The following is a 124,014-nucleotide window of genomic DNA, read 5'->3' on the forward strand; positions in this document are numbered from 1 at the left end:
CATGTGCCACAGGTCACATTTTCATTTTTTATTTGAAATTTATCTTTCAATGTATACAATTAAGATATCATTCATCCGTTTGTTCCTCGTTCTATTTTGCAAATCTATAAGTTTCTCAATAAGTTTAATTGAGAAATATACTTTTTACGACAACAAAGAATACTTTTTATGACAAAAGTTGTTACAATTGAGAAAATCAAAGCGTCAGTTCAATTCAATTCGGAATTGAAATGTACTACTACTATTTAAATTAGTTGTAGTTGAAATTGAATTATTCCTTAATTTTTTGAGAGTATCCCTTAATTTTTAAGAAAATATTGATACATAAAAGTTAGCAATAACTATAATTTGTTATTAGGAATGTAAGAAAATAATTTTACAAATTAATGTCATTAGTATATTTTTTAACTAGCTTTTTTACAACATTAATTTGTCATACTATCAAATCGGTCAAAATACCAATTAATTTCATTATTTTATTTTGTTTATAATGTTATAAAACAACCCTAGTCAACAAAAGGCCCAGTAACAAAGTAAAAGCCTAAATAGTCGTCTTCTCCATTTTCTCAATTTCCAGTTACAGAGATCTGGATTGCAGGCTCCTCAAGCAATCTGGGGCGGAGACCTGGCGGAGGACGACCGTAGCAGGGGGATTCTGGGTCCGGTGCCGGCGCGGGGGCTTGGCTCTGTGTGGTTCCGCCGTTGCATATACATTGGTCTATTTGAATGATTGCTGGAATTGAACAAAAAAAATATTATACTATATCACGAATTCAGTAGAATTGTTACTATCCCATAAAAACCCAAAATTAAGTAGTTTAGTTTGTGCACGACCTATGTTACATTTGTTAGATGTCACTAAATTTTCGAATTGTTATTTTATTTAATAGAAAAGAAAAATATAGTTGAACATATTAATAGGGCAGTAAAAAATAACTTGAATATTAATAAATAAATTAAAATATATTAATTATAAATTACTTTTTCTAGAAATGAAAAGAAGACATTTTTATAGGAATAGACGAAAAAAGAAAGTAAACATGAATTGAATGGAGACTAAAATATAAAAATATTAAAAGCCAACTATGATAATAATACATTAACATTAATTTGCATCACATGGTTCACATCACAAATGCAACATTACCATTACTAAAGCTTTTTGTGTCCCAAATTATTAACTACAGTGTTGTTATCCAAAATCAACCGTTGGAGGCACCATAGGGTCAATAATATATCAAGGGGTATATGAGATTCCTTCGAAAAGACATATTCTGTTTAATTAGTAATTAAATAATACCAACTTGTTCTTTATTTGCCAAATTAAAGTTAATCTCCTCTAACAACCATTATGATTTTTGGCGTGACCTTATACTTGATTATTAGGAACATAAATATATAAAATTACAATCACCAACCTCAACTTTGTGGTTTCTTTTCCACATAACTATAAATAATTCTAATATATTTAGCACTATGGTTAATTTTTATGGTTAATTTTTTGTTTACTTTTTTTTTTTTAATTTCCGCTTCTTATTATTGTGTGTATTGGAATTATGGCATTTTTCTTTTTTGATTATTTCTTTCTTACTATCGACGTAATAGTTTATCTCAAATATCACGTTGTTTCGATTCGATCTTAGAAAACATTGTGATAAATTGACTCTAATAATTATTGACTAGCACACTCATTTAAATTCTCGAAAACTGTCTACTGATATAGTTTAGACTTTAGCGCAATCATTAGTTAATGTTCACATACGTGAGTATTCTCTCCTTTTCTGTTATAGATTTCTCAAATCAACGTAATAGTTTGTCTCAAATATCACGTTGTCTCGATCTTAGAACACTGTGATAAATTAATTGAATCTTCGTTGTTTATGAATGATCTAATAGTTATTGACTAGCACACCATATGACTCAGTTAAATTCTCGAAAACTATCAATTAATATACAATAGTTTAGAGTGATCATTAGTTAGTGTTCACATGCGTGTGAGTTTTTTTTTTTGATCAGATTCATTCGTTGAATAAAATCAAGACACGTGTCATCCTTTTAGTTTTGTTTTCTTGTGTTCGTCAACTACTTCCAATTTAGTTGTCTTTGTTTTTTTGTTGGAAACAAAGTTTAGAGCATCCACTATAGGGGAGCCGCGGCCGGGCCACGGGAGAGCCCCTATAGTGACGGGGGTGGGCAGCCGCGGGGGGGGGGGGGGGGGGGTGGACACGGGAGCGCCATGGCCGCGGCCCTCCTATTGCATCGGCCACGGGCCGCGGCTCACCATTTTTGATTTTTTTTTATTAATTCTATAAATATACCCAATTTTTTCCCAATTTTTTACACCATTCCAATCTCCACTCTTTTCATTTTATCACCAATTCTGCTTTTGAAAAATGAGTTCCGACGATGAGTTCCAACAATTGGTGGATAGGGAGTTCGATGAACTCGTTCAAGAGGTGCAACGGGAAGCAGAAGAGGAGGCAGCGGCGGCGGCGTTCGTTCGCCCGTTCTATGATCGGCGGACCATCTGCCGTGACCACGTCGGGGCACACCAGCGGTTGATGGAAGACTACTTTGGCGATAACCCCCGTTATCCAGCAGAGATTTTCCGTCGCCGCTTCAGAATGTCGCAACGGTTATTCATCCGTATAACGACTACATTGGCGCAGCGGTACAGGTGCTTCACATTGCGCAGTGATGCTAGCGGCCGACCCGGGTTGTCGACATATCAGAAGTGTACCGGTGCAATTAGGCAGCTTGCCTATGCCGGACCCGCTGATATGTTCGACGAATACCTATAGTTGGGTGAAACAACTGCCCTAACGACGCTGAGGCAGTTTTGTAATTATATCCAGGCCATCTTCGGTCCGGAGTATCTACGGAAGCCAACTGCCGATGAGTGCCAGAGATTGATAGATATGCACGGGAGAGTGCATACTTTTCCGGGGATGTTGGGCAGCATCGATTGCATGCACTGGGAGTGGAGGAACTGCCCAGTTGCTTGGAAGGGACAGTTCACATCTGGATTCAAAGGGAGACACCCAACAATGATACTGGAAGCTGTTGCTGACTACCGATTGCGAATCTGGCATGCATATTTTGGAGTCGCAGGGTCGAACAACGACATCAACGTACTGGATTCGTCTCATCTCTTCAATGATGAGTGTCAGGGTGAGGGTCCGATTGTCAGATTCATGGCCAACGGGACGCAGTACAACATGGCATACTACTTAGCCGATGGGATATACCCTCGTTGGCCCGTGTTTGTCAAGACGATCCGGCAGCCGGTTGGGCTGAAACAATCCTATTTCGCGGCCAAACAAGAGAGTGCTAGGAAGGACGTTGAGCGTGCTTTTGGTGTCCTCCAGTCGCGATGGGCCATTCTACGGTGCCCGGTTCGACAATGGCACGAAAATGATGTCGCCTCCATCATGTATGCATGTATCATATTGCACAATATGATAATAGAGGACGAAGGATATTCTGCAGAGAACTGGACACCGGAAGAGGGTGCAAGTACGAGTCACGGTGTTGCAACCGCCCTTCTGCAGATGGGTGTACCGCGTAGTGATGCATACTTGATCCAACGGTTCGCCGATATGCGGAGGGAAACATCACATACGACACTGCAGGCTGATATGATCGAAGAGGTTTGAAATCATAGGGGAGGAGGGGGTAGAACGTGATATGCGTTGAGAATGTAGTTTATGAGAAGTCGAAAATTTTCGTTGTATAATTTTACCCCTTTGTATAATACAACGAAGATTTTGTTTTAATTTTAGTTCTTATGCATTTTTTCAATTATTATAGTCCAATAACTTTTATTGTAGTAGAATTAAAATATAAACAAAATGAAAAAGAATTAAACTTTTTGGTGGCTTGGCCATGTCCACTATAGTGGGAAACATGGACATTGGTGGCCTGGCCACGATTTTGTGGCCTGGCCACACTTTGTGGCTTGGTCCGGCCAACTATAGTGGACACTCTTGGGTGGAATTTACAACAATGTCACATTAATTCTCTTTTCTTTATTGTGAAAACAAAACACTCCCAAATATGTGAATAACAACCGTTAACGACCAACTGTTCATTAATCTTCGGACACGGGACATCCGTTGCAATGATAGTATGCTAATTTTTTCTATTTTTTCCCCCTTAAACATAGCATCTATAAATTCAACTCAAGCTCCATCACCAACGACTAAAACAAGAAGAAAATGGTCGGAAATGGCGTTAGATACATGCCAAAATAAACAATTGTTCAATTCAACTTCTTTCCATTGAATATGTTTCTCTCACATCAACATAAACAATTAACAATGGCCGCATCTTCCAATCACATGAATTGATCGATTCCATTCCCACACTGTTTTTGTTCACACTCTCTAAAACAAAAAAATAAAAATGGGACCTTCAGCCGCCTTGCTATCCTTGCAGCCCTGTTTCATGAAGGGCCCCACCGCTTGCATGGCCGCCGCGGCTCCGGCGGCGCCGACGCCGGCGTGTCTGGGGTTCAAGAATCTGATGGAGACGTACGCGGTGAGCGTGCAGAGGGCGGAGGGCAGGGCGCTGAACGTGCCTCTGATCGCGCCGTTCACGATCGCGTCGTCGCGGCTCGACGGCGTGGCGAATGTGGCCGTGCGCGTCGAGCTCAGCAACGGCTGCGTCGGCTGGGGGGAGTCCCCGATTCTCCCCCACGTCACGGCGGAGGATCAGCCTGTGGCTCTCTCCGCCGTGGCCGAGGCTTGCCGGGCTCTCAAGCAGAGCCCGGGCAAGACCTTGGGAATCGTTCTTGCTGAGATCAATGGGATGCTTCCTGGCCATTCCTTTGCTTCTGTGAGTTTTTCTTTTCTGAATCTTGTAATGTTGGACTAATTGAGATGCAGAGAGATGATTCGGAAATGAAATTTGACCAAACTTTGTGATTTATTATCCTTTTAAGTGATCATATTTGGGGATTTCTTCAATTAGGGTTTCAAATCCTAATTTAGGATACATACTCCTTACTTCTCTTATTTTACTCTGTGTGTCTTAATCCTTGAACATTACACTGCCAGAAATGGTTTGTAAGTGTTTTTGGTCTATGCTTACTAGTTTTTGAATCACCCTACAAGTTTCAAGTATAAAGCAAAAGATCTACGAGTCTTAAGGTTCGAAGTTGTAGTTTGTGGCTTGGAACAAGATTGGATATTTTATGTTCTATAGTTTGTTTGTAATGTGATTGAACTCGTCACTGCTAGTGTGACGAGTTGAGACTCTTGAGTGAATCGTAAATTGCAGGTGCTAATTGAATTTGTATGATTGATGAAGGTTAGAGCAGGAATCGAGATGGCGTTGATTGATGCAGTTGCAAACAGCATTGGAGTACCTCTGTGGAGACTGTTTGGTGGATTCACAAACATGATAACAACAGATATAACAGTGAGATACTTCTCTCTTTATGAGTTAGTTTATTTTTTCATGTGATTGTATTACCTAGAAAAGAGGACTGAGAAAGTAAGAGAGTGAGTTAGTTCATTCATGTGATTGTACTAACTAGAAAAAGAAGATAAAGAAAACAAGAAAGAATGTGAAAGAGTGAGTTAGTTTATTCATGTGACTCGGTGACTGTATTAAAAATGAAGAAGGATAGGTAGAAAAATCATTAGCAGGTGAATTTACTTACTAAATGCTATAATCATACATACAGATCCCAATAGTTTCCCCAGCCGAAGCGGCTGAGCTGGCTTCAAAGTATCGCGTTCAAGGTTTCAAGACTTTGAAGCTCAAAGTTGGGAAGAACTTGACTGCTGATATCGAAGTTCTTAAAGCTATACGCACAGTCCATCCCGATTGTTTGTTCATTTTAGATGCTAATGAAGGTTATAGCTCCGAGGAAGCCATTCAGGTTCTCCAAACATTACATGGTAACCAAGTCATTCTCAATAGTAAAATGTTTCATCTACCTACGTAAATTCTGTGGAAAGATCTCAGTTTCCTTCTCTTTTCTGACAGAAATGGAGGTGACACCTATCCTTTTTGAACAACCTGTTCACAGAGACGACTGGAAAGGCCTTGGTCATGTTAGCCACGTTGCCAAAACCAAGTATGGGGTATCTGTTGCTGCTGATGAAAGTTGCCGTAGTTTAGATGATGTGAAGAAAATAGTGAAGGAAGACCTTGCACACGTAGTCAACATAAAGCTCGCAAAAGTGGGGGTGCTTGGGGCTCTCGAGATTATTGATTTAGCAAGGGAGTCGGGATTGGATTTGATGATTGGTGGTATGGTCGAAACAAGGCTTGCTATGGGCTTTGCCGGTCATTTGGCAGCTGGTCTGGGGTGTTTCAAGTAAGCAATAATAGTGTTTAATTCAAGCAATGTTATGTGTAGAAAGCATATATTCTCTGATTTGAGAGATAATTCGTTTGCAGATTCATTGACCTCGACACTCCCATCTTACTAGCAGAGGATCCAGTTCTCGGGGGTTATGAAGGTGCTTTCTCCTGTCTTTCTCCTTTTCCACGTCGGTCTTTGCTCGTGGTTAGCATCATGGTTCCATTTCCTTAACAACTTACTAACTCAATGTATTCTCTGGCTCAGTTTCTGGCCCGATTTACAAGTTCACTAATGCTAGAGGTCACGGCAGTTTTCTACACTGGGACAATATTGTCGGGTAAGTTGCTATATTGAACTCAGCTACTTTTACTTATCAAACAGACTGTGGAGGCTTCATTGTGTGATATCTTTGGTCGTAATATAGATGCACAAGCGAGACATGCAGCTCGTTTGAAGGACAATGAAATTCCGGGCTGTCTTAAAAACATGACAGAAAATAAACTAATGTGTTTGTATTGCAGATAAGTTGATAGAGCCCACTCTCTTCACTTGGAAAGCAAGCAGCTACTATATTCCTGTTCAGCCTTGTGATGGGATTTGGGACGGTGATGAAATAGTGTTGTTAAGTTTCACACAGTATAAACATGTAATGTGACATTATTATTGTATGCATTTTTCATTTTAATGAGATATGTAATCGTTGTGTTCGACCCATCTTCTTCTTCTTTTTTGAACGGATTAGATTGGGATGAACATGTGTAGTACCAAGAATTGATTACATTATATACTATGACTTGATGAATTTTGGTTTGAGTTTTTCGTTTGGCGTATTTAAAGTTCAAACTCTTATTTTTTTTATAACGTTTCATAGATTTTAGCAACCGATCATGTGATGATTCCGATATTTTATTGACTTGAACTTGATTGATTCGTATTCAACAACAGTTGTTTGGTTTTTAGACAAATAATACAAAAATGAATATGTTAAATTTGAATAAATTGCCAAAGGGATCAAGCAGCAGCTGACTTCTTACAATTTGCATCACATTGTGAGTGAAGCAAATAAATAAATTAATCAAATTATCAAGTTTACTTACAGAATATTCCTAACAAAAGATGGTGGTTTGAGTATCTGGTTCCAGTCCATCTGCCATTGCCTTCTATCAGATGGAAGTGCAAAGTTCAGCTCAAACATCTCCTTTGTCAAGTTTCCTCCTCCACCGAAGCCTACAAGCTTCTCTACTATCGCTGCACTCTCTTGTATATGTATCTCGTCATGGGGATCGGTCCACAACTTGTTCACAAACTGCAACCTCCGTAGCTTCCCCTCCAATGGCACTTCCCATTTTATGAATAATGCTTCTCTTTCTTCAGCTGTCATGCGCGAGTTCATCCTCTTTGCAAGAAACTCTCGCTCACGCTTCAAGGCTCTGATACTGAACCACGACAGATTGCAATGAGAGTTAGGCATCTGGAAATGATGACTCAATGAAGTAAAAAAGAAGTTTTTTTTTGGAGAGAGATCAGACCTCGAGGACAACGAAACTATGGCCTCGTTTCCTGCCTGAGGGGCAGGACTTGCGTTTCCCATCTCAGTTAGGTGCTGTTGCAGCCATGTCAAGCGTCTGAGCTCCACTTCCATGTATATTTGATCGGCGGGGTCCCCCTTGAACAACAGATAGAATTGGGTCCGGTGGATGATGGAGACATGGCATATGTCCCATAACTCGATGATCTGCTCCTGCTGCTCTTTGAAAACCAAATGCCATGGAACTGGTGACTCCTCCTCGGTCTCAGGAATATTCTCACAGTCATCCAAATTATATCCTGCAGCCTCGTTAGCTTCCAGTTCAAGCACCTGAAGAAATAAAGATTCAACTGTGAGGCTGAGGTAAACGGGAAAAGGTTTCTTTAGAAAACTATATACCAAAGAAAGTTACTTTACCTGGCATACAAGAAGCTGTTTTTGATATTGCAGCTTGGCTACGCGTTCTTTAAGTTCAGTGACATATGCTTTTATGCTCCTAACATTCTCTTCTGCTGCATTTTGAAACATTTTCTGCATTTTCCTCATATTAACAGAACTTGAACGTCGATAAGGGGTGTTTTCCTTTGATGAGGCATCTCCACATTCACTTTTGGTGGGAGTGTCTTTGTCAGAAACTGAGTGAGTTTCAACAGACATAGCATCGGAAACTGGAGGTCTGTTTTCAATATCCTGGTCCAATACTTGGTCCGAAACTGTTAAGGGAGAACATGGAGACTTTATGAGGTTTTGCATGTTCAAACCACTATTTGAAGTTAACGGCATCAGTTTCTTCTTCTTATCAGGATTCTTCATCTTTGGACCGTTATCAGTAGATGGTTGATCTCTCTTGGTTGGAAGAGACATTACTAATTTGTCTATTGACTTCTGGACATTCTCTAGTTTCTCCTCAAGATCAGCTATGGTGCTTCCTTGCGAATGAAGTCTGGTTATCTCTTCTTTCAAGTTAGCACTGATACTCTTGTTGACGGGCAAGACATTTTCAACGTCAGTTACATCCTTAGCAGAAGGCTGGATACAGCGCATGTCCCTTATCTCCGCTTGAAGCTTAGCTATAGTCTCTGCTACATCTTGGTTGCCTAGTCTATGACAAGAAACCTCCTTTTGTAGTACATCAAGGGCTCGAGTAGCCTCTTCACCCAACTGCTCCTGTAGATGTTCAAGTTTCCGGATTTCATGCATCAAAGTAAAAGGAGCAGTAGATGATTGCCTCAGTGACTGCCTTCCCAGAGTTCGTACTCTTTCGCAATGGCCTAACTCCTTTGCATTACTTTCGGGTAATAAAGTTCCAGAAAATGATAGACACTTCTTGACAGATGGGCTATGTGAATTGGATGGTTTTAATCTCTGAAATACACAAACAAAAAGGGTGATGTGAGCCCCCAGGTACATAAAATTGTTTTGAGGCAATTTAGCATGGGGTAAGAAGAAATGCAGACCTTTTCCTCAAGTTTTCGGCGCAACTCCTCTACTTCAGACCGAGCTAGATCTCTTTGGCGTCTCAGTTCTTCCATCTCCTGCTCCATCTAAGCAAATAGCATCAACTAAGTATGAGAACTACCATAGTAGACACACAATTGTACTATACAGAAATAAGTGTTGTTAGCTAACCTGCAGAAGTTTTATGTCTCTCTCATTAGATGGGTCTGGTGTGCGTAACTCTGCTTCGAGTCTTGCTACTTCCTTTTGCAAATGCTTAACAAGCTGTTTGTCTGAGATTACCTGATGGAAATCAATCGAAGAAGTCAAAGATTGAATCATTTCATGCTATTGGAAAAGAAATTAGTATAGTGCATCTGCACAACTATGTTCACTTGTATAACATGCATATTTGATAATAGAAATTACCATGTTCACTTGAGCGTTGTTTGTCACTTCCTTTGCCCTGGTAGCAAATAAAAGCGTGTTACGAGATTGTTCCACATGACTTGTTGCTGGACTCAATGTACATATAATGGCAGTGCGAGCATTTCCTCCCAGTGAATGCTGCAATATTCGTGTGAGCTTTGAACCTCGGTAGGGAATGTGACCGCTTCTTTTTCCCACACTGGATGCCAAAAAAATCCACAAAATAAGCAGCTTTTCAAAGTATTCCTCGTCAGTCTAGGAAATTTTAACTTCGGCGAAAAAAACATAGTTCCAAAGGAAGTAAAGGCATCTATCCTCGAAACTTATAGAGAGCCAAAAGAGTAAGACAAAGGAACTAAGGACCACTATTTGGAAGGCACCTAGAGGAGCATAAAAATGGATTACTCGCAGTTATCACTATCCAATTAGAGTTACAAGGAGAATGATGGAAAGCGGATGGTAACACCAACCTTAGCTTCCTGATTACTGTTGTAAGTGTCATTAAGCTTAAATTAATATGACACCCTTCCCTGAGCCTGATACCCTCTGCATTTGTTTGTGAGGCTCTTTCACTGCCAGCTAGATCTACTAAGTTCTGCAAAATGAGAGAAAGAACTCAAACGGTTTGCAGTTTGGTTATAAAACTGATTATATGATAAGGAAAATCAGATGTCTGGTTTTACCAGGGTGGCAACATATGATCTCACACAATTTGAGTTTTCACGAAGAGTACTTTCGATAGTCTGCATTTAAGATGAAAAGACTCCCAGTTACTAAAAAAAATAGTGCATTCTAAACATTTGTTCTAATCTAATAGATATGTCAAAAGAAAACAGACCAGTCTTATAATTTGGTGTGATCTGGAGCTAGTATCATTCAATGCAGTTTCACCCACTTGTCTTTGAGCTGCAAGAAGTAGAGTATTCATAAATAAGGTACTTTATCTAATCCACATAAAATATTATACATGTTGAAGACTTTTTTCCTACCATCACAGACATGGATTAGATGTCTCAAGTGTTGATCATCTTTAGCTGTCTCTTCCACCAATTTCTCAACCACTGTTCCTTTCTGCAAATGGATTGACATCAGAAACCATTTGAGGAAGAATCATTATACTTAATATAGTTCACTGAGAACAGCTGAGAGTTTTACCTCTGGATCATCTAGTAGTTTAAGACTGCGACCGGATTCAGAGTTCAGCAGGTCCCTGACATTCTCGTTATAGATTTCAAGACCAGATACCTTTATTCGGAAATCTCTTTCTGGTGTCTGCACGGTAGTCAAAAGGTTAAAATCAGTGATTCTCATTAGTAAAATTAGCCAAAGCACAAAAATGGATTACAACTGGAAGGATAACTTTTTCAGTGAATTATCTTTCAAAACTAGTTCTTCAGAGAAATTTTCAACTTGTTTAGTGTCTAATCAGTTTCTGCCGAGCTCCAATTTTGGCAAGTATGATATAGTAGTATATTATTCTACCCAATTATCAAATATCAGTAAAAGAAAATATTATGTAAACTTACATTGATTATATGCATGTAAATATCATTAACAGCCTTCTCTGTGATTCCTCTCATAGTATAAGTTTTCCCGCTGCTAGTTTGTCCGTATGCAAATATTGTTGCTGCAGGAATTTTTCAGGAGAAAATTATGTACAGATATACCAAATTTATGGCAAAACACTTTTTACTATCTAATCAGGAAAGAGAATTACCATTAATCCCCATGAGGGCAGATAATGCCACCGTTTTCACCCCATCCTCATAGACATTTTCAGTTGAACAATCAGGACCAAACACTTTATCTGCAAATAAAATGTTGCGTTATCTGTTAACTCTGTTATAAACAACAGCACAGGGGCATCCAAAATCTTGTTCAAGAATGATACTACATTTTTGGTTAGTAGTTACCGAATGAGAAAGATGCAGGTATAGCTGCACGTTCTTGGGGAGTAGGATTGTACACAACAGTATGATCGTCACTGCATTCCCAGGCTATCTGATCTTTAGATGATTGCTCTCTTTTACTCAGAGGCCTTAGTCTTACAGTTACAACAATTTTCTCTTCCCTTGCTCTATTTGTATTTCCACCTGGAGTGACAGCCATTTGTGTCCTGTCCACTTTTGAGGCTGGTGTGCCTGGTGTTCTAACAGTCATCTTCTCCAAATACAATCTGTAACGCTCTGATAGAACACCAGCTGAAGCACAGCCAGCCTAAGGCCTCCCACCAAATGCTATAATTAACTACTTATAAGTTTAAGGACTGTTGTATTCAAACGGCTCTGTAGTCCTTTAACAACCTTGGTTGAAAAGATCCACATACAACAATCTGCAAATTAGGACGTTGTATTAATGAAAATATTATGTGGTTGAAACACCAAATGAGCCATTTAGTATGTGAACAGTTAAATTATCACTAGGTCACCAAGAAATTTCATGGAGAGGAAGCTGAGAACCCCAAGCTTGCTGACCACAAATATTTGAATAGTGAGACAGGCCAACAGCATTTTACAGTATTGACAAAGTCCGGCGTTCACTTATTTCCAGTTAATTACAAGATCGGCCCCCAGTTTGAAGTAAAATAGTAACATCATTTAACTAAAATCCGCATCGCCTAGTGTAATCCATCATTTAACTAAAATCTGCATCAGAATTTCGAATGTTGATTCATAATAAAACAAGTATTTTTCCAAGGCAATTAGCATATGTTGAAATTTGATATGCTGAAATGAAACTCAGATGAATACTGAGATATCTGATTCGGATGGATTTACATCAATGAACAAGACAAGTTAAGACGAAAGTTGCAAAAGTAACCTACTCTTACAAATATCGGATAACTCAAGCAAATCACTGCAAATCGAATTCCACACGAATCGAAAAATATCCAGAGGTGGAAAGATGCATCTTACCGAAAATAAAGGACTTCACAAAATCAAGTCTACGCAAACTAACTCAGCTCAATTGAAGCAAAATCAGATAGATCCATGGATGCGGAAATGAATTCTTACCAAAACACAGATAATTTAACAAAAATAGAGGAACTAAAGAGGAACAAAGTCCATACCTGAGTTTATCCAGAAATAAACAAATCAAAATGGAAACCGATGTGAGTGAAAGTGGGGAGAAATGAATGTGATTGGATTTTGAGTTCGAAATGTACAACGGATACTTATATTGTGTAACGGCTAGTTATATTTCATGTCTTGGAAACATGAATTTGTTGGGGCTCAAAATTCTCCCAAGTCAAACTTCCAGCTGGAAATTTAACATTCCAAAACTAGAATATTTACTTTCTTGGCCATGTAATTGTAAATTTACATTAATAATAATAATAGTAGTAATTGCTATTAATAATACAAATTTTAGTCAAATTCTAATTTGTCACATATTCATCAAGTGATAATTTGAACAATTTAAATTGCTCTATCTATTCTAATTTTGAATGTTGGGGCGACAAAGGCAACAGATACGTGGAATAATCGTCTTATGATCACACAACATTGTGTAGTGATAGTGTGATACCATTGTTTAAATATTTTGTTCTGGTTTGTTTTCTTTTTAAAATATAAAAAGGGTCAAAACCCTACCACCCCAAATTATTCGGGTATTTTTTTCAGTATTTTACTGAAAAATTATTCGTCAAGTAGTCTTCTCGATCTTTAAACACGTGAAACATAAAATAATTTACAGAAAATGTCAATGCAATGCATAGTAAGTGTCACCCATCTTCTGGACAAAATTGAATCTTCTTTTTATTATGGTTTGGTAGTTTTGAAAAATTGAGGTTATTGATTTTTTTAATGTATAAAAGGCTGAGAAAGAAGAAATCGGAGAGAGTGTTGAAGACAAAGGACGACAGTTTGAATAGATAACCAATTGCACGAGTTTGGCGAGAGATCCCTATTAACCAGGAGCCACTAAAAAACAAATGTTGCATGTATCAAAGATTTTGCCGAAATTACCTTGCATTGCCATTTCATGTGATTTCTATTGATACCCTAGTTGGTATGACAATGTTATAGATGCTATAGTAATCTGACAAGGCTAGTGGTCGAACTGGTTAAAGTGACTCCATGCATCATGAGCCGATAGTAACATATTTGATATTAAAACATTAATAAGAATAATCGTAGTAGTTGAAAATAAACAACATAATTAATTTAATTTCCTAAAACCATGCGAAGAATTATAAGTCACAGTCTAACTGGGATAAGTTTACAATGGACTAAAGTATAAACTCATTTACAACTATTTACATTAAACTACTTTAAAATCATTTTTCAGTAAACATCATATGAAAAAGTAATTATAGCCAATTATTTATCCCAAACTCAAATTTAATATAGTACTCCATTACTTATCTTTTCACGTAATTTTTATACTTTTACGTCATATTTGTATATTTTTATCTAAATTACACATTAACCCCGTAATACTAATTTCATATAAAATTAAATATTGTAACAATGTCTTATTACGCAACTAAATAAAGTTGAAATACATTAGACAAGATTTTTAATCATTAATATTAGTCTAATTATTAATAATCTATAAACATTAGTATAACGATAAATAAAAATCAATAGTTAAAAATAAATGTCCAAGTGAATTTAATCAATCATAACAAAATAGGTTTGTGTTAAAATGACAACACCTCTTAAAATGACACCGCTTATACAACAATATTATAAACGCTACACAGCAATATTACAAACACTACACAACAATCTATAGATTGTTGTATAGTGTGTCGGATATTGCTGGACAATAAATATTGCTGGTTAAAGACCAGCATATTGCTGACCGTCTTTTTCCAGATTTTTTTTTTTTGCCACGTGACAGCTTATTATTCGTCCACGTGTACAAATGATTTGCTAGTAATGCTGATATGGTATTATTTTAAGGGATGGTGGCAACCTAACATGCCCTGACAAAATAAATTCACATGTAACAATAATCTAAACCCATTAATCGAATTTATTACGCCTACTAGCCGAATAAATAAAACTAAGTAAATTAATTAAGCTCGGCCCATTAAGAGCCCATACAACTAATTAAACTCGGCCCATTAATCCCAGTCCAATCCCAATTATTAATGGGAGAGAAGCTTTTTTGAACAGCATATCGCCGCTGGTAAGATTTTAGCTCATTATATAGCTGCTGCCGCCATATCTTTAATTCCGATTTTGGCAATGGGAGAAACTGCTAAGCTTCCTATTATGGAGGAGGAAGAAGAATCTGTGGAGAAAACCTTCAAGGATTTGGGAGTAAACGATCAATTGATAGAGGCCTGCGAAGCTCTTGGTTGGAAAAACCCTAGTAAAATACAGTGTGAGGCTATTCCTCTTGCTTTAGAAGGTAAAGATGTAATCGGGCTCGCCCAAACCGGGTCGGGCAAAACCGGCGCCTTCGCGATTCCAATCATACAATCGCTCCTCGAAGCTCCGCAGGCGTTTTTTGCTTGCGTGCTGTCACCAACTCGCGAGCTAGCCATTCAAATAGCCGAGCAATTTGAAGCATTGGGTGCTGGAATTGGCCTCAAATGTGCTGTGGTGAGATATTTTGGGAGGAGAAGTATTTTTTTTATTAGTTTCATGTGTTTATTTATGATGATTAAGTTGTTTTGGGATGTTTTGATGCAGCTTGTGGGAGGTGTGGACCAAGTACAGCAGAGTATTGCCCTTGGAAAGCGGCCGCACATTGTTGTGAGTTGCTGCTGCGGATTGAATTTTGTTATGCTTTTTGAACTTGATTGGATTATGATTACTAGTTCTAGATTAGTAGATTGTGTTATATGGTTTGGTAGAGCTTCCTTTAATCACTGTATATGTTTGGGGCTCTTCATATGTTATCACTCATAGCAATAGTTTCTCAAGGCATGGAGTATGGGAAATTTTGGAGGCTGCACTGGTGATTAAATTGTAATACTAGTATAATGTGTGAAGACCTTTTTTTTTTATGTTGGACAATACAGCTCTGAACTGATATGAGATAACGACTTATTGTATGATTAACCATGTTTCTTTCTTTGCCACTTGATTTGCTTTACGTTGTATGTGGAGATAATGTGGGATTTGGTGGTAAATTTGTTATATAACACTTCTAAACTCGTGTTTTTGTCTAATATCTTATAGGCGGCTACGCCTGGACGTTTAATCGATCATCTTACTAACACCAAAGGATTCTCTCTACGTACGCTGAAATACTTGGTAAGAATTTCTTTGATGTAATTTGACCTTGAAAATGCTTTTGTTTCTGTATGTTTGTAGTATGATGTTAATAATGTTGAAGTTTTATGTTATCAACAACTATGCATAATGCAAAGAGATTCTACTCTAAAAAATATCTCAGGTACTAGATGAAGCAGATAGATTGCTCAATGAGGATTTTGAGAAATCGCTCGATCAAATATTGTGTGAAATTCCTCGTGACAGGAGGACGTTTTTGTTTTCTGCTACAATGACCAATAAGGTACTTGAATGGGGCTCTGATTCACTGTGAATGTAGTTTATTAGTAATTCATTATGCTATCAATTGATTGTCATACAAGAGTTTTTTTTGAAGTAACTTGTAAGTGAAAGTTACATGATGTATTGTTCCCTTACTTTTCAGGTGAAAAAGCTACAAAGAGCTTGTCTGAAAAATCCTGTAAAGGTATTGCTGTGCAGTTCTTTCTTACATCAATTTTATAGAATTTTCTTTTATACTTTATGTAATCATTTTCTGTTTGATACAGATTGAAGCTGCATCCAAATATTCAACTGTTGATACATTGAAGCAACAGTATACCTTTGTTCCTGCAAAGTACAAGGTTTGTGATGCAGTGGATCATGCTCTAATATCTAATGATGCACACAATGCTATTGAGTTTTATCATGTGCTTGCTCCTCTGTGAGTATGGCTGAGTCGTAGTGTTCGTGAATTAAGTAACCATAAGTTTTTCAGTACCTCATCCATATGAAATTAGTTCAGTCACATGACCAGTTGCTCTATATTTCATGTTCTTTCTTTTATTCTTATTTTCCCTTATCTTCTTTTAGGAATGCTATCTTGTATATATATTGACTGAGTTGACGGGAAGCACGTCCATGGTTTTTACTCGAACATGTGATGCAACTACACTCTTGGCATATATTCTTCGTAATCTTGGCTTCAAAGCTATTCCGATTAATGGCCACATGACACAGGTAGTATTTCGATTGTTCAAAATCAGTTATGATACTTGTTTCTCATCCAATCATATTTAATCAACCAATTTCTGTGATGTTACTTTTCTGTAGTCGAAAAGGCTTGGAGCCTTAAATAAGTTCAAGGCTGGAGAATGCAACATTCTTATCTGCACTGATGTTGCTAGCAGAGGACTGGATATTCCATCGGTGGATGTGGTTATTAACTATGATATTCCAACAAACTCAAAGGTCAGCTTACCAATTAGTAGTTCTGTCGATTGCACCACTTCCCTATTTCAATAGTACACATTTATTTCAATTTTCATGGCATTTCTACTTAGTAGTTTGCTAGCAGTGATCTCTATGAGTATGAATGAATGTGCATGTGTAACGATTTGTTACCATGCATATTCATTGTAGGGACTGGAGTCCGATGATTGGCCTTTTTTTATATGAAAAGATATTGAAGTCTTGTTCTTCTCCTCATTTCTCCATCTATTGACTTTGATTTTGAGCAAAGCCTTGGTGGTGAAATAGGGGAATTTTTGTTGATGATAAGGTCATCTTTGGCTCTTTCATACATTTCAATAATAATAATAATACTAATAGATATCATTTGCTTGCTATGTTATGGTTGCAGGATTACATACATCGGGTTGGAAGAACTGCTCGTGCAGGACGGTCAGGGGTTGCCGTATCCATTGTGAATCAATATGAGGTGGAATGGTACTTTCAGATAGAGAAGCTTATAGGTAAGGATCAATTGCTATAGCTGTGGTAAAAGCAGTGTGGGCCAATAATATCTTGTATTCTAACATATTTCTGCATCAGGTAAAAAACTGCCAGAGTACCCTGCCGAGCAGGAAGAGGTTTTGTTACTATTGGAGCGTGTTGCAGAGGCGAAAAGAATATCTCAAATGGTACTATATGCTTTCCTAAAACATGTCACATTTAGTCTTTGGTTTTTTGTCAAATTCAGTATATAGATACAGAATTTCTACTTGTCTGCATGTTCTTTTCTTGATATAATGTTCCATTGCACCTCACCATTATATGGGATAATCCAGTATATTCTATCACCATAGAATTTATATTTTATCAAAGTAGAATATTTTGGAGGAAACCAATCAAAAGATGTTACATAACTCACAAGCACTATTTTCTATGTTTTCGCAAATACTCCATAAGAATTGCTTGTTTTTGTTGAAGTTTGTCAATAGCCATACTGCCATAGATGTTATTAGTTGGTGAACTGGTACTACGCAGGCATCTTTTATAGCATATGTTATTTGTCATCGGCTTTTCAAATTTCATCTTAAACATGTGAACTTTGTTATTAATTAGGATTCTTGTGTCATTGTGAGTTTTGGCCTTGTGCTACTATGTCATGTTAACTTTCTAGTAGACAGAATATCATTTTTTGCTGTTTGACGTGTAATAATCGAAAATTGGGATCTGCTGAGTAATTGTGCAGAAAATGAAGGAAGCTGGGGGCAATAAGCGGAGAAGAGGAGGCGACGATGACGGTGAAGAAGACATGAGTAAATACTTGAACCAAAATAAAGGAAAATCAGGTGGTAAAGGAAAACCAGGAAAGAAAGGCAGAAGATGATAGAGGAATTTGTATTAAATTTTGTATTTTGCGTGGAAATTCATGCGATATGGCTCGTGAGTGTTTCCTTTTTAAAATTAATTTTGTTTTAGGACTTTAGTGTTGAGGATTATAACTATGTATGTTAAGTTTTTTCCAAAATGGTAGACATATTTATTGAAGAAAAATTTTCATACCACTTGACCATTTTTACTCGGTAGTCTTATTTTGTACTTCCTTCATCCCATTACAAGTGAGCAGTGTTAACTTTTAGGTCGTTTTACATGAGTGAGACATTTCTTTTTATGACAACAACAACACTCTATCTCTCTTATTTTTTATCTCTACCTTCATGTGCGGATCTAGTCTAGTTAAGGGTGGGGCAAATGCCCCTCCTCACTCCTTCTCCTTTATACATTTATTGCAAATTTTTGAATATATACATAAAATTAGACTAATTGCCCCTTCTCAAATATATAAAAATTTTCCTATATATAATTTTGCCCCTCCTACAATAAAATCCTGGATCCGCCCCTACCTTTTTTCTCACTCCTAAAAACACGTGTTCAATAGAAATGTCTCACATGTAATGGGACGGAGGGAGTACACAACTTCTACAAAGATTATTACTGCATGTGGTGAAACATAAAACCCAAAGAATTGGTTTAATTAATTCTTTTCTATGTTAGTTAATCGTGCTGAAAATGCATATATAGATTGATGAAGAAACCAACACCTCAAACTTATTCCTCTATTCTAATACCAACTTATAGTGAGGTCTGTTGGCCAAATTGGATTTGCATCAATAATATATTTGTTTGAGAATGGATGAATTTGTATAGTAAAATCGTGCAAGATCAATGGCTACGAACGAGCACAATTCTGCCTATATATTTGAACAATCTTACCAAAAGTGGTCCTTTTTGGCTATTCCTTCAAGGAATGTTGTCATTGTAGTTCTAACATATGTGAGTCTCATACCAAATTTTCTGCTTATCTTTTGTGTTTGGTTACCAATAAGTTTGAACAATTTTCATTTTGTAGATATAGATAATCATTTTTCTCATTAGATATACATAGTCATTTTTCTTATTTGAACATTTTTTGCTACATACATCAATCTTTATTTCTACGTGAAGATCCTACTTATGCACGATGTAACGCTTTCAATCTCAAACAACAACCAAATATAGTTGTTTTGAGTACCTAATTTTCAGTTTTTATCCCACGTCAAACAATTTAATTTTTTTTAATGCAATATATATAGAGAAGCATACTGTATGACTATCCCTTCAGTGCATCTGATAAAATTAGAATAATACAAAGAACGATGCAAATATATAATAATCCACCATTATAAACAACCAGCATATAATAAAAGTAACATAACTAATCCACTCATAAACAGATATTAAAAGCAACCAACTGATCCACTCATATTTTTCGTGTCTTCAAGTGTTAGACCAATGATTGTTGAAGATAAGTATAATTGTAATAGACCCAACAACATATTTGAAAGTTTTTCTTCTGAACTGCTAATCGATGGTTCATGTTCATAACCGATGTTTTAGCTGTTTCTACTATTTTCACCAGTTTTTCCAGAGACATTCAATGATTTTCCCGATTTTCCATATTTTTTATTATTATTTTTAGTTTTTTAAGTTTTTAGGTCAAACCCATGTCTTTTTGTTTAAATGTTGAAATAGCTATCGGACCGGTAGAACCGATAAACCTCTTTGGCATATTTTACTTCATTCTCGCCAAAACGATATGAAAAAATGGAATTGCATGAAAATTCAAATTATGAGTTTGAAAATTAATGAGTTGAAATACATTATGGAAACTCAAGTTGGAATCAACGAGAGTGTTGGTAACTAATAAACTTTGTTTTCACATATAGTTGGTAAGTAATATATTATGTTAATGTCTTTTCATACCGATCTTCGGTTATTGGAACGGTAATTGGATTGGTGAGTGTAACCCTTCATCTTCTTCCTTCCGCCATCCATTTGAAATTGATTTTGGTTGGTGATTTAAAATAGGTAAAAAATCATGGCACAATTGAAGGTAACATTTGTTAAGTTGCTAGGATTAAGGAGAAATACGGGACCATGGATGGATATATCAAAACGACTGAGTCGTTTTCTTCGGTTCTTCCTCATCAAAGACGTTGGCCTTCCTTCACATGATTTTACACATACTATTTCACACTTTTTGCACACACATCTATCCTCACTTTGACACATAGTACAACCTAATTCTCACACTCGACTGAAAACAAGAGTTCCAAATCTGCTCTTCGCTATCGACCACCGTCGGTGATGACAAGTTCTCACTCTGCAACCTAAGTCTTCGTCCTGGAGATTCCACTCACATCACGGGTTGGTCAGCTCTTTTTCTCATTGTAGGGTAAACACCGTTGAACGACATACATTTATAATATGTTAAACATAATCTCTTTTGAATTGACGACATGCGAATCTCCACATCTAATGGTAAGGAGGATTGTGATGGACAACTACATGGAAATAACATAACGAGACCAAAGGCTTAGTTGATATGGGAAAGTATATAATATGTTAAACATAATCTCTTTTGAATTTGACGACATGCGAATCTCCACATCTAATGGTAAGGAGGATTGTGATGGACAACTACATGGAAATAACATAACGAGACGAATCCAATAATAAGCTGATACTCCCTCCGTCCCGCTTTAGGAGTCCCGTTTGAGTCGGGCACATGTTTTAAGAAAAAAGTGTTTAGTGTGTAATAAATAAATATTGTAGTGGATGTTGGGACCCACTTTTAGTTGAGTGTCCAATAAATAAATGTTTTAGTGGATGTTGGGACCCACTTTTAACACTTTTTTATTAGTTGTAGTGGATGTTGGGACCCACTTTTAACACTTTGTAGACATTTTTTTATTAATTTATCTCAACCGGGACTCCTAAAGCGGGACGCCCAAAATTGATCAACCGGGACTCCTAAAGCGGGACAGAGGGAGTATTAAATGTAAATCAACAAATCGACTAAAATTTTATGTGGTTTTAGGAGTTACGTTTTGTAACTAGAGATAAGTATAAGAGTAGCTGACCCGACAATATATTTGAAAGTTTTATTTTAACCGGTCATAAACGCCTTTTTTAGCCGGTTTTTACAGAGCCATTAAACAATTTTCCACATTTTTGATCAATTTTTCAATTTTCCAAGACTTAGGGTGAAACCCTCCGATTTTGGTTAATGTTGTTGAAATCGTAAGTAAAGTCGATAAACCTTATGGACATATTTCAATAGATTTCTCATTAAAACGATAAGGCAAAATCATATTGCAAATTTTTTTAATCCTCTGTAACAGTCCAATCGCTTGAGGAAGGATTGCAAAAATCACAAAATAACATGTCAGATCTAGTTGAATTCACTTTATCTCTAAATTAGAATCTTGCATGGTGGAGTTAGATGGCAACCAAAGTAGCATAACAGATATAGAAATCTAAATTAGGCTAAAGTATGAAGGGTAACATGCATCAAAGTTGATCTTGCCTACACCTTGGGTATCTTGAATTCCGTACTATATGCATGTACCCATCTATTCCATAGTGCGTCCACCAAGAGTTTTTTCACGATCCAATAATCATAACCATCTTCAGATGTATCATACCCAATCGCATGGTCGAAATTGGACGGCGTGGCGCTTTGCCATGGGCTGAAATCGCTGTCGATTCGGAACGTCGATTTCAGCCCTTGGCAAAGAGTCACGCCGTGTAGTTTCGACTCTACAGGCATCGAGATCCCATGGAAAAATCCTAACTTGAGTGATCTCAATTTAGGACATCTTGAATTAAGAACATCAAATGTTGCACCACCGTCTCAGACATTATTGCAGATATCTAGCATCAATTCCTCCAGCAATGGTAGACCGGAGAAGGCCTCGATCAAGATGGCTACGTTGATACTCGCATCCTCCGCCGTGAATCCATCGCCGCGAGCGTTCAATAGGGCGGATGTATCGGCTAAATGAAAACCCCCCAATTTGGGGCAATTCACCGATATAGAAACTAGGGCTTAATAATATCCCAAACCTTAGAAGTTTAGAGTTAGGGAGTAGATTATTAATTAGTAGTGTTATACATACTTTTATTAATGGATTAGAAGTTAAATAAAATATAAAAATAGAAGATAGGAAAGAAAATGGGAAAAGGAAGAAATATTTAAAAGTTGATGAATAAGTTAGAGGAAAGAAACGTGGCTGTAGAGGAAAAAAGGGAAAAAGAAAAAGGGATTAAAAAAATGGTAAAGGCTTTGTTAGAATTGTATTATAGTGCATCTCTCTCTTCTCTCTCTCCGCACCAACCTTCCTACACTCTGTAAATCCGCGACAGTCTTCTACTCTCTCCGATCAGCCATCGTGATAGCTCTGATCAATCCACCGTGAAGCATGTAGTACCCTCCACCAATCCAAGCTCTCAATTTCCCCCTAGTTTCTCTCAAGTTTGGAGCTTAGGTTGCAAACCCACCTATACAGCTTTGCAAAATAGTTGAAATTAGAGGTGAACTGAGTACAAGCATAAGTGATAGGGGAAAGGGGCGGATGCAGGGTTGAGTAAGCAAGTAGAAGAGTTTTTATTGACGTGTACAGACAGGGACGGAGACAGCACTGGCCAAGCCACCGTTCCAGCGGGGGCTTGGCCGGTGCCGGACCGAGTATCCTCGCCCTGACCGCCATTGCCGTTCTGCAATTGTGCGTCTGAGAAAATCTGATTTGGGGAATAAGATAGTCTTATTGGGCTATTAGCTATACATTATGTTGGGCTTGGGTAATTAGATTTAGTATTAGAATGGAAGCCAAAAGCCCAAATTTTGAAGTATTTTATTAATTACATATTAAATCTAATTTATAGAGCTTTAAATTAATGAGAGGGGTGCAATTATAAATATTTTATCATATTCCAAGTTTTCACGCACCTTTTTTTTGTTTTAGTATTTTTTGTGATCTTAATATTATCGGGTACACTTTTAGGATATTTCTTTAGTTTCATTTTTACGTTTTTTATATTCAATCTAATTTTTCATTAATAGTATTTCTTTATATATTTATATAATTATATGTCGTATATGTAATTTTTGAGACAATTACTTCCTTTTCACTATGAAAAATATTGGTGGTGAAGTTAAAGACGTCATCTCCCATGTAAACTAGCAGAACATATAGAAAATTGTCGACGTTCAAGTGCTCCAAATATGAGTGAAATAGTAAATTTTTTAAAAAAATTGATAACGAAACTTTTCCTTTGATAGTTTAAAGTCAGGCCGATCCGTTTAATACAATTATCATTTAGTGTCTCCTAAAAACTATAGAATATTATACTATAAAAATAAAATTGAATATTTTAATAATATATTTTTTAAAAAATTCAGCACCGACTTTTTTATGATTCTAGTTCTGTCCACACAGGTAGTGTGCGGCTGTTCTAGAATTTAATTCCTTTAACTTCGATAAATAATACTACTTGTTTGTGTGATTTGTATGCTTATGCAATATAACTTAAAAATAATTGTGTGGATTGTCTACTTCAAGGGAAGTGACAGAAACGGTGATATTGAAAGATGATATACTGATATTGTTGTTTGGTATTTCTTATGAGATGCAAAGTGATTTAAATAGTTATATGTGTTGAATAATGTGGAAGTTGATATGAAATAGTTGTGTTATGCCACATTGCTTGAGTGAATCACAAGGTAGAGTTGGCATGCCATTGGACAGAAGTACTGCACACATGTTTGATCATTCGTCTTCTTGATAACCGAAGCGATGGTCTATATGATATGTTGATAGTTGACATGTACCCTATATAGGTAATATATGACAGTTGCCTTACGATAGACCATAGGGGAGATTGCAGTGTCCGCTACGGACGTACATGATAGACTCCTTCATCGGGCTACATGATAGACTCCTTCATCGGGCTACTTATAGTGTCCGTGTACCCGTGTCCATCACTAAGCATAACTTGGGGGCTAAATGTGATATTGGTTTTAGAAATAATATTTTGGTGCTTTGAATTATTTAAATAGTATGTTTCTTACAGTATAATTTTGTTGATGAAAGAAAGTGACCGCTGCCATGGTCATTTATTTCTATCATGTTATTGGTTTGATTGATAGATGGTAGATAGTTATTATTGAAAATATTACGTGATAAATATGATAGTGTTGTTGTACAAAGGTGTTGATTATTTGCAAGCGATACATATGATCTTAAATGATTCAAACTGTTGTGAATGCTTATATTGGGTGATATTGTTTTGAACTTGTATATTGACGTCAGACATAAATTGAATATGTGTTGTACGACATTCCAGGTAATAAAGTGTTTACTTTGTGATAGTAATATAGATTCAAGTTTTAGAGATTTTATTCTAGAGTGCGATTACACTATGGGCTTTTCGAAGCTCACCCCCCTTTCTTCTCCCTCATGCAGAGTATATAAGCGAGTGATCTCGCTTGTGGGCAGCTGCACGTGTCAAGTCATGTGGCATGCTTAGGCTAACTTTTGAATTGTATATAGTTGGTTTGGAGATATAAGGTTATGTAATCTTCTTTTGCTAATGTGGTTGTAAATAATTATCGAAACAAGTTATCTTTATTTTGTTATGTATAGTTGTAAAAGGTTGTTTAGTAGTTTTAGCTTATCTTTTAATAGTTTTGTGCCTTAGGTGTTTGCAAAAAGAAAAAAAAAAGTTATGCAGGTTAAATAGACAGATTTTGTTTATCGATCGTACCAAAAGGTGACACCATTTATTTGGTTAAAACTAACTGAGTAAGGGGTGTTACAGACTTCGTCGGAGACGAAGCCATTATACCCCGGATCAAATCTGCAGGCAACTTTCAATTCAATTAGATTGGGGCAGGATTTGGTGATAACCTTGATCTCATTCGATTTGAATCCATCGGAAAATGGAGAATTCATGATATCCAATCGAGTGAGATTCGAAGCTAGAGAAGGGTAAGCCTTGAGCGCCGGCCAAACATCGTCGGTCCAGCAGTAGAAGGAGGAGAGATCTAACGATTTGAGGCGGCCGCACTCGGAGAAGAGCATCTTGACCTTGTCGCCGGCGACGACGACATGGGGGCGCTGGTGCCAGCGCACGAGCTTGACGTGCTCAGCGCTCTGCCACTGCGAGGCGACGACCTGGATGGTGGAGATGTTCTTTTTAGGAGTTATATTTTTTTAACTAAAGATAACTATAAGACTGTTCAACTAGATAATATATTTGAAAGTTTTTTTTTAATTCTGGTAATTGATCGTTCATGTTCATAATCGTCATTTTTAGTCGGTTTCAATTTTTGTAGAGGCATTCAGTGATTTTCTACATTTTTGTATCAATTTTTTAGTTTTCCAATATTTTTGGTCAAAACCACCGGTTTTGGTTAAAATTGTTAAAATCGTAAGTAGAGTCGATAAACCTTACGGACATATTTCAATATATTTCACATTAAAACAATATGACAAAATCATATTGCAATTTTATATACTCAACAATAAAATTAGAAATCTGAGAAAAATATTGATGTATAGAAAATAGTGGTTATGTGTGCATGAATTGCAAATATTATCTCGATGAAGGTAAAAAATTATTGGAGATGCTTTTCAATCAAACCACTCATTCTTTTATCATGATGTGAAAGGAATATCATATAAGTGAATATCCACTTGTTTATCTCCATATGTTATGGCAATCATGTTAACAGATACTTATGCGGATGACAATGTCTATATCTTAGAGTTCGTTATTCCCATCGATACGAAGGGAAGTACAAAACAACAACACTTGTTTAATATATTTGTTTATTTATTTTGGATAAATTTATAACATAAATTTGAAATATCATTTCAAGTATGAATATTGACTCCTAATATTATGAAATTTTTCAAAAACTTACTATTTCTTTTCACGAACTTTAAACTTGACATATAATATCATGAACTTAAATAGTTGTTTAATTTTCCCACCAACGACAAAACCCAGCTAAATTTCTCTTTCTTATTACATCACATAAAATATGGTTACCACTGAAAACTGGTAATGATGTGATTACAAAGTCCTTAGAAGCAAGATTTGGTTAACCATCTCATTTTAATGTAGTTAGATTTTTTCGGTGTTGGAAAAAATTAAACAACTATTTAAGTTTGTGATATTATATGCCGAGTTCAAAGTTTGTGAGAATAAAACAATTTCGTGATATTAGATATTAATATCTCTTTCAAGTATCCAAATGTGAGGGAAATATCATATTTAGTACTTGGATGGAAAGTTCAGGAAAATATCATACTACTCACTCCGTCTCTGAAAAGTATAATGAACTTTATAATTTTGAAATAGATAAACAATACATTACCCTTACACATAATTTTATTTACAACTTATACAAGGGAGGGGATCCCCTGCTGTGATAGAAATATTGCAGGGGCAGTTGTGCCAATAATACGACGTCGTTTTGTGGCAACTTTCACAAATTTTATTATTCAAAGCAGATTCACACAAGCAGTAATCCATAAATAAGTGATTTAGAATTGATTAGTATTCAAATATTCCACCGCCCGCCGCTCCTCATTAAATAAAACAATTTTTTAATAATTTGCTTTTTTCTATATGAAATGTTTAGTTTACTAATTACAATTTCAATTTTTTTTTAAAATTCAGTTGCATCATGTTCATTTCAATTTTACTAGTTAACTATTAATATTATGACAAATTAATATAACATCAAAAAATTCTTATTTAAAACTATATTTATAGCTAATCGGTTGCAGAGTTACCAATTTCTAGTTATAATTCATTTTAACTAAAACACCATCAAGTTTGGGTAAAGTCATTTTTAAATTTAATTTTATTAACTTTCAATTATAATATAATCATATTAAACTAAAAATAATTTTAAATAATAATTGAAACTCCCTTTGTAAAATTTTAAATTAAATGAATAACCATATTATCATTTAAAAGGTTTACAAGTTTGATTGATTTTTAAGCAAAACAAATTAGAATTGGAATTATTAACTCCCTATCGCAACAATAAGCCCTAATTATTATTTTAAATAATAATTTATTGATATTTATTCTACATTTGTTTATAATAATACTAGTACAAGCTACATAATTTTTAAATAGGAAAAATTTAATTAGCAAAATTAATATTTAACAAATTATTATTGCTAATATATAAGTAAAACTACAACAAAATATTAAATACTATAAGAATTTATTTCACCTATGATGGACGGTGGAGTAGTGAACTTTTTTAACTTAAACCATTGTTTACATTATTAATCCATGAGCCTAGCAAAGCATTACTAAATTAATTGAAAGTGAAGGTTGTAAAAGTTGGAATGCCACAAAATGCCGTCGTATTACTGGCACAGGCGCACAGCTACTCCTGTGTTTCTATCACAGCCGGGGATCCACTCCCCTTATATAATTACACTACACTATTGATGAAATGGAGCTCACTTTTTACTAACACTACTTACACTACCATTTATCTCTATCTTTCTTTTGCTACTTTACTAGTTATACATTAAGCTATGTGCCAAACCAAATGTTCATACTTTTCAGGGATAGATAGAGTGCTAGTTTAATGTTCATATGTGCCAAACCAAATGTCCTCCATAGTCTTGGTAATCATTTAGAGTTATTTTCAATCGGAAGTACTAAAAATGTTACTCCTTCTGTTCTACATTAGTGAACACGTTTCTATTCGGCACATTATTTATTAAAAATTATATTAAGTGAGTCAAGTAAATGAAGAAAATGTAGGAAATGGAAAAGATAGAAAAAAGAATAAAGTAAGAAATAGTAAAATAAGTGGAAAAATTGTATTAACGTTTACTAAAATTGGAAATGACTCTACTACCCTAGAATGTATTAAAATGATAAAATGACTTTAACTATTATAAAACGAAGGATGTATAAAATTCCCCAAATACTTACTACTACTATTTTTGTTTAATCCTGAAAGATAGAGACTATTTATGTTTTAACAATTCAAACAATTTAATGACTATTTATGTTTTAACAATTCAAACAATGATTAATGATTTTTGTTATAACAATTTATCCTTAAAATTACATTCCCAGCAAAATTAGCACGTGTGCTGCACAGTCAGCCGGCCTCCCTCCCATCGCCCCAATTCCAGTTGGTTTCCCCCAAATCCACCATTTCCACGCTTCGACAAATCCAATCGCACTATCGGAGAATCGATCCAATGACGGGTCCTTCACTGATGGACTCCCTCTTCCAGCGCTCAATCGACGACCTAATCAAAGCCCTCCGCCTCACTCCGCCCGGAACGGAGACCGCCTTCGTCGCCAAAGCGATCGACGAGATCCGCCGCGAGATCAAATCCACCGACCCCCACACCAAGGCCGCCGCCCTCCAGAAACTCACCTACCTCCACTCCCTCCACGGCCTCGACATGTCGTGGGCCGCCTTCCACTCCGTTGAGCTCTCCTCCTCCTCCGCCCACTCCCACAAGCGCACCGCCTACCTCTCCGCCGCCCTCGCCTTCAACCCCGCCACCACCGACGTCATCCTCCTCCTCACTCACCAGCTGCGCAAGGATCTCTCCTCGCCGAATGTCCACGATGTGAGTCTCGCCCTCTCTACTCTCTCCTCGATCTGTAACACCGATTTGGCGCGCGATTTGACGCCCGAGCTGTTTACTCTGCTTAGTAGTAGTAAGGTTACTGTGAGAAAGAAAGCGATCGCTACTGTTTTGAGGGTTTTTGAATGTTATCCTGATGCGGTGCGTGTTTGTTTTAAGAGAGTTGTGGAAAACCTAGAGAATTCGGATTTGGGGATATTGTCTGCGGTTGTAGGGTTGTTTTGTGAGCTCACTGAAAATGAACCTAGATCATATTTGCCGTTGGCGCCTGAATTTTACAAGATTTTGGTAGACTGCAAGAATAATTGGGTTCTGATCAAAGTGCTAAAGATTTTCGCAAAATTGGCTCCTCTAGAGCCGAGGTTGGGTAAGCGAGTGGTGGAGCCTATCTGTGAGATCATGAAGACGATGGGAGCTAAGTCGTTAGTGTTTGAGTGTGTGAGGACGATCTTGACTAGTTTGAGTGAACATGATTCGGCAGTGAAGCTAGCAGTGAGTAAGGTACGGGAGTTTCTTTCAGAAGATGATCCGAATCTCAAGTATCTAGGCCTGCAAGCGCTTGCTCTCGTTGCACAGAACGATATTTTAGCAGTTGTGGAGAACAAGGATTTGGTGGTTAAAGCACTGAGTGATTCCGATTTGAATATTAGGCTTGAGGCCTTGAGGCTTGTAATGTGTATGGTCTCTGAGGATAATGTGATGGAAATTTGTAGGATCTTGATCAGTCATGCACTAAAGTCTGACCCGGAGTTCTGTAATGAGATCTTGGGATTCATTTTATTGACTTGTGGTAGGAATTATTATGAGGTGGTTTTTGATTTTGATTGGTATGTGTTGTTTCTTGGGGAAATGGCAAGGGTTCCACATTGTCAGAAGGGGGATGAAATTGCAACCCAACTTATTGATATTGGCATGAGGGTTAAGGATGCTAGATATCAGCTTGTTAACGTTGCTCGTGAGCTGGTTATTGATCCTGCATTACTTGGTAATCCGTTTATGCATGCGGTTCTGTCTGCTGCTGCCTGGGTTTCAGGAGAGTATATCAAGCTTTCAAGAAATCCGTTTGAGATCATGGAAGCACTGTTACAGCCACGGACTAGTCTCCTTAGTCCATCTGTGAGAGCCATATATATACACTCCGCATTCAAGGTGTTGATGTTCTGTGTTTACTCGTATCTCAAGCTAAATGGAGAGGAATCTTCAATTCCCTCTACATTGACAGATTCAGAACTAGTATCTGATGTTGAAGTGGATGATCATAATATGATTGTTACCAATGGGCAGGCACCATCAGCTTCTTCGGTAACACAACATCTTACTCAAGAATCTCTCTTGGCTCTAGTCAATCTTGTTGAAATTAATTTGGGACCTTTAGCTGGGAGTAATGAAGTAGAAGTGCTGGAAAGATCTACCAATGTCCTTGGATTAATTAAATTGATAAAACCAATGCTCCTTGGTTCTCTCAACGATGGTGAAGGAGATCAAACTAAGGGAGAACTAAAAACTCCTGAAACAGTAAAGTTGATTTTCGATTCATGCTCAGAAGATCTTGGTCCAGTCTCAGTTAATGCACAAGAGAAGGTACCCATACCTAATGGGTTGGTGCTCAAGGAAAATCTTGATGATTTGGAAGAAATCTGTGGTGATATGAAATTGCCATTATTAACTTCATTTTCGCTTGTCAAACCTCAATTTGCAGAAGCCTCTAATAGCGTAGAATGCCAGGGTAAGGAAGAGTCTGAACTATCAACTGAATCGACATCGTTACTTGCAGAGCACAGGAAGAGGCACGGTTTATATTACCTTTCTCCAGGAAATAGAGTGACGACGTCCAATGACTACCCACCTGCTCATGACCCCAATGATAAGGCTATCGATGAGGATGAAGATCTTGCCAAGTTGACAGAGAAATCACTCGTCACTGGGAAAAAGCCTAGTCAATCCAAGCCTAGGCCCATGGTTGTGAAGTTTGATGATGGGGAAGTAACTACTGTCGCAACAAATAGAACTGAGGCCAAGGCTGGTCTAATATCCGGTGCTGTCAATGAAGTGCTTCTAGGCGATGAAGCCACAACATCATCATCATCGAGAAGAAAACCACCAAAATCAAGAAGGGGGGCCGAGGATTCAAACGTTAGCATAACTGAGTCCAAAAGTGATGCAAGTAAAATTGATCAATCTGAGCACAGTAAAGCTGGTTTGGGAGGCAAACACAATGGGCATGGTAAAGAGAGGAGACGTCGAACCTCGGGCAAGGATAAAGAACATGATTGCAAAGACAAGCATAAAAGTGATAGTGTGGCGCATGGTAAGCACAGGTCGCGGCACAGAGCAGATAAAGCAGTGGAGGCTCAAGCACCAGTCATTCCTGATTTTCTTTTATAGCAAGGCCTTCCAGAGCAAAATCTTAAGTTCAGTTGTTGTGATTAACATCCTTGTTTTTTTCACACTGGATTTGGTTGTGGTAATTTAATTCTTTTGATTCACCTCACAATTTGTAGCAAAATTTTGATCTTGCAATGTATAGCGGTTTGTGATTGTTTGGAACTGTTTGGTTTGTGATTGTTTGGATGAAAAGGCGTGATAATCAGTTGAAATTAAAGTCTTTTTTCTTAATTTTTAAGGAACATTTCGACATTATATTTCTGAGATTTTGATTCAATGTCTTATGGTAATACTGCAAACATTTTCTAAATTAAAAGTACATTTATACACCCAAAAATAGCGGTTTTCTTGCAGATCTATATATACAACCGACATCGATAGAAGAAGTTCAACGTGAAATAAAAAAGGAAGGATACATTGAGGCGAAATAATTGCCAAGCCAATTATTTTAATTTTTCTTTTCTTTTCTTTTCTTCTCACTCCCAGTAATCTCAGTATTTTTCTCAACATGAAATTGTAGGATTTTGGGTCAGGTTTTTCATACCCTCGAAATTTAATGATAATTGAATTAGAGTCTACTTAATTATTACTGTATGCAATTAATTTAGTTAGGCAAGACGACTTTGTCCACACTTAATGCTTAGACACAACTAATTGTATAATTAAATTGTCGTAGTAGTATGCATGCAATCTAATTTTTTTAAAATGATTTATTATAACAATAATAACAAATAAAGATTGCAAAGAATTCCATTTCTTTAAATATTTCAGATATAAATTTAAATTATCAATATTAGTATTTTCTTACTTAATCAATCAAACTCTATTAGGTGTAAAATCACAAAAAATTGTATCTCTACATATAAGTAATTGTAAAATAATTAATTTTGTAATAAGTAGTTTAGGTGTTGAATGATGCCAAAGTTTTGGAAATAAGTCTTTTGGAAAACTAATTGTAGTAATGATTTTACATTTTTACTTTTATATGTAGAGTGATTTGAAATAAGTTATAATACTAGTGATAAATTGGTGAGACAAATAGAAATAGTGTTAATTATCAATCGAATACTCCTTCACTCCCCTCCTAACTCCTAAATTACACTCTAAAATCTTTCGTTTATAATCAATAATCTCATTTTTTGTTCATTTTGATCCCACACTCTAACTAAAATAATGAAATGCTGTTAATACTAGAGACAAATTTACCACAAAAATATTAAAGAGAAAAAATGATTGACAGTCCGCAATTCTACTAATCACAAGTGTAATAGTACCTCACAAATAAGACAAATAAAAACTTTATACGTGATAATTACAATATAATAGTATCAAAATATTACTCCCTCCGTCCCGGCTAAGATGATACATTGCTTAGCCGGCACGGGATTTTAGGAGTTATTGGTTAAAGTGTTTAATTAGAGAGAGAGAAGGTGGGTGTAAGTATTAAAGTAGAGAGATAAAGGAAGATGAATATTTTAATAGGAGTGAGAAAAAGTGGTTGAGTGTATTAATTGGAGAGAGAAAGTTACCAAAAAAGGAAATGTGTCATCTTAGTTGGGACAAACTAAAAAGGAAAACGTGTCATCTTAAGCGGGACGGAGGAAGTACAATTTGCGATTTTGAGTTCCTTGAACATTAATTTATTGATTTATTTCCGTAGATAGTTGAAAAGGGCACGTTACAGAAAATAGAAGGCGCGTGAGCGTGAGCGAGCGTGACTCTCAATCTCTTTAACTAGGAGCAGTAGCACTCTCCACGCAGATCGATCTGAGAATTGGGGATTCGAGTTCACGTGAGTGAGTGTCAACCCTCTGCATTTCACATCAGATTCTCTCAGATTGTAAAGCAGAGGGAGGGAGATCAGAGATGGGGTGCTCGTTCTCCGGTCTGAATGCTCTGTACGACGCCGTCAATGGCGCCGGCGACGTTTGGATCAACGAGAACCGTTTCAGGATTGTACGCCAGCTCGGAGAGGGCGGCTTTGCCTACGTCTACCTCGTCAAGGAGCTCATCTCCGATCCTTCCAATCCCGCCGCTGGCATTTCCGCCAAAATCAAGGATTCTTCGCATATCTCCGGTAAATTTTCGCATTTGATCGCCTAATCCGCGGCGATCTGATTTCATTCTAGTTGTTGATTGCTTTTACTGTGTATGCTACCGCCACGAGTGCTAGAATAGAATAATGAGACGTTTGAGCTCGCTTGTTAGAAATTGATGTTGTTTTAGAATATAATATGTGTACGATAGTGTATGGAGTATATATTGCTAAATTTTAGTAGGATCCGGAAGTATGAAGTTCGCAATTATCCAGTAAATATGTGATGAACTAAAGATGGATCTGCTGCTTGGACAAGGAGAGGCGATTAGATGTCCAATGACTTTAGCAAGTTACTTGCATATCTCTCATGAGGATGCAAACAGATGACTGAGAACTTGTTAGATAGGTAACAGATCGAGTACGAACTTTTTGCCTGTAAAGTTAAATTAATCAGTTCGCATAGGGGAGAAGTGGAGCAGCAGCCCAAAGTGCTACTCAAACTGTAGAAGTTAAATGACAACAATAAAATTATTTAAAAGGTTTTCGCAAGTAAATCTGGTAAACTGTACCGTTAAAGCCATGGCCCATGGTTAAGTTCAAATTGCTTAGTTTGTACTTATTTGTATCAGAGAAGGGTTGGTTTAGTTTATCTGCATAGGCATAGCGATGACCTGATTTGACACTACATGGTGTGTTACATTATGCAGGAGATGGAACATATGCAGTGAAGAAAGTGCTGATACAAAACAGCGAGCAACTAGAGATGGTGAGGGACGAAATCCGTGTTTCGTCTCAGTTTAACCATCCTAATTTGCTTCCTCTTCTGGACCATGCAATCATTGCAGTCAAGGTGATTGCTGGTCTCTCTGGTTTCATCGGTCTTTGTCATTTTGTAGCAGTTATCATGTTTGATTCTTGATAGAAAGGTTGCGACATCGAGCTAAAGTGGCTATATTCTTATGAAGGAGGGTATTACCTTGAAAACTTTCAGTTGTAGTATCAGTATACATGCATGCCATATGGGAGAAGTGATGTGAATAGATCCTGCCAGGTCATCCATTCTTAGTGATTCTGAGTTGCACTTATTTACCGAGATAAATTTGCTTTTATATTGTCGTTGAAATGTTAATATGTTCACTGTTACCAAGCGGGACACTTAATGAAGCAGGTTCTCAGCAATTGAATTTGTTTTTGTTAATTGTAATACTGATTTTGAAGGGTGCTTCAGCAATGTCTATTAACTTGTGGGTCACTTTTTCTACTTAATGAAACCCAATTGTATGGGATACTTGTGCTATCTCTCATCTTAGGTTTTTTTTTTTTTTTCAAGTATGTTTGGCAATTCTCAGGACTTCTTTTAGATTCAAAAGCCTTACATGTCTGAAACAAATATTTATAACTAAGACCTGTATATGAAACATGAGAGTGATTGGGCCATGACTCGTTACCATAGACTTACTGGGATCTTTTAAAGATCTTTTTGTGGCATGAAGTGATAAATTCTTATATGTGCATTCCACTGGTCAAGGCAAGATCTTGCTATGACTTTTATTTAGTTTAGAAAGTGATAGTAGGTGAATGATGCATTATTTGTTTCAAGGAAACGATCCTTGGTGCTCCTTAATTGCATCCTTATATTCTCACAAGATTAGTTGTCTGAAATTTTTTTTTGTTTCCGTTGATTAGGCTTCACAAGATCAGTCCTGGAAGCATGAAGCTTACTTGTTGTTTCCTGTTCATTTGGATGGAACATTATTGGACAACACCACTGCTATGAAAGCTAAGAAAGAGTTCTTTTCCACCTTGGATGTGCTTCAAATACTTCATCAGGTAAATATGAAAGAAAAATAATACCTCCTCTAGTTTGTTGCTTTACGTGTATATTGGTTATATGCAGAGATACCTATTATAGCTCTTTTTTATTTTCAGAAAATGTTTAAGAGGAACATTTTGTTGATTGTCTGTTTCTCTTTGCAACAAAACTCATGGATTTCATTCTTTTCACATAGAAACATTCATTCATGCTAACTATGTTGCAGTTATTGTTGACACACATGCAGTGTGTAAAATTCCAATCTTTTACTGTGTATTAATCTGGGTTTGGAAGTAATTTTTTTTAATAGTTAATACACAGTGACATTTCTATTTATAGCTACACTTGTATCAAAGTATGATGAAACAATTTACCAGCAACTTGTTCATCTGCAGCTTTGTGCAGGACTCAAGCATATGCACAGTTTTGACCCTCCCCATGCACATAATGATGTTAAACCTGGCAATGTCCTTGTGACATACAGGAAAGGCAAGCCTCCTGTAGCTATATTGATGGATTTTGGGAGTGCCCGTCCTGCAAGAAAGCAAATCCGTAGTCGTTCAGAAGCATTACAGCTTCAGGTTCCATTTTTATTTTAAAGCTATTATTCCATTCTTTACTCTGCCATCTCAGTTGCAGCATAAAATCAATCAAATCGTTCATTGAATCATTGCATTTCACCCATCATGCAATGCTAGTTGGGTTAATGTTATGGAGTATATGGCTAATCCTGTTTTGCGTCCCCAACTTTCCCTGTTTCCCAATTTGGGATGTGATTAGTGGTTCCACTAGTTGAATTCTTAATGTGATATGCTTGTCTTATACAGACCAATTTGGTGCATTTTCTTATTTTTTACTGCCACATCTCATCTATTGCTTACTTACAAAAGCTGCCATCAGTCATTAAGCTATAAATTGAACTGTCATATGGGTTTTGGTTTGCATTTCAGCCTTGTTATATATTCTTACTTATCTCTTAATGTTGATCATACAGGAGTGGGCTTCCGAACACTGTTCTGCCCCATTCCGAGCCCCTGAATTATGGGATTGCCCTAGTCACGCAGACATAGATGAGAGGACAGATATATGGTCATTAGGTTGCACCTTGTTTGCCATAATGTAAGAAGTGCTCTTTTCTTATCTGGACATCCAGTCTTCAGTGTCGTTTGTCAATGTATAATCTCAATAATGCTCGTTCTAGGTACGGCGAGTCTCCTTTTGAATATGCACTCGGAGAATCTGGCGGGAGCTTACAGCTTGCTATAGTAAATGCCCAAGTAAAGTGGCCAGCCGGTCCCAACCCGCCTTACCCAGATGCACTTCACCAGTTTGTAAAATGGATGCTGCAGCCCCAAGCCACGGTTCGACCTTGCATCGATGATATCATAATTCACGTCGAAAAGTTGGTCGCAAAGTTTTCTAACTGAAGAAATTGCAAGGGGGCATTATTGTTGGACTTTTGTTTCAGCATGTCAGGTTATACAGGTATTGTGTAATGTTTTAAGGTGTAGGGAAAGTGATTTTTATCTGTTTTCCTATCTATGATACATTAATTTTGTCCGAGTTATATACTACAGCATAAATTATGTAAGTTTTGTCATCGGCATTGTACATTTTACATACTCCCTCTTATTGTCATTAATTGTCTCAATTTGTCATTTTCGTTCATCCGTTAATAATCGTCTCATTTACTTTTTACTACTTTTGGTAACTATCTCACATTCTACTTAAGGCTACTTTTAGTAATGGAACTCATCTTCCATTCATTTTTTTCATATACTTTTCATTATATTTCTTATTTGCCAAATCAAAGTGAGTCTTTTATTGGCCATGCAAATTAAATGTGTGCCACAAAAGTAATAAAGGATAAAATGGGGAGTTTCGCCTTTTCCTTATCCACATACATCAATCAACACCCAACACTAGTATAGAAGTAGCAGATAATCCCACCTCAACAAAAGCCATGCATTCTTCCACCGGCCTCTTTTACCACAATCTCATACCACCAAAACCCCTCCTGCCCCCTTCCGCCGCCGCATCTCCTCCCAATCCCAACCCTAGTCCCCTTCTCCGCCGTGATCTTCTCTCCTCCACCTTGCTCCTACTTGCCGCCAAGCCACTCCGAGCCGAAACCGTCACCAATGCACCTCCAATCTCCACCTGCGCTCCGCCCGCGCCAACCAAGCAGGCATTCCTCGACATCTCCATTGACGGAGAGCCAATTGGCAGGATCGTCATCGGCCTCTACGCGGACGACGTCCCTGCCGGCTCCACCAGGTTCGCGCAGCTCGTCAGCGGCGCAGCCGGCGTCAGCTACCGCAGGAAGGAGTTCGTGAAGATCATGCCCGGCTACGTGCAGCATGGCGGCCTCAGGTCGTACGGCGTGGATGCAGAGATGGCGAGCAAAACCGGCGGGAAGGCGGCGGGGGCGGATGATCTGGTGCGGGAGTGGGAGGAGCAGAGCGGGAGGTGTACAGGGACGAGGAACGTGGGGAGGAGCGTGGGGATAATCGTGAGGGACCCATCGAAGCCGGCGCCGAAGATGAAGCTGGTGGCAAGGAAGGGGAAGCTGGAGATTGATGAGGAGGAGATGGGGAAGGATCCCAACGGGACGGAGTTTGTGATCGCGAGTAAGGACTCACCTGAGCTGGACGAGGCGGCGCTGGTGGTGGGGAGGGTGGTGGAGGGGATGGATGTGGTGGAGAGGATTCAGGGTGTGAAGACTGTGCAGGAGAATACTAGTTCGCCATACTTCAGGTAACATCACCCCTCCTTCTGCTCTGCCTATGCGCATTTACATTCTCTTAAAATGATAATTTTATGCTGCCAATTACTTAATTTAAGGAAACAAAGAATTTAAAATTGAATTATAAATTAACTATAGCAAACACATGCTTACAAAGTTGAAGTGGTGAATTGATATGTGTAGGGTGGCAAAGCTAATAGGGGACAAGAGGGCTGTAGTCGCAGAAAGGGGCTTCAACAGACCTTACTCAAAGGTTGTCGTCACAAATTGTGGACTCATTGGATGACTGCAAAATCCACACCAACTGCTCTATTCATTTTCTCAATGTGGGAGTTATATTTTTGGGATAATCATAAATGATAATCCAATGCTATCATGCCAACCATTTCCTTCAACTTCTCCAGTTGACAAACAGTCTATGAGCAAACCAAATTAATGACAATACAAGCTAGCTACGAACGAGGTGATGGTGAAAATCTCACCTAAACTAGCACTCTCATTGATCCTACTTCTTGCTAAATACAATGCAGGAAACCACCACAAGTTGGAGGAGTTGAAGGGCTCCGATGCGTGTTGACCACTTTGAGACATAATGATGTTGAAAGTGTTAGCTAATCTTGGCTCTCTTATTGTCAGGAGATGTGAATAGTGTCTTCACAGACTCAAGTCAGATAATATCACAACCAGATGAGGATGCACCAATAGAAAGCAAAGCAAAAGTACACTACACTACACACACACACACACGTGTTGTTACGAGTCATTGCGGGTCAAGTATCTTACATACTACTACTTTCTATGGTTTTTTAGCGGGAAATTAGAAACTAAAACTGGGTTAGCCTTACTCTTTTGAAACAAGTAATCTATTGGCATGCGCATACACATGAACTCTAAGCAGATTTGGCAGTAGGTGTAGCTTCTATTTAGAAAGGCCGAAAAAGTCTAATAATGAGTGAGGGTTTAGTTCATTTTACCTCTATCAAACTAGATGAGCGCACACCACTGAGCTCCTTGTTTTCTTTCAAAGCTGATAGTGTCTGTAGCCATCCAGGAGCAGATTTGCCAGTAGACACGGTCCAGGGGCAAAAATGCCTGTGCTGTTTGATTGGGTCAAACTCCATTGTTTTATTAAAATCTGCCAGGGTAGGATGAGCAATGAATACGGGACTAGGGTTGCACAAGATTTGGTATCATAAGTAATATCATGACTGATTAATTTGTTCTGGTATTCATAAGAATGCATCATTTCTCCTATAAACTCTTGATATAATGGAGTATTACATAAAAACAAGCATGTCAATCTTTACAGTGCATCAACATGCTCCTAAAATAAATAAGGGAATATCCTAAACATAATGTCTAAAATAAACTACCCAAAGAGCATGAGATCCGAAGAAAAAGAACCGAATTCAAAAATTTTGAGAGATGAATTAACTTACTTGTACTACAGAGCATAGGTTTCTGGCACTGTGACGCCCCGTTTCCAAGACTATCGAAATAGCTTCTTTGGTAGCTGCCAACTTTGTCGTGGTTTCCACACATTTGTTCTCCGTGAGGCTCAAGCCCTCCTGCGTTTCTAGTTGAAGTAATATTCTCAGGGGTTGAGCTAGATAACTCACCAGCAACTGCAATGACTCCCTTTACAGTTCCAGTCAAATTCAAATCAGAGCCTTCTGGAACAGGTTCGGGAACCTCTAACGGTTCGTCTGCAATGGCATTTGTCTCTATGGTTACAAAGGTTTCTTCAGTCCTGGCGGTTTCACTTTGTTGTACCAATGCTTGATCCTCCACTTGCGATGGCCTCTGTGGGAACCACCAGCAATTGTGAATCCTGAGGATGTTGAAGCACTGCTACCAGTATTCAAAATACTTCTCCTACGTCCAATGCATATTTGATTGTCTGAAGAACCTTCTTGTGCACAAGCCTCATCATGGCCATGGGCAGCCAAACTTTTATCAGTAACTTCTGTAAGCCCCACAAATCTATATACTCCAGAGGCCGAGGGATAATAGAGAAAGCCCATAATCCAACGCTAGCCCCGCATAACTGGCAATCGAGAGCAACAGAACTAGGATCAACCTGCAGCTCACAGTAAGGGTTGGTACCCTCACTTGAAGAATGGATATTACCTTTCAGTTTTTGTCCTGTTGTAATTGTTACATTCGCATCTTAATAGAATCATTTTGTCCATCCTTGAAGTCAACTCTGTAAGGTAGTATACGAGGTTCCCAGCCAAACAAACTAATCAGCTTCTGTGCCTGTACACTTCCAAAAGTCACTATTCTTCACTTTAACTGGTCCAGTTATAAACAGCTAACTAAGGAGTAAGGATGCATCTTACGAATTAATATCAACATGAGAATATTATTGAAACCCCCATACACAACTAATTACATTGTCTGAGATAGACAAGAGGCAGACAACTTATGATTTGACCAAAATATAAACTGTGTGTTTCGTGCAGGCACAATGATCGTTATTTGATCCAGAAGGAAAAAAGTGATGTGCAACAGTGCAGCTACGTTAATCGCTACAGTATGCATGTGCAGTGTCTAAAAAGGCCGTTCAGAGGCACCCAAACCACCACCTTGAGGAGGAGAGCCCCATAAAGTGGCTTGCAACAATGACAAACTCACCTTTTTCTTACGAAATGTATGCTTAGAACTCTGTTACTCAAGCTGAGCCTGAGTTACCTTCCATGGCAACAAGGAAATAGCCCGATAGAATGTAAATGACAATATTTCTCTCCTACCTTCGACTGCTTGGTCATCTAAATGACAATAAACAAGGGGTGGAAAAGGTTTCTCAAACATTTCCTAAATTCTGCTCTTCAAATTTGTACTTTTTTCATTTATTCCGAGAATCTAATTGATTATTTTATGCTAGTTTCATTTTAAACTAGCTCATGGTTTTATATTATGAAGCAAAAATTTTATCTTTATTTAGTATCACAAGAACTTCAATATATGCCATGCCTTTGACTTTTGAGGTCCTCATCGCATTATAGATCATTTACAAGTCTCAGATAGATATTCAAAGTGGCACATTTCCCATGACACGGCCCATTCAGAACATTTGCATGCTTGCTAGTTTATGGTGACAATCTAGGACTAGCGGACCTGTGTTTCTTGAAGGTGAGATAACTTTTTTAATGGATTTTGACTTGTTATAACCCAAACCTGATAGTACAAGATGGAAGAACTTGTTTCAGGTACATGCCCTGAAGATTTTGTCCCGGAGCTTTCAAGTGGTTCATGACACGCAAAACTTGAAGAGCCACTAAGAAATAGCGCCAGTTGAGAATTTCTAGAGTCATCGATGGCCATAGGGGCAGTAACAGGAAGAGCTATTAACTGTGATAGTGATAAAAACCGCCTCTTGTAGTCCTCGTTAAACTTGCCCTGGATAGAATCGGAAACTGAGCAAGTTCTTCTGCACATGAGTTATTAGTCCAAGGGCACAGCAAATTATGTCCTCCTTCCAGCTTCAAGCTGAATACCATAGCTGCTTTCTCAACTGATTACACATGAACCAAAAAGAGTCTGGATTCAGGAACAGTCTACAAGTGAAAGAAAACTAGCCAGGAATAATAGTGCAACAGAAGAGCCGATCAAGAAAGTATGACTGGCCTTGTTGCTGATGGTGTAGAAAAGAGGAGGCGTGCATTGCATGAGACACAAGCAATTGCGTCCGTATAAACATTAACCCAACCCCTTATCGCACATTCCAAAGGGCTCGCCCCTAGAAGGATCGATTATGTTAGTTCAGATTCAAAAAAAGACTAGATTTAAAAAGTGCTTGCTTGTCTAGTCACTAGTGTCCTTATCTTTTCACTGAACTAGGACAGAATCATGCAGAGATCTCATGACTATTAATGATAAAGAGGAGCATTAAAATGAGAGAGGAAAATCTTCAAGAGTTTTGACATAAAATAAATCATTATCATTATACAGTATATTATAATGATTCACATCAAATCTTCCAAAATCAATAGGATTCCGAGACATTGGCATTATAAGTGAAACATTTATCATTATATCACAATCCAACATCCACAATATAGCTGCTGCATTCAATCTAGATAGATAATAAAGGTGGTGAAATTCGGCAAACCAGGTCATCGACTTGAAAGTGGATAGCCTCCTAACCAAATCGCCACGGTCCCAAGGCCTGCAGACCGGTGCTTGGCAAAACTGACAACGAAACCACCCCCGATTCATCGTCACCTGATTTCCTCTCCGGTGAGGACGAATTCGGCCACTTAATTGTTGAGCTCCGAACACACTGCATTCGATAAACAAGCGAAGCACCATTACCACTAGCAATATAAGAATTGCTAATGCAACAATCATAAGCTGCGCCATCAAAAGTTAAGTAAAGATTTTGCAAGTCCTACACTCCTCACCACCGTTTCATGAGTAAAATTTAACTAAAGATCTGTGTGCTTAGCGGAGACGTAAACACACACCCACGTGCGTGTTGTTAAGCATGACACAACAAACTGAGTATCTCTCAATTCAAAGTGTTTCTTTACTTTCAAATTTAGCAACTCATCGTGGATCAATACGTGATATAGTTGGCGTCAATAAATTATACGGTACTTCTTAGTTTTAAAAATAAGAGCACGCTTAACTCACGTTGATCAAGCTTCAAATTTTAATTGAATTGTGCAATTATTGCATATTTTTATAAATTAATGATATTAATATGCATTTCAATAGTTAGTTGTGAATTACTATTTGGATATGATATTTTTTGTATGAAAGCCAAATTGTGATGGGACATTTAACGTTTTGGATGAAACATCAGGCTCCACGATCTCATACTTCTCATACATTAAATTATTGGAACCAAAATTAGTAAATTACAAAGGACCACTAAAATTTGGTTATATGACCAGTTTCAAAGCTTTCGGCTGAAATGATAGTAGTACTACCTGATAACAGCTTAATCAATGAGATTCATATTGTCTCAAATGTTCAAATAACTCAATTACAATTATAAACTTAGAATAAAAAATTAATTATCATTTAAATTATAATACTCCTATTTGATTGATTTTTAGTCAATCTTATAACCTTTTAAGATTGAAATGAAGCAATTTTTTAACTTTCTTCAATTATCTCATACTTAATTAAATTGAAACTAATAAGGTAAAATCAAATGCTCCTAATATTACAGCAAAATTATGTTATTTTTTTCAAAACAACGTTATTATAAATGGAGTGTTGGTAAGTGATGTCGATATATCCCTAATGGTGCGATTTTGTTTCTATATTCTATTTAATTTTTCCATATTATTTTTAATTGCGATCAATTATGTGATAATTGAGAAAAATAAAAAAATTGTAATTTTATATTCCCATTTCAAAAGTTTATAAAGTTGATCAGAAGCACCAAAAGAATTGATGAATTCATATCCCAATAAATTTGTCATTTTTCAGTTTTTACTATTTTCGGTAATGGACACACATTTCACTAACTTTATTTCACTTACATTTTATTACTATAAAATTAATATATGTGATCATATCATAACCCATATTTATGGTGATAACCTAATAATCCTCATTTTATGGACGAAAAATATCATTTTATGGAATAAAAGTATCATTTTATGCATGCTGAAAAAATATCATTTTATCGTGTATAAATATCATTTTTAGTAAAAATGATACTTTTGACCCATAAAATGATACGGATCTAAAAAATGATCATAGAAGGGGCAAAAATACATTGGGGATATTTGAAGTGCTTGAGGAGGGACATTTAAAGAAGAAACTAATATTAATTTTTTTCTACAATAGAATTTATACATTGATATGAAATTTTGAGGGAGGACATTTACCCCTCCTCCTTGCACATTAGATCCGTCCCTGGGTTATTAGGTTATCACATAAATATGAGTTATGATACGATCGCACCCATATATATATATATATATATATATATATATATATATATATATATATATATATATATATAGGGATGTATTCAGGTCAGAACGCTAAGTATAAGTAAAACTCAAAACACTTGCAGTCCATTGGATCATATGATCTAATGATTAGATTAATGCCACGTGTCATCTAATAATGTAGAATTTTAGACTAATAATGTAGCTCGGATAATAATGTAGCATTTTAGTTTAATAATGTAGCATTTTAGTTTAGAAATGTACAGTTTTAGTCTTACAATGTACATTTCTAGTCTAATAATGTACCTCGCCTAATAATGTAGATTTTTAGTATCATAATGTAACAAATCACAACCATCCAATCTAATGATCCAAGGGTTGTGATTTGTGCTGTGTTTTAAGCTAAGATGCTGTAAGGACCCTAACACACCCCTATATATATATAGGGGTGTGTTAGGGTGCCACCACCCCTTAAAATAACACCATAACACCATTTCTAGCCAATCATTTGTACACGTGGACAAATAATAAGCTGACACGTGGCAAAAAAAAAAAAAAACCCAAAAAAGACGGGCAGCAATATGCTGGCCTTTAAACAGCAATTTTTCTTGAACAGCAATATCCAACACGTTAGACAGCAATCTATATAGATTGCTGTCTAACGTGTTGGATATTGCTGTGTAACGTCTATAATATTGCTGTATAAGCGTTGTCACGTTGTCATTTTAAGAGGGGTTGTCATTTTAACACAAACCTATATATATATATATATATATATAATGTATGCATTTTATTGAGTGAAATAAAATAGAAAAAAAGTTAAAAAATTTTAATAAGAAAAGAAAGTATATTTCAAAAATAGAAAGTAATTAGAAAAAGAAAATACTAACATCTTGAATCTTGAATGAGACTGATAAAAATCTTCATAGTACATTCAATTACCCTCTATCTATTAAATTTACACTAAGTATGCATTTTTGTATTAAATTGATGACAAGAAAGAGATATTTAGCAATCCACACGAAAAGGACAAAACGATATAAAGATAAAAATACATTTGAAAAATAAAGTGGTAATGGTTTATGAGAAAATAGAAATTAAGCCAATGAAAATAGAGCGCGTGGGATGGCGGATTAAACCACGTTCCAGCAACTCCTGTGGTTTTTAATTCAGCTCACTTTTCCCTTTGAAATTTGAATCATTATCGAAAATTTCCAATTTGTTGACGTTTCGACTTTCGATTATACAATTGCAACCATCAATGGCGCCCACCCATTCCACTTTAGGTTTTCCCCTCTCCCCGATTTCCCTCCCTTTCCGTTTTCATACCACAAATTAGCCGCCCCTTTTGCTATTTTGTCCGAATTCATTTTCTCAGAAACTCTGTTTTCTCTGAAATATCTGCTGCTTTTGACTGTTTCTGTTGGCGTCGAGATTTTAATGGATAGATAGATAGATAGATACAAATATCGATGCAGTGGTTTTTGTATTTATATACACACGTATACATATAGTGATACAGACACACTTTGTGCTTGATAAATATCTGAATTCGGCACACTCTGGGCTAGAGAGTGGGAGAGATGACCTGGAGAAGAGTGGGGAAGTCGCTGCAGGGAGTGACAGCGCACACTCTGCTTTTCTTCTTCACGGTGCTGCTTGTTCTTAAGATCGATCACACCGTTTCCTACTCTTGGTGGTATGATTTATTTTCTTTCCCCAATTGTCGATAACCTATTTTAATTTAGCTGTCGCACACGTTTTATTTTGGGATAATTTTATTTTTATGCGCATGTGCTCATTGAGATCTACGTTGTTAATGTTTTAGTTTTAGTTTTTGGGCTTTGTCAAGGAATTGTTGATTATCCGTTTTCCATATGTGGATAGAGTCTTGGGATGATGGATTTGGCCGACCAAAACTGAGTCAAAGCCTAATGTCTAATATCTTCTACTTTAGTTATGTCTAAAACTGATGATTGGCATTGTAAGTACCAGGGCCCTCTAGCTTTAGACTCAATTCATTTGTTTTAGCATAGAGTAGCATATCGTACGCAAATAGCTGGTGAATCCCCTAACCACAAAATGGCTGCCATGAGTTTAAGCATAAAGTTTGATAATTTGCTTTGATCTTGTCATATAAGATTAAATCTTGTCCATGATTGAGTGTGTTAGTAAACAAATTAGAGGTTGATGGTGATGCCCATAGATGGAAAATGTCTTCTGTGTTTGTTTTAGGGGATGGACAAGTTTTGCAAATCATTGATTTCTGAAAATTTTAATGGTCTGTGGAATTAGTTTTTAACTCTTTAACATGTAAATAAAAACCAAATAGGGACTACATGTTATTTGTTTTGTTTGCACTTTCTTAAGGGCTGACTTTGTGTGGCTACATACATGTCTATGTATATGCTTATTAGAATGTAACTGGAACTCTTCTTTGTCTTTGCTCATTGACCACTGTACAAGCAAGGCTAAAAACTAATAAGTAGGTGTAGTTTCCAAAGCAGCTTGTTAGATAATCTCTGTTGGTTGTCCTAGTAATGTAGCCTCATTTATGTATTTCTTATGCAGGGTTATTTTCTTTCCATTGTGGCTATTTCATGCAGTTGTTGCACGAGGAAGATTTTCTCTTCCTGCGCCATCAGTTCCTCATGATCGCCATGTATGCCACCTTATGACCATTCAGTTATATTTCAATAATTTATTTTCTCAGTGCATCCGTAGGAAAAATGTAAAATATGCGGCACTGTGCTAGTTTTTTTTACATCTCTTTGTTTTGTATTTGAATATATATTTGTTTTGAATAGTGGGCCCCATGCCATGCTGTGGTTGCTGTGCCATTGCTCGTTGCTTTCGAACTGCTGCTTTGTATATATCTCGAGAGTGTATATGGTATGAAAGCAAAACTCTTTCATGATTTTTAGCCCTAGGCAGTATTTCATGTAGATTCTATGAGTTTCCCTGCTAGAAAACTTTCCTTCTAATCTGCCTCCTGCTTCTTCTTCTCACATGGCAGTGGTAAGATGAGCTAACGGAAGAATAGAATGCATAATTTTTGCAGTTGGTGGTTGATAATTTGCTGAAAAATGTTTCTTCACATTGCAGTTAATCATTCTTCTGCTTTGCACCTTAAAATTGTCTTCCTTCCTTTGCTGGCATTTGAGGTTATCATCCTTATTGACAATTTCAGGTACAATGTTTGCTCAAATACCCTTTCTCTCAATCTTCTATTCTCTTCAGTATATGTAACAACAATCTCTTACAACAGATTACTGTTTTCAGAGTTTAAGTACATTGGCATGGAAAGATATCACTCCACAGAAAAATTTGTTGGCTTGATAGTGATATCCCTTTTCCATACTTCAAACTTTGAACTCTAGAAATGAACCAGAAACTACAGAATAAGTGTTCACTAACAGATGATTTACTAAAGTAATTTAGTCCATGCATAACAATCCTTGTCCAACAAGGTGTGCCTTAGAGAGACTTTTTCTTTCCCGAGCTTTACTCAACTTCACAACCCTTTCAATGCATCATGGTTTATGTTCATGTTTCTTCCCAGAATGTGCAAGGCTTTATTACCAGGAGATGATGAAAGCATGAGTGATGATGCAATATGGGAAACACTTCCTGTAAGTTTCTTCTTAAAACATAATAGGTGAAGAGTGTCAGATGCTTTTATTCTCAAGAAGTCAAATTTTGGCTCTCATTACTATCTTTCTCTTAAGTCTCAAATTCTTATTTCAGTCTATAATTTAGTTGTGCATTCTTTCACAACTGAACAAATCTTATTCTGTTCTTTGAAGAGCATCCTAAAACTGATCTGAATTATTGACCATAATTTATAGAACTGTAAAGTTGAGGTTCCTAGTAGTATAGTTTTCACTTCTTTCATGACATGTATCTTTTTGTTTGTTTTTTATCTTGTTTTCTAGACATTATAAGGCTACTTATAGTGACTGCTTTCATGACCTCAGCATTTCTGGGTAGCAATATCAATGGTTTTCTTTGTTGCTGCCACATTATTCACCCTCCTGAAGCTATGTCGTAAGTTCATTTCTCTTGACTTCTAGTGACTTTGAGTGTGCATATTTTGATGTTTGTGATCGTGGTTGGGACAAGCACCTTTGTTCTTCAGAAAACAAAAACATTCTATCTCATTCTTGCTAGAATTCGCTTTATGGATGTAAATGCTCTGTCCAGTTCTTGCATAGGATTTTCTTTTTATTTTGCAAACATGTACAACACTCTCCTTGGATGGTCATGTTTATGATGTGGGACCAATGGCAATATCAGGGCACTAGTTATTGACTTATTGTTCACGTTGGGTGTTGTTTGACTAGATAAATTGTCAATTATCAGAGAGACCAAAAGAGAGGGAAATTTGTTAGCACTTGTAATTTCTGCAAACAAGCAAATAGTGGACGGACATTGTGAAGTTGAGAGCAGAAATAAGAATATATAGCTATGCATCTTAATAAGTGGCAAAACCTAATTTTTCCTTGCTTTCTTTGTTTGCACGATATGATTTAAATGTTTAAATGGTTGCATGTTTGCTATACTCATTTTGATTCATCTTAAATTCTGACATTGCAGGTGATGTCGGTGCTCTTGGCTGGTGGGACCTGTTCATAAATTACGGGTATAATCCCACTTGAAGAGTTGTTTTACCTCCACAGTTCTGTGCTTATGTAGAGTTGTGCATTTTTAAGATTTGGCTCATCTTATATTTCTATAGGATTGCCGAATGTTTTGCATTTCTTGTTTGCACAAAATGGTCAAATCCAGTAATTCATAGAAACTCGCAAACAAGAGAAGAAAGCTCGTCTTCTAGTGCTATACGATATCTGGACTGGAATAGTGGTTTGGTGGTATCATCTGATGATCATTTGCAGGATAGAATTTGTGGCCTGCAAGACATTGGTGGTCACTTAATGAAAATTCCAATTATTGTTTTTCAAGTCCTCCTCTGCATGAAGCTGGAGGTACTCATCTTGGCTCTTTTAGGTTCTTTAACTGAATTATTGAATAATTCTCAATTTATTTACTAATTGACTTCATTTCCAATTAGGGAACTCCACCAGATGCTAAGAACATTCCTCTTCCAGTTGTCTTCTCTCCCATCTTTCTGTTGCAAGGAGTTGCTGTCTTGTTTGCCATATTCAGATTAGTAGAGAAAGTTGTTTTCTTGTTACAAAGTGAGGCTGCTGGAGGAAGATATCTTGTATACTCTTCAAGAATTCGTGACCTGTTTGGTTTCCTGCATCATGGCTCCAGGTGATGTTTAAAACCATGGTTTTGCACAGTAGGTTCTGTTGTGATAACTAGCATTGAACAAGTTTGTGGAGATGTTTCTTAAACTGACAATTTTTTATATATTTGTTCTCTCAGGCTGCTTGGGTGGTGGTCCATTGATGAAACAAGCAGAGAAGAGCAGGCCCGCCTATTCCACGATGGGGCCTCAGGGTAACACTTGTCTTATGTTTTAAATTAAATGGATTATATGCTCATCTGTAAAGTGCCGAGCACTCAGCTTTCATACTTGAGTATCCTTTTATGTTTTACTCTTACAAGGAAGTCTTAAAAAATGATAATTGGCTGGTGACCTATAAAGACAAAAATAGAAACGGAGATGGCGTCAAAAATTCTCAGATCATGCAGAATATTGTAACTGCAAAATTGCAATAAATTCATAGAAAAACTCTGAAGCCTGAGTAAAGCTTTTGGAGTATACTGGAACTATGTCTGACAAAGTATATATCTGCAGCCAACAAAAGACTTAATTCAGTTTTACAGAAAATAAAATAGTATTGGAAACTTGTTTTGTCGTGCATTGCTAGATATAATGGCCATGATATTATGATATCACATAACCATGCAAGAAATGAACCTTTTGACCTAGTTATAGTAATTAGGATGGCTACTGTCCTGGTTTTGTCTCTCCTGCTATGATTTTCTTATGATGATAATTCCATGGCTATTCGTCTTTGCTTCTTTTCTTCCTATCTTGTACACTCAACTTTATCTGTGATCTGATCGGCCTTTTAAGATTCTATCTGCAAGTTAATGGAATAAGGCGTTGGTCTAGAATCAAATCTTAAACTATGCAAGTTTAGGAATGATAACATGCTGATATTTTAAGTAATGAATGACAGATACAACACTTTCTCTGGTTATCCACCTGAAATAGTGAAGAAAATGCCAAAGAGGGACCTTGCCGAGGAGGTGAATTCATCTACATAATTGCATTCTCGTTATTTCCTTAGCACCTTCACTACAGCTTTAAATATAGGTCTACCTTTCTCCCTTTTTTACTTGGTGGTCTTGTTATAGGTTTGGAGACTTCAAGCAGCACTTGGTGAGCAAACAGAAATTACGAAATTCAGCCAGCAGGAGTATGAGAGACTTCAACATGTAACTGTCTCAATTTTGTGTTTCGCTGTGATGCTTAATTCATATGCCTTAACGTTTATCTGATGTACGGTTATTTAGTAACCTATAAATTAATTTCCGAAGCTGATGAATGTGCAACATCCTTATAAAGTAGCACCACGGACAAGGATTTTGCACATATGTCTGTACACTCATGAATGTGTTTGTGGTTACCATAAAATACCCCTTTTAGCAAACTAAATGCCTTGTTGCATTATCATCCAGGAAAAAATTCTGTGTAGAGTTTGCTTCGAGGGAGAGATTTGCATTGTGCTCCTTCCTTGCAGGCATCGCATTTTGTGCAGGTACCACACATGATTTTCTTAGTTATGTGATTTGGGTAGCTCGTCTTTGAATGTGATACTAACATTTGTTGATGTGTTGCAGCTCTTGCTCCGACAAATGTAGGAAATGCCCAATTTGCCGAGTGTCTATAGAGGAGCGCTTGCCTGTATATGATGTATAGCCTAGGTTGATTTCCCACCTCGCCTCATCTTCCGGGACTCTTCATTTTTAACAGTAGACACCTAGATGGATGAAGTAAAGGTAGGTTTCTTCCAAAATACTACTACAACAATATGAGGTCGGTTAATTGTTATTGCTAGACTTCAACAACTAACTGGAGTTAGAGATTAACTGTTTCTGTGCTTTGCTTTTTGCCTGTATATACTTACAAGCTGTTCAAAGTTGGGGTAAATGTGTAATATAATGTTTTGCTCCTTTTGTTATAGTGTTTGTGCTCATTTTATTCCTGCCAAAAAAGTTGGTTTTATTATTCACGAGTAGTTCAAAGTTCTGTTATTGGATGTTTTTTTTTTGTATGTATTTTCACTTATCTTGAGGTGCACAAATTGTGGCTTAGTTATCATATTCAGCAGTAAAATTGTTCTTAATAGTTATTATTCTCAATTTAATTCTAAATAGTTTAATTTGCAGCCCACAATTGACTGTTCTTTTTGCAGTTAAAGACAAAACTGTCAAAACAATTACATTTGGGTTGCCTAAATTTTATAGTTTGAATTTGAGTTGCGATTAGTTGCAAAAATAATTTGATATTTAAAATTCGCAACAAAGAGTGACAATCTTTAAATATTTTGCAAATTTGGTACGAGATAAAATTTATGCAAAAATTTAATTACTAATAACGAAATGATGTATCTTTAAGCTTAAAATATCAAAAATCATCAGCTTCTTTTTAGTGGATTTTTCAGTCTACCATTAATTTTTAAAGGATTTATCTACCTTCCAATTGATTATTGATTAAACTGATAATCATATCGTCTGATTTGCCTCATCTAAAATGGAAAAATTATATTCTCTCCGTACCATAATAATAATAATCACATTTTATATCCTTCCTATAATAAAAGTCACATTTCATTTTTATCTTAAAAACTCACTTCACTTACATTTTATTATACAATTTATAAAAAAAAATAGATTATATACTTGTATGTCCACGCCAAATTTGACTTTAACTATAGGGGAGTATGTGAGTATAAAAATATAACTACTTTAGGCACCAATACCTCACCTAAAATGGAAAAGTTATACTATAAAAATATGTACCTACTTTAGGCACCACTCTTTTTTTTGTTTTGTGAGTTTGCCAACATATAGGATAAACATAAAAAAACGTATAGTAGTGCTACTATTTCTTTAATAGTTCTGATTTATGCATAAATATTTATTGACTCGCACTAAAAAGGAATGTCTGAAGATTGCACAGCCCAAAATCCAAAACAACGCAGCGGTAAATAAGCTCGAATTGGTGTCCATTTCATTCAAGTGCTGCGCTTTCACAAACGCACACAAGCAGCGACACTCTCTTTTCTCAATCAGCGCCAATCCCAATACAAGAAGTCAGTTTTTCTCTTCGAATTTTTCTCCTTTTGTCAGATCCGAGCTGCACAGTTCAGGTAATAGTTATGGAAATGAAGGAGCCCCTTTTATTGAAAAGTAAACATTTTTCCTGATTTTATGGGTTTATGCTATTCTATTTTACAATGATGTTGTGGGAAAAGTCTAAATTTTACTTGGGAGCAAATAATGAATTCCAACTATAGTAACCTACAGATAGCTTTGGACAATAATCAATGGGTATGTTTCAAAACAATAATTTTTTGTTTGAATACTATACTAATAAAACTTGGATGGATTTTAAGTCAATGAGATGCGCTAATGTCAGCAAACATTGAATGTTTTTGCAGCTATTTTTTATCCAAAAGTGAGTATTTTGTAACTTAGATTGTATAGTTTGTAGATAGTAGTGATACTTGTTAGTGTTATGCATTTATATAGTAGGAGACACTGGCTTATGTTCCTTAACTGTATCCATGAATTTCAATTGTGCTCATAACCATGCCCGGTTAACTAACTTTGGCAGCAGATTTGGTGCTGTTTCGCTTATGGCTGACCTCTGTTGCATTCTTTTTACTGTGTGGATACGGTATGTGCAGATTATATGATTGGTGTCTATTGATTTTTGAGTGATCTTGAGATGAGCCGGTCGCCATCATTTTCTCTCAAGTCGGAGCCTGCACCGGAAGTTGATGAAAGATCTTTGCAGCAATGGGTGGCTGCATTTTGCATCATCAGGTTTGATCTTGAGCAGGGTCAGCTGATTGAAGAGTGTTATCCTCCTGGCTGTCTTACCCAAAGTGAGGAGCTTGAAGTCTCTTTTAATTCATTTCCCGATTCAGTTTCACAGCATCATAATCGCTCAAGCATCCATGATTGTATATTCTTTTTCCGCACAAAAAGAGAGAGAAACCTTCAAGCTTCGAGTGTGGCATCAACAGAGATCGTTGAAGTAGTGGATAATAAATTATCTCCCCAGAAGCCAATAGGTAAAAGTCAGATCAGCTATGACTCCCGATTCTTGTATGGCTTTGTGTTTAATAGGCAGAGGCATGATGAGAGACTAAAGCGTGGAGGCGAGCAAAAATCTGTGGTTATTCTTTCATACAGTCCATACACGAGTGTGTTTAGACCTTTATTACAAATTTTGGGGCCATTGTACTTTGACATTGGAAGCAAGGCACTTAATTACATTGCTGCTTATGTATCAAAGTGGCCTACACCCGTGCCGGGTCAACAGATGGAGCTTCCTATTGGGAATGCATCGCTAAAAGTGAATCTGCCACCTTCTCATTGTTTGCCATCAAATAGTGGACTTTTCGAAGACTCTGCTTCCTCACTTGCTCCTCTTCTCCCCTCAAATCTATCAGTTCCTCAGGGCCTATTTCATGACTCAGATCTTTTTGGTACATTTCGTGGACTCTTATTGCAACTTTGGAAGCTGTGGGAACTCCTGCTTTTGGGGGAACCCATCTTGATAATAGCACCAACACCTCCGCAATGTTCTGAAGCTGTTTCTGGTCTAGTTAGTTTGGTTGCCCCACTTCTTTTGAGTGTTGATTTCAGACCTTACTTTACTATTCACGACCCGGAGTTTGCCAGTTTGAACTCTCTTCCTCAGGGTTCCTCTTTTCCTCCAATGATTCTAGGCGTGACAAACCTTTTCTTCTTAAAGGCACTTCGTAATATGCCTCACATTATTTCAGTTGGAAATCCCGCTTCAAATTCTATCCGCCATCCTTTTGGTTCTAAAACTGCTGCAGGAACTCCGCCTGGTCAAAATGTTGCTTTAAAGAGATTCACTCCTGCAAACTTCTTGAATGCTGTGAAGTTGAAGAGAGATGGTCCTCTGTGTCTAATGACTGAGCATAAAGAAGCTGTATGGACGAATTATGCTGGACTGACAAAGCCGGATACATCTATCCTGAATAGACTTATTGATGCAGGACTGTCTCCCAGGGTTGAGGAGTCGATGTCGGTTGTCAACAATGATATACTACGTCGCCATTTTTTGGAGTTGACGACTAACTTCTTGGCTCCTTTTGGTCCATATTTTAGACCAACTACACCTTCTGAAACATCGTCTCCATTTTCCGATCCCCCTCCTCTACCCACATTCAATGCTGAGGAGTTCCTAGAGAGTTTGTCTGCAAGAGGTCCAGGAAAGTTTTTGTTGAAGCGGATGAAGTCAAATTGGCTGGATCTCTACAGGTATTGCTTAGTTCTTCACTCAATCCACTTGTTTAATTAATTCCTTTTCTCTTGCCAACGTGCACATCAGTGATCAGTCCATTGACTGTTTTGAAATCATCTATAAGAAAGTGTAAGCGATCAAAATCTGAACTTCACCTATCTAGTAGGGTTTGCTTTAAGTTGCATTGATTTTAATATGCTATAATGCTAATTGAATATTATAGGTTATTGTGTGGCAAACTTAGGTTTCTATGACTATTTTATTGATATCTCCTGAAGATAATAATATGTTCTGAATATCAATGCAGGCAGTTTCTGAAAGGATATAACTTTCTCCCATGGTTCCGAAGAAAGCGTGCTGTTGCTGAACAAGAACAATATAAATTGTGGAGGCAAGCTAGAGTAAAGACCAATATATACCAGTTGATAAGTAGAATGTCAGAATTGGAAATTGTTGATTCCTTCAATGCAATTGAGAGGCACCTTCTCGGAGAAATGCAGGCAAGTTCTCTAAAATTAGCAAGAGTGATTTTTATTATAAAAAATATTAATGCAGTAATTCATGACAATTTTGGCTTTGGTGAAATGCATGTCGCATGAGTAAGAATTTTCAACATTTACTCAAACTCATTAAACAATATATCGTACTTTTCTATTTGCTATTCTACACAGCTCTATTTAATGAAGATTATGCATAAGAAAATTGTGGACCAAGGGGTAAAATTCACTATGAATTGCTCCTTGCTTCTCCTCGTTGTTCTGTTGAATCAACTTTGTTTATGCGGAGAAGATCCAGTGTTATGGTTTGACATCTTATCCAATATCCATTCATTTATGTTTACATAATGGACTCGATTGCTTCTGCTCAAATAATCGCAAGAAAGTGCTGATAATCAGAGAGGGCTTTAACTGCCTCAAAATGCTTCTATTTATGTATTTGTATGAGATAATACAAGATAATGAGGATCTTAGCACTAACATGCTTTTTCCTCTTCCTGCATTGGATAATGTTAGTATATGTTTATGTGGATTCAATGGACTTTCCTAGCAACTCGGGCATAATGGATGCCAAGTGGTTTCTAGTGTAAACTTCCCTAAACATTATATCCTGTAATAACCTGTGAAAATTAGGTGTAGTGTAACATGACCTTAAGTCGTAACAAAAATGCAGGTACTTAACATACTTAGATTGTTAATCCCTTCTTGATTTGCAAGTCAGATGTTCCAAGATTAATCAGTTCAACAACTTCTCTCTCACTTTGAAGAGTATCTATATTTGTAAGTGATAACAACCTAAGGGTTAATACTTACTAGCCTTATGGTTTCTCAATGAGGAAGCCCAGATTGCATCTTGTATCATACTTCGCTGCTGCTTTTATCTTAACAACGCAAGGTTTTCTGTTATCAGTGACAGTTGTTTGTATATTATCAGTCCATGTGTTTCCATTAACTAAATATTTCTCCATGGCAGTATGGAAGAGTAAATGAAGATTCTGAAGCAGTCTGTAACAAGTTAAAGAAAGATCTGAAAATAGTGTTCAATATGCTGCCAAAAGACATACAACAGCTTCTGATTATGAACCCAGATAGAGCATCTCTTCTACAAGAATTCCATGAGTAGTATGGGCTATCCGAATATACTCATCCATCAGACAGTGTTTTGTTCTCCGCATCTTCCAGATGACACAAAAATCCTTACTCCGAAGTTTCTCAACGCCACTTCATCTGTGCTTGAGGCAGTCTTCTTGCAGAAGGTTGGAAATGGCATTCACAAATCTACCACACTCTGTTACCGTTATTTGCCAAATTATTGATTCTCCTTAGGTAAGTATCTTCTAAAACTAGTCCCTTTTCTCAAAGCACCAGTTTTGGATACCTCTCATTGTTTGATTCCTTTATGGAATTTTCTAGATGAGACTGAGGCAAAAACCTCAAGAAAGACAGTTCAAGTCTTCAAGACAACAAAATTCTGAAATCTGGTTTTAACAGGTTAGATGGCAATAGAAAGAACGTTGTGAATTCAGATGTCTGATTATTCTCACTAGTCTTTATTAGGTCAGACATGTAAATACGAGGTCTCTGATATAAGTGAAGTAAGCTGCAAATTCAAAGAGAGTAGCACTCGGGGGAAATATCTATTTTTACCTGCATGTTAATCCCATCAATTGTGATATGAAAACGTATTGCCTTTAACATCATCACTCATTTTTATCCTATGCAAAGGGAAAATATAAAGCGTTTGATGTTGTTCTTTATAGCTACGAGTATGCGCTAGACAAGTGCATTTATGATTGATACATTCCCTTTTCTTCACTATTCTAACTCGAATGCTTGAGGCTATTGGCAGCAATTTTATCATAGTATAAGAAGAGACAACAGAAAATAACTGATCAAGTGTTTTGTATGTTATGGTTAAGAGACTTGTAAGATAGGAATAAAACTGCAAAACAGATCTGTAGTTTGTTCGATGTTAGAAATAGATTATAAATTGCTCTTACTTTCCAAGCTTGCATGATTTCATCATCGTATCTGGAGCCCTATCAAGAAATCCTCTATTTCTTGTTTATTTTCTTGTCTTGTATGTGTATGCTGTTTGGTTATGGTATTAGTCTTCCAACAAATTGCTGCTAGTGATAGTTTTTACTCTTTCGTCTATGCCCTCCTCGAATCACTTACACACGAATCAATACTATGCGATGTGTAGAATTAGCATGATGTAGCTCTTGGGAATCGATGGTTCTCAGCCGTTGATTGAACATGATGATATCTGAAATGGCTGTGGAAATCTGAAGTTGAATGGAGAAAGTAAGGTCTAATATTGTTAAGAGTTGGTTCGTGTTTAATTTTCTCATTTCCATGAATGAAATATGACTTGTATTTTCTTCCAACTTTTGATATGAAGTGAGTTTATTGAGCTTTGACAGCTTAGATAGAGTTGAAGTCGACTTGGATTCCATATTTAAGCAGGCTAACGAAATTTTTTTTTCTCTATTTTAATTGCCTGATTTTATTATTATGGAGAAATATTTTATTGGTGTCTTGTGTTTCTTTTCATACTGCCCAATAATATAGATAAGGAAGAAAACTGTCTTGAGATATTATTGTAAATTTGTAACCAAAGGTTTAATTGGGCTTATGATATATTCTTGAATTTTAAATTTTGGTAGGGCTTGCCCACTGTTGAAAAATGTTGAAATTTCTTTCTTTAAAAGAAACGTTGAAATTTAAAGAGATCAGATTACAGGGTTAAAAAGCTAACTTTTGATATTTATGTAGATTAAAATATAGAATTAGTAGTACTTTATTTTATTCCGAATCATTAAAATATTTCAAACATCGCTTGATTGAAAGCGACACACAAATTCAGTAAATAAAGATTTATTTATTCCTGGTAGCGTTAGTGAGAGAATATTTCTTGTGTATATATAACTCCAAATTCCATCCCAGTCATACAACGTGTTGCTATCAAAATTTCAAAATCTAATAGAAATATGCAATTCACCATACATTTAGTAACATATAATAGTGGCTGAGATAGAATGTTAAGCAATTTAACCAAGCAAGATTAATAAACCAGTTGTTAATTGGAGTAGTCGATATGACTTTAATGTACACTATTTAGGCAGCGCGCATTAATTACAATTAGAGCGACGCTTTTGTTGTTTAGGCAAATTGCAAAATACAAAAACCCAAAATGTGTTAATCTCACTAAGCAGCCCATTAATAATACACACCACAATTATCTTACCTCTTTCTCTTTGCTATAGTGGAAATGACCTCAACCCCTATACATGTCTTACGATTTTGCAGAGACCTATGTATTTGGTAAATAGTCACCTAGGCTTGGCCATCTGACCCATTAGTGTAAATAAGAATCAAGTATTTAACAAAGATACTTCAATTCTATCTCTTCTATACCAAAAGAGGTTATCTATTATATTTGGTGCTACTATCTCCTGCTACACGCTATAAACTCATTTTATAATGTGTATAGCAGGAGATGTAATATCAAACGTAGTAGCTATCATTTTAAAAGAAATCGGAGAGTAAAATCAGGATATAGATGAAAGTAGAAATGCAATGATTTTGTAATATATATGACAAATGCACCCATCCCTTGGAGTCGCACTAGTGACAGGTGGTCCTTCTCTTCCATTAATGCTTATCTTGCATTCCTCCTCTCCTTATTCCTGCAACTCCCTCTCTCCACCATCTCCAACAATTCTTGAGCTCTCAACATATACATACGTATATACACACACGCGCGCGCGCATGTCGGGAGGTTGGTCGGGAGGTGGGTGGAGCCGGGAAGAAGAGAAGGAATTCGAGAACGGCATTGCCATGCACTGGAACGAGGAATGCAAGGAACAAAGCTGGACCAAGATTGCTTCAATGGTTCCCACCAAAAGCATTCTTGAATTAAAGCATCACTACATGCTTCTTCTTGAAGATGTATCTGCCATTGAAGCTGGGAATGTGCCATTACCTAACTACAATACAAATATTGCAACAGCTTCATCTTCTTCTTATAAAGACCACCCCTTTCATCATAAAGATAAGCCCTTTTCCAACTCTAGTTTCTCTCCGGTGGAGCCCACCGCCGGCAAGGGTGGCGGAAGCGCCAGCCGGTCAGAGCAAGAGCGGCGGAAGGGGATTCCGTGGACCGAAGAGGAGCACAGGTACTTTTATACTTTTACCCTCTAAATTCTAATGGCCCAAATGTTCAACTTTTTTGTGTGATGCAGGTTGTTTTTACTGGGGTTGGACAAGTTTGGGAAAGGGGATTGGAGGAGCATTTCAAGAAACTATGTGATTTCAAGAACTCCAACGCAGGTGGCAAGCCATGCCCAGAAATACTTCATCCGTTTGAACTCCATGAACAGGGACAGGAGGAGGTCCAGCATCCACGATATCACCAGCGTCAACGGCGAGGAGGTTCCATCGTCGGCCCACCTGGCGCCGCTCGTAACCGGCCAACACCCCCATCCCCCACCAGCCGCTCCGCCTGCAATGAAGCATCATCAGAGGCCAAACATGCATGGATTAGGCATGTACGGCGGAGCACCTGTGGGGCAGCCGGTGGCTGTTCCTCCCGGCCGTCACATGGCTCCTGCAGTAGGCACTCCAGTGATGATGCCTCCAGGGCACCACCACCACCAACCATCTTATGTTCTTCCAGTCGGTTGTCCCATGCCACCGCCACCTCAGCCACCCATCAATTAAACTAAGAAAACGAAACTGTTCAGGCCTAACTTGCAGAGAACAATTTTGCCCAAGTTGCTTAAAAAGCAGAGAAGCTAACAGGAATAATGTTTTTTTTTTTCACTTTCTTTTTATCTGTAAATAACAGATATATGAAAGTGCGTTTAGAGCAATGAATGTGTCATTTAAAAGGATGATCGTTCAATAAGTTTCTTCCCATTATGTTAACAGCCCAAAATATGCGACAAAAAACAGAATCATATAATAGAATAAGCACAGATATAAATGAAATATGTCAAGAACCATCAAGTAGAATAATGCTATGTAGTAATTTAAAGAAAAATAAAGAATTGAGAACAAAAAAGACATGAATAACTCTCTGCTCGTACAAAACTGCACCATATGCAAAATGGTAAGTTTCTATTACCCTTAAGAAGTGACAACAATAACAGTCATAGGAATGGTGTTGTAAGAGAAGCTGCTGCTGCGAGTCCCCAAGACTTGTTCCATCTCCACGACCAAATAATAACATGATTGTAAAAACTAAGCTGTGTTTTTCTTGCTCCTAAAGCTCTCTTTTAGAGATGCAAACTTTTTCTTACAGTGATTCACTGTTTTCCCTGGAACTGCTGCAGCAATGCGCTCCCATCGCTGGTTAGTGTCTTTTGGGAAGGTTTTCAGTGCTTGGATCAATGCTTTCTCCTGGACATCGGACCACATGTCTGCATCAGAACTAGATGAAATGTCGTTTACTGCAGCGTCACTGTCAGCTGAGGCCTTGGTCGTTTCCTCGTTCTGACTGGACGAGTCCTTCAAATCCTTCGGGTCCTCAGTGCCTCTGTCTGCCACATTGTTGCTCCTGAAGCTGTCCTTCATCATAGTGATTTTCTTCTTACATTGAGCCACAGTTTTTCCGGGAACTGCAGCTGAAACTCGTTCCCAGCGCTGGTTAGTGTCCTTTGGGAAGGTTTTCAGAGCTTGGACTAAAGCTTTTTCCTGGACAACGGACCATGAATCTTGGTCTGAGGAAACTCCATTTGCAGCAGTACTGTCGCCAGAGCTCAGATTGTTTACACCAGGATTTGATGACTCTGGCAAAGTATCAGGAGCTGAAGATTGACTCTCCTCAATGTTAATGAGCGTGCCCTTAACCTCCTCCCTAGTTGTGAGAGGAGATACTATCGTGGGCGTAGGCTTTCTTTTCTCAAGGAAGGAGTCAAAAGCTTTAGCAGAATCTGGCTTCTGTAAAAGTACTGTTTTTGTAGCCTTGAGAATCTCTTCCACAGACCGACCAGTACCAATATATTCAGAGATCACTTCCCACCTTCGAGAAGTTCCTTTAGGAAATTTCAGCATTCCCTTCCTCAAAAGATCAATCTCTTCTTTAGTCCAAGGTTTTTCTCTTTTCTCATAGCTGCTGTAAGTAGCATGTCCATTCATAGCTACAGAACCATTCGGTTTAGAATTTTTTTCAACTTCCTTCACATCCTTCGGTTTCTGATCGGTGTTGAGACACTCGGCTAGGAGATTTCCGCTCTCAACCAATTCCTTCCCTTCTATCCGATCACATAGACTTTTGAGCTGATCTTTATCATAAGATGAGCAAAGACTTTCCACATCATCAGCAGTAAGACCATGCAAATGCTGGGACAAAATAGGTGCTGAAAGTGTTCGAAGACGGGTCCGTTCTTTGCGAAGGAGCTTCTTTTCTTTCTCCTTGATCTTTCTCTGATTTGAAGCAGCTTCAGCGGCCCTTTTCTCCTCCTCCTCTTTCCGTTTCTTCTCCTCTTCAATAATTCCAGCTGCTTCTTCCTCCTGCATTTTCTTGGCCAAAACCTTTGCCTCCCTTTTCTTTACCTTCTCAGCTTTCAGATCTTCTTTTCTTCTCAAAATTCGCGGGTCTCGTTTGTAGGCATTATCAACAAGAGTGCGTATACGTGCATATTCTTCTTTCCTTGCCTTCTCCGAAAGTTTAGCATTTTGCCTTTCCATATACCTTTTGTCTTCACGGGACTCAGCTTGCTCCAGATCATACTCATCAGCATGAGGAAACTCCCTCCAGCTCTTGAATGCATACCAAAAGTCATAGAAAGCATCCACTTCTTTGATTGGGCTTTTATCATCTCCCAAAGTCGGGACAGCCTGGTTAACAGACCAGCGTCCATTCCTCAAGAAGGCAGGTCCAAAGACCTTGTAGAAGTCCTGTGGTGCGCAGTCAACGGGAATTTCATCATCAAACTCATCTGTGGAATCATAGATTCTTCTCTTGACAGGGTCTATCAGCACCTCATATGACTCCTGAATGGCCTTGAACAGACTCTCTATCTCATCCTTCTTTGCCTGCTTCGCATCCTCAGTTTTCTCGAGGAGCAAAAGAGCAGCCTGCTTGTCAGGATGATGTCTCAGAGCTGCCTCACGATAACTTTTCCTTATCTGATCTTCAGTTGCCAGATACCTCAAATGACTCAACCCCAACAAGGCATAATGATCTTGCTGCTTTGAATCACCGCCAGATTTCTTCTTTCCTTTACTGCTGTAAGACTCTGATGATTGAACATAAACATTCTCTTTCTCCTCCGGAACTGTCTTGCCATCATCTTTGTCCTTGTCATCCACCACCACAAAGTGGCCTGACAGCTTAAGAGCAGCATCATGGAAGGCATGCCCTGCTGGTTCTCGATGCACCTTAATCGGAAGGCAATTTGAGCAAACTATGATTGGCTTGCCATCCACAATTTCCTCAGAGTACGTAATCAGAAGCATGCTTTTCCTTTTCCGAGAAGCAATTTCCATCACTATACACATAAAACATATCCAGAATAAGCTACCAATGCATCTAACTAAAGAAAAATACAGATAATGCACAGGACAACAAAAAACAATTTACTAACATAAAGCAGAAAAACAACTCCAGAACACGAAATACACGCCGCACACCGAAATAACAAATCAAACAAGCAAGGTTAAATCAAAGCATTAAGCTCAATTCGACTATTCAACGATTCAAAAAAAGTACTCATAAACAAACAAGCAAAATATATTTCTCATTGGAGAAAATTAAAGAGGCAAAAATTAAACATACGTGTGGTAATCGATAATCTACAACGAGCGCTCCAAGCATGAAGTAATCCGTCTCCCGCCGTTTCAACCGTTGCCGCCGCCGGAAGTATGGAAGGAAGGGGAGCTAGGGTTTCTGTGATTGCTATGCGACGTCGCGACGAGGCAAAGCATACACAGGAGAGAGGTTTAAAACGAGAGGCCAACGCCTATATATATGGCGCCGTCAGTTAGCATTTGTTGGGCCCAAAATAAGATGGGCTTTTTATGTATTTATCGTTATCTAAGATTAGTCATTCGCTCTCTATTTTTAATACTGGTTGGTATTTTTTGTTTTTTTTTTTCCTCTTCACACCAATTTTGATATGAAGAATTACAATATAGGCCCAATTTTATGATTTATTCCAATTTTCCATATGGGAGTGGTTTTCTTGTGAAATTCTTTAAAAATGAAAATTCAGATAACTACAAAATCATACCAATTTACTGATATAATAATATCAATTGGTATCATAAAACATATCAAATCCTTATATTGAGTTAGGAAATCTAATACTTATGAAGCAACGTATTGATATTATCTCTGGAGCTGAGGTGATATATTTTGTGATACCAACTAATACTAATGTATAAGTGAATGGATATAATTATGTATTTTAACTTTTTAAAAAAATTCAAAAGTGAATCATCTCCATTTCAATATATGTATAGATAACAAAACCTAGTGGAGTAGTAACTTTTACGAACGAATCAAAATTAAAAAGTGGACGTAAGAAGTACTGCATAAAATTTTTAAAAAAACAAAAAAATAGTTTGAATTTTTATTATAATAGTACAACATACATCAACTCAAGAATATTGTGAGGTCTAAAAGTTACATGCATCACACTTTTGACATAATACAACAAAAACTAGAGGTGCTTGCTATTAGCTCCAAACAACATAATACAACACTGACGTCTCTAGTTTTCTATTCCCAGGAGAAAAAAAGGAGAGAAGAGGAAACTGAGACCTAAGTTGGCTTAAATCTTCACTAACAACACCAAGCCCTCCCAACTCTATCTCTTTCTATGTATGTACATAGGTTTAACATCTCCTACAATGAGGAGATAAACAACCAGTTCTCACGTGTTCACTTTGGCTGCTTTCACCTGCAGATCTTTCCTCTTCACCTTGATGGACTTAGTCCTGTTCATCTGCTTCGAGGGCGCGCCCACCAGCAGCAGGCGCGACATCACGTAGGATAAGAGCTCCTCGCGGTGAGAGAATGTGAAGTCCAAGTGCGCATACTCGAACTCGCTGAAGGACACCTCCACTCCCGCATCCTTCATCACAGTGTAGTGGTTCCTCACCATGGATGGCTTGATCACCCGGTCCTTCCTCCCGGCCACGAGATCGACAGGGATGTCGATCAAGCTGTAGAACTCCCCCAGGTTCAACGGCCCCGGGGTACCATACACCTCTGTGTTTGCAGCCCGACTGCCATAGTCGAACATTGCAAACTTCTTCGTGCGCTTCATCTGCGCTAGATGCATCGCCACCCTGAACGCGACGCCTGGCATGTCGTTCATGTTGTAGTGAGGTAGACCTAAGACCCCGACCCAGTTTGAGCTGTCGCCACCGACGACATAACTCATGAGGGTCTGTACCAGTCCCCCAACCGCGGGTAAGTTGTGGAAGTCGCGAGCCAACTTATTTAGCAGCATACGGAAAAACCTAGTGGGAATATAGAAGGCTGGCAGGAAAGGTGCCAAGAGAGGAGAAATCAGAGAAAATAAGTACTCTGATACAGTGAATACAACGGTAGAATCATGGTGGAAACCAGCCGGTGAGAGTAGGATCATTCTGGACAGCCTGTGGGGTGTTTCCTCTATCCGACGAGTTATAACGTACATCAAAATGGCAGCTCCTCCCAGGCTGTGACAAATTGCACAGAGTTTGTATGGTTGATCAGTGTTACTTTCTTCCTTGGGATCAGATTTGCGAGGCTTCAGTTCAGAAATCTTAATTTCGTTTATTTTCTCCACCATTGCTGGTATATCTCGAGTCCCATGCTCATTGATTGAGTATTTCCAATATCTGCATAAGTTCAGTTTAATCAGGAATGTTAAGAAAAGGTTAAACCAAATAATAAGGTCAAACCTCCAAAAAAAGGCACTAGACATAATAAACAATACCATAGAACAGCAATAGAACAATCTTTGCTACCTTTATATTGTTGGAGCTTAATATATACTTACTCTATATGATTATCTGATATTTAAATTGTCAAAATAGGAGCCACTTACTGCCGGGATGAGATTTTTGTGTTGATGTGTTCTCTCGAAACTAATCCGCGAAAGTTTCCAAGAAAAACATCATAACCTTCATATGAGCGGGAAAGAAAATCAATAGCACAAATTATACTTGCTATATATGTTCAAGAACCGAGTTTAGCTTTTGGATATTGTACAAACCTTGATCAAAGGCTGCAAAAGCAGGAGAACCGACGACACCATTTGCCACCCAACTGTAAAAATTAAATACTACTGTTAGAATATAGGTAAAATACAACAAAATCATTTGGAGGAATAAAAATAACAACACAATTAAAATTCACAATGCATTACTTCATAAGACATGTCAAATAATTAGGAACTATTAAGAGTAAATCCAATACTAATAATTACATTTAGACTTCAAAGTTCAGTTAATCATAATGAAATAAAACCTTCCCGTCACACACCTCAAAGAATGATCTGATGGTAAACTGGGATTTTTTTTTTTTTTTAAGTTTGTTGGTTATCTGGTTTTGTTATGTACGGAGTACGATGTAGTAGTATAACATATACAGTATGAAACACAAATAGACATAAAATTGATGCTGGTAGCCCAAGGTTAACTTCATATTCTATATCTTTTTTGTTCATCTTACATCTGTTTGTAATCCAGAAACTTAATCTTTTTTTGTTCTTTCTATTCCCCGGCTAAGAATATTAGGCAGTCACATTATAACAAAGTGAATGATATGATGATGCTAGATGATTCAAAAATAAGAAGAAAATTTAAAAACGTGCTATTCATTAGAGCAGACACAGTAATTGGATATTGCCAGAAACATTTTCCGAGGTCCAATACAAATATGGTAGATAACATATCCAATTCAACGTGAGCTGTAGCCTTGCATGTAGTGGAGGCCATTAAAATAGATTAAACTTACCATTTCATCGTTAAGTAGAAGACATTACAGATGATAACAGGTTTTATAAACTACTATCATCATTACAGATCTATGACATAACTCACCCCATAGATGAATCTAATATTCCATGCTGCAGATAGACAACTTTTCGTGAATCTCTCCTGCAATAATTTTACAAACATCAAAATGCAATTTTATTATTCCTTTTTCAGGAGGTAAAGGGCTACTGATAAAAATTGCATAAAAATAACAACTGATCACGTGTTTTGCTCACTAACCTTGGCATCCTTTCCAGATGAAGTACGTATCCATCAGCTGTAACCACACGGATAGCTTCATAAGGATACCTAAACCAGAAAAAGATAATTGAAACCTTTTGAAGTTTATAGTTGAGGTCCTAACAAAAAGATATACGGTCGAACGTATAATTCACCGATGGCAGTGACTTTTGAAAACGACAAAAGATATAATGTAAGGCAGGGGAAGGCAGTTTGTTCTAAAGTGGAAAGCCACTAAAAAGTCAAGTTCCAAACGCCAAAAAGAACTACACATCATGACCTCAATATACAAGCACAAGTAGGCGGAATTGAGCATGAATGACAAAATGTTCAGCAAATCCTCACAAAAATGGAGCCTCGACACACAACACCATTTAGCCGCCTTATATGAAAGCACAGTAGAGGAAATGACCACAGAAAAGATAACATTAGATCACATTTCTCATACCCAAGCTCTGTTATGACATCTTGACATGTCCTGGCATCTGTATTGAGGTTGAAAGACGTTTTCCTTTCAGAAGGAGTTGGATCCTTATCTGACAGAACAGCAGTAGGGCGAAAACTGAGTTTGGAGAAGAACCACTGGCATACACTTCTCAAGGTATTTATTGGAGAAAGCACGCAATGGGCCGCCGTGTGAACAACATCAAATGCAGATTCTATGGAAAACTCAATTGCTAGGTGGAGATCCTAAAAACAAAAAAGTATGAATGAAGACATACTTAGTAACTTATGCACTATCAAAATAAAGTGCAGGCAGCTCATGGTCCAATGATAAGAAATGCACCAAATGACCATTCTTGTTATCATTTCTAATTTCAAGCATATAGGTTGAGGACTTGACAAGAAAAGGAACAGGAATAGAGATGTATATATGTCAATCAGCTGGCCCTCCTCTTATATTTCACTTTTTCGTTGAGTTGTAGTTAGTTAATCATTAAGTTGAGAGCCAGACAAGAAAAAGAAGAGGACTGGATGTACATATGTCGATCAGTCTTCAGTCAGGCAACATCATATATTTCACATTCCCATTGAGTTATAGTTAATGTATCATTCAAGCACCACAGGATTATAATCAATGAAAAGCAGTATCATAACATCAGTGCTCAAGATAGAGACCATGCTTAAGATTCTTTTGTGGCAATCGTATGCCAGGAAGAGAAAATAGTTGTAACATGGTCCCACATCATCTTGGAAAAATATTATGTAAATGAGCATTGGAGCATACCTCGACAACGCCATGTCTGCGATCAGTGGCCCGTTGAACAAATTGATCCTTGAGATTTTGCAATCTTCTAGGAGATTGTGGGACTGAAGGATAGTTTCCTGACCTCACAGGGGCTTTAGAAGTAGGAAAAGCTGATCTAATGAAATAAAGTGGTAGGAAGAAAATTAATTTCATAGGATACAAAACCCATGAAATTATAAATCTTATCCACCATATCCAGCTTCTGTTCTGTTTCGTAAAAATACTTTCTCGTGAGACTCGGGAACTATGTGACAGAGGAGACGGAGGATAAATATCACATTCTTCTCCATCGGATGAATAATCCACAGTTGAGGACGTGTCAGAATCAACAGAAACTTCATGAATGAATTTATTGAAAGACGATACGCCACTGCACACATTCAAAACATTATTTCCTGTCGATCAAGAAATATACAACCAAAAGAACAGGGTGGGTACCTAGTTATCAACTCAGACATAAATGACTATCTTCTATACCTTGTAAATTATAAATTCAAAAGCTGCACCTAAATACAAGCCTGACAAAGATATATGAAAATATCTAACCAAGCAAGTTTGAGGTTAATTTCAAAATGGGTCAGTCCCCAATCCCACACAGTCAAAATGAGGGGAAAAAATATGCAGCATGTCTCATCAATATTTTAGTACATCAGACAAAAATAGATATCCTTCACTTAGGTGTCTATTCAGTCGTTGACTGCACATTCAGGTCTATCTTCAGAAACAAATATAAGATGCTGTCATCTTCAGAGCGAATCATACACAAAGAAAATTCTGCAGTTCCTTAAAGAATTTATATAACAAAATGAAACTTACTTCTCCATCCAACGAGGAAGTCGAGGTCCACGAAAAGTTGGCCTAAGCTCCCAACCATGAATGCCTTCAAGAATAGAAGTCTTTCCAGGCAAAATAGACAATAATAAAGCTGACACTCCATTTATAAATCTTACAATATTGTGCAGAGATTCATATGTGATCGTCTTTACCGACCTAAATCATATCAACAGGGAAAAGAACCACAGTTGTAAGATGGCTGGTGTATCATAATGTCTTCCGTGCAGAAAAAATATAAAAAGGAGAAGAAATGGGTCAGAAAAGAATCATCATAAAATGTACGTATGGAAGCTTGAGAATCACTTCAACAACTTCAAGGTAACTACTGACATCTTGTAAAGGAGGACAGATCCAGAACTACCAAAATAATTTTTTTCAATAGTTTGTGGTCTGGAACTCATTCACAAACGAATGTGAAGATATGCTGTATCACGCAGTATGAAGTATTTCCCACAAGTAGCATGGTGCAATTCATGTTGTTTTTACATGCCTTACTGCACAAATGCTCCCTCTTGATAAAATGATAAATTTATCCTGAATGTGAATGCTTAATTTGTACATCAAGTGAATGTATTACATACTTTATCACAAAGAACATCCCTCAGCAGCTCAGCATAAACAATGCTTGCACTCGGTGGATATTGATCGTAGCACATGCAAAAATATCCATCACGTTTAAACAATAGAAGGCATTATTCTACTTTGCTGGACATATTTCATTCTTCTCGTATTCATGTCTAACCATTCGCTGCCTCTGGTGAACATAAAACGCTCCATTTTGATTTCCGGACATTCATATACATTGTCAACTTCACATTAAGACCAAACAAATTCATTTTGTCCTGCCACTCAATGCAATAAAATATACTCCACTAATTCCCCCCAAATATCCAATCCATTCAACAAACAAGACTAATACGTGTTGATTCAGCGACATATGCATTCACAGCAGCTCCTCATCCAATACGTAAATCTGACTCAATTTCTGCAAACCTGTCTCCATATAGACCCCTCTAAACACCAGCTAATTACAATAATTCTCAAATTAATTTAATCCTCTGTCTCAAGCCACAGCTTTCCATCAATGAAGAGAAAACACACAATGATAATCAACATAATTCTACAAACAGAAATTAAAATGAACCAAAATTTGCAACTAAATAGAATAGGAAATAGCTCCCTGATAAAACCATATTGATCACCAAAACCAAACCCCAAATTAATCAAACAAATTACGAAATCCTCAAAAATCAATAATGCGCGCGAAACGAGGAAGGAGGGGAGAGAATACTGACTCTTTGGTTACAGCGAGAACATTGTCAACAGCCCTTTGCATCGCAATCGGTATTCTGCTCCTCTGTTTTTTAGTTTTTTTGGTTTGTCTGGAAGAAAATTCCCAAAATAGTGCAGGAAATTATCCAGGAGGATACGAATCAAGGAAGAAATAGAGGGAATTGTGGAAGAAGAATAGGGATTGACAGTCGATTGTTGTCGACGGATTAAGGCTTCATTATTCATCCAAACCAAACAATAAAATGTAACCAACTTTTGTTACGTGGTGCTTATGGCTGTTGTGGTCGGTTATACCAATTTCCCTTTTTTTCTTTATTTTGCAACTCCATCGTTCACAACAATAATTTCTTTTTCCATTGAGTTTTATTTTATAAAAAATGAATCAATTTTCATTTTTATTATTCGTTAACAATACTATAATCATTTTTTTTTTATCTCTATCTCTCATACTTTATCAACTTTATATTAAAACTTTCGAATATGTAGTAATTTATCAACTTTATATTAAAATTCCCTAAATCTCTAGTATAGCAGTAAGAGGATAAATTATGTCAATCTCTGTTGTATTACTGTACCTTGTAGGCTTGTACTCATAAAAAAGTCATCACAATAAACGAAACCCAATACTTTCTCTGTTCTACTGTAATAGACGCATTTCATTTTGCGCACTCATTTTGAAAAAATAATTATAAATAATTTAAGTGGAGAAAAAGTAAAATAAAAAAGAGAATATTATAGATAAGACTTTTCTCTATATTATTCTCAGTCTTACTTTATTCTTCCTCTATTTTAACTATTTAATATTATTTTTTTAAAACGATTCCAGAAAATGAAATGCCCCTATTACCTCTCTTAAGAAAAACCTAAGATCTAACGTGCAATAATCTAATTGAAGACCATCAGACTAGAAATAATGTCCTTAGTTTGAAAGACGGTTGGCCATAAATTAATGGGGCTAACCTGCTCCTGAAAGTAGCAACCACACCTGATCAATTTTTGTGTGGCTCAATTAATTTTAGCGGTTATGAAGTTGTAATTAATATTTTATACACTCGTATATTATAACTTTAAAAAACATGAAGTGGCATAATTAATGGTATGGTTTGTTAGTAACTTAAAATAAGTACAATATTATATATACTCCGCACACGATTCTAAAAGATAAATAAATGATTCAATTCACACATTGGTTCCGTTCCTCTTAAATGTCAACTGTATTGTTCTCAGCTAATATGAAATGTGTAAACGCTTACGTCAATAGGACGAGCTTCCCATCGTAATTATAAAGAAATTATCTCAAAATAAAAATTCCGATATAATATATATGTACCATTGAATTTTTATTCAACTATCTTCATCATAGTATTAATATTAGTGCGGCTCCACAATTATATGATATCACCTATAAAATTGTACTCATTTGTATACAATGATAGGAGAGCAGTAGAGCACCACTTAAGTTCAGTCCACACATTTCCCCCTATTATTATTAGTGATTTTAAAAATAATTGCTGTCGTTATTGAATGATTCTTATATGTACACTTTGGATAAATATATTTTTTTACAAATGGTTTAATAAATGTAACAAAGTTTTTGCCTTGGTTGGGCTCTGAGATTTAAAACCCACTAAATTCTGGGCCTGTCCGGGCCCGACAATGAAGACCAATAATAGTCTTATGGACTCGGTTCGACCAAATGTTAGGCATAGTCAAATCTATCTTAAAATAGCATGGTCGGAATTAGCCAGTTAATAATCAAGATAATTTTCATACTATAATGAAATTAATTATTCAAGTCAAGATGGACAAGTATTTAGTTTTGTATATATAAGATGGTAGTAATTTATACAATAATTTTGTATATGTAAGATGACATGAATGCTGTGTGCTTGATACGAAAAATAAAAAACACTTAGCTTTGTATATATACTATATGCACTTCAATTTATTTTGCAATTGGATAAAGCTAACGTTACTGAAACATAGAGCCGATGATTTAAAAGGACCAACGAGTTAATTTATTTTCATATACCAATTAACCGAGAAATAAAAAATAAAAAATCACGTGACTCAAATGGAACATGACTCAAATAATTAGAGATATATGGTCATATGGAGTATTTGTTTTGTAGTAGTATATTATGAAAAAAAAAAATCATGTGATTCAAATGGAATAGAACTCAAATAATTAGAGATAAATGGAGAGTATTTGTTTTGTAGTAGTAGTATATTATGCAAAAAAATAAATCATCTGATTAAAATAGAACACTAACTCAAATAAATAGAGATAAATGTAGTACTCTCTTCGTCCCATTTTAGGAGTTTTAGTTTACTACTTTTAGCTGTCTCACTTCAGGAGTCCCGATTGAAATATTCCATAATTGGTAATAGGCCCCACATTCCACTCACATTTTTCCACTCACATTTTATTATAAAACCTCCGTCACGGCTAAGATGACACATTGCTTAGCTGGCACGAGATTTTAGGAGTTATTGGTTAAAGTGTTTAATTGGAGAGAGAATGTGGGTGTAAGTATTAAAGTAGAGAGATAAAGAAAGATGAATATTTTAATAGGAGTGAGAAAAAGTGGTTGAGTGTATTAATTGGAGAGAGAAAGTTACCAAAAAAGGAAATGTGTCATCTTAGTTGGGATAAACCAAAAAGGAAAACGTGTCATCTTAAGCGGGACGGGGGGAGTAATATATAAAAGTAGGACCCACATTCCACTATTTTTTTTTACCAACTTTTCTTTAAATTTCTTAAAATCCGTGCCGAACTCAACCGGGACTTCTAAAGTGGGACGGAGGGAGTAGTATTTATACACTGGGGTGTGTTAAGGTCATTACAGTTTATTAGTGTAAAACACATCACAAATCACAACCTTTTGATCTTTTGATTGGATGATTGTGATAAGCTACATTATTAGTCGATGTACATTATTAGACTATAAATCTATATTATTAGACCAAATGCTACTACACTATTACCCGAGCTACAATACTAGACTAAAAAATAAAAATCTGCATTATTATATGACACGTAGCATTAATTTAACCGTTTGATCATAAGATCCAATGAATAATTAGTGATTTGTGTTTTCCAAATATTTAGTGTAAAGATATAAATACTCCCCGTTAAACACTAGCAAAGCGCAGGACGTATTGCGTGATCAGTGTAATAATGTGAAACAAGAGATAAGTTGGGATGTGCGTTCCATTAAGTAAAAGCTTATTCGATTTCATGTCACTTTTTAGAATAAATTGCATGCTCCAACATCCATTCCTTCATCTCCAAACCCAAACCATGTCTATCAACAACAAACCTACTTCTTTCTCACTCACCATTTTAATTTTATCCCTCCTCCTAATCTCTCCGCCTTCATCATGCAACACCAACTTCCAAATCTTCGACGTCTCAAATTCACTACAACAAACTCGCCACATCTTCTCCCAATCCTCAATCCAACAACCAAACCACCACCACCACATCACCACCTCTCCTCCTCCCTCCCTCTCCCTACCCCTCCACTCCCTCTCCTCCGCCGCCGCCAACCACAACCACAACTACACCTCCCTCACCCTCTCCCGCCTCGCCCGCGACCAATCCCGCCTCCGCCACCTCCTCTCCAAGATCAATCCCAAATCCAAAAACCCTAATTTAAAATTCCCGGTCACCTCCGGGTTCGGGCAAGGTACTGGCGAGTACCTCGCCCGAATCGGTGTAGGCCGGCCCGCCAAACAATTCTACATCGCGATCGACACCGGAAGTGACGTCAGCTGGCTCCAGTGCCGCCCTTGCGTGACTTGCTACGCACAATCCGACCCCATCTTCAACCCTATAAACTCCGCCACCTACAAACCCCTCCCCTGCACTTCCCGCCGATGCGCCGCGCTCGATTCCTCCGCCTGCTTAAGAGGAAACTGCCTCTACCAAGTCTCCTACGGCGACGGCTCCTCCACCGTCGGAACCTTCGCCACCGAGACAATCTCCGTCGGCGAACAATCCCTGACCGTCGCAATCGGCTGCGGCCACGACAATGAAGGCCTATTCGCCGGCTCCGCCGGAATCCTAGGCCTCGGCGGCGGCAATTTATCTCTTCCTTCGCAAATCAAAGCCGCCTCATTCTCGTACTGCCTAGTCGACCGCGATTCGGAGTCATCTTCCACTCTCGATTTCAATTCCACCGCGCCGGCGGATTCAATCGTCGCGCCGATGCTGAAAAACCCCCAAATTAAAACCTACCTCTACGTCGGACTCACCGGAATCAGCGTCGGAGGGAAACCTCTCCCGATCCGGCGGCGCGCGTTCGCGATCGGGCGGCGGGGGAGGGGAGGGGTGATCGTGGACTCGGGGACGACGGTGACGAGGTTTCCGGCGGCGGTTTATGCGGGGCTGCGCAACGCGTTCAGGAATATGACGGGGGAGCTGCGGCGCGGGGGAGAGTTCTCGATTCTGGACACGTGTTACGATCTCACTGGGTTGAATTCGGTCAAAGTGCCGACGGTGTCGTTTCGGTTCAGCGGCGGGAAGAAGCTAGGGCTGCGGGCGGAGAACTACCTGATGCCGGTGGATGGGAGAGGGAAATTTTGCCTTGCGTTTGCGGGGACGGAGGAGTCGCTGTCGATCATCGGGAATATTCAGCAGCAGGGGACACGTGTCACTTTTGACCTTGCTAATAAGAAAATTGGATTTAGCCCTAATAAATGCTAGTTAGGGCTACTTGTGTGTGAACTAGAGTAAGGAAATTGAACCTAATACTTAATTTCAACAAATAAGTTCGACTACGAGCATATATAATGCTAGTACTTGATTATTTCCTTTGCTTTAAGTCACTATTTAAATGGAAAAGAGGTTCGATTGATAGAGTAATTTCTTCTTCTTGTAATCCGAATTATTAACAGGGATATTGACCTCTCTAATATCATGTAATTTTCAAAAAGTTGGATTTTTCCCATAAACTCTGAAATTGGCAAATAATATCATAAACTTTATCTCGAGTTTGTTATTTCTCACCAATGAAAAAGTTTCGGAAAATAATACTTCCTCCGTCCCACAAAGATTGTCCCATTTTTCCATTTCTGTCCTACCCACAAAGTTTGTCCCATTTCACTTTTTACCATTTTTGGTAGTGGACCTCATATTCCACTAACTAATCCCTACTCACACTTTATTATAAAACTAATACTCCCTCCGTCCCAAGGAAGATGACCCCTTTCTTAGGCGGCACGGATTTTATGGAAATTGTGTTGAGGGGAAAGAGTAAGGTAAGAGAGAGGGAATAAAGAAGAGATAAATGTGTTTCTATTTTAAGTAATGGGTCATCTTAGTTGGGACAAACTAAAAAGGAAAGTGAGTCATCTTCAATGGGACGGAGGGAGTACTTTAAAAGTAGGACCCACATCCCACCAACTTTTTCAACTCACTTTCTATTACATTTCTTAAAACCCGTGCCAGGTCAAAGTGGGACTATCTTTGTGGGACGGAGGGAGTATCATGATACAAATTTTTTTCGTAATTTTTCGATAACAACTTCGAGAGTTTCAATATTTTCAATCTTTGAGAATAGTTTTTCTTAAAGCACACCCTCCAAATTTGTTCTTCAATCTATTAATATAGCTGGAATTTTTTCATTAGTGGGAAATAAAAAATTCAGGGTAAAGTTCGTAATTTTATTTGTCAATTTCAAAGTTTATGGGAAAAATCCCAACTTTTTAAAAATTCTATGATATTAGGTGTCAATATCAATTATTATTATTGACTTGTACGCACATGACTTGCACTAGAACACACTACAAAACTTTCAATTACTTGCATTGATTTTTTAAAATGACCAAAATCTAAAGCACAAAGGAAAACATTTTAAAGACAAAAATTTTCAATTATATTAGTATCTTTTTCTTTTATGTTTATGGTACTTTTTGTTTGAAAACATCTAAATTTCTTTGAAAGTGTAATTCATATGAATTATTTTATATATTGCCCTTATTTAATGCTCCTTATACTATATTCTTGACATTCAAATTAAGAAAGTGGGCACTAAATCGAGACCCTAAAAAATGGTGGACTATTTTCGTGTCAAACATTTTGCATTTACGGTATATATCGTTACAACAAATATAGCATATTATTACATTATTACCAAACGAATAATACCCATCAAACTTAATTGAAATAAATTGACTCTTAATATTATTCAACAACTAATAAAACAAGTCATAATTGTGGGGCTGCGCGTCATTATAAGAAAGAGCTTTAATTAATTAAAACAAACTATATAGGTGCCCCGAGAGATTTGTAGGCACAAGTTAATTTATTGCATGGCAGTAATATTTATTGCATGCCCATTATTTATAGTTTTATACAGATTGTCAAAGTAAACGCCATTTTTATTATTCCAATGGTTAACACTTAACCAACTTCTGCGCCATTCAACTAATTGTACAATTGGTGCTAGGTTTAAGTAGCTTTAAGAAAATTTATGTGAAGTTATGGAAGGATGTATTGCGCATTAGGTAGCAAACATGTTTCAATTATGTTGTTGGAATAATTGATATTCAAAATTGCTTAGTGAGTAACGGAGAGGTATTTTACGTTGGGAGCCCAAGAAGACATTTCATAGTTTTTCATCAAAATTTATGTTGGGATCAAGATAAGGAGTATGTTAAACTCACGGTTTTTTTTTTTACAAACATAAAAAAGAATCAGTTTCCTATAAATATACCAACTATGCCCACGTTTTTATTTCTAACAAGGTCTATTTTTAGTTGAAATTAACTTTTAATATTTGTAAGTTGCCACTAGTCTAAATTCCTTTGGCCAATGCTTAGTTTTAGGTTCAAGTGTGAAATTACAATATACTCCTACTATGGAAAACTCTTGATAATGCATTTCTAATGGTATGTGATACATAAATCCAAAGAAAAATAAAAATAGAGTTTTATATAAAAAACTTTCAAATTAGTTTTACTACTTTTGAAAACCAAAAATTCAATACTATGGGTGATATTAGAAATTTAATTATCATTAAGAGCTTTTTAACTATACCTTTAACTTCGGAGAATGTAATTTTTAGCTAATAAGGCCGGTAAATTTTAAATATTGTGATATAATCGAAAAGGTAACGATGGTTAAAGTCTTATAGAATATATACTTCTTCTTTTTCATTTTTGAGGCCCATTTAATAGTTGATGGGCCAAGTCAGCCCATTTTCGAGCTGATCCAGTATATAGGCATTCAACTCAGAATACAAATTCTTTCCAAATATTATTCAATGATAAGCATAAGGATTAAATTAAACTGACTTTACACCTCCTTCAAATAGAAAAAAAAAAGTGACTTTACACCAAATTAATATTCCAGGACAAATTCGCTTTAAATAAACATTTTAAGACAAATTAATTATTGGGTATTTATTCCATTTTATGGGATTGATGATATTCTTTTAAGGTTCCAAAGTAAATTAAACGTGTTTAGAATGTGAAAGCTAGTTTACCAGCCATTTTACTAAATTGGTGAATTAAATAAGTCATTGTCACGACGGATTATTCGACCCTTAGGGCATATGTAATTCACTAATCATTTGTAACATTGGTGTATTCTGTTTTTTTTTTTTATAAATTTCAAGCAAATCAAATCTTAAATGTAATCGAAAATTATATGTCAGTTTGTACTAAAAATTAAATTAAAATAGAACATACTAGTATTATTATTTTTTGAACCCGATATATCAGCAATTCTTCTTCTACTATTGTCTAAACTCTAAAGGAATATTTTGAACTTTGGCACATATTCATCATCATATATTATTTTGAACATAATTTTAAAATGACGTTGTCTTGATACTATACCTGACACATCATCTATCTTTTGTCGTTTTGATCTAGTTAAAATTTGAGTTCTTTTTTTTCTTAAATACACAAAAATTTATGTACTTACACACCGATTTTATATGTTATGGGAAAATCTTTAACTAATAGCCCATAATTTACATTTTGTTTCAAAGGTATTCATGTGAATAAATATCTTTGTATTGCTAGTGTATGACATATATGCGAATTCGATTTAGCAATTAAATAGTTTTGCTAAATGACTTTTAAATGTCTTTGCCTAATAAATTATAAGTTGTGTAATATACATACTATAAACGAGTGTGGAAAAAATGATCCCAATAAAGTGAAGAATACCAAATTTATCCTATCTTGATTTTTATATGTGAAATGTGACATGTTCACCAACTTTGTTTCCTCTTTATAGCTTTCAATGCAATTTCGACACGCACCTATATTTTTATATATTCTATAAATAAATAATATTGCGTGTATATATCTACGAAATTTGATATGAGCAGCATAATTGAGATATAATTAAATTGTGTGGATTTTCATTAGAAATTTTACATTTTCGTGAGAATGGATTTTCTTCGTTTTAGTTTCTAATACTATAAAATAACTACTCTGTAAGGATAAAACAATGAGTAATTATAGTATTGCATTTAATATTTTACCAATAAAACATGAAATAAGAAAATATAGCTAAAAATACATGCTAGTGAAATCTGGCCTTGTATGTATGCATATGTAAGTCAGTATGTGTTATCAAAAGCATATTTGCAGTTTTTTCCATATTAAACTCCAACATATTTGGTGAATATCGTTTTCCATGACAACTTACTATATTTATAAAATGGGACCATCCTTTCATAATTCATAGAGTAATAATTATTTTTGAAATCGTAAAACATGGAGTAGTAATTTTTGTTGTTACGAAAATGTTTGTCGGTCCATATGTTAAAATTTGCATGCGTGTGTTATATAGAGAGAATATGAGGCTTCCCTTTTCCTTGTTTCTATATTGCATTATTTGCAATACTTGCATCCATCATCTATATGTAAATAATTAATTACTAGTATAGTACGTATCAAAGTAATTTAAAAATTTATCAAATTTTATTTACAAAAAAAAAAATTATTTTATGTAGATTAAATTTTTGTCCATTAATTTCATGACCTCCTATGAGTAAAATCTAAATAAATTTGTAGTGTCCTTTGAAATAAAAAAAACAACAACCATAGGTAGACATTAGAATTTAGGAAATATCGTAAAATAATCCAAAGATGAATCATGAACCTTACATTAATCTATTGGTAGCAAAATAGTTATTTTTTCTTTCGTGGTATAATTATTCAAAAGAAAGCGTACAATACTTTTCAACTAATACCTTCCCAAACGGTCCAATAGCTAAGAATGTGTATCCGTATGTTTAACTTCAAACAGAATTTAAAGTTAGAAACCTAATCCATAGAGTCCAAATCTATTAATTCTAATTAATGTGAAAAAATGCATCCGAAATATAGGAAAAGTTGTACTAAAGCCTAAAGGTAGTACGAGACTAGGAATAATATTTTTGATCAAATTTATTTGCAATTATTCTACGGCGAAAGCATCCGACTATATATACATGTAATAGATTATTGATAGTATTCGTTTGAAACCAAATGATGTTTTATTTATATCTACATCACAGTGGTTAATTCATCGTTGTGATACAGATACTCACGTAGTATTATTTCTGACTACTGCTCCCTCCTCCCCTTTTTTTCATAATAATGGAGTCATTTCATTTTCTGTATTCATTTAAAAAAATGATATTAAATAATTAAAGTGGAGAGAAAGTAAAGTAAGAGAGAGAATTATGTAGAGAAGAGTTTTATTTATAATATTTTCTCTTGCTTTACTTTTTTTCCCACTTTAACTATTTGTAAATATTTTTCTAAAATACGAGCGCAAATGAAATGATTATATTATTATGGAACTACAATTTTTTTACTACTGGGACCCAATTCCAAAATCAATCCCAGTCCAAGCTGCCGTTGCTCTGCGTTATAAATTCAAGTGACATCTCCTCACCAGTCACCACCTTAAACCAAAAACATGGCCCCTCACCCTCTGTCTCTCAACCTAGCCTCCTTCATTATCTTTTCTCTCATCCTCACCTCCTCTGCCGCGGATGACGAGCACCAATTCGAGTTCATGGACGTCGCCGCCGCCCTCAACCAAGCCCGTCAAGTCTTCACTCCGGCGACAACCGTACTACCACAGCAACAACTATACGGCTCCCCCCCTCTCTCCCTAACCATCCACCCCCGCTCAACCCTCCCCTCCGCCCGCCCCACCGCCGCCAACTACACCGCCCTCACCCTCTCCCGCCTCGCCCGCGACCAATCCCGCGTCCACTCCCTCCTCCTCCGCCACTCCCTCTCCCTCTCCCGCTCCTCCGCCTCCGAATTCTCGCCCCAGCAGTTCCAGTCCCCCGTCACCTCCGGCATCCGCCTCGGCAGCGGCGAGTACTTCGCCCGCCTCGGCGTCGGCCGCCCCTCCAAGGACTTCTACATGGTCGTCGACACCGGCAGCGACATCAGCTGGCTCCAGTGCCAGCCCTGCTCCACCTGCTACGACCAAGCCGACCCCATCTTCAACCCCTCCGCTTCCGCCTCCTACCGCCCTCTCCCCTGCGCCTCCTCCCAGTGCTCCGCCCTCGAAGTCTCCGCCTGCCGCACCGACTCCTGCCTCTATCAGGTTTTACTATACATACTTATAAAGTGATATGTTAAATTAGTTTTTGAAAAATTAATTGAGCCGTGCATTACACAGGTTAGCTATGGTGATGGCTCCTACACAGTCGGCAACTTCGCCACGGAGACCGTCACATTCGGCACCACCGGCTCCGTCCCCAACGTCGCAATCGGGTGCGGCCACCACAACGAGGGATTATTCGCCGGCGCGGCCGGGCTACTAGGCCTCGGCGGCGGAACCCTATCCCTAAATTCCCAAATCAAAGCGGCCTCGTTCTCGTACTGTCTAGTAAACCGCGACTCCTCTTCTTCCTCCACTCTCGAATTCAACTCCGCCCGCGCCGCCGACGCCGTCCTCGCTCCGCTCCTCACCAATCCCCGAATCAACACCTACCACTTCGTCGCCCTCACCGGAATCAACGTCGGCGGCCGGCCGGTCAACTTCTCCCCGGACCTCCTCGCGATCGGCGGCGACGGCCGCGGCGGGGTGATCATCGACTCCGGCACGGCGGTGACGCGGCTGAGGTCGGAGGTGTATAACTCGGTGAGAGATGCCTTCGCCGGAATGGCGCGGGATCTACCGGCGGCAAGCGGGTTCTCGCTTTTCGACACGTGCTTCGATCTCTCGAGGATGACGACGGTGAGGGTGCCGACGGTGTCGCTGCAGTTTGCCGGGGGGAAGGCGGTGGCGCTGCGGCCGAGCAATTTCCTAATTCCGGTGGACGACGCCGGAAAATACTGCTTTGCGTTCGCGGGGACGAGCGGGTCGCTATCGATAATTGGCAACGTGCAGCAGCAGGGGACACGTGTCAGTTACGATTTAGCTAATAAAGTTATTGGTTTCAGCCCCAATAAATGCTAGGACTCCAATTATTACTACTATAGTAGTAGCTTATTTTTAATTTCAATAATTCTTAATCTTATTTGTACCTCAAATATAATCAAACACGGCTTCAGTTAAATTTTTGTCCTTCAAATTGTAATTATATCCTCATAAGCCACATAGTAATAATGTTAATGTAGGTGAATTTACAGCTTTTAAGTTATGGAATGTTAAAGGGTAAACTGTTAATGTTTTTTTTTAGATATTTATTGAATAGGCATGTGTGTTGTTGGTGTGATATTTAATGATGGTCCATCAGAAATAATTAAAACGCGGCGTTTCTCGTGTCGAACCCACAACCATTTAAGATTTTGACCAACTTTTTATCTTATTGGTACCAATTAAAATTGTTCTTAATTGATTGATAAACTTTATTCACATAACTCTAAATGTGGACTTTACAAACAACTAATAACATGTGAACTTATGGTTGGCGTCTACTTTAGGATCAATTCAATTTGAAATTACTCGAAATTAATTCATATAATATGCGTGTATAATTTTTTTTTTATATACTCACAAATTGTGGCATAACCCATAATTCAAAGGGCAACTTAAGGTCAGAGGTGTAAATAAATGAATGTATTAAAAATATACTCTCTCCGTTCCACTTTAGGAATTCCGGTTTACTATTTTTGGCGTCCCACTTTAGGAATCCCGGTTGATATATTCCATAAATGGTATTAGGCCCCACATTCCACTAACTTTTTCATCTCACATTTTATTATAAAACTAATATAAAATAGTAGGACCCACATTCCACTATCTTTTTTCACCAACTTTTCTTCACATTTCTTAAAATCCGTGCCGAACTCAATCGAGACTCCTAAAGTGGGACGGAAGGAGTAACAATCAAATACTTCCAAAATATACAACAGAAAATAATTAGTAGACTAGTATTTTTAATGGAGAGAAAGTGATAAGTTGTGAAATTCAAAAATTGTTGGTTTGCCAAAAGTAAAGGACTATGTTGTTACCCCTCTTGCATGTCAGACACATTAGGACAATGTATAAATATGGGTGGCGTATATTGTTGACTTCACCCTCAAATATTTACTTAGCTCATCATCCAATAATTCAAATCATATGGTTCAGATATATACTAGCTTCCCCGTGAAGAAAATTTCATACCAAATATCCAAAGACATTGAATTTTTTATTTATTTTTATTTAAGAAAAAGATGCTTCATCGTTCTTCAGACAAGTTCAATATCAAGAGATGAATTTTATCTATAAATAAACGTCTGATTGAATAATTAAAAATATGCTATGCCAAACTTTCAAATGTATTGTTAAAAAATCTCTACTTTTTTTACTTCATTCATCATCCCAATAAGAATAAAATTTCGTAGAAGAGTAATCCCATATATTGCCACAAGAAAACAGTTTAATTTTGTGTATATGTGCACGTGAACACATAGACAACTATTCTTTCGTCGTTACTTGAATAAGTAAATATTTATTCGAATCACTTCATTCGAAAAGTTAGATAATGTGTGTCAAATACACGAACTACATGGTAAGTGTGTTTTCTTGCAAATAATTACATTCACAAACGAATGAAAATCGAAGTCCTAGATTAATGTAACTTTTACTGAACACGAGGCCTTAATTTGTTTCAAACACCTCAAATCAACGATTTCCCAAAAGTGTATACTACTACTTTATGATCCGTGAGAAAGTTTAAGAATGAAATTTCAATCCAATTTTCCCACTTATAATCTACATATTTCATACAAAACGACGGCCACAAAAGCTCCCAAAGCATCTATGGCTGTGGAAGACAAACTAACAGAAAAATATTTGAGTTTAGCACTATACCTTACAAATTAAGGTCCTTCGACAGATTGTCATTAAGCTCTTCTCCATCACCACTCGGGCTGATTCGCATCCTTTTTGCAGCATGCTGCTCTTCCGCTGATACTGAAACCCATTCTCGCCCGACACCATCATTACCCTGCTCAGCTGACCCGGGCGAAGAGTTAGAGTGCGGCAGGGGTGGGTCGACTTGATTGTTGGGGTAGCGAATTAGATCTGGGCTTTCACACTCAACAGCATTCAACCTGTCACCAGACTCAAATACATCTGGGAGGGTGTGATTGTGCGACTGGTTAGCTTCTTGGCGGTGCTCTGAGAAATTCTCCATGAAAAATGAATTGCCGTTTGGGGCTCTGATGTCGGCAAGACCATCGCCATTAAGCAGTGCTCCTGTAGACAAGAAAACCAAAACAATCAAGCCATATACTATACACCTACCTCTCTGTATGTCATCTATGTGTATGAGGCTAACTACTTCACTAAAGTCCCGAATATTTACCAGAGTCACGGCATGATGCCACTGGAATTGAGTCGGCATCCACTGGTGTGGGTTGGTAAGCCACTGGAATTGAGTCGGCATCCACTGGTGTGGGTTGGTAAACTGCCTCTGGTCTATAATCTTCGGATTGGTAGGGAAACATAGTTGCTTCTGGGGTGACATCATCTGGATGCTGGAAGATTTGTTTGGCTAACTCTGTGGTCGCAAAACACGTAGCTTTCACTTCTGCCTGTTGATAGACATACTTACGAATGAAATTCATCAGCAAAGAACATGCAACAAATACAACAGCAGTTACCAGCAGAAAATAAAGGGGAAACACCAAGGCATGATTCATCTTTTAATTGTCAAACAGGTAGCTATCCCAAGTGTCAGACCCATAATTGCATTCAATCGATGACTGGCTCCAAAGTAAGGGCATTACCATAAAGAATACACACACACACACACACACACACACACACAATATGCATAAACCTCTCAAGATTATGAGTAGCATTACAATTATGTAGATAATAAAGAGCCATATTAATGATACCATCCATTATAATTAACCGTTGAGTAACAAAACCAAAGGGCATCCGAAGAATAAGGATATCTGAAGTACCTCTGGAAAAGAAGCAGGGCTTTTAAGCTCAAACATAGATGCTTTGCTTTCTAAAGCTTCCCATGGTGCATCAACAAAAGATTCTGGAGTAGATTCTTGCTTAAACAACTCCTTTAAAACCAATCCTGAAGTTTTGGTACATTGGGTGCTTCTTGCAGATGAAGTAGGCAGTAAAGTCAGCTCAATTCCCTGGCCAACCTCACATAGCGAGCTCTCAGGAAATCCATCCAAAGGAGGGGGAGATTTTACGGCAAACTGAATGGCATTGTCAAAGCCATGAGTGTCGTTCAGATCTTCAGGGGAGTGCATACCACTCCCACCAGATGCCAGGCATTCTTCAGATTTGGAGTCAAGCAAACCACTAATTAATGTTTCAATATGAGTTCTTTTGATGGTGGGTTCAGCAGGAGGAAACCAATCTTCCTGGAGCTAAAAACACAGACATAGGGTCACATAACCATTAAAATTTATATGTTTTCTAGGTCACAGACAAGATAACAAAATATATAAAATAAAATATCCTCATTTCTTAACAAAATGCTGATAGAGAGGCCAAGTTATGTACACCTTCCCTCTCCCAAGTGGTTTTATTAAGTTTAAGGTAGTGTGTATTGTGAGTGGAGAAAAGGTCTCACTTTGTTAGGTAGAGTGCGTTGAGTGGAGAATTGCTGTGCCATGTGTGGTAAATTTGTAAATAGGTGGAGCAAATCAGGTTTGAAAACTAAGGATGTGTAGTGAGGTAGTGTAAAAATATTTTAGTGTGCATATACTTGGGGGGCACTTCCCAAAATGGTAATTTGTGCATATAGCCATATACTTGGGGAACGGAGGGAACATTTCTGATGGAGAGAAGAGACTTCATTTATTCTGAGGTAGTGTAAAAAAAATTTAGTGTGCATATACTTGGGGGGACTTCCCAAAATGGTAATGTGTGCTGTGTGCATATACTTGGGGAACAGAGGGAACATTTCTGATGGAGAGTGCAGACTTCATTTATTCTGAAATATTTTTGAGATAGTGCATACTCAAAGCCAGGTACACAACATGCAGTTCAAAGACGCCCCATAGCAGCTGAACAGCACATAGGTAGCCTCCCAAGCCGCAATTTGCAATATTCATAAATTGAATGCATCAGGTAAGATGTAGTACGTTTGATATAGGACATAACAGGGTACTTACAAAGTTAAGGGATGGTGTGATCTTGTAGATATTGAAGTTAGCGGGAACTTCCTCGAGAAAGAGCTCTACATAGTGAAGCAAGAAAAGTCCACAATCAAATGAATTTTGTTGCTGCGGTACCTGCAGATTCCAGCAACTGGATTGGATGATCATATCGCCCAAAGATAACACATAAGATCCTATTTCCAAAATAAGATGTGCGCAAATGCCATCCTAAATTACTGATGATCAATCAAAGAAACATGGCGAAAGAAGCTAGTAAGCCCATCAACGCTTAGAAAACTAGTCTCTAAAAATTATTTATTCTTGGATTGAGGCTAATAGATGTTCTATGAGAATAAAGTCAATAACAGCATATCTTCAAGCTCTCCAGGCTTCTAATTACACTTGAAACAAGACGCAGCTTATATAGATGAAGATTAAATTAAACAACAAGTAGAGAATACATAAAGGCGGGGGGCCTAAAGGAAGGTCATGAAAGATAGAGTGAAGATTATCATTAGACATGATCATCTTTTAGCAAGTGAACTAAGAAATGAGATACTCATATTCAAAGTATTGAGAATGGAGAAATTTAAAAAATTTGGTCATCCTGCAGAGTATGAATTCACCGCAGGTTGGAAGGACACTGTAACTAGGACAATTGACCCAAACCTCACTTTTAGATATCTCCAATTTAGCCCTACAAGACATTAAGAACACTTGCTAGGGGAAGTACAGTGACAAGTGCTGAATAGCACTACGCACCATGGATTCAATCGAAGAAAGATATGAAGGAAAATGGTCATTTTTCATGCCTTCAAATGAAGATAAGGCAGCTCGCAATCTGCAAACATGATGTCACATATCTTCCCCATTGAGATTAGCAAATGATGCATAATGGCCGTGCTCAACTTCTAAACAGAAAATCCATATTAAGTAAAAAAATATCTGGGGAAGATAAAGACCCCCCAGCATGCTCCACGACACCACATGAAAGTAGAGAACAATCGTCTTACATGTTCACTTTCTATTAAGAAGCAAAAAACAATAATATTCACTAAATCGATTCTAAATACCCAGACCCAAAGGAGGTCGCTTAATACGTTTGTAGATACTTTATATATTCTACATGCTTTTAAACATTGTATGCTCGTATACGCAGGTCATATTTCATATATACCTCAAGTGGTACGAATTTTAAGTTTCTGAATTTGGAATGAAGATCTTCACATGTTCCTTTTTGCCTTTCTTTCCACTCCTCCCATAAATAACTGCCAATTCAAGTTACGGGTGAAAATCCAAACACATTAGCAAACAATGACGCAGGAAGAAAAAGCAAAAAAGATGAAGAAAAGTGAACCAAATATGGTTAATATTTGTTTATTGCCTTATACTGGTAACACTATACAATTTTCAGAATTGTGCATGCTTCAATTGTATATGTTGATTGGGATACTGAAATGAAAACCCACAATCTCTCACACTTTCTGAGAGAAACAAAGGCACATAGAACATAAGTAACAATATACCTTTGCATGAGATCTTTAAGACCAGAATGAGTTCCTCTCAAAGAATCCATATGCAATATACAAGGCACTCTTCCCGACTCGTCATCCCGGTCTGAATTGCGGAAATACCATAAAAGAAAACAAAAAAAAAGTAATGAAATCAGTAAGTTGAAACTATGTTATGTATGGTGTCCAGGTTGTGAAGAACTTGCCTTTATAGCTCACAACTTCGCCAAAGAAACAAATTACAATAAGACTCCAATGGAGACTGCCATATCATTGTACTGTAAGTCACCACTCTCAAAGCCTTGATACTAGAAGTTAAGCTAGGACAATCTACCAAAATCTCAACTAGGGTTTATGTTTTAGTTTCTTACTTGTAGTTGACAGGAATCAAAATGAAATCCTTTTCTAGTAAATTTACTTTTCTTGTCCATTTACGAACACGCTGGAAAGCTGCCCTGCCATCAAAAGCACTGGATGGATCTTTGTCCATGTCAGCCAGCTTTCGAAAGAAGAAACTATTGAAGAAATGGAACTTAGTTCTCTCATCCACATTTTGTCTAGTTTTCAAATATCTGTCAAATCAAGAGACTTACTGTGAGCAGAGTTCAAACAACCAACAAACAAGAAACAAACTATGACTCAAAAAGATCTATAAGCTATTTTTGCAAAGGGCTACATACTTCAGAAAAAGGTGCAAAAGGAGTAATATTTTTCTACTTTTCCTTTTTAGTCAACCTCAAGCTAATGTAGTTAAACTTTGTAAGTATCAATTATGATGTTATATACATCGGTAGGTATAGTCATAACAAATTATTACTGAAATCCCCTTCTTACTACTTAACCAAAAAAAAGAATACAAAAATGATAAATTCCTCATATCTCCAAAGCCATATACAGCTTGATGTGCGCAGGAGAATGCTAGTGAAAAATAATTTTACATTTGTATGCAAACTTACTTAATGTAGAAGTCTATGATTGTATCATTAACAAATGTATCTGGTTGTAGCAGATCTACGTCTCTCTTACTTATGGAAACAGCATCAGGGTCACCTTTTGGATAAATCACTTCTTCAAAAGGCCTTTCAAATCTGAAACGTTTGAAAGTAGCTTAGTTCAGATAGCAATCAGGCAAAAAATATAATTTGTTTGAAAACTATTTCTTTTGCAGCTTTCTCAAGTTGCAGCATGATGGATGCTTCTTAAACATACAATTATCCATTCCAATAGAGCAGGGCCTAAAACATCTCCTCATCAATCTTTATAATTTTGCATAAAACTGAGTAGAAATTTTTAGTGCCTGCATGTAAAATCTACATAAGGTACCCAAACACAGTATCTGGTTGATTCTCAAGTAAGAACAAACTATTCTCAATCTTTCAATTCAATTACGTAATATCTTATTCAACTGCTTCCTCAACTTAATGCTGAGAGGAACAAATGTGAAAAAGACTGGCATCTAATAGGTCACAGGAATCAGTAGGAATATGATACTTCCATGTCCAATTTTATACTTGACACATTTCCAGTTCGATCCCATACTACGAAAAGGCAACTTTTACAAACTAACATTTATACAGAAATTAGAAGTTGGAAATTTTTCAGTGATAAACAACATATATACATAGGCATGGCAATATGATAAAATTCAACGATTCTCTGAAACCAAACAACAAGGCCTCTGACCAAATCATCAGTTGATTATATGACTCAATCAGTGGTTAATGTTTAAACAGTGTCTGTGGGTTAAGGGCCCGATGACAAAATAATGACCGAAGAGGTCATTGAAACAATAGTTTGGAAAACAGGAGAACAGAAAGCATACAGTTGTAAGTCCTTGGAACAGATAATAGCATTTATAAAAGTACACAACTCAAGCAATTCCCAGGCACAATTACACTCACTTGGGAAAGTAGCTTCTCGTGAGCATCCAATCTTCCCTTCCTCTCAAAGAAGAATCCACTCCAGTGCTTCAAAAGAAACCAAGTACGCACCAATGATCAACAATAGGATAATAACATTTCAAGATATGTGGTCGAACCTTAAAGATCTAAAACAGAGGTTCACACAGTTACCTTTGGTAAAGTTTAACTGCTACAGTTTTTTGCTATGTCATTCCCATCAAATACAAAACAAAGAAGCTAAACTACATGAAAGGAGGAAAAATCTAGAGATTTGAACTAGTGGTAATTTTCATCCTACTTACCAAAGAAATTCATATAAATGTTGATGTCATAGTATTTAGAATATAACATAGTCATGCAATACTTTTATAACTTTCCAGTATCACTCTGTTTGCCTTGCTTAAAGTCGGACTAACAAAATTACATGAAAGATTGCAAATTGCTTCATGATATAAATGTAAGGCAATAAACTGCATCCATAACACATGGCCTGATTTATTATTCAATTCTCAGACAATTTCAGCAAAGTATAACAAGAAAGTCGAAACACATTATGCCAGATCCTAAGTGCAAGATTTAATTAACAAGAGGACAAAAATCTTATAACTCGTACCATATCTAATAATGGAATACTAAGTCTACCTAAATTAAATTAGGTTAGGTTCTTTTAGATTCAATTATATTTATTACAATTTTAGACGAGTTTATCAGTAAACAAATACATGCACCCGAAAGCTCCCCCCTCCAGTGAAAATGTCACAGAATCAACTAAACCAAATGTTATATAACAATAACATCAATCTTGAAATATCAAGCACAGCTCATAACACAAGCTATTTATTTACAGAATCACGTGTGTCAACGAAAGGAAAGGGAATCCCTGGCGTCTGTCATATGCATAACTTTGAAAGTTTTCTTATAGCTAATATAGGTGCTTAAATACTCACTCAAGTAGGACATTCCAAAGTGCCTTATATCTGTCATCCAGAGATTCAATTGCTTCAAGTTTCTGGTACCAGTTAGGATCAACAGCTGGAAATTGCAACTCTTGGACTCTTGATACAGCTGAGAGAGCAACAGATTTGAGATCCATCAGTAGCAGACAAGCAGCAACACAAGAATTCTCTCAGAGATCATAATTCTATAACTCAATAATAGTATATAGCAATTAGATAAGAGACCAATAAACTTATAATTCTTGAAGGAGATGGCGAAGCAATTAGCACTTTTTCTACAGGGTAGAAATGCTTCTGTGTATCTTATCCGCTGCAACTTCAATACTTCACTAAATATTACAGCTGTCAGCTAGAAAACTGATTTAACAGTTAATATATTAATGCTTGCAAGTATGTCTTAACAGTTCATTCTGACACTTCTCACTTGCCTGGTCTGGCCTCCTATGGATATCATATGACCAATATGGTATATTACAAGTCTTTAGAGCTCACTTTGACCCATACTCAGTCCAGAGCATATTATAAGAAACATCTCAACAACCATGCTTCAGATAAAAAGCATCCAGAATATTTTTTCGTACCACTAAGGGAATTATACACATACACAATGAACAACTATCTGTTGTTGCCCGTAGGGTATATGCAATCTGAAGAAAAAACCTGTTTTTCCTAAGTCTCTTCTGGTGTGTATGTAACATTTGTATAATCTTCCTTTTTTCTACAACGATATAGTGTTTGTTTTTAATTCCCCTAGTTAACCTAGTTCCTTCACAAGTCACTTTAAATCAGTTTACACACCACATTGATCTATAAGAATCAAAACTCAGTAGCGATAATCTAACTTTATAAACTTAGGGGCAATTAAAATGTCACCTACTATGACCCTTGTTTTCCTCAACTCAATGTGTTGCATTATTGATCTTTTCCCTGGACTTGTTAGATTCCTTGATTTTTGACAGAGGGAAAGTTTGTTTGAAGTGGGTTCAAACTCCCGATGAGTATAAACCAACTTTCAGATAAACATGTATATAAGACTAAAATGTAAGAAACTAACACTGAAATAATTCAAGTTTTCACTTTTCACTGTTGCATCGTAGGACCAAGTTCTGCTTAACATACTGAAAAAGAAATGGCTCCATTATGAGCAAGTTTGGATAGCAGTAACAATTTGTTATGACACAAGGTAATGCACCAAACCATGGATGCGTAAGTCATTTATGTAATGAAAATTAGCAATGGTAATTAAACTATAGCTTGCAGCCATTTTAACCGAACCTTATAACTTTGTGTCTTCGTATAAAATTTGATGCTAGATAAAGCAAAAACTTGAAACTAAACAAATCCAAACCTCTGGTTTCCACAGGCTGCTGTATCATACAATATGAGTTAAAAACACATAACACATTCAGCGTAATAAATAGTGTGCTATCAGCATAAAACTGTATATCTCTTAAAACTGCAACAGTAATCTCGTAATATGAGTACAGCAGTAAAAGTAAACTGAGTCAACCAACCTGAAGCATTGTGGACATCATCAGATTCAACTTGTGCTACATCTTTTGCAAAGAAATATATATTGATTGTACCAGCCTCAATCTGAATAAAGGTAATTTTTTATGTCAATTTCAACATCGTATTATAGTACTCCCTTCGTTCCAGTTGAGGCATTTCTTTTGGACACGGGATTTAAGAAATTGATGTGTTAAAGGTTAAAGTGGAGAAAGCAAAGTAAGAGAGGGAATAAAGTAAGAGAGATGAATTGATAGTAAAGTATGACAGAAAATAAAATTTTTGCCAAAAAAAGAAATAACTCAACTACCTTAAGACAGCCCAAAAAGGAATACGACTCAACTACCTTGGGACAAAGGGAGTATATGAAGAGCATAAAAATAAATCTAGCATGCTTTACTTACCTGAGCACTCCACTGAGACTCTATTTTGACAATATCATCAATTTCCATATGAATATGAAAATCTTCATGGATGGTTCTGCTTCTAGCTTCAACATAACTTTTAGAGAAGCTTACCACAGAATCCATATATTGTGAACCCCGGTAATCCAGATAATCAGCATAGAAATCAATTCCCTCCCTCTCACCATCCTGCCATATAGAAAGACTAGTTCTTCAGCATGCTGCCAATCTCGATGTAAGAACTATACTAATTGTGTTGAGCTGCACTCAATCAATCAAAATAATCCATCTCCTAAGCATATGGTAGATAGAACCAAATGAAACATTATAATGTACAACATCACATTAGCAGTACCATCTATAATGGAACTACTATTTTTTTCTTTATAGGAAACAATATAAACTTATTAGAGATTTAGAAATGGTGACAGTCTTCTAGTTAACCATATGATTCCAATCTTGACCTATATCTAGATTTTATGTATTTTTCTTAAAAGACCTTGAATTATTTATGATGTATCAGTATCACCCTCCAAGAAACTCCAACCTTAACCTTATCACAAACCTCCTATAAGGATTCCTCCATCTTCAAAATATCACTTAATTCCTTTAACACTCTATGCCATTGTTAAAAAGGGAAAAGTAGCAATGTAAAGGGACTTTAACACTACTTATGAAGCTACACTGTGAAGTAGTTTACATTCTACTTTCTTGACAAAATAAAGAGAATTTAAACTCCTCGTTAAATGTTTTTCTTTAGCAACTTTATCAGTTATCACACAGGTACATAAAAGTCAAAGGCGGGATGCAAATACAAGATATATTGTTTATGACTCAGGAAATATAAAGGTATGAAAAGAATATACAGGTGGGTCTATAGTGTACAATAAATACTTACCAAATCCCCACCATCGAAACAGTCAGGTGATGGTCCATCAGAAGAAGCTGATGCAATTGAACAAATATAGTAAGTAAAGGCTTTTACAAAATCTCATATTTAAACCAAACTGCATCGTTTCTAAATCAAAAACAAAAGGCAGAGAGTAAGTAAAGCAAGAATATAAACAAGGTTTGTTGATTCAGACCATTATTATCATATGGTGATCTTTGATCCATGCTGTTAATGGCATCTGAAGCCAAGCAAACAGACTTAACCTGCACATTCTTTGGATAGAGATAATGTGGAATCAGGAGGCACATTTTTTAGGCCAAGACAGAGCTAATAAATGGCTAAAACATCAGTACATTGCATGAAGACGCTGGAAATGAATCATTTGAATGATCCTCTAGAGGGGCACCGGGGCTTGAGCCATATTCCACATTGGAAGAAATAATTCCGGATTCAACTTCTTTAATTGCGGCAGCTTGTCCAAGGCTAACAAAATCATTTTGTAGAACAGGGCTTAGTTCTGGCGTCTTCGCATCATAATTTTCCGCTGCAATAATAGTCATGATCCAAAATATTACACTGTTAGGATGCATGCATGGGGACATTATAAAAGAAAGAAAACCACTCTCTTATTGTTAGCCAGGCATTTTCATTTTATGGCCTTGATCATACATAGCAAATTTGGTATATTTTAATCAAGAGTCCTTTCCACAATTTTTTGGAGTTCTACAGTTCTATGAAGTATAATTCTTCCCAGTGGAAGGTTCATCATCCACACTCATGACAGATGACCATACTAGTTGATGGTGTCTTACCATTAAGGGCCCGAGGACACCCAAACTCGGGAGTAAATTTTCTGACGGTCATTTCTGTCAGCTCATCTTCTTCTTTGAAGTCAAACACGTCGAGAGATTTGCTTGGACTCTTCATTCCTTTTGATTCTGTCAAGATCTCATGTCTACAGATCAAGAATTCACTGTGTCAAGCATAAGGTTTTCTGACCATTTACAATAAGAGAGATGGGTAGGTTTTATTTATAGAAGAGAGAAAGGAATCCGGGAATTTCAGGGCAAAGAATGATCATGAGACAGAGGTGGCACTTTGGCATCAATAATAACCTTACCTCATCCAACTAAATTATGAAATTCCAGTAACCGCAGCCTACTTTCAGATTTTCTTAAGCAATAATAGCCTCCTCTAACTAAATCCTCCATAAGAATCATATACAGTTATTGAAACATATTTGGAGACCTTCAGTGACATATCACACTAAAGCTCACAGTCATACCCGTATATTTTCACGATTGACAATTCCTAGTCACCGCTGATGCACCTTATAGATTTTATCCATGTTTTGTGAGGTTGTTGCAGTTGATTCCGCCATTAACGGCAAAAACAAGTACGGAAGCTAATTGAGCTAATATCCATCGACGCAATTAGAAATATAGCATATCATAAAATAGTAACAATAGCTTTAATACGAATACACGATGCTGAAACTCCACCAATTAACAAAAGGGGAAAACACCAAAAAAGCTGACCGATTCACAAGTTTACAACAATTCAAAAAGCTAGTCACTGAAAACACAAATTCGCGCATGATTCATTCACTAGAACCGGAAACCCTTGCAGGTGTGGCATAAATTAGGGCGGGAGTGGGATAGGTTCGGATCATTGACCCCCCAAAGCTGGGTAAGGGGCGTCCAATTTGAGAATTACGAAGAAGAAGTACCTTGAGAAAGCGGCGAGAGGTAGGCGGCGAGTGTTACCGCAGCCGGTAGGGTTTGGTCGACGGCGATCTCCGGTTTTGCAAATTGAGTTTCCTTGTTTGCCGTTGCAATTTAATTTCCTCGTCTCTCTCATGGTTTGGTGCAGTAAATAGAAATTACTTTTACCGGAACAACACCTCAGTCACGAGAGTCAATATCACAAACATACAGTTACATGTGTTGGGCGTATAATTTCCAGAATGTGAAAATGAGTTATTAATATTTTCTAATTTTTTACTGTTATATTGTTAATTTATTTTGAAATGGCTAACTACAATTAAACGATAGATATGGGATCATTAAATCAAGGCACAAAATCATTCAACTACAAGTATCAATACACTATCCAAAAAAATATCAATTTATGAGTATTAATGTCAATTAGTAACAAATATTCTACTTTAAATATATATAACTATTTTGATTTAAATATTTTTTCGCACAACAAATATCAAATCAAAGATAATTTTATAAAGATTCCAACGAGATCCTACATGCATATGATTCGATGTCAAAATTTGATAATATTTTCATGAATTTGGATATAGTTCGTGAAGCAGTTTATATCAATACAACTTGTTGTGTCAATATAATAATGCATGGATAATGTCAATATGAACTGTATTGACATTTTCATATATTCGTGTTGACATATTTAATACACTATATTGACATAATATTCCTAAATCCTAAACTTGGTACTTATTCTATCCTTTTAATATTAGAAATTGAAAAATGAAATTACACATGACAATTTATAGACCATTAGAGCTCTAAATTCCTATGATTTTTAATTAGTCGTATTTAGCAATTAAGGGGTGAGTTAGCAATTGATCACACCAGAATATTTACACAACTCATACAAACGATTATACATTTATTTTATATTTTTATGCAAAACTTTTCTTCTTATTTATTTTAATACGTTTCGTTATTTATGTTTAGCCAAGATGTATCATATTCTAATGCTTATAGCACCATAATCCAAAATCAAGACCAAATCTCCACCCTTAGATTTTAAAATGAGTGGATGAGATTAAATCTTACGAATCTCAATAAATAGTAAACAAAATATCAACAAAAGGGTAATATCGTCATTATGTTATCATATGATAATTTTCGTGAATGTTTTTTTATATCAACATAGTGTATTACAAATATCAAGAATATGACATAAGAATATCAACACTAGTACAAGAAAATATCAACACATATTTATTGAGATTTTTACATGGTTTTATTGAGATTTTTTGATGTATTTGTTGATAAAAATCTGGTTATCAACATTTACGAAAACTAAAATAAAAAATATCAAATTTCATCATCCGAACGTCGTCGGAACATATGCAATTGAGATCTCGTTGGAATCCTTATAAAATTATCTTTAATTTGATATATTTTTTTGCGAAAAAATAATTTAAAATTGAGAGAGTTACGTAAATTTAAAATTTTAAGATGATGTTAATGGAAGAGAATTGACATTAATACCCTCTAATTTTATTTATTAATTTTCTTAATTAAAAATATAATCTATGTGGCATTATTTCAACCACTAGATCTTCTAATCTAAGAGCATCTCCAATGGTCGGCTAGCGACCGGCTAGCCGATTCGCGGCACTGGCCGATCGGCTAGCCGAACCATTGGAGGCGGCCAGCGGGAAATCGGCTAAAATTTCGGCGTGGGCTGGCCGATCGCGACGCGCTGGCCGATGCGCAGGCCGGCATTGTGGCGTGCCGATCGGTCAGTGCTATTTTTTAATTTTTTTTAATTCTTTTTTAAAAAAAAATTTAATTCTTTTTTTTTTTTAATTTTTGAAAAACTATATAAACGCGATTTTCTCTATCTCTAAATTTCTGTACAAGAGCAACATCTAGCGATGGACAACAACAACTAGCCAAATACAAAATTAAGACCTAAAACAGAAACATGTCATACTAACATTTTTTAATGTATTCTTTTAATAAATTAGTGAGGAATAGAGTGAGGCGGTGGCTCGTGTGTGGAGCCCGGATTTTGTTTTTATTATGTAATTTTTTTTATTTTTAGTTAATGTACTTTTTTTTATTTAAATAAAATTAATGAATTTTCTCGTATATGTCTCGTAAATTTAATTCGGTAATTTAATCGTAATTTTAATTCCGTAGATGTAGTATATTTTGAATTATTTTTATTGCGGCTGGCCTATGGCTGGCCTAAATCTGATGTGGCAGGTGGATTTTTAGTGCTACTGACGTGGCAGGGAGAGAGAGTGGCTGGCCTATGCATGGCTGGCCTATTTGTATTGGAGATGCTCTAATGGCTAAGATGTAGCCTTAGTTTGGGATTGCTAATTAGTTATCAATTGATCACTCCCCTAGCCAAGATATTGTATCTCTTTGCCTATATAAAGTATAAAATTTTTTATAACTATTTTATTGTATTTGTACAAAATGATATAGTATTATTATTTTTATATTTGTGCAAAACAAATTTGTCGTTGTATCATGTTTTGTAGTACATCATGTTAGTAAAAATTAACGTCCAAACGCATAACAAAATGTATTAAATTGAAATATATATAAATGCAAATTCAAACATTTTTTATAAATAACAAAAGTAAAATATAAATTGTGTAATTATCTCCACTTCACTATACTACTATAGTTTAAATATATGAAATTAAACTTAATACTACTATAGTTTATAGTGATATTGTGGCTAACATTTACTTCTTCTCCACTTCACTATAGTCTACAGTTCACATATTTTATAAAAGATAAAATAAAGTGAATACAAAATGATAATTTTATTTGTATATTAATTTTATAATAAAAAATATAAATAAGATGTAATGGTTAGAGCTGCAATTACAATAACTTAAACTAATTTCTGATATCATGTCGACATTGAAATCCGATCTTAGGGGGGTGATGTAGATGTAGTTCTATATTAATTAGTTCTTTATATTGTTTTTTATATATAAATTAGGGTTTTATAAATTTCTTAAATCGTTCAATCAAAATGGTCTGATGTCCACATCCGAAAATTTTGGATAATTGAATACCAAAAATTTAATTTTTCGGATTTTGGATCAGTATCTGGTAATGACAATTTTGAATTATTGGCAAATTACCCAAATTTTCTAGTATTTTTTTTAAAAAAATTAGTAACAAATTATGTATTTATTTTGACATTTAAAAATTTGAAGTAATTAAATATACTTTTGCTTACATGATTTCATTTTAGTTAATAATCCCTCCGTCTGTCATTAGGAGTCTCATTTCTTGGCGTCACGGGTTTTATGAAATGTTAAGAAAAGTAGGTAGAAAAAGTTAGTGGAATATAGTTCTCACTTTTATATTAGTTTTAAATGAAATTCGGGTAGAAGGAGTTAGTGGAATGTGAGACACTATTAACATTTATAGTAAAAGTGAACCAGGACTCCTATTCGCACACAGACTAAAATGGAAAAACGGGAATCCTATTCGCGACAAAGAGAGTAGTTAGCATATTAGTGTTTAGTGATTTAGGGAGTTAGAGTATACCACAAAATTCATACCACCTTCCTCCCCTCTTTGCTCTCTTGCCCTGTGCCTCCCTCTGCCGCCCTTTACTTATGAATTTTGTATTTCTCAGTAATTATTTTATCTTAAATACTACTTTAAATTTGTATTTCTAAAAGTTCGTGGTTAATTTAAAAACAAATCAAAATCACAATTGGGACTAAATACCCGATTTTTTGGAACTGGATATCCGAGTCGCGTAATCGGGTGCCCGAAATCTGATTTGGGTTGGTTATTGTGTATTAGTTTTTGGGAATTTCGGTATCGAATACCTGAAACTTTCGAATCTGGTATCCGCAGATACCCGATTTTGTGTTAATCTTAAATTAGTGTTTTTGTAAAGGCTCCATTATGATGGACAAAAATCAAACGTTTTTATTGATAACATTTTTGTGACTTTATATCTCTTAAGTTCTCTACTAATTTTCAATTCATCAAGACTTTATCTGGCTAACAAACGAACTTTCACACTTTATTATGGCATCAATCATTCCATCTACGACTTATCAACTTGTTCATTCATCCCGTTTGTGACGTTACTTATCCATTCGTATCAATCTTCTGCCACATTCTTCGAGATTCTCTGTCATTCTTCATAAAATTTCTTTTCTTGTATCGAAAGAGTAATCTGTTTGTCAAAAACTTCAATGTGCTCATCGGCGCCTGACCCTGAGATGTGGCCACCTTTGTCATATATTCCATTCATCACACTGGATAGATATCATAAAAACTTTCTCAAGATCTTTATTCATCCACTTGAAATTATTTAAATACCTTTCTTGAGTTTGAAAATTTGTTCAGGTGCAGGTAGTTCGCATACTCACAGACAGTGGCGGATACAGGATTTTTCGTTCGGGGGTGCAATAAATAATTATACAAACGAAGTTTAAAATCTAATCAAATTTTTTTCTTTTCTATAATTTTTTTTCTCCAACAAAATTTATAATTTTATTGTTGTTATTAAAAACATCCATCAAAAGAGAATGAAAAGATAAACACTAATTATATTTTGTGAAGAAAAGATATACAAGAAATCCATTAGAATATTAAAAAAAATTAAGATGATGAAGATATAAAAAATGCTACTAAAGATTTGAAAAAACAGAAAAATTAAATATATGTGCGTGAATTGTGTAAGTGTGAAATGCATTAGAATATTTAAAATAACAAAAGAAGAAAAAACATAAAAATACAAAAGATTAAATAAAACAGAAGAATAACAAGAGAAGGAAAAATATAAAAATGCAAAAGATTTAATAAAACAGAAGAATAAATATTTGTTTATTTGATGGTTTCTATTTGGGAATCAATATTAAACTATGGATATAAAAATTTAGAAACATAAATATGAACAGAGGATACACAAGCGCCACTGGTGGGTTTCAAACTCTGTCCACTGCTTTAGAACACGCGATTGAATACCACTAGACCAAGCATGCGAATTGATAATGAGTATATATAAATTCATAATGATGTCATTTCACCGAGCTTCTCTCCGAGTCAGTGTCCAAATCGTTCATCAACCAAATGATAAGTATAATATCATCTGACATAAAGATTCAGATTTCAATCAAGGTGATTTTTTGATCAATTTTTTCTTTAATTGTAAATTTTGAGATTTTGGGAAATAAAAAATACTCCATCTATTCCAAAATAGGAGTTTTATTTGGTTTGGCTACAGGTTTTAAGAAATGTAAAGAAAAATGGGTTGAATAAGTTAGTTGGACGTGAGTTCCACTTATATATATTAGTTTTATAATAAAATGTGAGTGAAATAAGTTGATGAATGTGGAGCCTTTTTACCATAGGATTTTTACTGTGGAACGAACGAAAATATCAAAATAGAACTCTTATTATGCAAAGAATGGAATGGAGTACTTGCAGGGGCGTAGCGCAATTGACAATAGAGGGACAGTACTTTTTTTTGTCTTATTTGGCAATTTTTTGTGTGTTTAAAATATCTTTAGTATTTTCTAGAAGGTACTTGAAAGAGCAAAACCGTATATTGTGCCTGAAAGAGCAAAACTGTATATTGGGCATAGAGATGACCGTTCTTACACCAAAGACAATACAAAGTGTCATCGACAAAGTTTTGAGATATGTGGCACTTTAAATCTTACTAATCTAAAGTGACAATTTGGTGAAAAGACAATTTTATTCTTTTTGGAGGGAAAATGTGAAGCTATTTTGTTTACCCTTTTAGTCATTTTGAGAAATGACAACTATTGGATGGTAAAAAGACAATTCCTATTGCTTCTCAAATAAGAATAAACAATTATATTTACCCACACCATTAATTGAATCTTCATTTTAGTGGACTAATTATCTGATTTTTTTATTACAGTCGGCGACAGCTCCAAGTCCCAACTATCATCGTCGGCGTGGAAGCAGACGGCAGCAGTGGCTGTGGCGTAAAAAGAGAGAGAGATGAGAGAGAAAGGTGAGAAGAGAGGAAAGAGATAGAGGAAGCACCGACGTCGCTCGCCGGCGACGCAACTGTGCAGGCTAGGGAGGAAGGCAGCGAGGCGGCTAGGGAGAGAGGCAGCGAGCGAGAGACTGGTGTTTAGTGGGTAGGCGGAACTGAGGTGGTGTCCGGCGGCGGCGTTCAACTGTTCCACCGATTAGAGGGAAGAGAAAAGGAAATGAGGGAAGGTAGGGAAGCGCCGACGTCGCTCGCCGGCGACGCGGGTGAGGGGAGGCGGCGAGAGAGAAGGAAATGAAATAAGGAATCTGCTTAAAACCATAGTCATTTATTAGGGTTTGATGAATAATGGTTTTTGTTGCTATTTGTGCTATTATTTGGGCTTATATTGGATTCTATGATTTAGATTTTAGTAGTATATAATTTTATAAATTTGATAATCTATCGAATAGAGTTTAATTTCAGTGCTATATTTTATATATCATAAAATTATAATTTAGTAGAGTAATAATTTATTGGTTTACAATATTATCATTCAATTTTGATGAATGAATGTTTTGAGCATTATTTATTAATTGTCATTATTTATTATAAATATTTGTTTTTCAATAGTTATGTGATTTTTTAATAGTTATATATTTGAAGTGTGGTTGATTTTTCATTGTTTGGAAGTACTTTAATCTATTTAAATTACTAGAAGTACACGTAGTTATAATTGAGTTGATTTTGTTAATCGAAACTGGTGAACTATTTATTCGTTCCAATAGTTTGCTTTTTATTTTTATTTTTTTGTAAATAGTAGTATTACATTTTTCTTTATTTGTATGACTTATTTTATTTCATCCACACATCTCCTCTTTTGTTATTTCTTTTGTTTTATACTATCATATCAAATATTAAAATAAAATACAACCATCTGCAAAAATATGAATGTTTCATTCTTGAGAGAAGTACAATTGTATAAATATTTTTTTTTGTTGTTTATAATATTTCAAATACTTATTTTGATTAGTTCTTATCTGTAAATATATTTTTATACTTATTTACTGCATATTCTTTATTTTAAGTTAATATATCTTCATTATTTAAAAATCTTTTGTCCTATCTTTTGTCTTGTGCCAAATGTGATCCTAAACATATGACCGTTTTATCAATTTGGTCCTGAATTATCTTTTTGATTATTTGGTCCTTCATAAATGAACTCGAACCGAAATCGGTTCAAAATTGACAGCGCCGCAGAGGGCGTGGAGGAATGCGCCGTCACAGGTGAGACCAGGCGAGTTGGAGGTGGAGGTGGTTGTGGAAGGGGGCGAGATGGGACCAGGCGTAGCCGTGGTGGTGGGCGACGAATGCGTCGTGGCCGGCGATGTTGAGGAGGGGAAGGTTACCGTGGGTGGGATTTGAAGAAGAGGGAGAGGAGAGTGTTTAATTTTTTAATTTAAGAACTTCAATTAGGTGTAACTAATTATAATTAGTAATTTAATTTGGTCAAAATCGGCTAAAACACTTATTTGATCACTGCTTTTACCGTTACTTTTAAGGGTTTTGTCAATTTAGGACTGAGTTTGGTACGAGTTCATTTGTGAGAGACCAAATAATCAAAAACATAATGTTCAGAACCAAATTGATAAAACGATCATATATTTAGGACCGCATTTGGCCATAACTCTTAAATAAAAAGTTTAAAAAAACATGTCACTCTGAATTGGACGGGAGTAATAATATTATTATAGTAATAATTATTTATGATACAAAATAAATAGTAGCATTAAAATTCTTGAAATAAACTTTTATATATGGAATTCCATTTTTCTACTTCGGAAGAATTTTTGTATTTTTTCAATTTTTACCTAAATCTATTTCAAACAATTAGGACTAATGCAATAAAAGATATTTAAGTCATGTGATGCGAGTGTAATAAATGGGATCGGAGCAGAAATAAATAAGAAGATTGGGTTATGTTAGTGAATAAGAAACAAATAATTAGTACTTCCGGCTCATTTACGTATGCTTTTTTTTATAAAATTAGTACATACTAACGTACTATATTTCACTATTTCCCCCTTTTTACATTATTAAGACTCAAACAACTAGAAGGTTGGACGTTTTATTGCAGCAGAGAGTATTTAAATGAACCGCAATCATGACTCATTAAAAAATAAACCGAAATTTTAATGAAAATACATATATGCTAGGTTTATAATCATAAGATATGTGAAAATATCAAAATATGCCACATTAGAGGATATTTTTTTAAAAATGTGAGATGGAAAAAAAATAAAAAATGGAAACTAGGTTACGTATTAAGGAGTCAAAATAAATATTTTTGAAATCGTGATTATGTGCAAAATAATGTCAACTAGTAAAGGTAAGCTAATAATGAGTTAATGAATGGGAGATTTGGAATGGGAGATTTCCAATTATAAAATCAATCGAATCTCAATCAGTCATCTCTATCTATATATACCTATACACCTAACAATAGTTTTTCATTAGGGTTTCATAAATTCTTGATAACAAATAAGTTGGTGTATATGAAAATGGGTGGAAATTTGAAATATTTGTTGGTGTTGATGGTGATGATTGTTGAAAGTTGCAATGGTGGAGTTGTTCACAAAGTTGGTGAATCTTCTGGTTGGACCAACATCAATCTTACTTCTTCCTATTACAATTCTTGGACTGCTTCAAAGAATTTCCAAGTTGGTGACACCATTTGTAAGTCTCTCTGTCTCTCACTCACACACACAAAAAAGATTGCTTAATATTCCCATGTATAAGGGTTAAGGAACTCGGGTATCATGAACTCACTATGATGTCCAAATTATGAGATTTCTAAAGTGAAAATAGGTTAGTACTTAGTAGAAGTAGTTTGGATTTATGGAATTGACAATTATGACCTTGGCAACAAAATCCAGTGTTTGAGTACAAGAAGGAATTCCACAACGTAGTGAGAGTGACGCACAAGAACTTCAACACGTGCAACTCAACCGCTCCGTATGCATCGTGGGCTACCGGCAACGACTCGTTCCCCATCACGAAGACAGGCCACTACTACTTCATCTGTGGTCTGCCGAGCCATTGCCAGGCCGGTCAGAGGGTCGACATTCGGGTCACTCAACGCACACCCAGCCCAAGCCCAAGCCCGAGCCCAAGCCCAAGACCGAGCCCGAGCCCAAGCCCAAACCCAGTAATAGATACCCCGGATACTATCGCTCCGGCTCCAGCTCCAGGCCCATCTGCTGTCCATCCTAGTAAAAAGAGTGCCTCTTCATCTCTTCAATCACATTTAATGCTGTTGATGTTTGTGGTAGCTACTGCCCTTGCATTTTAGCTAATTTGTGCAATGTACTTTGAATTTAACATTCATTTTATATTTCTGGCCAATTTTTAGTACCTTAAAGCTACTTAGATTTATTGTGACTGCGTTTGGTGAAATGATAGTGTTATGTAATATTCAAACTAGTCAATCTTGATCTGATATTTGAGCAACTAACTAATATCTATCCAATTTACCTTTTTTTATTTCTGAAAATCTTGAAATGATACTTGGTCACACTAGTGAAAATCTTGAGCAACCCAAATCCCATAACCAAAAGACAAAAGTTTTAGAGTTTCAATTTGGGTGCTGGATCATAAATTGAAAACAAACACCCCTAAAAAATTTAACTAACAGAAAACAAATCGAAAAACATATCAAATTAAAAATCATAAATGAAAGATAAGGAACAATCCAAAATAATACTATAGTAAATCTGTTCAATATTCCGATAAAGTAACCAATAAAATGACCAAAGAATGGTAATGACTAATGAGTAGCATCTTGATTGTAAGGTACTCGAATCTGCTCTCTCCAAGCAAGTTCCCATCTCAAATTAAGTTCTTCAATCAGAAAAGAATCAACTCATTACGATGTGTTAGTCAGTGATTTGGCGCTGTTTACAAAGGTTGCACTTCTGTTGAAATCTTGTTGCACAAGAATTCGAACAGCTTCCAAGCCATTTTGGAACGTGAAATCCAGCTGGGAATATGAGGAAAGAATGTTGTAAGCAGCTACTCTCTGTTTCAATAAACTAATTGATACTTCTCACAACATAAACAAGTATACCTCTTCGCGTTCTTGTCTATTAAAAGGGCGGAGAACAAAGTTTGCAGCGTCCATCTTCCCCGGAGGCCTTCCAATGCCTATCAGAATCCAATCAGTGAGTAATATAATTTTTATTGTCAGAAACTAGGAATCCGCAAAAGAGGTATTTAACTGTGGGAATTACCTATTCGTAAGCGAGGAAAATCCCGACTACCTTTGAGGTGAGCTATAATACTTCTCATCCTGCAAAACCAATAGATTCAGAGCAAATTGAGCATATCAATGTAATACAAATTCAATCAGAATATAGAAAAGGACTCTATGGAAAGCAAGTTGGATTTGGGTAATCAAATTAGTTAGGGAATGCTAGTTGGATTTGGGCTATCAAATTAGTTAGGGAAAGCTAGTTCGATTTAGGCTTTAATCTGAAAGGACTCTAGACAAGGATTGAGCTATCACAATCTGGAGAGCAAGTTACACATATATTGAAAGTTAAAACCATGTACTAGAACATAAGGCTTGACAAACTGCCATATCCATGATAGTAAAAATAAACTATATGAATGATGAATCAAGAAAAAGGATGTCTGAATCTTAATAATTCCATCATAAGAACACCTACTTGCTACTGTATACATGATAATTAAAGATTGGAGGGAAAATGCTAAGTAAATACTAGAAAAGTAAATTGACTTTTTATTTAAAATGTTTCAGCTGGTGATTCGCTTTTAAATTATTGTTTTCAAGAATTGGAAAAGTGCTACTGTGCACAAAATGTAAACAACTAACTCAGGGATATATAAGTACCCATTATGTCCTCCATGTCCGCCTTTAGGTAGTAGTCTCAACTTCGCAAAAGGCAGATCCATGTCATCGAACATCTGAAATGACAACATTCATCAGCTTAGTGCTCACAAAGTTACAAAGGTAACAAATTGTTGCAGTTTGCAGATACTTAACCACGAGAACTTGTTCCAACGGGATCTTATGATAAGAAACAAGAGCACCAACCTACAGACAAGAATAAGCAAATCAACCATTCGATCACTCGGCAAAGATTACGTTTGAATAATTAGCATGACATGTGGAGTGAACTTACAGACTCACCACTAGCATTCATGAAAGTCTGTGGTTTAGCAAGCATAACTGGAACATCACCAATAAAACCTAACCACATAAAAAACTATCACCTGAGTCATCTTTATTGAAACTAATCAATGTTTCCCTTCAATTACCAACACCAATTGTGTCTACTTAGATTCCAGGACGAAGTTGTTAAAATTAGGCTCCGAAACAAATAAACACAATAGTCATGAGTTACAGAGATAAAGCTGAAATGTTAATTAAACAAAAGAAAAACTCAAAACCTTTCCCGAAAGCAGATTTGAAGGCGATGGAGCTGGTTGAAATCCCCTCTGCTTCAGCTATATAGTCAATCAACTCAAATCCGACCTGTTCACAACACAAAAAGCCTCAAATCAATAAAACAATTATCCATCACTATATGTATGCAACAAGTTATGTTACGCTGACATTGTGGCGAGTGTCGCTGTAACGCTTCCCGGGATTGCCGAGGCCGACGAAAAGCCAGGGTTTCCGCGGTTTTTCTACCTCTGTCGAAATTGAGGCCATTGGCTTCAATCTCAATCCACTTTTCTTATTATACCAAGACGGAGTGGAGAAGGAGAATTCAGAAAGGAGGCGGCGCCGCCCAATTTGCGCCGCCGATGGGGACCGAGGAAATAGGCCAGAAGATATACCCAGCATTATTTCATGGGTATTTCGTATTTTCTTTGAGCCAAAATATATAATCCGTATCAGAATAATAATAGTACTAAAAAATATACTAGAATACAAATTGCAATAAGAAATTAAACATAAGTATTTAATTTAATAAAAAAATATAAAATCCAAAAAATATTTATAACGCCGTTGCCGGGGATCGAACCCGGGTCACCCGCGTGACAGGCGGGAATACTTACCACTATACTACAACGACCTGTTGTTAGTTATATAAATAGTGATATATTTAATTAGAGCAATAGTTAGCTATAGTAGTCTAAGCATAAAAATTTGAACTCAAAAATGTTAGACTATGACTCTACAAATAATCTAGCATTATAATTTGAAATAGATTCACACATCAATGTAAGAACACCTCGACAAAATGTAAAATGACTTATTCATTGAAATTAAGCTTATAAACCAAACATTTGTGCTATCTGGAGAAGAGATTATATAAGATCACACAATAGTTTGAGACTTTAAATCGACTGATCGACTGTGCAAAATATATATTGGCAAAGTACTAGTAGTATATTTTAGTGGAAGATACAAATGTAAAATTTGAAAGATATATTAGTTCCATTAGGATATCACGCTTTAATTAGTCATGATTTAATCTTTAATTCATAAAGATATAGGATATGAGTTATATCAAGCTTAGATCTGACACTGTCTCTAGAATTGTGTTTGGGCAGTAGCAATATCTTTAATTATTGAATGAATTTAATCGCGTTCCTTTTTCACTCTGCGAAAATTTTTGGCCCATACAACCAATTTCAGTTTAATGCATGTTTTAAGAAAATTATTTAACTTAATTTTTAATAGGTCAAATTGTCAGAAAAATTATAAATTTAGCCAAATTTTGGTTAGTTATACAATTTTTTAAAATGACTGATTATAATTAGGGTTAACTGCTCCAACAAAAATCATGAACTTTGCAAAAAGTTTGGTATTTCCCATCAACTTCAAATGTTGTACCAAAAATCACGAACTTTGCCAACGTGCTCCGATTTCCCAAGTCGGGTTTTCCGGCTAAATAGTGTGCTGACGTGTGTATATGTCTGACGTGGATGATGACGTGGATAAATACATGAATAAAAATTAGATAAAATTAACCATAATTTATTATATTTGTAGAGGGGATATTGATATCTAATATCACGAAACTTTCAAAAAGTTGGGTTTTTTCCCACGAACTTTAAAATTGACAAATAATATCACGAACTTTACCCCGGGTTTGTTTTTTCCTACGAATGAAAAAATTCATGTTATTTTAATAGATTGAAAAACAATTTTGGAGGGTGTGCTTCAAGAAAAACTATCTTCAAAGATTGAAAAACTTGAAACTTTCAAAATTGTTGTCGAGAAATTATGAAAAAAGATTGGTATCATAATATTATTTGTGGGAATTTTTCATTCGTGGGAAAAAACAAACACGGGGTAAAATTCGTGATATTATTTGCCAATTTTAAAGTTCGTGGGAAAAGTTCAACTTTTTGAAAGTTTCGTGATATTGGATGTCAATATCCCTTTGTAGAAATATGGGGGATTCGTTTTGTTACTATATTTTATTACTATATTTTTAAATAGGGAACTATAGTTCACGCTTTCCATAAAATTAGTTTTGTTATTACTCCCTCCGTCCCGGCTAAGATGACACATTCTTTAACGGCACATGATTTTAGGAGTTATAGGTTAATATTTTTAATTGGAGGGAGAAAAGGTGGGGTGAAAGTATTAAAATAGAGAGAGAAAAAAAGATGAATATTTGAATATGGGTGAGAAAAAGTGGTTGAGTGTATTAATTGGAGAGAGAAAGTTTACAAAAAAGGAAATGTGTCATCTTAGTAGGGACAAACTAAAAAGGAAAACGTGTCATATTAAGTGGGACGGAGAGAGTATATTTTATTGGCCCAAATAGATCTTCGTTTTGTTACTATATGGCGAAGAGTCAATAGCCGCTGCTGATGGCGGTGGCAGCGCGAAAATCAGAAGGAGGAGGAGCAAGATGGGGGAGACGGCAGGGTAGTGCGCGGCGGTGTGCTGCTGCTGCTGCCCCTGCGCAATGGTGCACCTCCGGTCCCTCGCCGTGTTCCGCCGGCGTCCGAAGCGCTGAAAGCTCCGATTGAATCTGGGTGTCGACGTGATTTTGGGGATTGCTCTGTTGGGTATCTCCGTCGGGCGAGGGAGATAGCGGAGAGGGGAGACTCTCGATGGTAGATGATGGTGGAGGTGGAAGGCGACGGATTTGGGTGAAGTGAAGTGAGGAGTGGAGAAGGGAGTTGACTGATTTTTTGATTTTTTTTTTCAAAACATAAAACGACGTCGTTTTGTGTTCCGGCTGCCACGTAGGATAAGTTTTTGCCGGAAAACTATCGGGTCAGGTCGGATGGGAAATTTGCACAACCCGGCAAAGTTAGCGATTTTTGGTGCAACATTTGAAGTTAAACGAATCTTAATTTTATTTACATATGTACATATTGTGTTAAACGAAAAATTTATTAACTCTCATATCATCCCAATCATTCACAATTTCAATTTAAATTATAAAACAACTGCTACTATATTAGATCGTACATTTGGTGTTACTTCAACGCAAGAGGGAAATTAAATTTTCAAATATTTTTTTACTAAGTAACTAAATTCATAGTATATGGAGTAGTTAGATGTAACACCCCGATTTTTTTTATCTTTTTATTTATTCTCGAGAGGACGTCGTTTGTGTTAGAAGATACGCAAGATATGAAGCAAATCATGGAGGAAGATCACAATTACAAAGCCAAAGATTTTATACCTTAAATATAGGATCTTGATATTGTGTAAATAATGTCCTAGATTAGAATTCTTAACCTACACGTTTTCTATAATCTTTATATAATAGAGATGTTTATGTACACATTCTTCATCAATGAATATACATACAATTCCCCCAATATTGTTTTAACATGGTATCACGAGCATGAGATCCTAAACCTTTTTTTCAAACTCCGAATTCATCAAGAATTCATCATCGACCAATCCAAAACAGAAACCCACCCTTCCCACATCCGAAAACACAGATTTCAAATCGAACTCAGAACTTTGTCATCATCGTTCGGACCCCTCTCTCGTCCTTTCGACACAGAACCGGCAACAATCCCAATCCCGATCAGCCCTTAACCTGCACCACTCAGCCAAATCAAGTGAGCATATCTGATGGCCACAAAGACTATTGAATCAGTATCAATTGGAGTAAAACTCGACGGGAATAACTTCCCTGTTTGGTCGCGCTTGATGCGTATCGCGATTGGCGGTCGCGAATTGCTTGACCATATCGAGGGGGATGCGGAGCCACCCAAGAAGGACGATCCCAAGTTCAAATCGTGGCAGGCAGCCGACTATGTTGTCTTCTCTTGGATGATTCAGAACATGGAACAACGCCTTGTTCTCCAGTTTGCACAACACCAAACAGCGGCCTCGATGTGGCGAAGCCTGCAAACAATGTTCGGAGCCCGAAAAGACCCCCTCCAGATATACGATCTAGAGGATCGAACGAACAAACTTGTCCAAGGGAATGATACCCTCGAAGCATATTGGGCAGAATTGCAGAACCTCTGGGTTAGGATGGACATCCACAAACCCTGCCCGTATACATGCTGTGATGAAGGCCCCAAGATTTACCAGGCAGAGACCCAAATCAAGAGGCTTCACCAATTCCTCTCCGGCGTCAATGTCAAATACGACGGACTCCGGCGAGAATTGTTGAAGGAGGATCCAACCCCCGATGCCGAAACAGCACTTGGCATATTGAAGCAGGGGAGGGCCGTATCGGCATCTGGAGGCAGCCGCAAACTCTGAAATCCAGCATCGGCGCCGGGTTTGGTACCCGTCCAGGAAGCTACCCGTCTCCTCCACATCAACAAAACCGTCACCACCCGGCTGCTTCACCACCACCACCACCACGCCGGGGCCAACCACCGGCGTCCTACACCTCCAATCGACCCAAAGAGAAAGAGGACAAATCGAAATTATATTGCACTCACTGTCAAATGTCGAGGCACACCAAGGAGACTTGTTTCAAATTGATCGGCTACCCAGAATGGTGGGAGGACAACCACAAACCACCAAATCGGAACAATACGGCGCGAGGCAGATCGACAGTCGAAATTTCGGCCGAAGAAGAAAACCTTGGCAACACGACGGCTCCATCTTCTGGACCGACGGAGACGCCAGCCGGTGGGTGGTGGGCGGCGAACACCACGGGCGACGCCGCGGAGGCTCAATCGGCGGCGGCGCGGGCAAATCTCGCGGTGGCTACACAATTTGGAGGAGGTAACGGGATTAGGGCATCAACCCTAATTCCCCAAATTAAATCCCACCAGATTTTGCAAAATAATCCCCATATTTTCAGTTTATTGCCACATGACCCTGGAATTTTGTGTACTAATACTTTTTCTGCCCTAAGTGATATTTGTTGTGATCCAGTGGCATATCATGTTAAAAATACTATTGTAGAAAATGATAGGGGTTGGATATTTGATTGTGGGGCGACGGATACTATGACTTTTGATAGGTCAGATTTTGGGGAATTATTTCAGGCAAAACGTACTTATGTGGAAACTGCTGGGGGTGATTTGGCCCCAGTGGAAGGGGCGGGAACTGTCAAAATTTCTCCTACATTGACATTATCAAATTGTCTATATGTTCCCTGTCGCAAAAATTGATGTCTATTAGTCATGTAACTAGGGAACTCAACTGCATACTCCTGATGCATCCTATTGTTTGTTTACTGCAGGATATCCGGACGGGGATGATCATTGGGCGTGGCACTGAGCGACACGGGTTGTATTATGTGGACGAGATAGCTCAAACAGGCAGGGCAATGCTGGCTCACGGATCTTCGGAACGAGACTTGTGGTTATGGCATAGGCGGTTAGGGCATCCGTCTTCTAGTTATTTGAATATTTTATTTCCGCACCTTTTTAAGAATTCCTCTTTTGATTGTGAGACTTGTGTTTTGGCCAAGAGCCACTGCCAAACTTTTAAGCTTAGTAATACTCGTGTGGACTCAATTTTCCAACTTATTCATTCTGATGTTTGGGGACTGGCTCCTGTTCTTGGGGTGGGGGATTTAGATACTTTGTTACTTTTATAGATGACTGCACTCGCATGACTTGAGTTTATTTTTTGAAAAACAAGTCTGATGTTTTGAGAAATTTGTTATCTTTTACAACATGATTCTTACCCAGTTCAACAAAAAAATGAAAACCGTTCGATCTGATAATGGGGGGAATTTGTTAACACACGCATGCGAGATTTTTGTTCCCAAAATAGTTTAATTCACCAAACTTCCTGCGCATATACACCTGAACAAAATTGAGTAGCTGAACGTAAGAACCGTATTATCCTTGCAATGACCAAGGCGATTCTTTTTGACTCAAAAGTCCCACCATCCTTCTGGCCAGAAGCAATTGCCACTTCCGTCTATCTAATTAACCGTTTGCCCACCAAAATCCTAGATAAACGTAACCCTCTTCAAGTCCTATCCACCCAATCCAACATTCCTCCTGCTTTGTCTTTAGATCCCCGTGTCTTCGGTTGTTCAGTCTATGTCCATATTCCCAAACACGAACGTACAAAACTGTCTCCCTGTGCTGTTAAGTGTGTCCTTGTAGGCTACGGGCTTAATCAAAAAGGTTATCGGTGCTATGATCCCAAAAACAAACAAATCACCACCACAATGAGCTGCACATTTCTCGAAACAGAATTCTTCTACAATACCCAACTTACCAGTCAGGGGGAGAGGGTAATAGTTGACTCCAATACTAATGACGTGTTAAGTTGGCTACCTGTGTCAATAGACCATAACCCGGCTGGAGATCAACCCGAGTCAGATACATCTGTCGCCGAGCAAGTCTCATCCACGGTACAACACGAGGAACTCGTTGCCACTTCCCTAACGGTAGCTCCCACCCCGATATCCGAGGTAAATAATATAGTTGAGAATCCCCTTGTTACTGACAATATACATGATGAGATTGTAGACGGAGATACAGGGTTGTATATCTTACCTTTAAGAAGTACAAGAGGGATTCCTCCAAAACGGTATTCTCCAGAAAAGATAAGTAGGCGAGCACGATACTCAATTGGTAATGTGGCCAAAGACAACATGACAAAAATGGCAAGGGAATTTGAAGCGGCATTATATGAAGAGGAGGAAATCCCACAGACATGGATGGAGGCTATCAAAATCAAACACTGGAGAGAAGCAATGTTATTGGAGCTAAAAGCTTTGGCCAGAAACCACACTTGGGTGAAGTGTCTTCTTCCTGAAGGAAAGAAACCGGTAGGCTGCAGGTGAGTTTTCACAATTAAAATGAGACCGGGTGGATCGATTGAAAGATACAAAGCCCGGTTAGTGGCGAAAGGCTACACGCAGACATATGGCATAGACTATTCAGAGACTTTCTCACCTGTAGCCAAGATGAACACAGTGCGAGTACTTCTGTCTGTCGCAACTAATAAGGATTGGCCTTTACATCAATTTGATGTCACGAATGCTTTTCTGCATGGGGAGCTGAAGAAAGAAATATATATGGTGGCACCTCCTGGTTTTGAGGAAGAATTTGGAAATGGAGAAGTCTGTTTACTGAAGAGGACACTGTATGGATTAAAACAATCTCCCAGGGCCTAGTTTGGGAGGTTTACTGAAGTGATGAAAAAATATGACTACCACCAGAGCCACGCCGATCATACACTCTTCTTGAAGAGGAAAGGGGACAAAATTACGTGTCTAATCATTTATGTTGACGACATGATCATTACAGGGGATGACATAGAAGAAATAGAGCAACTTAAAGGAAACCTAGCCAAGGAGTTCGAGATGAAAGATTTAGGAGACCTCAAATACTTCCTTGAGGTTGAAGTCTTAAGATCAAAGGCAGGGATGATGGAGTGCAAACCTGCAGACACACCAATCATAGTGAACCATGGACTTCAGATCAAAGCGGGGGGAAAACTAGCCGATAAGGAGAGATATCAGAGACTGGTAGTCAAGCTGATTTATTTATCCCACACCAGACCCGACATAGCTTATACAGTAAGTGTGGTAAGTCAGTTTATGCATCAGCCGCAGAATGATCATCTTGAAGCAACATTGAGGATAGTCAGGTATTTAAAAGGGACCTTTGATCATGGGATCATGTTTAAAAAGAATGGACATTTTGAAGTACATGGATATACAGATGCAGATTGGGCTGGGAATCAGATGGATAGAAGATCCACCTCAGGGTACTTCACGTTTGTAGGGGGAAATCTTGTTACTTGGAAGAGCAAGAAGCAACCAGTTGTGGCCTTGTCAAGTGCTGAAGCAGAATTTAGGGGAATCAGGAATGGTCTAACCGAGGTTTTATGGCTTAAAGGATTAATGGATGAATTAGGGCTTGGATCACAAAAGACTTGTCAGTTATTATGTGATAACAAGGCAGCGATCAGTATTGCAGAGAATCCAGTCCAGCATGATAGAACCAAACACGTTGTAGTAGACAGACACTTCATCAAGGAGAACATTGAGTCAGGAGTGGTGGAATTTCCTTTTGTTCGATCTGAAGATCAACTAGCCGATATTCTAACAAAGGCAGTGGGAGCGAAGAATTTTTCAGAAGTGCTTGTCAAGTTAAGTATCGGAAATCCCGTTACTTAACTTGAGGGGGAGTGTTAGAAGATACGCAAGATATGAAGCAAATCATGGAGGAAGATCACAATTACAAATCCAAAGATTTTATACCTTAAATATAGGATCTTGATATTGTGTAAATAATGTCCTATATTAGAATTCTTAACCTACACATTTTCTATAATCTCTATATAATAGAGATGTTTATGTACACATTCTTCATCAATGAATATACATACAATTCCCCCAATATTGTTTTAACAGTTTGTGCACTTAAAATTTTTTTGCCTTTGTTTCTTTTATCAAGAGAAAGATTTTACATTTTGGGCCTATTATTCTTTTTCTACCCCAAATTATTTATTATATCTAAAACCATCACCCAAATTGTAGATCTAAAACCATCACCCAAATTGAAATTATATCATAAATTGAGTCTTATTTCAAATAAAATTACTTTATATTTTTAGTGTTTGAAAATTGTATGAAATTATTTAGCTTAGGAATGATTTAATTTGTAATTTTGATTTCCAAACTTTATTCTTTTATAAGTTTTGGTAGGGTACTATGGAAGTGGAAGAATGAAAAAATTAAAGAATTCTACCACAATTAGGAGTTAATATCTCATCTCAAATTACAATTCAAATCAATCAATTGTAATCAATCAATATGAAACATGAACATGATGGAATGTAAGTGTTGTATGATGGCATAATTTTGAAAGGATTTAAGTCAACTAAGCAACATGCATCGATTGTGAATTTTTGTTATCTTGGTGAAGTGGATATATTATGTTTATCATGTTGGAATATATTTTGTGAATTTTTGTTATCTGGGTGAAGTGGATATATTATGTTTATCATGTTGGAATATATAAGATATATGTTGAAGGAGTAATTTAGTTTGGAGGAAATATTTGAGAAGAGAATAGGTGGAATATATGGAAAAATGTTTTAAGAGGTTGGTGATATAGGAAAACTAAGAAGCTCTTTATTCTTAAACTTTCTCAACTTATACAAAATGTTACATCTCTCCCATATTTATGAGCATCCACTTCATATTTTAGAATTATCTACTTCATTCTATTATATTCTAAATATCTAGATTTTTTCTATAAAAATCTAGATATTTTTTATGTAATAGTATCTACATTCTAGGAAATTCTATAGGTAGATATTTTTACTAAAATATCTAGATAATCTATTAATTAATTCTAGGGAATTCTATATAAATTTATCATATCTAGATAATTCTACTACAAAATTCAAGTTTAATTATTTTTTATTCCAACATATCAATGATAGTTCATTACTACATTTTTTTTTCTAAAAAAAATCGCATATTTTATTTTTAGATTAATCTCATGTTCTTCATCGTCGGTAGCCAGATTTGTTGCTTTTGAGTTTGATTTTCATGTTTTTGCTCTCGATTTGGGAAACAATTAGCACTTCGTCGGCTCTTTATACTCCTATATACGCCATTATTCTCCAATCTGTTGAGTTCGCCGGTATTGGCGATTGAAGTAATTACGTCAATCGCGGAGTGTGTATGAGGTAATTGTGTATAAGTGAGTGTGCATGGTAAAGTCGTACTCCCTCCGTCCCACTTAAAATGAAACATTTGGAAATCGGCACAGGATTTTATGCAGTGTTGTTTTGTGAGTTAAAGAAGAGAGAGTAAAGTAAGAGAGATGAAAAAGTAGAGATAGAGTTATTTCCATTTTAGGAAAAGTTTCATTTTTAATGGGACAAACAAAAAAGGAAAACATTTTATTTTTAATGGGACGGAGGGAGTATAATAGAAGAACTACAGTTTGGGCTGAAAGGGTACAAAACCATTTTAGTATAGATTAGTTTATTACTTATTACTTCTACCGTCCCACATAATTTTACACAGATTGACTTGGCACGAGTTTTAAGAAATGTAGTAGAAAGTGAATTGAAAAGGTTGGTGGGGGATGTGGGTCCTACTTTTAAAGTATTGGTTTTATAATAAAATGTGAGTATGAATGAGTTAGTGGAATAGAGGTTCACTACCAAAAACGGTAAAAGTGAAATGAGTTAAATTATGTGGGATGGACTAAAATGGAATACTGGGTAAAATTATGTGGGACGGAGGAAGTATAATTTACTTAAATCATGTTTTTAGCTAATATTATCAGCTATTATTCGGTATTATGTGGCCACTTTATTTAATTAGATCTGGAATTATTTTTGCTTACTCTGAAATATTTTTCTTATGATTTAATTATAATATTTAGTCTCAAATATTTATATGTAATGGAATCATTATATTTATAAATTCTATTTTTGTGGTTGGTGGTGATGTCAGAAGTTTGAGTTGCCCAATTATTATCAATGATTACACGGTTAGACGATTGTGTTTTGGAGGGTCAAGCATTGGGTGGTCACAAAGTGTTGATTTTTCAAATGTCTTTAATACTGTCTGATCCAAGGTTGCCATTCAAATTCCAACGACGACAATTTATTTTGATTGTGTCGTATGCCACGATCATTACAAGAAGCAGTCTTTAGTCATGGACAACTGTATATTGATATATCTAGAGTCACAAGTCACGAAAGTCCGAAGATTTTACTTTGTAGAGATGATGGTGATAATAGAAGTGGATCCTATTGATAACATTGTTTACAAAATAGAGTAAGTTTTTCAAAACTTATGAACTTATGGTTTGTTATTGTTTTTCGTATGATTTTGTTTGCATTTATGAATACTTATGTTTTGTTAATCAAAACTAGTGAACTATTTATTCGTTCAAATAGTTTGCTTTTGTTTTCTTTTGTAAATAATATTACATTTTTCTTTATTTGTATGTCATATTCTATTTCATCCACATATCTCCTCTTTTGTTATTTCTTTTATTTTATACTACTGCACTCATATTAAATATTAAAAGTGTATACAATCATCTGCTAAAATATGAAATATTTCATTGAGAGTGGGTCGAGAGAAGTATAAATGTCTTTTTGTTGTTTTTTATAATATTTTTAATTGTTTATAATATTACGAAAACTTATTTTAATGAGTTCTTAGGTGTAAATATAGTTTTGTACTTATTCACTCTATACTCTTTATATAAAGTTGATATATCTTCATTATTTAAAAATCTTTTGTCATGTGCATAGCACGGGTGGTAACACTAGTTTCAGTTTAAACACTTTTTTAAGAAAATTATTTACCTTAATTTTTAATAGGTCAAATTGTCAGAAAAATTATAAATTTAGTCAATTTTGGGTTAGTTATACAATTTTTTAAAATGACCGATTATAATTATAACGGTCATTTTTCATAATTCCATATATGGAGAAAATGTTCAGCTGAATGATGATTAATAGTTCCAGTTAATCTCATCTTATTTTTATTTACATATGTACACATTGTGTTAATGAATTCAGACTACTTTAGAACGTTTTGTTATAAAACAATTTTTAAAAAATCTCAAAATTTGATAAAACAGCCATTATTGAAAATTACAAAATTAATCAAACTTTATGTTTTTTTTCGCCATTTGCCTTTTTAAATATTGTCTTTGGCAAACCATCTATGAACAGTCTCGACGTACGCAAATCAAGTTTGTATGACCAACAATTGTAATTCCAAATGCATGACATTCAAACATAAACTGAAAATGGAATCATCACACACACACACACCATGACTCTGCAGTTGATCTTGATCATGCTCATGCTCATGCAATGCACTCTCACCTATTTATCAATCACCATAACTGCAACTCCCATCATCATCCAGATTTGATTTTGAACACCAAAGAAAATAAGAAGCAAATGCCTCCTCACCATCCTCTCCCCATCTTACTCCTCCTGTTCATATCCGCGCCTCCGCCCGCAGCCGCCCTCAACACGGTCGCGGACTGTGGGCCGAGCCTGCTGCCTCTATCCCCATGCGCCCCCTTCGTGCAGGGCAGCACCCCTGCGCCGGTCCGCACGTGCTGCGACAGCGTCGAGAAGCTCTACAGGCACAACGTCACGTGCCTCTGCGTGCTGCTCGACAACTCCGGCCCCGAGTTGCCTCTGCCGATCAACACCACCCTCGCTCTTCAGCTACCCCTCCTTTGCAAACTCAACATCAGCCCTACTACCTGCCCAGGTACATTCATATTGATATAATTTCATGTTTTTGTTTCCTCCAACTGAGATTTGTTGGTTGCTATTTAGGAGTTTTGTTGCCTTCTCCGTCTCCTCACACTAATGCTTCCGTTGCGGCCAACCCGAACTCAAGAGCTAAAGGTATGGAACTTACTGAAATCACCACTGGAAATGAATGGACTGAATTACTTGTGTTTGATGACTTGTTTCTGTGGGGGATTTCAGCTTCTCCGATGGGCACAGGATCGCCTAGGCCACGGTTTGTGAGCTTCGCCTATCATAATAATGCTGAGGTGAGGATAGAGGCGGAAACTTGGGTGCTGATGCTGATAATGGCTGCACTTTTCTTTTTACAATGATATAGGAGTAGTTTATTTGGTGTGATATTATCATACTCTTAATTTGCTTGTGATTAAGAGCAGAGAGTACAATACAATCTGGTATTTAATACTCCATTAATGTAAGAATATGACAGGGTGCATAAGACATCAGGGGCTTTACATACCTCCAAGATACATATGTTTCTTTGCTGTCTTATCTTGTTACAACTTTTAGCATCAAATGTTTACATACTACTCCAAACTAGGTGCTTGTTCTGTTGGATTAGACTCGAACACGTCTGAGCTTGATGCATCTGGTTCATCTAGAAGGTCTCTGGATTGAACTGATTCCTTGTATACAGTAGTGTCCTTGAAATCTGTCGCCCCTTCGTTATATGTAGCAACAGCAACACCACATGCGATTAACTGCAATAAAAAAACTACCACAATCAGCATCAAACTCCACAGAGAATATCTTGGAGAATGAGGTTTAAATTCAAAGAAACGCATCAGCAAACAACTTGGATACAGTCTATATAAAGACAGGCACATGTTCATCAAGTAGAGATAACTACTCCCAAGTTCGGCACGACATATGCTATGCTGTTCGTCACCAGACTTCATGCGACTAAGCCCATTTAAGCACTATGAAGGCAATCACTAGACACATCTCACTCCAAAATCAAGGAATTGAAACATGGATCCGGCATTACATGGATCCGACATTCAAACCAAGTCTGATTCCTGATCCGATACAAGGATCCAAACGGAACACCATACATCCATCACAGTTCACACTACCAAGTTATCCTACAGTATCCTCAATCAAAAGGTTTAGCAATACATACGAGCATCATACCTAAGCCGACATGAGTTTAGTTTCTCCCTACCAACGCGGACTTAGCATCCAAAAAGATGTCAAAAATGAAATGAAGCTAGACAGCCAAGAATGCTCTCACATTTGCTACAATTGATAGATAGAAGAACAACAAAACTTAATAAGGTTTGAACCAGTAAGAATGAACGAGACAGGACTATTAAAACCGTAAGCGAACAAGACCAACTACAGCAACATTCTCCATTAATGTATGCAGTAGTATGGATATCATACTGGTCTAGTTCAAGATCCATGTTTTGCATATCTTATCTATGATACAAACACCAATTGCAGTAGCTCTCAACACAAGAAATGAAACCAAGCAAGTAGCATAATCCAAAATAACAGAATCAGTTCAATTAAGAAGATAATCCAGAGTTATAAAATCAAAACATACAATATGACATTAGTGCTTAATTCAATCAATAATTGTACAAAATAACGAGAAATGAATGTAAAATAGAGAAGTACCGCGAAAAGGATGCCGAAAGCCCACATATACTGAACGAAGAAGCCTAGGCCGTCCCACTGAGAGCCTTCCCAGAAGCTAGGCTTATCCCCGGGGAGCTCCGGCATGACGAATCCGTCATCGACGGCGCCAATCTCAGGCGTACCTTGGATGAATTCCTCTAGCTGCTCTTGCTCCTTGGTGATGACAGGGCCGCTGCGGCGGTTCTTACTGTCGAATCTCCCGGTTCTGGGGGAGGAATTGGAGCTCTTCTTGGGGGTCGCGGAGACAGTGAAAGTACGGTGAGGCAATGAAGGAGATACGCCGTCGTTCCATGGCTTCCTGCTGCACAGGATTCGGCTGCTACTACTTGTAATTGCCATAGCCATGAGAGAAGCAGAGAGAGGGGGGTTTGGATTCCGATTTTGTGGATACGAAAGAAGATGATATTTTTAGCTCAAATCAAATACTCCTAATTTATGTTAATAAAATATCAAATCCATATAAAAAGTGAGGAATATAGGAAGGAATTATATTTATATAAATATCGGAAAATTGATTTATCTTTTATTATTAGAGTATATATTATTTCTTCTTCACCTTTTTAAGAGTGTAGAGTGAGTGAATTGTAATTTTTTTTATTAAAAATCGATTTATATTTATTGGGGTCCAAAAACTTAACGAATATATCTATCTATCCTCATCTAAAGTGACAGTTTAATGAAAAGACTATTTTGCCCTTTTTGGCGGGAAACTTTGAAGCTATTTTATTTACTCTTTTGGTCATTTTGAGAAATGACAACCATTGGACAAAAAAGAGGTAGAAATAATTGGACCAAAAATTGGTTCAATATAACGATGGCTTCTCAATCAAGATAAAACACACGTACAAACACACACCTTCAATTGAATCTGCATTTTTAATTGATTGATTTACTGATGATATTATTTTTGATTGCAGCATAGCAGAATTCTTAGAATCTAACGACAGCTCCGACGATGGGTGTGACGAAGGCGGCAAGGCTGATGGAGGCGGGGCAGTGGCGGAAAGGCGGCGTCTGGCTACGAGAAAGTGACGGATCCGGGGTGAGAGAGATAGGGGGAAAGGTGTGAAGATAAAAAAGAAGAGGAAGAAGAGAGAAGTACAACATCGGTGCAGGCGGCTACAAGGCAGTGCAGACTCGCCAAAATCGATGAAAAAATGAGAAAGATGAAAGGGAGAAGATGGAAAAGAACTGGCGAGGCGGGCGGCGGTGGCGAAGGTGACGGCGGTGGTCGGCAAAAAGAGAGATGAGGAAAGGAGAGGGCGGCGGTGAGGCAGCTGCTGGCCGAGAGAGCCGCCGGATGTCACCACAGCTAGGCTGGAGAATTCGGCGGGCGTGAAATAGGGAGAAAGAACTGACGAGACGGGCGGCGAAGAGAGCGCCGGCGAGGACGAATAAGCCACCGGTCTGGCAGCGCCGATAGGGAGAGGAATAGAGAGAAATGGGCGAGCGATACGCCAATTTAGGGTTTAGAATAGTTTATGTCATACAGTATATTATTTGGGCTTTAGTTGGGCTTCTAGAGTTTGAATTTTTTTTTAATTATGTATGTATACCATAGATTTTAATTGGATTTTTAATGTATCATATATTATAGATTTTATAGTTTATAGTTTAAAGTTTAACTAATAATAGTATATAATTAATAAAATATAGATTTCTTGATTATGATTGTTTCTCTTGGAATTGTATACTCTTTTTTAATTATTTTGTATATAAGAATATTTAGTTATGAATTAAGAAATTAAACATTGATTGTTCCAAGTTGATAGTTTGCCTATTGGTTTGAGTCTTCTAATATAAACTACTATATGGAGTATATGGGTATAGAAACAATAAATAAATAAAAATACTAATAAAGAAAGAAAGAAGATGATGGATTACAATTCACACTGGATACAAAATTGTGCTTCTCCAACGTTACGCAATCCAACTATATACTACATGATAAACATTTATTGGAAGGAACAAATGAATACTCCCTCCGTCCCGAATAATTCGAGTCACTTTGACTGGACATGAGTTTTAAGAATTGTAATGAAAAGTGGGTTGAAAAAGTTAGTGGAATGTGAGTCCTACCTTTATACTCCCTCCGTTCCCTCATAGTTGAGGCGAAACTTTTTGGCACGGAGTTTATGAAAGGAATGTTGAGTATATTAATTAAATAGATTAAAAAAGTAAGAAAGAGAAAAAGGTAGAGAGAATAAAGTAAAAAGTGAATAAAGTAGAGAGAATAAAGTAAGAGAGAGCAAAGTAAGAAAGAAAAAAAATTACTATATATGGAAATGACTTCACTATGAGGGAACTTCCCGAAATGGAAAAATGACTCAACTATGAGGGAACGAGGGGAGTATATTAGTTTTATAATAAAGTGTGAGTAGGAATGAGTTAGTGGAATATGAGGTCCATTACCAAAAAAGGTAAAAGTGAAATGGGACAAATTATGTGGGACTGACCGAAATGGAAAACTGGAACGAATTATCCGGGATGGAGGGAGTAGTAAATTAATACATTAGTTTAATTAAATATGCTGAAATTACTTATAAATGTATATTTATATTCAAGATATATAATTTATAAATATATTTATATTTAAATTACTAGAAGTGCACATAGTTATAATTGAGTTGATTTTGTTAATCGAAACAGGTGAACTATTTATTCGTTCAAATAGTTTGCTTTTTTTTTATTCTTTTGTAAATAGTAGTATTACATTTTTCTTTATTTGCATGTCTTATTCTATTTCATCCACACATCTCCTCTTTTGTTATTTCTTTTATTTTATACTACACTTATCAAATATTGAAATAGCATACAATCATGTGCTAAAATAAGAAATGTTTCATTGAGAATGGGCGCAGATAAGTACAATTGTACAAATATTTTTTTGTTGTTTATAATGTTACAAATACTTATTTTAATTAGTTCTTATCTGTAAGTATATTTTATACTTATTTACTATATATTCTTTATTTTAAGTTAATATATCTTCATTATTAAAAAATTATTTGTCCTGTGCATAGCGCAGGTGTTAACACTAGTTTCACAAATATCGAACTTTGAAAAGTCATGTATGGTTACGGTCATACGGACACCAAAGACTATTAACTATGTATAGTGACCCACTCCAATAAATCCACCCTAATTATGACGGAAGATTAATAAACCTCAAATTAAGATTTAAAATTATAATTATAATTATCTCAAAATAAATGATTTATAGCATCGTACATATACCTGAACATACACAAGTTTTTGCATTATAGTAGTACATATTTCACCATACCAATCAATGTGTTGCGTAACAAAATAGTGGAGTAGTACTAATGAATTGATGATTTATCGATTATGGACATAAAAAATTAATCTGTACACACAAAGGGAATAAGTTACTACTCTACAAATGAAAAATAGTTCAGAATGTTAATACCTAATAAAATGGTTTTAACTTTAAAGATGTAAATGGAGTATAAGGCTTCATGTAATCATGTTGTACAATGGCCTAGTAGCTTATTGGTTCTATTTTATTTTGTTTTATTTTTACGTGTAGATAGTTTCTATTTTTATGGTAACATTTTCTCCACGTTTTTTGTTTGATTTTGCCTAATACTTATTGGGAAACAAATCGTTTTCCCATTAATGAAGTGCAAATCTAATTGAGATATTATACAAGATCCAATTAGAGCCACTCAATTAACCAAATGTCCTTTCTTTCTAAGCCAGCATAGTTTAGGTAGAATCTGTTGATTTTATTCTTTTGCAATCGGAGTTTTCCCACTTAGTTGCTATTGAAGTACTTACTACATATTTTAAGCTCTTTGAAACTTTGAAGTTTGCGTTTTGCTTCAAGCTTGAAGAATCCATTCTCGAAAGAAAGGGTCAATGCCCTAATATATTATTTAATGCTACTAAACTACACAGTCCATGCATTATATTAGTTATTAAATTTAAAGTTAATTTGTTTCGAAATAAATACTAAAGTTCGTGGTAATATTTTACTACATCAGTTTTGGTTTCAATTCAACTTGTTAATAGTACTCCATGCATACGGCATGGGAACAACATGTCACATGAGATAGGTTAGTTTTATTTCATATGAAACGTAGTAATTATTAAGAAAATTAAAAATGATACTATGAAATAAATTTATACTACTACTTTGGAACAAATTTAAAAATAATAATCAATTTAATATAAATTGATTTTGCGCGGTCCCGGCTAAAGCTCAATTTGTGAATCAATAATTTTGATAAATATGCAGTAAGATAAATAATTTCTTCTAGGCTTGGATCTTTGAACATGCTTCAATAGCATGGATTTCGTATAAATTTTTAAAATACTTATTTTATACATAGTTGTTCTTTCGTCAATACACAAAATCGAATCTAATTCTCACACAATGAAAACTTTTTTAATATTCAAAGACTTGTTGATTTCCTATGTTATCAAATTTAAATATACTTTTACTTTTAATAAATAAATTATTATTTTATTAAATAACTAATGCCTTTGTGAGTACTAGTATAATTCAACACATCAGTGCATCTCCAATGGTCGGCGAGCGACCAGCTAGCCGATTCCCGGCGCTGGCCAGTTCGCTCGTCGAACCATTATAA

The 124,014-nt window shown here is 36.6% G+C and overlaps 17 protein-coding genes, 1 non-coding gene and 3 pseudogenes across 25 annotated transcripts; 13 read left to right on the forward strand and 8 right to left on the reverse strand.

Annotated features, from left to right (window-relative positions):
* The first annotated feature begins 4,188 nt into the window (after positions 1-4,188).
* Positions 4,189-7,129, forward strand: LOC125200529 (L-Ala-D/L-amino acid epimerase-like). Its single transcript, XM_048098167.2, has 7 exons — positions 4,189-4,836; positions 5,311-5,421; positions 5,690-5,906; positions 5,995-6,328; positions 6,412-6,473; positions 6,581-6,653; positions 6,838-7,129. Exons 1-7 carry the CDS (start codon positions 4,405-4,407, stop codon positions 6,839-6,841), a joined length of 1,233 nt encoding a protein of 410 aa, XP_047954124.1. The 5' UTR covers positions 4,189-4,404; the 3' UTR covers positions 6,842-7,129.
* A 155-nt stretch (positions 7,130-7,284) lies between these two features.
* On the reverse strand, positions 7,285-12,884 carry LOC125193310 (kinesin-like protein NACK1). Of its 2 annotated transcripts, none has more exons than XM_048091185.2 (15): positions 12,781-12,884; positions 11,624-12,042; positions 11,428-11,517; positions 11,237-11,337; positions 10,866-10,982; positions 10,700-10,781; positions 10,549-10,616; positions 10,394-10,453; positions 10,181-10,305; positions 9,711-9,909; positions 9,474-9,584; positions 9,302-9,388; positions 8,262-9,209; positions 7,846-8,174; positions 7,285-7,752 (listed from the first exon to the last, which is right to left on the reverse strand). In XM_048091185.2, exons 2-15 carry the CDS (start codon positions 11,868-11,870, stop codon positions 7,410-7,412), a joined length of 2,907 nt encoding a protein of 968 aa, XP_047947142.1. In that variant the 5' UTR covers positions 11,871-12,042; positions 12,781-12,884; the 3' UTR covers positions 7,285-7,409. The 2 variants fall into 2 exon arrangements, with proteins under 2 accessions (XP_047947142.1, XP_047947070.1); XM_048091113.2 differs by lacking the exon at positions 12,781-12,884 and adding an exon at positions 12,626-12,734.
* Positions 12,885-14,838: 1,954 nt separating this feature from the next.
* On the forward strand, positions 14,839-18,675 carry LOC125208956 (DEA(D/H)-box RNA helicase family protein). The gene is made up of 11 exons (XM_048108500.2): positions 14,839-15,268; positions 15,359-15,421; positions 15,851-15,925; positions 16,068-16,187; positions 16,329-16,370; positions 16,453-16,527; positions 16,757-16,903; positions 16,997-17,134; positions 17,526-17,637; positions 17,717-17,805; positions 18,360-18,675. Exons 1-11 carry the CDS (start codon positions 14,909-14,911, stop codon positions 18,495-18,497), a joined length of 1,359 nt encoding a protein of 452 aa, XP_047964457.1. The 5' UTR covers positions 14,839-14,908; the 3' UTR covers positions 18,498-18,675.
* A 9,951-nt stretch (positions 18,676-28,626) lies between these two features.
* Positions 28,627-31,758, forward strand: LOC125201457 (AP-3 complex subunit delta pseudogene; annotated as a pseudogene).
* Positions 31,759-33,226: 1,468 nt separating this feature from the next.
* LOC125200650 (uncharacterized) lies at positions 33,227-37,036 on the forward strand. Its single transcript, XM_048098350.2, has 6 exons — positions 33,227-33,604; positions 34,273-34,415; positions 35,252-35,395; positions 35,774-35,959; positions 36,373-36,497; positions 36,580-37,036. Exons 1-6 carry the CDS (start codon positions 33,394-33,396, stop codon positions 36,803-36,805), a joined length of 1,035 nt encoding a protein of 344 aa, XP_047954307.1. The 5' UTR covers positions 33,227-33,393; the 3' UTR covers positions 36,806-37,036.
* A 210-nt stretch (positions 37,037-37,246) lies between these two features.
* On the forward strand, positions 37,247-38,519 carry LOC125200651 (Cyclophilin-like peptidyl-prolyl cis-trans isomerase family protein). Its single transcript, XM_048098351.2, has 2 exons — positions 37,247-38,135; positions 38,308-38,519. Exons 1-2 carry the CDS (start codon positions 37,342-37,344, stop codon positions 38,408-38,410), a joined length of 897 nt encoding a protein of 298 aa, XP_047954308.1. The 5' UTR covers positions 37,247-37,341; the 3' UTR covers positions 38,411-38,519.
* A 144-nt stretch (positions 38,520-38,663) lies between these two features.
* On the reverse strand, positions 38,664-42,562 carry LOC125193363 (uncharacterized; annotated as a pseudogene). The gene is made up of 5 exons (XR_016135496.1): positions 42,224-42,562; positions 41,753-41,868; positions 41,305-41,647; positions 39,564-40,383; positions 38,664-39,259 (listed from the first exon to the last, which is right to left on the reverse strand). The product of XR_016135496.1 is annotated as an uncharacterized LOC125193363 (transcript).
* Positions 42,563-45,166: 2,604 nt separating this feature from the next.
* On the forward strand, positions 45,167-51,199 carry LOC125201425 (uncharacterized). The gene is made up of 14 exons (XM_048099521.2): positions 45,167-45,738; positions 46,611-46,701; positions 46,847-46,931; positions 47,145-47,229; positions 47,602-47,671; positions 48,017-48,086; positions 48,636-48,681; positions 48,778-49,024; positions 49,111-49,316; positions 49,431-49,505; positions 50,195-50,264; positions 50,373-50,453; positions 50,697-50,776; positions 50,859-51,199. Exons 1-14 carry the CDS (start codon positions 45,623-45,625, stop codon positions 50,935-50,937), a joined length of 1,401 nt encoding a protein of 466 aa, XP_047955478.1. The 5' UTR covers positions 45,167-45,622; the 3' UTR covers positions 50,938-51,199.
* A 953-nt stretch (positions 51,200-52,152) lies between these two features.
* LOC125201407 (uncharacterized) lies at positions 52,153-56,779 on the forward strand. The gene is made up of 5 exons (XM_089065656.1): positions 52,153-52,390; positions 52,861-54,542; positions 54,833-55,025; positions 55,996-56,348; positions 56,436-56,779. Exons 2-4 carry the CDS (start codon positions 52,972-52,974, stop codon positions 56,143-56,145), a joined length of 1,914 nt encoding a protein of 637 aa, XP_088921782.1. The 5' UTR covers positions 52,153-52,390; positions 52,861-52,971; the 3' UTR covers positions 56,146-56,348; positions 56,436-56,779.
* A 1,805-nt stretch (positions 56,780-58,584) lies between these two features.
* Positions 58,585-62,973, reverse strand: LOC125206051 (uncharacterized). 2 transcript variants are annotated; one of them, XR_007173894.2, is made up of 3 exons: positions 62,809-62,973; positions 60,154-62,521; positions 58,585-59,748 (listed from the first exon to the last, which is right to left on the reverse strand). XR_007173894.2 is itself a non-coding variant. In XM_048105338.2 (2 exons), exon 2 carries the CDS (start codon positions 62,517-62,519, stop codon positions 60,270-60,272), a length of 2,250 nt encoding a protein of 749 aa, XP_047961295.2. In that variant the 5' UTR covers positions 62,520-62,521; positions 62,809-62,971; the 3' UTR covers positions 60,077-60,269. The 2 variants fall into 2 exon arrangements, 1 of the variants encoding a protein (XP_047961295.2); XM_048105338.2 differs by lacking the exon at positions 58,585-59,748 and having other exon boundaries at positions 60,077-62,521; positions 62,809-62,971.
* On the forward strand, positions 58,629-59,949 carry LOC125206069 (transcription factor MYBS1-like). Its single transcript, XM_048105354.2, has 2 exons — positions 58,629-59,203; positions 59,270-59,949. The coding sequence occupies exons 1-2, from the start codon at positions 58,629-58,631 to the stop codon at positions 59,745-59,747; spliced, it is 1,053 nt and encodes a 350-aa protein (XP_047961311.2). The 3' UTR covers positions 59,748-59,949.
* Positions 62,974-63,680: 707 nt separating the features above from the next.
* Positions 63,681-69,896, reverse strand: LOC125202363 (uncharacterized). Of its 2 annotated transcripts, none has more exons than XM_089065863.1 (9): positions 69,621-69,896; positions 68,308-68,481; positions 67,471-67,886; positions 66,691-66,932; positions 66,243-66,311; positions 66,069-66,125; positions 65,240-65,292; positions 65,072-65,147; positions 63,681-64,862 (listed from the first exon to the last, which is right to left on the reverse strand). In XM_089065863.1, the coding sequence occupies exons 2-9, from the start codon at positions 68,426-68,428 to the stop codon at positions 63,908-63,910; spliced, it is 1,989 nt and encodes a 662-aa protein (XP_088921989.1). In that variant the 5' UTR covers positions 68,429-68,481; positions 69,621-69,896; the 3' UTR covers positions 63,681-63,907. The 2 variants fall into 2 exon arrangements, with proteins under 2 accessions (XP_088921989.1, XP_047956702.1); XM_048100745.2 differs by having other exon boundaries at positions 67,471-67,861; positions 69,621-69,894.
* Positions 69,897-72,799: 2,903 nt separating this feature from the next.
* Positions 72,800-74,432, forward strand: LOC125202035 (protein ASPARTIC PROTEASE IN GUARD CELL 1 pseudogene; annotated as a pseudogene).
* Positions 74,433-79,519: 5,087 nt separating this feature from the next.
* LOC125201629 (protein ASPARTIC PROTEASE IN GUARD CELL 1-like) lies at positions 79,520-81,152 on the forward strand. Its single transcript, XM_048099818.2, has 2 exons — positions 79,520-80,194; positions 80,270-81,152. Exons 1-2 carry the CDS (start codon positions 79,550-79,552, stop codon positions 81,050-81,052), a joined length of 1,428 nt encoding a protein of 475 aa, XP_047955775.1. The 5' UTR covers positions 79,520-79,549; the 3' UTR covers positions 81,053-81,152.
* Positions 81,153-82,621: 1,469 nt separating this feature from the next.
* Positions 82,622-94,219, reverse strand: LOC125200873 (putative ubiquitin-like-specific protease 2B). 4 transcript variants are annotated; one of them, XM_048098685.1, is made up of 18 exons: positions 94,064-94,219; positions 93,147-93,289; positions 92,688-92,878; positions 92,528-92,597; positions 92,341-92,387; positions 91,443-91,631; positions 91,044-91,125; positions 89,521-89,638; positions 88,574-88,639; positions 87,629-87,760; positions 87,044-87,244; positions 86,879-86,934; positions 86,688-86,778; positions 86,339-86,429; positions 85,177-85,296; positions 83,998-84,426; positions 83,391-83,619; positions 82,622-83,281 (listed from the first exon to the last, which is right to left on the reverse strand). In XM_048098685.1, exons 1-18 carry the CDS (start codon positions 94,192-94,194, stop codon positions 82,896-82,898), a joined length of 2,772 nt encoding a protein of 923 aa, XP_047954642.1. In that variant the 5' UTR covers positions 94,195-94,219; the 3' UTR covers positions 82,622-82,895. The 4 variants fall into 4 exon arrangements, with proteins under 4 accessions (XP_047954642.1, XP_047954638.1, XP_047954639.1 ...); XM_048098681.1 differs by having other exon boundaries at positions 83,391-83,634; XM_048098682.1 differs by having other exon boundaries at positions 92,528-92,606.
* An 8,386-nt stretch (positions 94,220-102,605) lies between these two features.
* LOC125193373 (mavicyanin-like) lies at positions 102,606-103,401 on the forward strand. Its single transcript, XM_048091149.2, has 2 exons — positions 102,606-102,780; positions 102,981-103,401. The coding sequence occupies exons 1-2, from the start codon at positions 102,606-102,608 to the stop codon at positions 103,394-103,396; spliced, it is 591 nt and encodes a 196-aa protein (XP_047947106.2). The 3' UTR covers positions 103,397-103,401.
* A 343-nt stretch (positions 103,402-103,744) lies between these two features.
* LOC125211281 (peptidyl-tRNA hydrolase, mitochondrial-like) lies at positions 103,745-105,947 on the reverse strand. Its single transcript, XM_048111013.2, has 8 exons — positions 105,683-105,947; positions 105,517-105,601; positions 105,249-105,316; positions 105,110-105,160; positions 104,957-105,030; positions 104,334-104,392; positions 104,171-104,247; positions 103,745-104,083 (listed from the first exon to the last, which is right to left on the reverse strand). Exons 1-8 carry the CDS (start codon positions 105,914-105,916, stop codon positions 103,970-103,972), a joined length of 762 nt encoding a protein of 253 aa, XP_047966970.1. The 5' UTR covers positions 105,917-105,947; the 3' UTR covers positions 103,745-103,969.
* Positions 105,948-106,076: 129 nt separating this feature from the next.
* Positions 106,077-106,148, reverse strand: TRNAD-GUC (transfer RNA aspartic acid (anticodon GUC)). Its single transcript has one exon. It is a non-coding gene; the product is annotated as a tRNA-Asp (tRNA).
* Positions 106,149-109,129: 2,981 nt separating this feature from the next.
* LOC125193380 (uncharacterized) lies at positions 109,130-109,771 on the forward strand. Its single transcript, XM_048091159.1, has one exon. The coding sequence runs from the start codon at positions 109,130-109,132 to the stop codon at positions 109,769-109,771; it is 642 nt and encodes a 213-aa protein (XP_047947116.1).
* Positions 109,772-117,139: 7,368 nt separating this feature from the next.
* On the forward strand, positions 117,140-118,456 carry LOC125193387 (Bifunctional inhibitor/lipid-transfer protein/seed storage 2S albumin superfamily protein). The gene is made up of 2 exons (XM_048091171.2): positions 117,140-117,710; positions 117,779-118,456. Exons 1-2 carry the CDS (start codon positions 117,299-117,301, stop codon positions 118,066-118,068), a joined length of 702 nt encoding a protein of 233 aa, XP_047947128.2. The 5' UTR covers positions 117,140-117,298; the 3' UTR covers positions 118,069-118,456.
* On the reverse strand, positions 118,148-119,829 carry LOC125202504 (AT-rich interactive domain protein). Its single transcript, XM_048100909.2, has 2 exons — positions 119,378-119,829; positions 118,148-118,455 (listed from the first exon to the last, which is right to left on the reverse strand). Exons 1-2 carry the CDS (start codon positions 119,741-119,743, stop codon positions 118,282-118,284), a joined length of 540 nt encoding a protein of 179 aa, XP_047956866.1. The 5' UTR covers positions 119,744-119,829; the 3' UTR covers positions 118,148-118,281.
* Between the last annotated feature and the right edge of the window lie 4,185 nt (positions 119,830-124,014).

Source organism: Salvia hispanica, chromosome 2 (assembly GCF_029641045.1).
Source record: "Salvia hispanica isolate PSC_SH4W2 chromosome 2, Shi_PSC_v1, whole genome shotgun sequence".
NCBI classification, from domain to species: domain Eukaryota; kingdom Viridiplantae; phylum Streptophyta; class Magnoliopsida; order Lamiales; family Lamiaceae; genus Salvia; species Salvia hispanica.

What these genes read in the sequence shown, in the direction of transcription:
- LOC125200529 (XM_048098167.2), top strand. Translation starts at nt 4,405, where the DNA reads ATGGGACCTTCAGCCGCCTTGCTATCCTTGCAGCCCTGTTTCATGAAG. An exon ending in GGTTCTCCAAACATTACATG is followed by an intron (nt 5,907 to 5,994) that starts GTAACCAAGTCA and finishes CTTTTCTGACAG; the next exon opens with AAATGGAGGTGACACCTATC. An exon ending in AGTTCTCGGGGGTTATGAAG is followed by an intron (nt 6,474 to 6,580) that starts GTGCTTTCTCCT and finishes TCTCTGGCTCAG; the next exon opens with TTTCTGGCCCGATTTACAAG.
- LOC125193310 (XM_048091185.2), bottom strand. Translation starts at nt 11,870, where the DNA reads ATGACTGTTAGAACACCAGGCACACCAGCCTCAAAAGTGGACAGGACA. An exon ending in GATCATATGTTGCCACCCTG is followed by an intron (nt 10,306 to 10,393) that starts GTAAAACCAGAC and finishes CTCATTTTGCAG; the next exon opens with AACTTAGTAGATCTAGCTGG. An exon ending in ATAGTTTCGTTGTCCTCGAG is followed by an intron (nt 7,753 to 7,845) that starts GTCTGATCTCTC and finishes GTCGTGGTTCAG; the next exon opens with TATCAGAGCCTTGAAGCGTG.
- LOC125208956 (XM_048108500.2), top strand. Translation starts at nt 14,909, where the DNA reads ATGGGAGAAACTGCTAAGCTTCCTATTATGGAGGAGGAAGAAGAATCT. An exon ending in GTCTGAAAAATCCTGTAAAG is followed by an intron (nt 16,371 to 16,452) that starts GTATTGCTGTGC and finishes TGTTTGATACAG; the next exon opens with ATTGAAGCTGCATCCAAATA. An exon ending in ATATTCCAACAAACTCAAAG is followed by an intron (nt 17,135 to 17,525) that starts GTCAGCTTACCA and finishes TTATGGTTGCAG; the next exon opens with GATTACATACATCGGGTTGG.
- LOC125200650 (XM_048098350.2), top strand. Translation starts at nt 33,394, where the DNA reads ATGGGGTGCTCGTTCTCCGGTCTGAATGCTCTGTACGACGCCGTCAAT. An exon ending in ATGCAATCATTGCAGTCAAG is followed by an intron (nt 34,416 to 35,251) that starts GTGATTGCTGGT and finishes TCCGTTGATTAG; the next exon opens with GCTTCACAAGATCAGTCCTG. An exon ending in TGCTTCAAATACTTCATCAG is followed by an intron (nt 35,396 to 35,773) that starts GTAAATATGAAA and finishes GTTCATCTGCAG; the next exon opens with CTTTGTGCAGGACTCAAGCA.
- LOC125200651 (XM_048098351.2), top strand. Translation starts at nt 37,342, where the DNA reads ATGCATTCTTCCACCGGCCTCTTTTACCACAATCTCATACCACCAAAA. An exon ending in ACTAGTTCGCCATACTTCAG is followed by an intron (nt 38,136 to 38,307) that starts GTAACATCACCC and finishes TGATATGTGTAG; the next exon opens with GGTGGCAAAGCTAATAGGGG.
- LOC125201425 (XM_048099521.2), top strand. Translation starts at nt 45,623, where the DNA reads ATGACCTGGAGAAGAGTGGGGAAGTCGCTGCAGGGAGTGACAGCGCAC. An exon ending in CAGTTCCTCATGATCGCCAT is followed by an intron (nt 46,702 to 46,846) that starts GTATGCCACCTT and finishes TGTTTTGAATAG; the next exon opens with TGGGCCCCATGCCATGCTGT. An exon ending in TTCCTGCATCATGGCTCCAG is followed by an intron (nt 49,317 to 49,430) that starts GTGATGTTTAAA and finishes TTGTTCTCTCAG; the next exon opens with GCTGCTTGGGTGGTGGTCCA.
- LOC125201407 (XM_089065656.1), top strand. Translation starts at nt 52,972, where the DNA reads ATGAGCCGGTCGCCATCATTTTCTCTCAAGTCGGAGCCTGCACCGGAA. An exon ending in AATTGGCTGGATCTCTACAG is followed by an intron (nt 54,543 to 54,832) that starts GTATTGCTTAGT and finishes ATATCAATGCAG; the next exon opens with GCAGTTTCTGAAAGGATATA. An exon ending in ACCTTCTCGGAGAAATGCAG is followed by an intron (nt 55,026 to 55,995) that starts GCAAGTTCTCTA and finishes TCTCCATGGCAG; the next exon opens with TATGGAAGAGTAAATGAAGA.
- LOC125206069 (XM_048105354.2), top strand. Translation starts at nt 58,629, where the DNA reads ATGCACCCATCCCTTGGAGTCGCACTAGTGACAGGTGGTCCTTCTCTT. An exon ending in TGGACCGAAGAGGAGCACAG is followed by an intron (nt 59,204 to 59,269) that starts GTACTTTTATAC and finishes TGTGTGATGCAG; the next exon opens with GTTGTTTTTACTGGGGTTGG.
- LOC125206051 (XM_048105338.2), bottom strand. Translation starts at nt 62,519, where the DNA reads ATGGAAATTGCTTCTCGGAAAAGGAAAAGCATGCTTCTGATTACGTAC.
- LOC125202363 (XM_048100745.2), bottom strand. Translation starts at nt 69,661, where the DNA reads ATGCAAAGGGCTGTTGACAATGTTCTCGCTGTAACCAAAGA. An exon ending in GATGTCATAACAGAGCTTGG is followed by an intron (nt 66,312 to 66,690) that starts GTATGAGAAATG and finishes TTTCTGGTTTAG; the next exon opens with GTATCCTTATGAAGCTATCC. An exon ending in ACAAAAATCTCATCCCGGCA is followed by an intron (nt 64,863 to 65,071) that starts GTAAGTGGCTCC and finishes GAACTTATGCAG; the next exon opens with ATATTGGAAATACTCAATCA.
- LOC125201629 (XM_048099818.2), top strand. Translation starts at nt 79,550, where the DNA reads ATGGCCCCTCACCCTCTGTCTCTCAACCTAGCCTCCTTCATTATCTTT. An exon ending in CCGACTCCTGCCTCTATCAG is followed by an intron (nt 80,195 to 80,269) that starts GTTTTACTATAC and finishes TGCATTACACAG; the next exon opens with GTTAGCTATGGTGATGGCTC.
- LOC125200873 (XM_048098680.1), bottom strand. Translation starts at nt 94,194, where the DNA reads ATGAGAGAGACGAGGAAATTAAATTGCAACGGCAAACAAGGAAACTCA. An exon ending in TTCCAGCGTCTTCATGCAAT is followed by an intron (nt 92,607 to 92,687) that starts GTACTGATGTTT and finishes CTCTATCCAAAG; the next exon opens with AATGTGCAGGTTAAGTCTGT. An exon ending in AGTCTCAGTGGAGTGCTCAG is followed by an intron (nt 91,126 to 91,442) that starts GTAAGTAAAGCA and finishes ACCTTTATTCAG; the next exon opens with ATTGAGGCTGGTACAATCAA.
- LOC125193373 (XM_048091149.2), top strand. Translation starts at nt 102,606, where the DNA reads ATGGGTGGAAATTTGAAATATTTGTTGGTGTTGATGGTGATGATTGTT. An exon ending in CCAAGTTGGTGACACCATTT is followed by an intron (nt 102,781 to 102,980) that starts GTAAGTCTCTCT and finishes AACAAAATCCAG; the next exon opens with TGTTTGAGTACAAGAAGGAA.
- LOC125211281 (XM_048111013.2), bottom strand. Translation starts at nt 105,916, where the DNA reads ATGCTGGGTATATCTTCTGGCCTATTTCCTCGGTCCCCATCGGCGGCG. An exon ending in TGAATGCTAGTGGTGAGTCT is followed by an intron (nt 105,161 to 105,248) that starts GTAAGTTCACTC and finishes TCTTGTCTGTAG; the next exon opens with GTTGGTGCTCTTGTTTCTTA. An exon ending in GGACATGGAGGACATAATGG is followed by an intron (nt 104,393 to 104,956) that starts GTACTTATATAT and finishes TTGGTTTTGCAG; the next exon opens with GATGAGAAGTATTATAGCTC.
- LOC125193380 (XM_048091159.1), top strand. Translation starts at nt 109,130, where the DNA reads ATGGCCACAAAGACTATTGAATCAGTATCAATTGGAGTAAAACTCGAC.
- LOC125193387 (XM_048091171.2), top strand. Translation starts at nt 117,299, where the DNA reads ATGCACTCTCACCTATTTATCAATCACCATAACTGCAACTCCCATCAT. An exon ending in CAGCCCTACTACCTGCCCAG is followed by an intron (nt 117,711 to 117,778) that starts GTACATTCATAT and finishes GTTGCTATTTAG; the next exon opens with GAGTTTTGTTGCCTTCTCCG.
- LOC125202504 (XM_048100909.2), bottom strand. Translation starts at nt 119,743, where the DNA reads ATGGCTATGGCAATTACAAGTAGTAGCAGCCGAATCCTGTGCAGCAGG. An exon ending in CTTTCGGCATCCTTTTCGCG is followed by an intron (nt 118,456 to 119,377) that starts GTACTTCTCTAT and finishes TTTTTATTGCAG; the next exon opens with TTAATCGCATGTGGTGTTGC.